At 37.9% G+C, this 144179-nt stretch overlaps 2 protein-coding genes and 2 pseudogenes across 4 annotated transcripts in view; 2 read left to right on the top strand and 2 right to left on the bottom strand.

Moving 5' to 3' along the window:
- Positions 1-26322, bottom strand: part of TMEM144 (transmembrane protein 144) — a 37679-nt gene extending 11357 nt beyond the window's left edge. The window contains exons 1-11 of one of the 3 annotated variants that reach the window (XM_032413072.1): positions 26223-26322; positions 25960-26087; positions 21613-21784; positions 19321-19443; positions 17272-17371; positions 15569-15649; positions 9306-9387; positions 7350-7426; positions 5242-5360; positions 2728-2847; positions 1500-1597 (exon numbers count right to left, since the gene is read on the bottom strand). In XM_032413072.1, coding sequence (XP_032268963.1) covers positions 1500-1597; positions 2728-2847; positions 5242-5360; positions 7350-7426; positions 9306-9387; positions 15569-15649; positions 17272-17371; positions 19321-19443; positions 21613-21721 — 909 coding nt within the window. In that variant the 5' untranslated portion in view covers positions 21722-21784; positions 25960-26087; positions 26223-26322. Of the gene's footprint in view, positions 1-1499; positions 1598-2727; positions 2848-5241; positions 5361-7349; positions 7427-9305; positions 9388-15568; positions 15650-17271; positions 17372-19320; positions 19444-20022; positions 20135-21612; positions 21785-25959; positions 26088-26222 lie in introns of those variants that run through there. The other 2 variants (XM_032413073.1, XM_032413074.1) reach the window with 2 other exon arrangements.
- On the bottom strand, positions 12815-13899 carry LOC116637296 (annotated as a pseudogene).
- Positions 26323-68148: 41826 nt separating the features above from the next.
- Positions 68149-115327, top strand: GASK1B (golgi associated kinase 1B). The gene is made up of 5 exons (XM_032413071.1): positions 68149-68445; positions 69146-70294; positions 85856-86070; positions 110839-111065; positions 113958-115327. The coding sequence occupies exons 1-5, from the start codon at positions 68325-68327 to the stop codon at positions 114163-114165; spliced, it is 1920 nt and encodes a 639-aa protein (XP_032268962.1). The 5' UTR covers positions 68149-68324; the 3' UTR covers positions 114166-115327.
- LOC116637570 lies at positions 105142-105552 on the top strand (annotated as a pseudogene).
- Positions 115328-144179: the final 28852 nt, after the last annotated feature.

Genomic DNA, 144179 nt, shown 5'->3' with positions numbered 1-144179 from the left:
TTTCTTCAGTTTTCTCTTCTTCCCTCCCTCCCGGCTCTCTTTCCCTCCTCTCCCATCCACTCCCATCTCTCCTCCCTTTCTCTCCCCTTCTCTTTTTCCTCCCTCCCTCCCTCCCTCCCTCCCTCCCTTCCTTCCTTCCATCCTTCCCTGCTCTCTCTTTCTTTCCTTTTTAATTAAATGTTATTTGCTAATAAACTATAGATGCTGCTTTCAAGGAACTCACAGTCTAGTTACCAGTGGGTATATAACAGTGGAAATATAGGTACCTGGGAAGAACAGCGCTACTAGAATTTTTTTTATAAAACTGCTCTTTTGATAAAATAAAATTGATCATATTTATAATTGTTGAAGCTGGGTGATGGGTATGTTTGAAGTTTTCCATGAAAAAAGTTAATGTTAAAAAAATCCAGTTCTTCCAAGAAATAAAGATGAATGTAAGATCCTTGAGGAAAAGACTGAATCTTTTCTGTATGTGGAAAAGGTTGTTTTTGACTAGAGTAACAAAGGTGACACCAAGCAAGAATCTAGTAGCAATTTTGCCCAATTCCCTCAAGTCCCAGAAACACCTGTTTTTCCCAGGTAAAAATCCCCCAAGCACCAGAGGAAGCTATACCTGGTGGGTGAGAAGACTTTGCTTATATCACAGTGGTTCAAGAATAATCCTTCTGACAGGCAAGTTTCCAAGAGCCATAGTGATTACTCCCATCGACCGTCTGCCGATACCTCACCTACCTCAGCAATTTATTTCCACGGAATTAAGATTTAATGTTTTATCCTAAGTCTTTACCATAATTTAATACAAGAAACAGTGACAGAAAAACCAAATCTCTGTCTACTATAATTTTTTTTGAGGAATATTATTTATTGTTACTCACTGTCCCCTGTAAAAGGCCCCATATGATACATTCTATTAAGAATGTAGTACTAGAAAATAACTGGTCTCTTCTGAGGAAATAATATGTTACCAGCTACAAAGAATTAGCTAGCCCATTGTATTACTCCCTTTTGTAAGCACAAAGCAAAACTTAAGGTTTAATCACATAACTCATCCAGAGACAATAGTTTGCTTTAGGACTTCCTGAAAGCCTTTAAAAATACCAAAGTACCATATGAGGAGTCTGAAGTACTTTCTGTCTCACAAGGTTGTCAGAATATACTCAAAAGCATTTTTAATTTGTAAATGTTCTACAGAGATAAGTATGTTACAAACAGCAAATTACAACGTATCCAAAATGACGTTAGGTAACATTTTACCAGACAAAAACTGCAAGGATATCAAAGATGAACAGACCTGCTTCAACGAGGCTAGCGATGTTCCCTTAGCAATCAGGGACATGAGGTGAGAGGGTGTTGGTGAAGCTACATGAAATCTGTTACACAAATTGTACTCCTAAAAAATCGCACTCCATGACAGTCCCCAGTGATTCACTAAGAATGCTTCAGAAAAATCAGATTTACATTTGAAAAACAAAAATTTGGAAAAACATTCAGCTACTTACAGCAGTGATTATTGGAAAACTGACCACAGCACTGAGAGCATGATTAGCTATGAACCAACAGCAGGTGGCTATTGCCCAAAGAACTCCGGACAGGAATCCTGAAACACACGCAAACAGCGCACACTTACAACTCACGTTCCTCTCCTGAAAAATCCACACTCCAAATAAAGTGGGAATATTAAAGTGCTCATATCAATGCATTCCCATCGACATATTTGGCCAACATCGTTTTATGATCATTTTGGAAACCAAGTCATTTTTTTTGTTCTTGACTCCTGTGGGTATAATTATCAAACTTTTCATTTTATTGACATTAAATAAAATACCCAAAGGTGTAGGTGACGTAAAGATTGGGTAGTGGAGAGGGACCTGGGGAAGATACTGGATCTGGGCATGCTCTGCGAACACCATTTACTTTAAACTTTCAACATAAAAATATGTGAAATTCAGAGTAGTGCTTATAGCTAAGGGAAAGAAAAAAAAAAAAAAGCTCCTAGAATTTGAATGAAAATACCAGATAAAATTTTCAGGCTACTTTAGCTAGGTGTTCGATAAATACCCTATCATTTTTTATAATGGTATAAAAAATGATAAATACCCTATCACTTTTTATAACGGTATAAAGGGGCATACTTTGACCTAAATGAATCAGGTATTCAAAATGAATCTCTGATATATGCTTTATTTTGTTCTTAAAAATTTTTTACTTGTGAACTTATATTCCAAGTTGCTTTATGGCAAACTCCTAAATAAGTGAGAAATTATATGTATTTTTCACCACCAGTGCCGAATGGATTAAGTCCAAAGCATGTGCATTTATCATATACCCTTTTCAAACTCTAAAACAATTTCTCCTTATTTTCCAGAGAAAATGTTTGTTTACCTAAGTAACTACAAAGTTCTATTGACTCTGACTTTTAATAAGCATCCTTAGATAATGAAGAAGAAATAATAAAGTCTGATGGTAAATATACAATGTATTTTGGCACAGGAAATCATCTCAGATTCACTGTTCAAGTTTCAGGTTCTGTAATGACTGGCATTTCATATCAAGTTTCATGGATTTTAAATCTTTCCTATTTAGTGGTGAGTTGGGCCAAAGCAATAGGGAATGAACATATACACAGACACAGAGGATGGCTTGGTTTCCAGAAGATGATTATTCAAGCTAAGTGAGTAGAGAATACCTTCACAGAGTAAGAAGATTTTCTGTAGTAAATATTCTTACCTGGCAAGACTGCTTCAGGGTATAACTTAAGGTTATTTTTCATGGCTATACAGTAGGCCAGAAAATAGACCGTGCTTGTAAAAAAGATGCCACTGAAGTGTGCAAAAACGTAGTCTAAATCTGAAAATACAGACCATAAAACTCTCAAATGTATCCTTTTATTCATTTCAAATATATTTAGGTTCTAAAAATAAAACAAACTCACCAAAATTAATCTTAAAAGTAAAGGAACCATTAATTATATTTTATCATCCTAGTTTTCTACATGCTGTTTATATAGACTTTTAATTAACATATTTAAAACTTAGAAATATTAAGTAGTAAAATAGTTACTATAATCAGATCTAAAAGGCTGGTTTTTCTGATTATCTTGGAAAGATAAATAAGAAGCTATAAATATTACGTGAATATGATCTTGTTTTTAAGAATAGGCTTCAGAATTAATTTTACTAATGGCAATTGTAGCAAATCTCCAAGTAGACTGTGGTGGGGATGATGTGAAAAATATGGGGGAGTGCTGATTTTATATGGGGACCAATGTGGAGACCAGCATCTCTGTTGCAGATGACACCTACATGGAAGGATATTCAGGAAGTTATCTCAAAGAGGGCTTTATTTAGTTGTTTACTATAGGCCTCATTACATGGGGGGAGTTAACGACACATGATGATGGTCCAATATCTGAGAAACCCCAACCGCACCGACTTTTTATACAGGTCGTCCTTTAGTCATACAGATGGGTATCCTACAGGTTCTTGGCTGGGAAGGTCACATTGGACTCAGTGTTTCTCTCAACTAAAATTTTGACAAAGGTGAGTGTGGTCATGTTTAAGGAGAAAAGCTTGAAGGTCAACGAGTGTGTCTATTCTTCTAAAAATCTTAAACCCTACTTCTGGATCATATAAGAGCAACACATGTACGAACTACCACAAGGGACAGCACAGCATAGTTAATAAAAGCACAGACCATCTGGGTGGGATCTGCAATCCACTACTTGCTAACTTTGAGACTTGGGCAAATTACCTGATCTCTCACAGTCTTAATTTTCTCAACTGTAAAACAAGGATGATAATGGTATCTAACTAATAAGGTTGCTATGAAGGTCAACTGAGTTATTATTGAAATGTGCTTAGAATAGTGTCTAGCACAGGGCATGTAATACTTATGTGTTTGTTAAATAAACGAAATAAAAAACTGCATCTCCCTAGAATTATTTTTTAATAAAGTGGAATAAAGTGTGTTCCTATTAGATGGCATTAAAGTTGTCATAAGAAAGGTCCCTAAGAATTGATTGTACTATTTATGTAAAGAGATTGTTGGCATTATTTATTATAGCCCAGGACCAAGAACAACTGTACTCCTGGATGATTAGTTCTTTTTATCTTGTGTTCACTGAATTGTGGGACTGATTTGATTTCCCTTGTGTCTATAAGAAATCTTAGAGCCAAATTTATGGCTCATTTCTAGCAAGTGTACAAATATGTTATAATTTTTAGACTCATTCCTGGTTCCATTTTATTTTTTCACTCGTGTTTTTCCTTGTCTTTTAATTTATCCTATGTTATTCTATTTTTATTGGTTCTTATCCTTTACAGAGGAAAATAAAACACAAAAAGTATTTGTAGAAAATCTTTAAAAACGATAGAAGTTAGTAAAAGGTTTGAATGCTAATTGGACTGAATATAAAAAGGAAGGAAGAAACAATGGTGTCTATGCAGTCTATCCACTCAAAGTCTTTCAAATCCCAGTTTTGTCATCAATCTCTCCCTCATGACTTCTGCCTTCCAAATTTCTCCCTTATCGGAACGTAGGTCACATTAATTTTCTGTATCATCCAATTTAGAACTTTATTACCTATGATCTCATTCTTTTATGAGTTCATGGGTGGAAGCCATGCTTCAACAAAATGATAGGACCCCTGAAGTAGACCCTCTTTCATCTCCTGACAGCCTGTACGAGGGCGATTGCACGGAGTGTTGAGTTTATACCGGATAGACTCTATCACTGGAAACTGAGATAATCTGGGAGCATTATGTTGGGCTTTTCAATGCAGTACTCTATGCTTTAAAAACAATATCCTCTGACTAGGCTATACTTTGACCTTTAGGAAGGTTATACTTTGACCTTTACTTGATTTGACAGTGATATGTACTGCACTTTAGCTTTTTTTAAAAGAGCAGAATACATATTTTCTCAGAGACTATCTAACTGGAAAATAATCTCCAAATCTTACTGTAAAGCCAGGAACTATGTGTTCAAATCTAAGTAGCCTATATAAACCCTGACTAGAATAAAGTTGATTATATTTGTATTTTGATGATCATATGAAAAGACTCAAACGGTCCTTTATTACTTTTAGTCTTCAGTGGTTTTCTAATTCACCACTTACAATGAAAAATAAGATCAAATCTATGTACCAGGATTTACTGTGATCACATTCCTTTTTTTTATATTCTTAAGTAGAAAAACAGGTATTGAATTTATTTACAAAGTAAAATAATGTTTTACTCTTACCATACTGGCTTGCCCCTGCATATACGCTGTCATTTTTTTTGCTGTGGTCCTTGATATAAATGATGGGCACAAATGTAGACCCATAGAGTATTCCAGATATCACTGCAAGACTGCAGCCCCTTAAAAAACAAATATATCACTGTTAATCTTGGCCCACAGCAATATTTCTGACAAACACACAAATGGAATCATAGCTTAAGCATGCTTCAAAGTGTAAGTCACAGGCAGTTATGAGGAAATCACACATCTATCTCAAGCTCTGCGACTGTCAAAAGTCAAAGAAATACCCTGCAGGGTCAGAGTGGCATCAGAACTAAAAGTGCAACTTTTGCCCCCTACTGCCTAGTTTTGGAAGTATACGACTTACAGAAATTATAATGGATTATCATTATGAATTGTCATTACATAGATGTGACTATTGCTATCATTATACTGTCGGCATAATAGACTTGGCTCCCTAAATATGAACTATTTGTGGAGGGACACCATGTCCTTCGCTCCTTTTTTAAACACTCAGTAATATCCAGCACAGGGCTAGGAGAGAAAAAGTACTAAATGCATGCTTGTTCAAAACAACTATCGAAATCCCTGGACTAGCCTATGCCTTCATTGACTACGGTGTGGTCAAGAAGTGCTGACTTAACTGATTTGGATATTTCAGGTAAAACACTTCCTGTTGTAAAAAGAAAATATTTCGTCTTAAGCACTGGAGTCAAGGTGACTCCTCAGACTTTGCATGAGGTAAGTGTTCCCAATAATTTTGGGGAGAGATGATTAATATTTTGGAACAGTCCCTTTAACTTAATACAAAGGGCAATGGCATGAAACAGGAAAGAGTTTTAGGCAAAAACCAACAAAAAAACCCCAAACAGGGACGCCTGGGTGGCTCAGTCAGTTAAGTGACTCCCTTCAGCTCAGGTCATGATCCCAGGGTCTTGGGATCGAGTCCCACATCGGGCTCCCTGCTCAGTGGGGAGTCTGCCTCTTCCTCTGCCTACCACTCCCTCTGCTTGTACTTTCTCTCTCTCTCTGACAAATAAATAAATAAAATCTTTAACATAAAACAAACAAAATTTCTTTCCAAGCTTAAAAATAAATTCTTAAAGTCTATTTTAATAGGAACTCACAAGGCCAACCTGGCAATCAGCTCTATCCACAATGGAAATCCCTGTGTCATGGGGAAGAACGGACTCCATCGTCCTGAAAGGGGTGTCCCAGACACAGACCGACCAATAGACCAGGTCTGGCTAATCATGAGACAATCAAAAATGTTTTTCTTAACAAATATTCCCTTAGAAGGGAGAAGCTTTGTGAAAAAAAAATTTTTTTTTTTTTTTGAGAGATCTGTTTTACTCTGAAGCGAAAACAGCAACATATTTATCTTCCAAAGCTTGTTTCTGAGCTCAATCTTTCATTCACTCAATTGACTCAAATATTTATTGAACATTTATTATGCACCAGGCACAGCCTCTTTCCCACTGTGAGGTTAGTGTATATACTAACAGAGGAAATGCTTTATATTCTTGAAGTGCTTATGTGTGTCACAACATAAAAGTCCCAGACAGTCATCAATTGTAAAATGCAAGCTATCCACTTACATATTATCATATTTCTCTGCTAATCCAAAAACATCCCACAAGAACCTTGAAAATATAAGGACTGCTGGTGAGCCAAACTCTCTCAGTCTCTATGACAGTGAGGGGTATAACTACATGGACCCAAAATATTCTACTATATTTGAAAATGAATATCTTGAGATTATAAAATTGTCTAACACATGAATGTATGGACTTCCAGGGGAGGTCATTATATGCTGTGGCTGGTATTACCGCTTTTACTTAAGGATCAAAAGTGTTGCAAAATGATGCTTTTGTCAGCTACTTATTGGCTAGAGATACTGGAGTGACTTAGAAATTTCTGGAAACACTGAGATCACGGACCTCTGTACCTAAAAATCCAGCAGGGCACAAGAAAGTCTGTCCACCATGGAACTATGAGAGTCAAAGCTTATGTTACCATTTGCTTCTTGCATTTAGATGAGTATCACTTCACTCCAGTAATCCTTGCTTTAACCAAATATGAAAGAGAATAACAGAACCTCTTCTTACACTGTGCGCTGTTGTACTGTGGAAAGTTTATCCACCCAGGAATAATCAGGGCAGGAATCTTGAGTGTTGTTGATCACCTATTGAAAATATTGGCACAAACCAAGATAAAAACAGCATTCAGTTGATAATGACTATGGTGACAAGAAGATTTTCCACGTTTTTCTCTTCTTTCTCAAACATACTTTACAATATGAGCACGTGACACTATGCAATCTGATTCTGTGCATATCTCCAGACTCAAATGTTTCGGATTCTATTCCTCTTCCATTCAGAAAAGTTTGGCAGTTGGCAACTTCTCTGTTTAAATTTTTTCAGTTTAATATATGGCTATTTTGATACACCTATCAAAAGTAACAGAAGTTAACAATGCTTGTGTTTCATCTGCATATTTTAATAATCTGTAAAAAAAATTAGAACCAAGGAAAACTCAGACTCTTCTATGGAATACTTAAGATTGATAGGTACTTTTTAAATTTAGTTTTCTTTAACTGAATTAGTTAATAAAACATTTCCAGCCATGGTTCATGATTAGGTTAATATTCTTTTTTTAGGTTGATATTCTAAGTCAGGAAAAATTATAAGCCAATTTATATTTCTAATATTGAATGTAATCATCTTTGTCTTTTAGCTGAAATTTCTTTAACGTGATACTCCTAATGCCTTTGTAAGAGATAAGAAACTAGATTTGAATTCTTTGTCATGTGTTAAGTCAAGTTTAGCAATAATGCTTTCTTTCAATGACGAGGAGCTCATAATGTATGGTTGCATAATACCCAGTCATGCTGTTTATGTATCTTTACACTTGGTTTGCTTATATCCTTCCAACGTGCCTAGAAAAATCCAAGGCGGTTAACCTATTTTGTATCTTTTTCCGAGTTGCAGTTTTCTTTTTCTCTCCCTTGGTATGAAGGGTGGTTGGTCAGGAGGTATCTGAATCCCTGGGGGAGGCAAGGAATATTGGACATGTTCACTCTGTCCCAATTCCTCCATTCTCTCTCTGCAACATTTTCTGGATTAGAGATGTCTATGGGTTAATAAATCTCTTTTCTCTTATCCTTAAGCTAATTATTAGTTAACTTTAGTGTCAATTTAACTAAGGTTTCAGTCACTTTATTTGACAAGGGTTTTGAGAGGGGAAGAAAAAAGGGAGAAGAAAAGGTTAGTTTTGGAGTAAGGAGTAGAAGCAGCACCTTCCGGGGAGGCAATGCGTCTTTCTGTCGGGGTGTAGGGCTCTGGTTGCCCAGGGCAGCTGGATAGCACTGGGAGGAAGGACTGGAGTCTGGGCTCCTGGCCATGGGAGCTGGCCCTGAAATCACTTTTGTATATATAGCCACTGGGCCTTGTGCTTTGTCAGATCTCTTATAGGTTGTCCCTGTTTAATCTAGATTTGCTACGCCAGACTAATTAAGGTTCTTCAAGGTCAAACAGCAACTTCCTACATATTTCTTGTCTTTACCTTTGAGTGGAACAGGATGTGGCAAAAGAGAAAAAGGAAAAAACTCTAAGTCCTACTCCTCCTTTCATATGATTTGATTTTTCCTTTCATTGGCTGCCTCTGAGCTATTCCCCACTGCTCTTCCCAGGCCTACTTTAAGACCTGCCTCCTCCCTATTTCTAAAGTAACTTTCATATTCCTCTTCAGTACTTAGGATCCTCCCATTGCAGAAATCCTTAAGCCATTCCAAAATATGGGGTTGTATATACATCTTCTAGTTGGGATCTACCATTAATAGATATAAATAGACCTTTGCGTTTGCTGAGAAGCTTTCCTGTGGCAGTCTTGACTGGTTGCTATGTAGACCTAACTATAATAAATATGCAAACATATTGTCGATGGCCCTGAATGAAAAAAGAAAAAAAAAAAGAACTACCGTCTCATCTGTGTTTCAAATCTATGCATTTTCCTTTTATCTTAATTTTATGTTTCAACCATATTGTTTCTCATACTCTACTCACATGATCCGTCATTAATGGCGTGGTGTCCACAGAACACGTGCTATTTGGTATTTCACTTTTGATGAACAAAAATATGAAAGCACTGTAAAGAAAATAAATTTTAGTGATGTTTTTCATAACCCTGGTTCATAGCAAGCTGCCTGAATTTTATGAGAAAACAGAGCTTAAATCCAGTCCTAATGCTACGGCGATTACTGTCACACTGCCTCTTCAGGGACCACTGAGGTGAGTAGAGAACTGTACAACCCCCATGGAGAGACGCTGGGGCCTGAGAACACTGCTACACCCACACTCAGATGACGCACTCTTCATGGTCACACAGTGGAATGCTACACAGATATAAAAAAAGAAATGAGGACACCCTCTGTGCTCTGATATGGAAAGATCTTCAGAGTATATTTTAAGAGATAAAGACACATGCATGAGCCTGATGACTTTCCCCCTTTGACATTCTCACATAATGCATTGTCTATTCATGTCCAGTATCTTTGTAACAAATGCTTCGCTTACCATTGACTTTTGAACCATGCAAATATGTTAAGATGTGTTAAAATATTAAATTAACTTAAGGAAACTAACAACTCTGGTAGTATGCCTTTGACATTCCTTTTTAAAAACATGTTTGCATGGTTCAAAAGTTAAAGCAATATAAGTTTTCAAAATACAGAGGAGGCTGAAATAGCGTAGGTAGTGAAGTGCAGATGAGTGCTTATAATGTGTGATTTTTTTAATACAAATTTAAAATTTCTTAGCTTCCTTAGTTCGGTCTCTTACTTGCTTTAAAAACTTGTATGGTTCCATATTCCCTTCTATAGCGAATTTAACTATCCTTTTTGAGTTTTATTACCCTCTGCATTATGTTCCCCATAACCTGCTCCACATAATTCTCTACAGGGACTTTCGTCTCTGACCTATCCCTGCTCCGACCTTTCCTTCGCCGCCATCTTCCACAACCACCTGCTCTTGCTTGTTTCTCTTTCTTAGCTGAACACAGCATATACTCCCCTCTTCTTATCCAAGCTAAAGAACTGAAGTGCTGAGTATGACAAGAAACCTCCCCCCTCCCAGCTCAGTCCTCACTGACTCTTCCTCTTCTCTGAATTCCCACACCACTAAGAATAGTCATCGCATAACCCAGACCATTTGCCACAAGTCCTTGGAAACTTTTTTCTCTACAGATTTTCTAATTCAATGGAAGATAAGATCTTCTTCAAGGTCCTCAAAGTGCTTAACACTCTGTAAAAATGAATGCATAAAACCTAATTATTTTTTTAAGATTTTATTTATTTGAGAGCAAGAGAGATAGAGATAGTGACAGATAGCGAGAGAAAGAGAGAGCACGAGTGGGGAAGAGAGGGAGAAGCAGGTTCACCACCGAGCAGGGAACCCGATGTGGGGCTCGATCCCAGGACCCTGGGATCACAACCTGAGCTGAAGGCAGTCACTTAACCGACTGAGCCACCCAGGCACCCCAATAAAACCTAACTAAATGTGTGTATCTTAGTTAAATGTGTGCTTACATACATGCTAATTTGCAAAGCTATTATTAGACATCTCAACTGCATTTTCTTCTCAAAATTACCATGAAAACCCTCAACCCTGTATAGACCAGTGTGTTTTCCTAATAACAATACAGGATGTTATGTTAGAAATACTTGAAGGGTACCAATGAGAAAGCCTTTGAGTGTTTCTTCAAACGACTGTAGGACCCTCCTGCAAATCACTTAGCCTCTCTGAGCCTCAACTTTTTCCATCTAAAGAAATGGGGATGTGCCCACTTTACCTAGCTGTGATGAGAATTAAATAATAATGCATGCAAAATTCTTAGTGTACTTTTGGGAACTGGTAAAATCTCAAAACATGTTAGGAAATAAAGAGCCTATTGGATGGGAGAGGGGGTTTTGAGCATGAGAAAGAAAACTCAGGACTAAGAAATCAGTGGTTTTGAGCTTGTGTGGCTAGTGCTTGTCACAAAATAGGTAAGTCAGCCCAGTTAGGTCAAGAGGGGGTACAGGGCACTAAGTTAGGACAAGGTAATGAAATTTATCTTATGTGTATGAACATAAGACCAAATAGATCACAAGGTCTTGTGGGCTGTAGACTTACAGAACTTGGTACAGTGTGTCAGACACAAAGGTCCATGATAAAGTCTATGAATATTGTCAAAAGCATGGAAAGTTTTTAAAAAATCAATCCGTTATACCCAGGAGTGCTTCTCTACATTTTTGACCTTTCCAGTTTCCCTTAGATTTGTAACTTTATACATCTTACAATTAGTAGAAATTCTGTGTATGTGTTTACCCAGACAACTTAATTTAACACGCTTTAGTGAGCACCTATTAAGTGTCAAACACTGTGTGGCAAAGTCTGATGGTGATGGTAGGAGAGATGGTATTCAAAGAAAATAACAGACTTTGTCCTTCAGGATCTCACAGTTCAAAGATAAAGGAATTGTATGAATAATACAAAACAGACCCTTCCATAATAGAAGAAGTTCAAGATGCCATGGAAGTTTAGGGGCAACTTATTCTAATTAGGAAGAAGGGAAATCAAGAAAACAACCCAGGATGGAAAATCTCAACTGATATTTTTTTTTTTTTTTAAAGATTTTATTTATTTATTTGAGAGAGAGAATGAGATAGAGAGAGCATGAGAGGGGGGAGGGTCAGAGGGAGAAGCAGACTCCCCGCTGAGCAGGGAGCCCGATGCGGGACTCGATCCCAGGACTCTAGGATCATGACCTGAGCCGAAGGCAGTTGCTTAACCAACTGAGCCACCCAGGCGCCCAATCTCAACTGATATTTAAGGGAGGCCAAGGAAGCTGAGGAAAGGGTCTTTGGGCTGGGGGAAGTGTCTGGGGTATGGTCCGATAAATAATCCTGGATCAATGAATTGACAATACAGGGAGAAGGCTGATCTAGGAAGAAGGGTTGAATCTGTGACTGTGGAGGACATACCAGATTAAGGAGACAGATTTATTCTGAATTCAATGGGAGTTTCCAAGGTTCTTAATTAGAAGAGTGATGACTGATTTGATAGCAGATACAAGCAGGTTATACTGGCAATAGGAAAAATGGAACTAGGGAAAGTAGATGTGAGATTTTTTTTATGATCTCATTTCTATTAACTTTTGAAGGTTTACAGTAGTCAAAGTATTTTTGATTCTATGGATGAAGGTTAAAAAAATCATTCTTTTTCATAAAATTTAAGAGCAACCAATTTCACCATCAAGTAAAAGTAAAAACTGGGATTCTTTTCTAAATTAGTCCAAAGTGGCATTTTAGGAACTTAGTTCTAGGCTGTTGCACTGACACCATCACAAATCAAAGTGCAGGATTGGGTCTGGTGTTGTTTCGGTTTTCTTTTCAATGTCCAGTGTTCACGGATTAAGTTCTGGATATGTTCCAATTGTAAGGCAGGGATCTGTTTGGATTCCACCAGAGGTATGCTTCTTGGGTTGGATGCTGGAGGGTGAGGCACGTTTTGCCGGACCCATGTCCACTACCTACCTAGTAGTCATCAAGGTCAAAAAATTCATCTTCTCCTCCTTGGTATTCCATTCTCTGGAAATCTACTCGGTACTACAAGATAACCTCTAATTCCACCAAATCCTTTCACAACCTGAGATCCTTCCTGTGACTTATCTGTGACAATTTCCAACGTAGCACCAAAATTTTGTTATAGTTGTTAGCAAATCATTCCAGCAGGGGTGTGCTCTCAATCAGCTCATGTTCTTGTCCTGTCTCTTTGTCTGTGAAATGAGATTTATCCTTCTTTTGTTCTAGAGTTAGATAATTTTCTCCTTTTCTATGCTTTGGCAATGAAGGCTGTATCTCATTATATCCAGATTTTCATAGACTATGAGAATCTCTACAGCTTCCATGTCTAAAGTCTTTAGTGTGTCTTCAACTCCAAAATAGTACTTGCCCGTGTCCTGGCTGATTTCATCAAAATCTTCTCTTGAATGAATTTCACGTCGGAGAGGACTTCAGTAGATAATAGCTTGGTTGAATCCATTTCACAACCATAGGAAATATCAACTAATTTTAAAACTTTTGATTGCAACCTCTGATCAAACATATCAGATTGATTTAGTTCAGTTTTAAAGTCAGCTGATTCAGCTAAAACAAGACCAGTCATATTCACTTTATCCCCAGAAATAAACAGCTGAACAGCAGCTCAGCTACTTTCTGAACATAGTTATGTCACTTTTTCACTCTTTTTTTTTTTTTTTTTAAGATTTTATTTATTTGTTTGACAGAGAGAGAGAGACAGCAAGAGAGGGAACACAAGCAGGGGGAGTGGGAGAGGGAGAAGCAGGCTTCCAGCAGAGCAGGGAGCCCGATGCGGGGTCTATCCCAGGACCCTGGGATCATGACCTGAGCTGAAGGTAGACACTTAACGACTGAGCCACCCAGGCGCCCCCTTAGAGTGATTTTAGTTGTAGAAACTGACTGATACCATATATAGGAAAAATGTAAGGCTAGAAACAGTCTCACCTATCCTTTAAAAACTGGACTGTACAGAGGATAAGATCAATAATTTCAATTTTAAAAAGAAAAGCAACAGAAGGTGACCAAACAAATGTGACCATATTCCAAATTTCCTTATACTAATGGCCATGAAACTCCAAGCTTATTCAATGAATGCCCTTTGAACAAACTGATTTAACGGAGTTAAAATAATGAAATAAAAGTTTCCAGAAGGTCCTCTTGGTAAAGAAACCTAGAAGGAAGCCGGAATGCGCTACAGGAAGAGATCATTGCATTTCTGTGCCACACACCGAGCTCCAAACCAAGCCACGTGATCCTCAAGTGCACTGACAGTTTACCACAGAGCTGAACAACACACACCCAGAGGGAAACCAGTAATTGAACATGAACTAGCTATTGATACAAATAATGATTATTATAATAAAAATTACCCAATTTATAGAGCATTAGCCATATACCTAGCAGTATACAAAGCACTTAGCATATTTCTTTTCATTTCATCTTCAAAATATTTTATAAGGCTGGCATAATTATTTCCCTCACTTTAGCCCCAGATGAAGAAACCAAGGCCTGGAGAAATTAAGTAATTTGCCCAAGGTCATACAGGTAGAAGTGGGTAGGACATGAATAATTTGCAGTTTTAGAGAATGTACACGTTCTAAAGAAAGAAGAAATATGGAGAAAAACAATGCCTGACGGACTGAGTAAACTGGCCTTAAATTACTATTAAGTCAAAAAGAAGGCATGCTACATTACAATTTTGGGGCATAAAGAAATTGTTTTTGAGAGAGCTATTCAAAGCTAGGATGCCATGTCAGTTGTGCAAAATACATAAAATTGCCTCGAACCAAAAATGTCAGGAATCTGCTTTTTTAGAATCATCTATGTTATTTCTTCTCCAGTTGGCCTAGGACCACTCTCTTAGGCAACATTTCAATGACAAAGAGATTGTTCCTGAATGTGGCTGGGGAAAAGCCATCATTGCAGGAGGAAGAGAAATATAGTGTTCTTTCCCTGAAGAATAAAAAAGTACTAAAGTCTTTCCAGGCAGGGCTATCCATTATGTAAAGCACTGACAGGGAATACAAATGGAGTCTAGAAGGGAAAGGGGACTGAATTTAAGGTGACCTAATTCCTGCTGGAGGTTTATTGATTGAACACTGCCATATAGAGATTTAAAGTCATTTTCATCCTCATTCATGTAGTGCATACGACTAGACACAGATACATCCCAAAACACGTATTTAAGTGGATACGTGTTTTCATACGTGAGAGAGTAGTTATCTGACTGGGATAAGAAGAAGAGATGAGGGGATAGGAATGTGGAAACTGGCAGGCAAAGAGGAAGTGCGTAATGAGAGGAGATAAGAGGAGAGAATCAAGGGCTATTCCAGAGGCATCGGGGAGCCAGCATAACATTTCTTTACATGGTATTGTTTAGTTTGCAAAATAATGTGCCATTTGATTCTAATTTATGAGCTAGGTACTATGATTTTTCTAAAGATCACAGATAAATGAAAGTGAGCTTCAAAGCAGCTCAACGGTCTTCCAGGAGTCTCAGAGCTTTTGAGAACTAAAGCTGGGGCTTGGGACCCCAGAGTTGGCCCTTTTTGTCCTTGAAAGCCAAATCTGTGAATGTAAATGAAGAATCTGAGGACAAATCATGTCACTTTTATGAAATACGGGTTTAAAAAAATGTAAACACATTGGGATCTCTAAAAGGTTTTCTAAATGTTTGGAAGAACAGTTAAATCAGAAACGACTGTGTACCTCACTACTGATAATCCAGCTCCAACATAATTCAGCACCGGTTTTGATACTTCTTCTGCGTCCATTCCAAACCAGCCAAACCTGGAATTGAGAAAGTTACATCAAAGTAAGTACTTTTGAAAATGTGTTCATTGTAGTGTTCAAGAGCATGGACTCAGGGTCAGATTCCTGGATTCAAATCCTAAATCCCTCTCTTACTAATTGTGACTTGAACAAGTTAACTCTTTACCATACCTCAATTCCCCATGTTTAAAATGGGGTACCTATAAGATAGGTATAATTATTATACATATATATCCCTTCCTTTTTATGAAGATATTTTAAATGAGTTAGTATACGTAAAAGTACTTGTGAGTGTCCCTTTCTTATTAAGGAAGAAGGAAGACAAAATAGATTAGTGGCTAAGTGAATGCTACTTAATTGGCTGCAATTTTGTATAGTATTTATTGAGACAGACTTTTAAGTAACTGCTTGGTTAAGGATCACCACTTTTTGGCATCACCTTATAAATATATATATATTTTTTCATGCCTTGACATTGTAGCAATCGTTACTAACAATTACTGTGAACCATTCAGGGCAAGAATGAAAGAGGCAAGTAGAAAAAGCAAAAGCAAATAGCACTTGTGGAAGCATGGGGAAAGGCCAGGAAAGAACAGATCGGAGGTTAGTTCATTTTGTCATTACTGAGGTTGTTATAATGCTTTGAGAGGGAGGAGGAGCCCAAAAAGTAAGGTAAGAGTGACCTCCTCCCTTCTACTCCTCTTCCCCAAGCTCAACTTGAATGTTAATTTTCATGCTGAACAAGGGCAGCAGAGTCAAACAGAAGTTCCTACGCTGATGGGGGTCTTCTGTGGCGCACTGGGTAACGGGGTCGTTTCTAGCCGTCTGTGGCTATTGAGCACTCGATCTATGGGCAGTACAGCTGTGGGACTGAATGTCTAATTTTATCAAATTTTATTCATATAACTTTAAATATAAATGGACACCATGGGGCTTGTGGTGAACCTGCTGGACCCCCCTAGAGCTGGGGTTGGCACACTTTTCCTTAAAGGGCCAGAGAGTAAATATTTTAGGCTTTGTGGGCCAGACGGTCTCTTGCAATTACTCAACTCTGCCACTGTAGTGTAAAAGCAGCCAGAGACAATACGAAATGGATGGGTTTGGCTGTGTTCCAATAAAACTTTATTTACAAAAATGGCTGGGAAGGTGAGCCATGTTTTGCTGACCCTGGCCCAGGCTCCGGGAGGAATATGTGCTTTAGAACCAGAAGACCTGCGTTTGAAGCCTAGCTTATTCATTCTGTGATATTCAGCAAGTTACCCAATCTCCCTGTCTTTCAGCTCTCTTATGATTATAGGTAGTGCTTACCTCACGTTTGTGAAAATGAGAGGAGAATGATGCATATAACACGTCCAGCAAATTGTCACACAATAAAAAGGGAAAATACACATCAGTTCCCCTCCTCTCTTCCTTCTTCTGTTCCAAGGAGATAATTCCTTACTGTATCTTAACCAAATGTCTAGATCAGATATTAGAATTTAGGGCAAATAATAATTAAAAGTAGCATATTTCACGTGTATGTCTTACCAGCTGTAATCTCTGTGAGGGTAAAAACCAGGGTATCCCTCTCAGCTAACCCAATCCCTAGGACTTGCCTTACATCAGCGTAGAGAATCTTAGTTGAAATTGTTTTGTGTTACCTTGAGCTTGCCCAGCCAGTTAAGGTATTAAATGATCCCCAGATTAAGATTCCAAGGCCTAAACCAATGGTTTTGATAATCGGGACAACAGCAATGTTCCCTGGAGATGTAACATACAGGAAAAAATATGTTATTTCTAATACAAAAATACATGTATAAATTGAATTAATTTTTAACTTCAAATGAAGCTTATGGGATTTGGACAAATTTAGGAAAGCACAATTCCTCAGTTTTTAAATAAAAGAACTACATTTTTTTTTTTTGGTATTAAACTCAGGTTTATGATTCCTAAAAGAACTAGGCATAAGACAAAATCCTACAAAGAAAAATGATGAATTAGCTCTTTGCCTAATTGCACCAATGCTCTTTATCCTTAACATAGGTCTCTATTCTAAAACTTTTTGCAGAAACTGTCAATGATAAAATTAGTAGTGACTGTCCTCTTAGACTTGAACCAGAGCCAAGCACTGACAGAAGTCTTTGACCCAATATGGCCCCAGACTTTGCTCTTCCATGCTCATTGAGTTATCTTCTAGAACCCTGCATTCATTGCTTTGTGGTCTGAAAGGTTACTCAAGGCCAAATGCATGATTATTTTTTTATAGTTCTTAACCTCCTAGCAGTCTGGCCTCAGTCCTACAATCTTCTCTGGAAAGGTTTCCTCTGGTGGCTTCCAAGATGCCTTCATTTCCTGATTCCCTCCTGTCTCTCTCTTTCACGGCCTACTCTTTCTTGTCATACTCTCCGGATTTAGGTGCCCCCTAAATATTTTCCCTTGAACACATTCTTCCTCTTGCTATATATAGTCTTCTTTGGGCACTTGACCTAATTTCAGGATTTCAGCTGTCAATTAGAGACGCATGCTCCCAGTGCCATTGCTCTAGCCAGGACCTTCTCCAGAGTTTTAGTGCTCTGCTCCCACCAAGAGACCTCCAACCAGATGTCCCCCACCGTGGGAACATCAGGAACTTCAGTCTCAAAAGATCCCAAACTGAACTCATCATTTTTCTTTTTGGACACATACTTCTCTCTATTTTCATCACTCAATGATAAAATCCCTACATCATCACTGGCTGCTCCCTTCCCTCTACTCCCCATCTCCACTCAGTTACTATGACCTATAGCATCCATCCATAGCAACATTTCTCAAATTACAGCCCTCCCCCACTGAATCCCAACGGAATCTGCTGGGTAATTATAAATACTATAGTTGTTATAAAGATCTTAGGCTACATGGAGCTTTCTGTTTCCCTCTCCCCAGTAGACACGATAAACATAATCATACCAAGTGAGGTATAATAATTTAAATCCCAGTGGAGATTTAAAAATGAACTCTTTTGTCCTCCAAGTCAGGACTTCACTAAATCATTTAATTCTGCAGAGATTCAAATTAAGTGGGTACCCAATAAGTTTTTAACATTTTAAAATTTATTTGCTTTTAATCAAATTAACCTCTAAAAATCCTTGATACTTGGAATTCTTTTTGCTAAAGAGAACAGAATTCTCCTGGGATATATTTATATTAATAGAAGGAAAACCATCCTGACCAGTCAAACAAAGGTATAAATTCTAGTGATATAATTCTAGGTATTGATAAAGCAACAAAGGGAAGATTTTTGTTTGCTTTTGTTTTTTTGCCAGTGCTTTTGAAATGACAATGTGTCTGTTTTCCTACTTTTAAGGATAAGTCTTAAATATTATATTAGTAGAGACTACTATTTAAAAAATATTTTCTGATTAACATAGAGAAAGAAAGGCTGGAGCACTTAAACTAATATATGAGTTATGCTTGAACAGATAGAGAGCAACTGAAACATTTTTGCTATAATTTTCTATCAGGAACTAAGAAAGAAATCATTAAGAGAAAAAAGTCAGGAAATGTACCCAAAATACTTATCGAGCATCTGAATGAAAGAAACTAAACTAATTTCTAGTATCTATGCCTAAGGATTATTCAGAATTGCTGTTTGTGCTATCTCCTTTTATTATGAACCAGTTATTTTGACCATAGTATTAAATGATTACAGAATAAATTATATCATGCATTACCTGTTGCCCAAATGCAGCCCCCAACCATTGCAAAAGGCCAAAATTTAGGGCAATGTAATATCAGATTGACCACCAGGGCAATCAACCATATGGCGGCACAAAGCACCCACTGGAGAAACATTCCTGGAAATAAAAGAAATTGGTTTCAGTGGTTCAAACTGATTTGAGTAAATTAACGCTTAGGAGTATCAAAGAGATGTTATTATAGGAATGGTCACAACTTATTGAAAGCCTATATGCGGGTACTTTGCACACTTACTATAATTTTTACAACTATTATGCATCATAGTCAACCCTAGTTTAAAGACGGAGAAAAGGAATGTGAGATGAAGCAACTTGTCTCAACAGCTAACGGTTTGTAGAGCTGGAATTTAAACCTATGCTGTTTACTCCAAAGCATGCCAAGCATAGTGCATTCCTGGTTAAAGTTCTTTTGTTTGTTTCACTAATTAAACAAATCTAAAATTTTCTACCAAAGAGTACTGGCAAGACCAAGTCTATATATTTTTATTTGAATGCCACACCGAGTGCCACCTCTCACCAAAACACGGGGTATTAAGAACTTCAGAATAGCACAAGAGTAATTTAAGCCTTTTGGGATCATTTATGCCACCTTCGGGATAAAAACAAAGCCACTTATGGGCACATGCAGACCTCTCACACTTGGAGTTGAATGCCTGTGATGAGCCAGACAGTACAAACCTGAGAATTAGCATTCTGGGTCAGGGCATTCTTCTTTCTGGGCTCCGGGTTGCCGTCTGCCAGTTAGCTGAAGATGACATGGTGACATGAGGTCTATCTGTACCTGAGGCTTCTGGTCCATCAAGGGTTAGGGATTAAAAGATTAAAGAAAAAGTCGATATAGGAAGAAATACTCAGTGTAGCACTTCTGACTCTACCTGTGGAAGATTTCTGCCTATTTCAATTCAATCTCATGGTGGAGGAGAGGGAAAAAAAAATGGCTGTCAGCCTCTAGGACAAAAAAGGAAGATCACAGAGATGAAAGCGAACTTCATCTTACAAGTTCTCCACTTCACAAATGAGAAACTGAGAACAAAAGAGCTGATAAGACTTGTCTAGGATCACAGTTGTTGAGAGACTCCTAAAAGCCAGTTCCTCTACCCCTTAGTATATACTTTGTTCTTCTTTTAGTAGTTTCCATTTCCATCCTAACTCCAAAGAAAAAGAGAAGAAAGGCTCTGGAAGAAAAAGATTTGTAATTCTATTGTTTAAGTAGTAGCAAGATATAAGGAAATGAGGTGATAAAGTAACTGCTTCCCACCAGGTGTTCAGCATAACATTGGAACATCTCCTTCTCCTGGCTATCGTATTATAGGCAGGTGGATTAAAAACCAAAAACCAAAAACCAAAAAAAAGCCTCTTGCTTCTCTTTCCCTGAAGTTCACATTACGGTCAGGTCAACTATAATGTGTCACTTGTGTTCCTAAAAGCACCGCACTTTGCAAAATCACATAATAAAAACCACAGAGTTTTTATGGGGAAAAAGGGAACAACGCTCAAAAAACATTTCATCAACAACGTATTTAAAAAAAAAGACAGGAACTTAATAAAAAAAAAAGACAGGAACCTAATTTAAAAAAAAGTACCATTTTACACTGGCTAAGTGGTTAAGAAATTCACAAGCATTACAATAAATATGGCACCTCAACCTGAAAAAGACTTGAAGGTTGCTTATGGGAGTGGGAATCGGAAGTGTGGCAGCTTGTGAGCTATTGTGAAGCTGGTGGATGGGGGGATCCTAACACCAGATGTGAACAGGTGTGGTGCTGAGGGAGCTGCGGGATGTTGAGGGGTGTGTGTGCAAGCACATCTCGTGCTTTCCCAAGCATCTTTATTCATCTGGGTGTGGTTGTCTGTGCTCACCTAGTGTTGTATCAGAGTCAAAATGCCACATAAGCACAAAATTCACGTTGTGCTCAAACTGTTCTCTATTATACGAAGCGTGTTTGAAATTCATGTTTTCATAACAAGTGTGTATTAGTAGAACTAATTTTCTTCTTTGTAAACATAACAGGTAAGGCTAATAAGCTTTCCTGACAGTCACTCTCCCAGCTTTACCATGAAACACAACCTTCAGACTATTCCATACTGAATAAATCTCAGATCAACTGGCATGAGCATTATCGAATGATTTATCATAAGCTCTATTCATTTGGCGCCAGGTACAAGAAAATTTGTAGCCATCATTAAAAAAAAGAAAGAACAACACCAAAAAAGAGAACTTCACATTTAAAAGTAATTCAAAGTTAACCATGAAGGAAAAATAATTACCATCACCAGTATCGTATTTTTTAAGTGGTACAAAGTTTGAGCCAAACAAAAGGACGGCTACAGAAGAGGAGATGAAACCAATGGTTGGGTCTGTTCCGTTACTGCTCATGGTTCCAGTACTGTCTGAGAATGAGCCGGTTCACTTTACACTTGATGTCCTTTTCAAGAGCTTCTGAAATAAAAGAAAAACAAAATCATTAAGAAGTTGTGCATCAAAAACTAATGATGTAATGTATGGTGATTAACATAACATGATAAAATAAAAAAAAGTAAAATAAAAAAATAAAAAAATAATAATTAAACTAAAAAAAAAGTTGTGAATCTGTGAACAAACTGTGATTTCTACGTGATATTTATTGAGCTTTTTGAAAGTATGCTAAGATTCCTTCTTCCAGATAAAAAGTTAGGACACTATGAAATTATGCATTATGTTCACACTCCATGTTTATTCATTTGTTTTTTCTTTTATTTTACCAACAAATAGTTTTTGATCATTAATCTACAATTAAAAAAAACCCAAAAACAAACTTTGTCTTCAGAGCTTGAAAACCTAACTTCTTCCAAGATCTGGAGATAATTTTTTTTTTTTTAAGGTTCATTCACTGATTTGAGAGAGAGAGAGAGAGAGAGAGAACAAGTTGGGGGGGGGAGAGGGAGAGAGAGAATCCTTAAGCAGCCTCCCCACTGAGCTCGGAGCCCAACGCAGGTCTCCATCCCAGGACCCTGAGATCACAAACTGAGCTGAAACCAATAGCTGGATGCTTAACAAACTGAGCCACCCAGGCCCCCTGCAGATAATACTTATTATATTATTAAAAAAATCTCCTGTGTAGGTGGATTGGTATAATGAAAAGATTTATGGACCAGGACTCAATTTACTTCAATTGGTTGTTGTGACAATCAAATGAGAGAGCATGTGTGAAGACTTTCAGAACTTCCAGTCCGGGGCGCCTGGGCGGCTCAGTTTAAGCATCTGACTTTTGCTTTCAGTTTAGGTCATGATCTCAGGTCTCAGGGTTATGAGATCGAGCCCCGCTTGGGGCTCTGCTTAGGCATGGAGCCTGCTTAAGATTCTTTCTCCCTCTGCCCCTTTTTTATATAAATACATAAAAAAAGAACTATCAGTGCCTCAAAAGCAAAAGCTTTTTAAAAATTTCAGATAGGAGCTTAAGGGCACATGTAGATTTTATTGCTGCTACATACTCAGGATTACCTAGAGGCAAAGGCACTTTCCTCATCAGTAGTACCCTCATGGTGTGTATTACTTTAAGTAGTTCATGAAACCTTATATCTTTATGACTTAAAAAGAAAAATAACTGACAGAAGAATCCATTAAAGATCTCTTCAAGAATTTTTTAAATCTCTTCAAGGTTTAGGTCCTTGAAGTATCCCTTCAGGAATCTCCTAGACTCTTTTTTTTTTAAATATATTTTTTTAAAGATTTTATTTATTTGTCAGAGAGAGAGAGAGCACAAGAGGGGTGGGGTGGCAGGCAGAGGGAGAAGCAGGCTCCCCGCTGAGCAAGGAGCCTTATGCAGGACTTGATCCCCGGGCCCTGGGATCATGACCTGAGCCGAAGTCAGGTGCTTAACTGACTGAACCACCCAGGCATCCCTCTCCTAGACTCTGAGGATAGAGAACAAACTGAGGGTTGATGAAGGGAGGTGGGTGGGGGATGGGCTAGATGGGGGTTGGGCGTTACGGAGGGCACTAGTTATGATGAGCACTGGGTGTTATATGTAAGTGATGAATCACTAAATTCTACTCCTGAAACCAATACTACACTATATGTTAACTAACTAGAATTTAAATAAAAATTTGGAAGAAAAAAAAAAGGAATCTCCTAAAGTACAAGATCGACAGTGGGTATGATGCACAATACCATCACCTGGTCAGCAGAACAATGTGAGGCAGTTAGCCATCTGTTCAATTTCATAGCCACTAGCCACATGTGGATAACTAAATTTTCATTAAAATTAAGTAAAAAAGGGACGCCTGGGTGGCTCTGTCGGTTAAGCGGCTGCCTTCAACTCAGGTCATGATCCCAGTGCTCTGGGATCGGGTCCCGCATCGGGCTCCTTGCTCCAGCAGGGAGCCTGCTTCTCCCTCTGCCTGCAGCTACCCCTGCTTGTACTCTCGCTCACTCTCTCTCGCCCATGCTCTAACAAATAAATAAATAAAATCTTTAAAAAAAAAAATTAAGTAAAAAAAAAATCAGTTCCTTAGTCAAACTAATTACATATCAAATGCTTGATAGTCACATATAGCCAGTAGTTATCTGAACAGTGCAGATTATAGAACATTTCCACCATTACAGGAAGTTCTATTGGACAGCACTGCTAAGCTTATTAAAAAGTTCTGGTTCCCTGTGAAGAAAAGGACCCAAACCACAAATAGCCAAGAATCAGACATTTTTCATAACATTACAAAAGGCTATTGAACATAATTCACTCTTTTAGTTGTATAATCTACATGAGAAAAAAATAACACAAAAGAGTCATTTTATCACAGGAGGTAATCAGAGTCTTTCCACAATACCATTTTGAAATCATATTTTGTACATTGACTTTTTGGTTCACTTCATCTCCTTAAGCCTTCTGGAACGGAAGATAATCAATCTGGTCTTTTTTTCCCTCCAAATTTAATGTTGTGATGACTTCTTGTGGATGTGTGTTGAATAAAGTACATCTGAAATCACCTTTCCTTGTTATTTTATTTTACAATATTTACTTTAAAGGTATTTTGCAGCACCTGGGTGGCTCAGTCAGTTAAGCGTCTGACTCTTGTTTTAAGCTCAGGTCATGATCTCAGGGTCCTGGGATCGAGCCCTGCATGGGGCTCTACATTCAGTGGGGAGTCTGCTTGAGATTCTCTCTCCCTCTTCCTCTGCCCCTCCCTGCACCTGCCCATGCTTGCGCTGGTGCACTTTCTCTCTCTCTCAAATAAATAAATAAATCTTAAAAAAATAAAGGTGTTTCATTTTTCCATGTTTTGTTCCTTATGTGTTCTTGCAGAGAATATTAAATATAGAACTACCTACAATATATATTTTTTGGCATTATTAAGAACAATTTAACTGAAAACAGGGATGACATCAAAATTACTCAATAAATCTTCGTAAGAAAAACATCTATTTGAAATTGTATGTGCTTTCTTAAAACAAACCAAAACAAATGCTAGTAAGACAATATCCTCTTTGGGGATGTAGTTGAGGAAGAGACTCTGAGACATACTGAAACGCTGACACAATACTACTACTTCAATAAAAATAATAGTCTTACTGTCAGGCGCAAAGAAAGTTTTAGCCCTGCAATGGCTTACATGGACTCTTGCTCAAGAGTCAAGCAGGTGTACTGCTGCTAAGATATCAAAACTATAGTAGGTCAGGGAACAGGAGTTATCTGGGAAGGATATCACTGGACTAAGAAGACACATGATTTAGTGATAGCTAAGAAATTTTTTTTTTTCGTTTAAATTAGAATAAGCAGAGTGAAACAAAACCTGTATAAACACACTGATAAGAGAATGCCTAACTTTCAGAAGTGGCAAATTATTTCAGTGAAAAGATGGCTTTATTAAAGACTACTGACAGCCCTAAACCTCTTAGATTTCATTCCAATTGAAGTAATAATTTGAAGTGCTAATCAGAGTGCATGAACTGCATTTTGCCTGCTGGGTGAACATTATCAATGTTAATTAAAGTTATTACCAGCAAATAAATGAAATTTATTGCATATAGCTCTGGTATGTTTCAGAAAGCAAGTGATCTAATTTCAATGTGGGCTGGCAAGTTGGCATTATGCACTATCTTTAAAGAAGAATCTACCTTTCTAAGTCAATAAAATTTATATGCAAAAGTAAAGCAATATCACTTTCAGCGCATTACTCCCAATTCTTTTTAGTGCGGACTTGTTGAACTAACAAGTCTCAAATCACTTAAATAAAAGTAGTTTTGAAAGGCTTGCTTTCAAGTGTCCTCTGAGATTTTATTAAACTACATTCATTCATTTTTATTTTTGTACTTTTATTTCATTTATTAGTAAATGTTTTTTCTCTCAATTTTTCCTGTCAATTTAAACTTCTATGTAGAACTTTTTTTGTTAGTACTTGGCACGTTCTGATCAATAATGCTTGTTCTAAGGCAACTAAGATTTCAGTTTTAGTTTCATGTTAATTTCCTCAACTCCGCTGGCAACCTCTGCCAGCATCTTGGCTAAAATTCTGTGCTTGAATATACTTATTCTGAGCTTTGATTTTTTTCTTTTTAATCATCAGCGCATTCTGAAAAAAATCACGAGACACTCCGCTGCAAAGCTACTGGGTTTCCTTTGAGTTGCCTGTACTCACTGCGCTCGGGCTGACGCTGAAACTTCCTCCGGCTCAGCACCCACTCGATCAGTCTCCACTGCGCCGCTGCGGAACCTGCACCCGCCTATTCCCCCAGCTGCTGGGACAGCCCGGCCGGCCTTCACTTCCTGCCGGGACAAATTACCTATGACTGGGCGGGAGAAGGGAGGGCTCTATCTAGCACCTGTGACCCAGGTCGTGCCTCGGCGGGACCTGGCTGCCCGGCCAGCCATTATTTCCTGCGGGGACAATTACGGACAGACCTGCGGGAGGAGGCGGAGCGCTACAATAAAGGAGACCTGGAGGCCGCCCAGGGCAGCAGGTTGAGAAACGCCTTCCTCCAGCTGCAGCGTAGGAGTGCAAGGTCTTGTGACTCACGTGACCCTGAGGAGGCGTCCTCAGACCGTGTGTCAATCAACCAGCAAACTGAAAGGCTTTTGTGTATTTGAAGAGATGCTTGTTCAGGGAGCTCCGTGCGTGTTACCCTCTAAATGTCACAGAGCTAGGTAGTGTTTGTACTGTTGATGGATGAATCAAAAGGCCAAGGAATTTCGTACAATCATAAAAGGCTATCTAAAGCTGAACTTGTGATCACCATCAAGAGATTCATCTGAACCACTAATGTCACTAACATCTCTGTGCCATCACAGGATTTCACTTGTAATCACTAATCCTTTCTAAATGCACCCAGACCCTTTTTTCTAATAGGTACTGAGTACCATGTAAGAACATATATTCTAGGCCTCTGAAACTTGAGATTTTCTGTTTTGTTTAGTTTTTAAAATACAAACACCTGGACCGCACAGCCGACCAGCTGAAATAGAATCTCTGGAAATGTGGCTTAGGAATCATTTTCTCCTCCAGGTGATTCTAATATGTAGCCGGTCTTGAGAATCACATTCTAGATCAATAGTCAAATTTTATTGCTGGGAAGAATTACCCGGAGAATGAGTTAAAATACAGATTTCCTGACATCTCGATTTAGATTTCGAGAAACATTGCTCTAGTCCTCCACTGTCGGGTAAGTAGCCATTAACTGCATATGGCTATTCGAATTCAAATTAGAATCAAAATTCAGTGGTTCATTTGGACTGGACACTTTTTAAGTGCTCAATAGTCAAACGTGCAGATTACAGAACATTTCTATCATTGCAGAAAGTTCTGTTGGACAGCACTGTTCTGGACTCAAGAGCCCTGGGAGTACAGCAGTGACCTATAGGAGTCCTACCTTCATATGGATTCCAGAATAGCAAGAGACACAGATATGAACAAATAAGTTCAGGAAAGGGGAAGTGCTGGGTTCTGTCCTAGTCTAAGGGATCAAGGAAGGCCTCTCTGAGGAAGTGACAGTTAACAGAGACAATTCAGTAGTTGGTAATGACTGTAGAGTTACAAGAGGAAGAAAGCATAAAGGACTGCCCAAAGATGAGGTATCCTGGAAGGAAGTCCTGCTTTAAACATTACTCATATTCATAAACAACAGTGAAAGAAGCAGGGGCGGCTGGGTGGCTCAGTCAGTTAAGCAGGCGACTCTGGATTTGGGCTCAGGATATGATCTCAGGGCTCCATGCTGAGTCTGAAGCCTGCTTGGGATTGTCTCTCTCTCTCTCTCTCTCTCTCCCTCTGCCCCTCCCTGCTCTTGCTCTCTAAATAAATAAATAATTAAACAAATAATTAAATAAATAATTAAATAAATAAAATATTTTAAAAAACCCAATAGTGTAAGCAGCAGATGGGAAGGAAAAGTATCATGTCATTTAAAGAATTAAGGAAGCTAAGGCTTTTCACCTAAGGGAAGAGATTAATTAAAAAATTCAGAGTTCAGAAAAATTTTGAGGAAACAAGTTCCCCCTTCCTCACAAACTCTCCCTCCCCGCAAAATATAGGGCCTAAATCCAACCTAGAATTGTTTCACTTCATGATTACAGGAGACCTCAATGATCATGTGGTTCGTTCTTGCTTCAGATTCACATTGAGAAACTAAGACTCACATTGTTGTGAATTTCCTAAAATCTTAAAGTGAGTTGGGGGCTGAGTCGGGATTGAGGGCATTTATTACAGGATGTTCCAAGTCCAGTGCTTTTCACATCATGCCATAGATCCAACCCAAACATGGATGATCCTCTGCTTAAACTAAACTAAGATTCTTCTTTCAAGTTGTTTCATATGCATTCATGTCTAAATATAAAAGTCTATATGGGAAGAGTTTGGGGAGGCACTAGAAAATCCAAGTTAGTTTCATATACTAGCCATTCATCTCTGGAAAAGTCATTTAATTTCTCTAAACCTGTTTCCTTATATATATTATTATTGACATAATAAGGTCTGTATACCTCACCCTTTTATGTGGTCAAAAGATAAAATGTATTAAAAAATATTATTAAGATTCTGGTTTTTGCTATGACATTTGAAGATCTTGGGAGTTATCACTCCTGTCATCAGGATAAGAAGAAAGCTGAACACATTGAAAATCAGCAACTCTTCTTAGATCTACCAGATAATTGAAGTCACAAGGTAAATCACCTCCCTGAAAACTGCAGACGTAGGTGAATGCAGAGAATCATACCTTATGACCACCAGAGCCAGTAATGGGTAGAGGGCTCTTCAACAGTAATGGTGAGGACCCAGTGTCCGGAGAGCACCCATAACTTTAGGAGTTTACCTTCAGGAGTCCTGCTAGGTTCTCACAGTAAAGATCAGAGAAAAATTTCCTCTTGCTTCTGGAAAGGGGAGGGAAAAAGTAGCCATTATGAAACATGCCCAGAGCCTCTGTTTTCTGAAATAAAGACTAGCCTTCTAGGTAAACATCTTAATCAGAGCTTTATCAGACTTGGAAGAAGAGCAATTGCATGATTTGAGCCCCTTCTAGTTTTCCTGTCTCTCATGAGGAGGGAGGGGGGAAAGGGTTACGAAACTTCTCTGAAGGTTACAGTCCCAGGATCCTGGCTCACTAAAAATGAAGATTTACTCATAAGAGTAGATGGGGGCGCTGGGGGATAGACACTGGGGAGGGTATGTGCTATGGTGAGCCCTGTGAATTGTGCAAGACTGTTGAATCACAGATCTGTACCTCTGAAACAAATAATACATTATATGTTAAAAAATAAGAAAGAAGAAGAAGAAGATGGCAGGAGGGGAAGAATGAAGGGGGGGAAATTGGAGGAGGAGATGAACCATGAGAGACTGTGGACTCCAGGAAACAAACTGAGGGTTCTAGAGGGGAGGGGGGTAGGGGGATGGGTTAGCCTGGTGATGGGTACTAAAGAGGGCACGTACTGAATGGAGCACTAGGTGTTATATGCAAACAATGAATCATGGAACACTACATCAAAAACTAATGATGTAATGTATGGTGGTTAACATAACATAAAAAAAAAAGAGTATAGAGTGCTTCCATTCCACAATACCTTATGACCATATTAAAAGTGTTCCAACAATAACACTGGATTACAACTGAGAGAGCTGCAAGACACAGACACTGTTTAAGGAGTTTCTAGGAAAACCCAAAGACAAAACAGGAGACAGAAGAAAGGACATTAGGGGAAATTGAAACCTATGACACCTACAGCTATAGCAAATATTAAACACAACCTAACTTCTGGTGAGGTAAAAAGAAAATCTCACACTAAAGGCCTGCTGATAACAGTGCCTATTATTTGATACATCATCTCTGGCTTGTAAAAAAAATTACAAGGCATACTAAAAGGCAAGAATAAACACATCTAAAGAGATAAAGCAAGCCTCAGAACCAGACTCAGATATGGTAGAGATTTTGGAATTATCAGACTTCAGATTTAAAATACCTATTATTAATATGCTAAGAGCTCTGTTGGGAAAAGTTAACATACAAGACAAGATGTGTAATATGAGAGATGAAAACTTTAAGAATGAAAAGAAAACAAAAACACTGCAACTGAAATGAAGAATGCTTTTTTACAGCCAAGAAATAGTCAGTGAGCTTGAAGATATGTCAATAGAAACTTTGCAAATGTAAATATAAAGAGCACATAGTATTGGAAAAACTCAACAGAATATCCAAAAACTGTGGAAAATTACAAAAAAAGTGTAACACAGAGGTAATGAGAATACCAGAAAGAAAAAAGAGAAAGGAAGAGAAGTATTTGAAGTAATAATGGCTGAGAATTTTCCAAAATTAATGACAGATGATACCAAATCTTAGGTCCAGGAAGCTCAAATGCTAAACAGGATAAAAACAGAAAATATCTACATGTGGGCATATCATATTCAAATTGCAGAAAATCAGACAAAGAAAAAAATATTGAAAGGAGCCAGGGGGTAGAATGCCTTATCTATAGAGGAAAAAGGATAAGAATTTTATCAGACTTTTCTTCAGAAACCATGCAAGCAAGAAGAGAGTATAGTGAAATATTTCATATTGAAAGAAAATCCATCAATTTAGACATCTGAATTAAGTGTAATTATTCTTTTAAAAGTAAAGAGGAAATACAGACTTTCTCAGACAAAAACTGAGTAGTTTTTTTTTTTTTCTTACCAGTAGACCTATCTTGGAAGAAACGTTAAAAGAAGTTTTTCATAGAGAAGGGAACAAATATAGTTCAGTAAGTTGGATCGAGAGGAAGAAAGGAAGAACATTAGAAAAAAAAGTAAATGAGGGAAATAAGATCTTTTATTTTTCATTCTTTTTTTTATTATGTTATGTTAATCACCATACATTACATCATTAGTTTTTGATGTAGTGTTCCATGATTCATTGTCTGCGTATAACACCCAGTGCTCCATGCAGAACGTGCACTCTTTAATACCCATCGCCAGGCTAACCCATTCTCCCACCCCTCTCCCCTCTAGAACCCTCAGTTTGTTTTTCAGAGTCCATCATCTCTCATGGTTCATCTCCCCCTCCGATCCCCCCCTTCATTCTTCCCCTCCTGCTATCTTCTTCTTCTTTTTTTTTTTTTAACATATAATGTATTATTTGTTTCAGAGGTACAGATCTGTGATTCAACAGTCTTGCACAATTCACAGCGCTCATTATAGCACATACTCTCTCCAATGTCTATCACCCAGCCATCCCATCCCTCCCACCCCCCACCACTCTAGCAACCCTCAGTTTGTTTCCTGAGATTAAGAATTCTTCATATCAGTGAGGTCATATGATACATGTCTTTCTCTGATTGACTTATTTCGCTCAGCATAACACCCTCCAGTTCCATCCACGTGTTGCAAATGGCAAGATTTCATTCCTTTTGATGGCTGCATAATATTCCATTGTGTATATATACCACATCTTCTTTATCCGTTCATCTGTCAATGGACATCTTGGCTCTTTCCACAGTTTGGCTATAAACATCGGGGTGCACATACCCCTTTGGGTCCCTACATTTGTATCTTTGGGGTAAATACCCAGTAGTGCAATTGCTGGATCATATGGTAGCTCTATTTTCAACTTTTTGAGGAACCTCCATACTGTTTTCCAGAGTGGCTGCACCAACTTGCATTCCCACCAACAATGTAGGAGGGTTCCCCTTTCTCCGCATCCCCGCCAACATCTGTCATTTCCTGACTTGTTAATTTTAGCCATTCTGATTGGTGTGAGGTGATATCTCATTGAGGTTTTGGTTTGGATTTCCCTGATGCCGAGCGACTCAACACCCAAAGAACAAACGATCCAATCAAGAAATGGGCAGAAGACATGAACAGATATTTTTCCAAAGAAGACATCCAAATGGCCAACAGGCACATGAAAAAGTGCTCAACATCGCTCCGCATCAGGGAAATTATTTTTCATTCTTAATTGATCTAATAGATTACTGCAAAAACAATAATAGCAACAATGTATTAGGTGGTTATAGCTTATACGGTTATATAGCTTATAGCATAAGTGAAATAAATGACAACAATGTCAGAAGGGACAGGAGAGAAGAACTGGGAATAGTCTACTATAAAGTACTTGCACTATCTGTGAAGAGGTATGGTGTTATTTGTAAGTGGATTTAGATTGGTTGTAAATGTATACTGCAAACTCTAGGGCAATTGCTTAAAAAATGGTAAAAAGAAGTATAGCTGATATGCCAAGAGAGAAGAGAAAATGGAATCATAAAATGCTTAATTGAAACCAGAGAAAGTAGAAGAAAAAAGGGGGCAGACAAAGGAAACAAAGAACAGGACAATGAATAGGAAACTATATACGGTAGGTATTAATCCAACTCTATCAATAATCATTTTAAATGTGAGTGGTCTAAATACAGCAATTAAAAGATAGAGCAAATAAAATACAGAACACAGATACATGCTGTTAACAGGAAACCCACTTTAATTATAAAGACACAAATTAAAAGGGATGGAGAAAGATATACCATGCTAACATTAATCAAAATGAAGCTGGGAATGGCTATTTTAATTTCAGACAAAGAAGACTTCAGAACAAGGAAATTATCAGGGACAGAGAAAGGCATAACATAATGATAAAGGGGTTGACTCTCCAAGAAGACAAGACAATCTTATCTATGCACATCACAGCAGAGTGTCAGAATACATGAGGCAAAAACAGTTAAACCTGCAAGAAGAAATCAACACAAATTCACTGTTGTAGTTGGAATCTGCCACACCCCTCCATTAGTAATTGACAGATCCAGTGGGCAAAAAATCAGTAAGGATATAGTTGAACTGAATAGCACTATGATCATCCAGATGTAATATTTCATCCAACCACAGGAGACTGCACATTCTCCTCAAGCTCACATAGAACACTGACCACCATAGACTATATTCTGGGCTATTTAATACATTTTGACAAGTTTAAAAGAATAAATATCATAGAAAGTATGCTCTCAGGCCACAGTGAAGTTACACTAGAAATAAATAACAGAGAGATAGCTGGAAAAATCCCAAAGCATTGGACTATAAACAACACACCTAAATAAGTCATGGATCAAAGAAAAGCTCTCAAAATAAAGTTCAAACTAAATGAAAATGAAAATACTATTTATGAAATTTATGAGATGAAGTGAAATCAGTGCTTAGAGGGAAACTTAGAGAATTCATACGTCAGAAAAGAAAGCTTTGAAATTAATAATCTAACTGTATACAACAGGAAACTAGAAACTGAAAAACAAATTATATCCAAAATAAGGAGAAAAAAAAAAAGGTTAGAGTAGAACTCAATAAAACTGAAAACCAGAAATCAATAAAGAAAATCAATGAAACAAAAAGCTGGTTATTTGAAGAGACCAATAAAAATAATAAACCTCTAGCTGGGCTAATTAAAAAAAGAAAAGAGAAGACACAAATTATTATTATTATAAATGAAAAAGATGCATCACTATTAATCCCCTGGATGTTAAAAGGATAATGAATTTTATGAACAACTCTATGCCCACACATTTGATAACCTAGATGAAATAGACCAATTCCTTGAAAGACACAATCTACCAAAACTCACTCCAGGAGAAATAGATAATCAGCCTATATCTATTAAAGAAATAGTGTCAATAATTTGTAGCCTTCTAAACAGAAAGCATCAGGTCCAGATGAGTTCACTGGTGAATCATACATTTAAGGAAGAACTTACACAAATTATCTATGATCTCTTCCAGAAAACAGCAACAGAAAAACTTCCTAATCATTCTGTGAAGCCAGCATTATCCTAATACTAAAACCAGATAAGGAAATTACAAAAAAGGAAAATTACAGATGAATATCTCTCATAGATGCATAGATGCAAAAATCTTCAACAAAATATTAGCCAATATAAGCCAACAATGTATAAAAAAGAATTATATGCCATGACCAAATTGGATTTATCCCAGCTATGTAAAACTGGTTCAACAATCAGAAATCAGTTTCCATAATCTATCATATTAGCAGGTTAAAAAGGAAAAGTTGTATGATCTTATCAATAGATGCAGCAAAAGCATTTGACAAAATCCAATACCCATTCATGATAAAAATACTAAAAAAACTAGAAAAAGAGAGGGAACTTCCTCAACTTGATAAAGGACATCTACAAAAACCTACAGCAAACATATTTAATGGTGAGAAACTAGATCTTTCCCACTAAGATCAGGAGCAAGATAAGGTGACCCCTCTCACCACTACTTTTTAACATTATCCTGAAAGTCCTAACTAATATAATAAGACAAGAAAAAGAAATAAAATGTATACAGACTGGGAAGAGAGAAATAAATCTGTCTTTGTTCAGAAATGATATGATTGTATATATAGAAAATTCCTAAGAATTGCCAAAAAGAACTCCTGGAACTAATCACTTATAGAAAGGTTGCAGAATACCAGCTTAATATAGAAAAGTCAATTGTTTTCTTGTATACCAGCAATGAACAATAAAATTCATAATTAAAAACACAATTCCACTTACATTAGCACTCACTAAAATAAAAAAATGGTATAAATCTAACAAAATACTAGCAAGATCTATATGAGGAAAAATACAAAATTCTGATGAAAGAAATGAGAAAACTAAATAAAAGAAGAGATAGCCCATGTTTATGAATAGAAGACTTAGTAATGTTAAGATGTCACTTCTTCCCAACTTGGTCTATCGATTCAATGCAATCCCAATAAAAATCCTAGCAAGTTATATTTGAATATTGACAAATTGATTCAAAGGTTTATCTAAGGTTTGCCTTCTAAGGAAAGGCAAAATACCCAGAATAACCAACACAATACTGAAGAAGAACAAAGTTGGAGAAATGACACTACCCAACTTAAAGGCTTACTAATAAGTATTGCAATGAAGACAATGTGGTATTAGTGAAACAATAGACACAGATCAATGGAACAGAATAGAGAGCTGAGGAAATAGATTCCCACATATATAATCATCTGTTCTTTGACAAAGGAACACAGACAATTCACTGGAGAAAGTATTGGCTTTTCAACAAATGGTGCTGGAACAATTGGACATCTATGTGCAAGACAATGCTAGATGCAGACCTTACACTTCTCACAAAAATTAACTTAATATGGCCTATACACCTAAATGTAAAGCACAAAACTTAAAAGCTTGTAGAAGATAACATAGGACAAAATCTAGGTGAACTTGGGTTTGGTGATGTGTTTTCATAAACAACACTAAAAACACAATCAATGAAGTAAACAATTGATGAATTGGACTTATATTAAAATTAAAAAACTACTGCTCTGCAAGACATTATTAAAAAAATGAAAAGGCAACCCTCATACAGGAGAACATACTTGCAAAATACGTACCTGATAAACAACTTCCATCCAAAAATATTTAAAAGACTCTTAAAACTCAACAATACAACTTGAAAAGTGAAATAAAGATCTGAACAGATATCTCACTAAAGAAGATACAAAAATGGCAAATAATCATTAGAAAAGATGCTCAAAATAATATATCATTTGGCAATTTCAAATTAAAACAGCAAATGCAAATTAAATTGCAGTTTAAAACCATTGTATATCTACTAGAATAGCTAAAATCCAAAAATCTGACAATATGACCAAAGCTCTCATTCTTTGTTGGTGGGAATGCAAAATGGTATGGTTCCTTTGGAAGACAGTTTAGCAGTTTCTTACAAAGCTAAACATAGTCTTACCATATTATCTAGCAATCACATTTCTAGATATTTGCCCAAATGAATTAAAACTTATGCTTACACAAATGTTTATAGCAGCTTTATTCATAATTTCTAAAAATTAGAAACATCCGAGATGTCTCTTAATAGGTGAGTGGATAAACAAATCATAGTACATCATACAATAGAATATTGTTTAAAAATAAAAAGAAATGAACCATCAAATTACAAAAAGACATGGAGGAATTTTAAATGCATATGCGCTAAGTGAAAAAAGCCAATCTGAAAAAAATGACACACTATATGAGTCCAACTATATGATGTTCTGGGAAAGGCAAGACTATGGAGATAGAAAAAGGCCTGTGTTTGCAAAGAGTTCAAGGAGAAGAGGGGATGGATGAGTATGTGAAGCACAGGGATTGTAACGGCAGCAAAACCATTCTGTATGATACTGTAATGGTGGATATATGACATTTGTCAGAACCCATAGAACTGTACAACCTAAAGAGTGAGCCCTAATATAAACTATGGACTTTAGTTCATAGTAATGTATCAATATTGGCTCATCGATTGTAATGACGCAACACATCATTAATGTGCAATGATACACGCTAATGCAACATGTTAATAATAGGGGAAATGTGAGAGGGGAGAGAGGAGGTATATGGAAACTTTGTCCTATCTTCTCATTTTTTCTGTAAATCTAAAACTCTTCTAAAAAATAAAATCTATGAAAATGTTATCATTTTAAGTTTGTGATTATTTTATAGCAGTTAGTTACACTCTTTTCTCAGTCAGGTGAAGCATATCAAGTACATCAAATTTAAAATATGGTGATATAGATATATATATTTTATATATTATTTGTCTTTTCAACTATTCACTAAATATGAGAAGTATTTACAAAGTGAGACTTCTACTGTCAAGTACTATTTTATTCTTTCCTATAGAATCAAAACCAATGTTTCCCATATGTAATCTCTGAACTTGTTTGTGTTTATCATTTTATGACCCTTTGGGGTATGTATGGATATAACAGCTTTAAAAAAAATCTCAGTTATTTTCTCTCCTTTCCCTAGTTGCTAAGTGATCCTAGAGGACCCTACAAAGTGTGTGCTCCTGCTCTCCATTTTGAGGGTCTCTAAATATGATGAGAAATTATGAATTGTGTGAAGGCAAAAAAACCCCCAAAAACCAAAAAACAACTGCTGATTCATCAGATAGTGTAATCATGTACTTTAGTGTTTAAAAGAGCTCTTCCTGGGTTCTTTGGAAAAGGAGGAATCAATTTAACACAAATAATTTTTAAGAGTTTTATTATATAATGAAAGCAAAGTTTTCCAAGAATAATTTGAAATTGGATAAAATATACTACGGTACTGAGAATTGATGACTTAATGTTGAAATAAATATTCTCGTCTTTACTCACAGCATATTTGTCAGTAAAATATTTCACAATAAAGTTTATCTTGATGAATAATAAAACTATTACCTTATGTTGACTTTTTAGAAGGGCTCACAAAAAAGTTAAAGCTTTGTTCCTTAAAAAGTTCACATTTCTATAAGTATAGTAAACCAATGATGGTTTCAATCCATTCTGAGTTTAAGAAAACACAATTTACTTATTTGTTTTTGTTTATATTAATTTCATAATGTCTTTGAAGCAGTGTAGGATGAGAACATACAATGAAATAAGAATAAAGGATAAAAAACAAGGAACTCAAAAGAAAGAAAAAAATCAAGATGAAACAAAAGGTACAGACCCTAAGGACTCATATAATTACTGTAATTTAATTTCAATTTTGGTCTGAGTTTCACAAGGAAAACGGCAAAAAAAGGCAAAAAAAGGTTAGGATAGTTTACCATTTAACTGCATTTTTTGTGAAACAATTATTCAGGAAAGAAAAGCCTTTTCTAGCAGTAATTTTAGAAGCAGCTTTATAAATCAAAAGGTCTACGTTTGAAGCATTTTTCATGTTACTATTAATTGAGCATTCTTACAGCCTTAACATTCATATACTCATTGGACAAATCTTTGCGGAGTATGTACTCTAACAAATCAGGCACTGCCCTAGGCATTGGAAGTAGACAAAAATCCCTGCATCGACTCAGCTTTCGCCTTAATAAGGGAGCCAGATAATAAGCAATATATATAGTATATTAAATAGTAATATACGCTAGGGGGAAAAAAAAAGAGGAGAAAGGGATAATGGAGAATGTGTGTGGGTGTGAGTGTACGTAGGGAAGCTGTATTTTTGGAAGGGTAGCCAGGAAAGGCCTCACCCAGAGAGAGACATTTGAGTAAAGGCCTGAAAGAGGTGAGGAAGGGGTGAGGGAACGGGGTGTACAGGCCCTGAGGCATATTTGAGGAATGACAAAGAGATCACTATAGCTGGGACTAAGGTGAAAGAAGGAAAGTGGTAGGAGATGAAATTGGAGAGATAATGGTGGAGAACAGGATATAAGTCTTCGAGAGGACTTTGGCTTTTTTCTCTGAGGCAAATTGGGAGCCACTAAAGTATTTTGATCACAGGAGATGTACTAGTTATCTATTGCTGCACAACAAATTATCCCCAAATGTACTGGCTTAAAGAACATCAAACATTTATTATCTCTCACAGTTTCTGTGAGTCAAGAATGCAGGAGCATCTTGGGCAGCCTCTCACTGAATCTCTCATAAAGTTGCGGTCAGATGTTGGCTGAGGTTCCAGTCATCTGAAGATGTGGTTCTAGAGGCTCTACCTCCAGGTTGCCTTACTCACGTGACTGTCAAGTTGGGTCTAGCTGGTGGTGGAAGAATTCAGTTCCTCTTCACATGGGCTTACCCAAGGGACTGCTTGAATGTTCTCATGACAAGGTGCAGCTTTTCCCAGGGTGAGAAATTCAAAAAGATGGAAGTGTCATTGTCCTCTATGACGTAGCTTCTGAAGTCACACACCATTGCTTCTGCAGTATTCTATGGGTCACACGGTTCATCCCTGATTCAGTGAGAGAAGAGACTACATAATGGCATGGATACCAGGAGTGGAGATCACTGGGGACTGACCTGGATGCTGATGACCAGCGAAAAAAAGAAGAGAAGTACTGGAACAATGCCCTTGCATGGGCATGAGCAGATGGGATCTAGCACGAAAACAGAGGGGATAGCCCTTGTTAGGTGCACAGAGACGTCATCCATAGTAACAGTATCCAGTTGCAATCCAGGGAGGGTGGGAAGAAGTGGTGGGAGTTGGAGCATATTCTCTTCCATTTTGTTTTTTTTTATTTCATTTTTTTTGCTGCTTCTCAGCGAGATAGAAAACAACGTCATAGGTCAAGAATGAAGACTAGGAAGGAGGTTTTTGGAGGTTCATATTTCAAGTTTTTCAGTATCTCTCAAGTGATGCAGTGGTCACATCATATTACTTGCTTCATCATATAAATGAGGAGAAAACCCCCTCTTGGTGACCATTGTTGTATTCTAAGAGGCACAGCCTGATTTTTAGCAAAGTGAAAGGAAACCAACTCTGTTTATTTTGTTTTGTTTTAACTTTAAAGACTGATTTTTTTTTCTCTTTGGTCTTAAGAATTTTTTATGTTTATCACATGGAAAGTTTTAACTATAAACATACTTTGATTTGCAATCAGATCACTTTTTTACTTCTGCTTATGAAATAGGATAAAATACAGATAATTTAGTGTGCTTAAAGGAAACTCTAAAATATAAGACATGGTCTTTTCCTAGCCCAATCAGCCTGAGACCCTGTGGGACAAACCTGTACACTAAATAAGTCAGGTTTACTGACTCATTGTGAGGTGGGGGACTGCACATCAAAGGAATTATGGAGTGTTTCAGCAAAGGAAGGAAAAGAGTTAAGGATTTTGCAAAAGAGTGGAGTTTAGGTGCAGTAGAGTTTTGATGGGCTCAAAGCAAAGTACCGCTGTATGTAAAGAGGCCAACATCAGTCCTGAACTGTGAAATGGACCTTTCTTGGAAACAGTGTCAAAATAGATGTCAAATCCCTGCATCATTGGTTCTATAAGGACCTCAGAGGATGTCTCTTCTCATTATGATATCTTCTGGATCTTGGAGCATTCTGTTCATACTATCTTTCAGGGAAGTTGCTTCTGTCTTCTGAGCCTCATCTCTTACAAGTAATCCTTGTCAGATGTTATGTGCAGAGACCCCCCTACTGAAATCTTTTCCAACAAAAGTGTTTCTGATAATCTATGATTTTAGAGAAGAAGCTTTCTCAGTAAGAAATCAGTAGATACTCTAAGAATTGGACTTTTATGGTACTTTATGCCTGCAGCATGTATTTGGGAGAAATATTGTTTTCTGATAAAGTTGTGCTTGGCTTTATCTACAGTTCCAACTGTGGACTGATGAAGGGTAGAGAAGATTTTTGCTTTATTTTACTTTCTTAGTTGATATTTTTTTTTTTTAAAGATTTTATTTATTTATTTGAGAGAGAGAGAATGAGAGAGAGCGAGTACATGAGAGGGGGGAGGGTCAGAGGGAGAAGCAGACTCCCTGCCGAGCAGGGAGCCCGATGTGGGACTCGATCCAGGGACTCCAGGATCATGACCTGAGCCGAAGGCAGTCGCTTAACCAACTGAGCCACCCAGGCGCCCCTTTCTTAGTTGATATTATTATAATATCCTAGAACTGAAAATATTGATGCACAAGTCGCGGCCTCTTCCTGGGTAATCTTGGTCAAGACTCTTAGTTTGTACTTAATAAGGAGGTTGGAAAAAATCCTCACCAGTCTTTGTATATAAAATTAGACCAATACCCAAAATTTTTAATACCCAAATTACAGTGCCTCCCACACTATGTTTACAAGACCTCAGCACCCAAGTGTCTTGCCAGTCTTGTCTGCCAGTCTCCAAACGGAGCCTCCCAGATGTTCACACTCCCAGTGTGACATCTTCATATTCCTCCTTTCTTATTCTAGCTTCCCCAGGCTAACAACCACTACCATCCAAGTAGTCTAAAAAAGATCTCCTGTTGCTGTGACTGATGAGTATGCGGCACCATAGCCATGTTCTCAGAGCTCTAACTTACCAAGGGAGCAGAGCATCGTTGGTTCTATAAGAACCTCAGAGGATGTCTCTTCTCACTGTGATATCTTCTGGATCTTGGAGCGTTCTGTTCATGCTATCTTTCAGGAAAAGATGCTTCTGTCTTCTGTGCCTCATCTCTTACAAGTAATCCTCAACACTTATAATAAACAAACAAAAAGAAAACAAAAACAAAATCAAAGAAACTAAGTCAACCAGTAATAATAATAATAATGATAATAATGATAATAATACTAATAAAAGAAATGAAATCCATAGTCTTACAGATCTAGCTCTGATTCTACCTTACACAATGACTGATCGAACCACAACCCTTGACTTTAGCCTACAGGTCATCATAATTTTTCAAGAACAAAGGACTTGCCTTAAATTTGTATACAGGGCTCACCTGTTGATTTTCTAAAAACAAGGGAACAGTTTATCTAGGTAATTTAAAGTCTACATCTTTAGAAGACCAACAACTTATTACATGCCACATTCCATTAAAAGGTTTTACTTAGTTTTATTCACCAGAAATATAAAATCTCTTGAGCCCAATATTAGCCAGGATATCCTTCTGCATAAATAATATTTAACATGCCCTCCAATGAACATATATGGCCTCTTATACCTTGCTGGTTGGCATGACCATGTGATTTTTCTCAATAATGTTTCACAAGGTGGAAGTCAACATAATACTTATGGCAGAATGACAAAGGAGAAGGACCAAAGGAGTGGATGAGAGTCACAGAAAAGAAAAAACCCTGCATGATCTCACTTATATATAGAATCTAAAAAAAATCAAACTCAGGGAAGCACAGTGTAGAATGGTGTTTGCCAAGACCTGGAGGGTAAGGAAAATGGGAGAATGTTGGTCAAAGGGTACAAATTTTCAGTTATAAGATGAATAAGTTCTGGTGATGTAATGTACAGTGTGGTGACTAGTTAATAATACTGTATTGTAAATTTAAAATTTGCTACAGAGCCTGTAAGCATTCTCACCACACAAGAAGGTAACTGTTTGTATGGTGATGGATATGTTAATTAGCTTGATTGTCGTAATCATTTCACAATGTGTATGTATATCAAATCATCACGTTGTAACCTCAAATATATACAATTTTTAATTGTCAATGATACTTCAATAAACCTGGAAAAAACATAATAAAAAGAACCCATGAAGGTGAAAAACTTAACACAGACAACAAATCCAATATGAGTATAAAATGTAGTTCCTTTAGTTTTGTCTTTACTAGATTTGATTTTTCTCTCCACTGCTATTAAGAAGGAAAAACATTAACTTTAATTTAAAGCTTAGTCTGATCTGTTCATTTAAACAGAAGCTTTATCTAATACTCAGTCTCTCTTAGCAAAATAAAAGCCATACAAATAGTGCTCAGTTTATCAAATAACCTCCACAAACCTGATTTCCTCTCTCTCATGGTGTCTCTGTGAATGGGGGAAGTGTGTGGCTTATAGGACATCATGAACATGGAAAAGTCAGAGTCCTGAGATGTTACATCTTATGCATCCTCTGGTTTCCAGAACTGTGTTTCATTTAATTTCAGTCTTTTCTGCTGGCATCCATGGCTAAAGTGTAACTTTTGTTTTTTGCTTCCATCACTTAATGGAAACTGTCAAAATCACCAGTGGCAGCCACATTGCTGCATCCAACAATTACTTCTCTGTCATTATTTATGTGACCCTTCAGCAGGATCTGTCACAGCTGATTTTCCCCTTCTTTTTGATGTTTTTCATTGATGTGGTTTCCAGAACACCACATTCTCCCCGTTTTTCTCCTATCCTCTGAAGGCTCCTTCATCAATCTGGTTTCTCATTTCATCCCTGACCTCTTAATATTGGGGTGCCCAGATTGCTCTTCTGAAATCCAGTCACATTTTGAATAGCTTACCTGACATCTCCACTTAAACATCTGAGAGAAAACTGTAACTTACCCCAACTCTGCCCTCCTCATGATCTTCCCTTTCTTGGTCAATGACAATCTCATTATTCCAGGTGTTCAGACCAAAAATCTTGGGGTCCTGAGGCTCTGCTAGTCCATGACCATGTCTCTTGGTCTCTTACCCAAGAGGGGAGAGACATAGATCAGGATTTTTTGCTCCTAAGGTCCTGCCTTTGTGATTCCCAACTTTTTCTCTTCTCTTACCTCACAATGCCACTCTACTATAGCACATAACCATATTAAATTGTGCATGCTTATTCTGAACATTGGAGTTCTAGGGAATCTTGGGGTATATTTATATATAGGTTACAGTTTAAATTTGTAGTTTATAGTCTGAAGTGATCTGTTTCATCGGAATCTATGATATCCAGACACTGTCCTTGATAGACCTGACTGATAATTTTAACAGGCCACATTTCCTTGGCCTCCTTTTGGCCCTGCACTGGGCCTCAAAGTCAACGTGTTTAAAACATCATCCTTCCAGTAAGGGACGCTGATAGCTATGTTTGCCCTTCTTCTGGGAATAGTACTTCGATTCTTCTTGGGATTGTTCCTGTGCCTCCTCCTTGAGCTTTCCTGAGTGTTGCTATTTTCTTACAGGAATCTGCCCCACTGGCCTCATTTGATTGGTTCAGGGATGTCAGCCTGGCCCCTACTAAGCCAATCACAGTATTTCAAAACCCTAGTTACAATTGATTGATCTATTATTCTATGACCCTAGGTGGGTCAATTAGAATCCTTTCGTAGAATTTTTGCACTTGGAAGCACAGCTTCCAAGTTCAAAAATAGGGATAAAACCTAGTTTAAAAATAGAGATAGAACCAAGTTCAAAAAATAGAGATACAACCTATGAAAAGTAAAACTAGGGAGCTGTTGTGGCCACATTTCCAACTATGTAAAAGAAAGTGGTCTGTAGTGAGAGAGAATAAAACCAATGTCCAGAGAGAGGCAGGTGAAAGGTGGAGGACTAGTGATATTTCAGTCCCTGGATGTAGTTTTTCTGAGGCTCAGTTGTATCTCTAGCCTCCTGGAGGTCTTAATGGAGAATCTTATACTTTATATTACAGAGACCCTTTGCTAACTAGCTTAGGGGAAAAAAAAAAAAGGAATTTGTTTTCTTATATGGTTGGGAAGGAGTTTAAAGTAGCTAACACGATCAGTGAATTAAGTACATTAACCAGGCCTTTATTTATGCCTGGACTGACACTTCAGAACTGCTGGATCTCTTTTATCCATCTCTCATCTGCTTGCCTCAGCGTTTGAGTTGGTTTCAACTGAACTTCATGCAATTAGACTTTTTCTAGGTTGCTGAGGAAGAGAGCTGCAAGCTGCTCCAGTCTTCCAGCCTTCCTAAATGGTGACCCCCAAAGACAAAAGCTCTAGGGGAAAGTCTCTGCTAGTTTTAATGAAAAGTCTCATAAGAGCCTTTGATTGGCTCAGCTCATGTCTTATGACCACCTCTGAGCTAATCACTCCGGCCAAAAGCATGGGGTCCTCTGATTGGCCAGACCAGCTCACATGCTACGTCTGTGTGCGTGAGTAAGTCAGACATAGCTGTGCTCAAAACCTGAGACCCCTTATTAGAAGGGGTATTAAGATATGTTCTAAGAAGACAACACCATAGCTATCACGGTTCACTACGCTATTGTTGGTTTAATCCTTTCTTAGATTCCGTGCAGCAAGAAAAGCCATTTTTCCCCCCTAAGCCAATTGAGTTATTTTCTCTCATTTGCAATCAAGAGTCCTGATGAATATACACTTTCTCATTTCTTTTTTTCTTCTCAGGTACCTATCTCCCTGAATGAAAGTGTTTGCTGAGTCACCCTTGTTGGACATGTGGGGATCCTCTTCAATTTCTGCCTATTCCTACCTCTCCATACCCAATCAAATATCCTATGTGAGTTCTAACTCTAAAATATTTCTCAAACCAACCTCACTCTTCCATCCCTATTGTCACAGCCATTGTTCATGCCTTTATCATCATCTGCTTAATTTGCTCCCTTAATTAGTTTTTTTACTTTCAGTCTTGTTTCTTTGCATTTATCCTCCACTCTATTGTGCGAGTAGAATGGTGGTGTATTTCCCTGAATAAAATTCTCTCTTGGCACTCACTGCCAAGAAGCTGAAAACTTCTTGGTGATGTGTACAGGAGCTGTGGTGTAGTTTTGCTAAGGCTGCCTTATATGTCCCTTGGTGTTCGGGTCTCAGCATCAGTTCTTACTTGTGGATCACATTTACTTGGCTGTCGTATTATCTTTGTCCCATTCGTTTCAGGTATTGCTGTCCTGGCCCTAAACTCTAATCTCATAATTAGGTGTCTCTTATTTGGTCTTGGGATGCCTTGATAACCTGATTCCTCCTGCCTTTATTGTTTACCAGGTTCTCAAACCCAGTATTATATATAAATCACTTATGGAGCTTTTAAGAAAATGCGTATAATAAGAAGGACCTTACCCAACCCAGACACAATGCATCAGAAATATTTTTAGAATGTCTTTTGGAGATTCAGAATCAGATGGTTTGGAGAAGCACTAATTTGACAAACACTATGCTTGAGTCTCTTTTGCTACTGCCTGCTATTGAAGTTTTTTTATTCCTCTTTTCTACATTGACTGGATTCCTCTACTGACTCCTGAGACTTCTGATTGGCTGAATCCTACATCCTAATCATCTCTGCTCTGGACCCTTGTGCCATCAACCAGGAATCAGCTATTTCAACCACTGACCTCTCCTATAGTTATGTAGCCCCTTCATTATTTCACATTCTTGGATTTATTCTGTCTATTCTTGCTTTATCATCTATACTTCAACTTCTAGTTCAAATGGAAATTACTTTTCCCAGCTAGTTTGGCTATGTCTCCAATCATAAATTCTCCTTCTCATTTGAGAGCCCTGAATTACCATTGCTAGATATTCACTAGCACTTTAAAATCATTGTAAATGTTCCAATTAGTGGTGTGTTATAGCTGAGGGCAAATTGTGTACATATCTTCCAAATTTCATATTCAATAAAACTGTGTTGTTTGAAATTGGCTATGGTGAGAATTTTTGCATCACAGAAATCAACAAATGCTCAGAAAATGCTACTTTATTTTTTCCCCTGAAGGACTGGTAAACGTTACTAGCATACCACCATTTCCAGTGGAAGCCCAAGCTGTGGGAGTCCTGGTGCCAACCTAGAGTACCTGGTAGGTAAAAAATATATACTATGAACTAATAGCAGCTGAAGGCAAAGGTGGACTGAGCCTGGACAGTTAGTGGTCTCTAGACCTTAAAAAGTAGAAAAGTAAGCTTCTAACGCTGTTCCAAAACCATTCTACTCCCACACTGATCCATATCAGTTAATGGCAACAACATTCACCAGGACCTTGCACAAGTTATTTAAGCAATCTGTGTAGCAAATTCCTCATCTATAAAATGGGAATGCTAATAACATCTATCTCATAGGGTTATGAGGGTTAAGGGAGTTGTGATTGGCAAAGGGCTTAGGATAATGCCTGGCACAATCATGATTTCCTGAAATAGTATATAAGTGTTTAAATAATTGTTCAGATCAAAACCCATAGAATCAGCCTTGCCTCCATTCTTTCTCTCATACCCTATATTTAAACTGTCAGGAAATTCTTTTGACTTGACTACATATATTTGGACCTGACCTCACCTTATCACCTCTACTGTGACTGATGTGGGAAACAAAGGCAAAAGAAAAATTAAATTTCTTTACTACTTACAGCCCACTGACAAGTCCTTGAAATGGGCAGAGAGACAGTCCTCTAGCAACTCAGCTGCCTCGATGTTACTACTTTGCTAAGGGCAAGAGGCAATCTTAGCCCAACCCCCAGGATCCTGTAAGTCTACTTTAACATATAAAAATTCCTTTGGAAACTTCCTTTACCTCTATCCTCCCAAGATACATGTTGACAATCATCCTCCAAGCGTATGACCCACCGATACACATCTGAAGAGTCTCATGACTGAGTTTTTACTACAGTAATAAATGACATTTTCCTAACAATAGCTACGTCCCTCAGAATCCTGGAAACCTTGTTTTCAAACCACCTGGAGGCTTATGCTATCCCTAACCCCCTCCCAACTTGAAAATATATAATAGGCCACTCCTCCCAATCCCGGGGCAACCTTTTCTGCCCATGGGTCCTGTCCCCGTGCTTTAATGAAACCATTTTTTTTACACCAAAGACACTTCAAGAATTCTTTCTTGGACATTGGCTTCGAACCCTAACATCTTTTCTACATCATGACCACCTTGGATGAAGCCTCCATCATCTTAATCTGAATTATTTTGTTTGACCTACAGATGGTTTTCTGGCTTTCACTCTTGTGCCCCTACCAACCCCCCAGACTGTTCCTAAAAGAACAACCAGAGTGATTATTTCCCATCATTTTTAGACCATGTCCATTCCTTAGCTGAAAACTTTCTAATGGCTCCCCATTTCTTTAGGAGTAAAAGCCAAAGTCTTTACAATGGCCCACAAGGCCTTGTCCCTACTCTAAGCTGTCCTCTGACATTTCCTTCTATGACATTCCCTCACTTAATCCAGTCTAGCCCTCCTAGCCATTCTATAATGGACTAAGAGAAGGGAGTAGAGTAGGATTGTGAAAATAAGAATGGGTGAGAAAGCAAGAATGGACATAGTGGATGAAGTGGGGGCAGGTGTGGAGGGTTGTGTTTAAGTTGTACAGGGTGAAAAACAAAGAGGTAGAGTAGGAGCAAGTCAGGAATTTTGTCCAAAGCAAATCAAGTAAGAACAAGATCTGTACCCAGCCACCTGGAAATGGGCCTAGTATGAAGGAGCCAAGAAAACAGCCCCAACTAGTACCCTGCAGAGAACCTGGCAAACTTGAATGCCCCTGAGTCCTAGGTAGAAATGGGCCAAATGTGGGCTAGCTTTGTTGTGGAAGTATTCAGTGTGAGAAATCCTATGCATGTCTTGACAAAAAATATTTCAAAACCTGGTGGTATGTAGAGCACACTCCACTAATAATATTGACCTGCTTCTCTCCCAGAAAAATGATGGGAACTGAATGTTCCTTGGGAGCAGTTGGGAGGGGGCTAGGATGAGGGCAAGGGTTAACACAGCACAGAACAAAACTGTGGCGAACAGGGCACTTGGGAGAATCAGGCTTGATCTTGCTCATGGATAGGCTTCCTTTTTTTTGCTGAGATGGAGAAGGCATAGACCAAGAGCAGACAAAACTGTGTGTCATCTTTAAAATATCATCTTGGTAGGGCCAGGACTGTAGACCAAAGAAGCAGCTAGTTAAAAACAAAACAAATCCAAAAAACAAATCTTCTGCTTCTCAACTTAAAAACATGGCACTAAGAAAAAGATCCCACGAAGGAATCTATTGGAATCCTGCAACAGAATCAGGGTGGATCCTGACTGTTGTCTTAGAGCCTAGCCTCATCCCCTGGCTCTTCTTTTCTGGTGCTGATTTCAGTCTATAGGCCCTGTTCCAGTCGGTATGTGTACTTTTTTGCTTTGTTTCTCATCCATGTGCTCCTTGTTATCTCTTTGTTTCTAAGATTCAATACCCCTTATGATTAATAGGCTGTGCCTTGTCTACTCACTACCCACTTTGCTTAGGTCTCTATGCTTTAGGTACTGTTGATACCATTGGATCTTCTCTTGCTTCCCTGCTGTCACCTGTATCTTCCCCATCTTGGCTTCTTCCATTCCATGTCCTTGGGTTAGCCCAGGTTACCCTCAGAAATATACCCATAGAGATAGACTGTGTAAACATCTCATGGCAGGATGGAAAATTCCATAACACGTATGTCCACTGAATAAAAGATTCTGGAGTGCCGACAGGGTCAAAGCTTGGTTTTACACTATGAAAATTGGTTCCGGCTGAGAGTTTAGGACCTGGTGATGAACCATTTCGGCTCATATGCAGTCGATGCTGTTGGTTTCCCACATAGCTTCCCACACAGCCAATGTATCCTTCTCCCAGGTGCTGAGAGTACTGAAGCTAAGGCTTAGATCTACAACTTTTTCAGAGACTTGCCCTTGGCTGATGGGAGCTGCCTCAGCCAGAGATACTTGGGAAGTACTCTTCTCTTCCTCTGTCAGTCTACCTGGATTTGATTCCAAACCTCACTTTTTGTGTAGGATGGAGGTGGGGAGGAAGCATCCCACGTAATCACTATACATGGCTCTCCGAGAAAGGTTATGTGTCTGTGACTTTGTGCTGAACGAGTTGTGCCAATTAAAATGATCCTTCCTCCCATCTTGAAATAAAATTTACCTTGTGGCTTGGAATTTTTTGTCAATTCAAGCATGAAAACCTTTCTTCAGCTCTGATTAGGGGATTATTTCCAGATGAGAGCTCTGATACATCTCTTAGACAAGCTGTCAAGCCCATACTTCATCAAGTATGCCTTACCCCAGTAATGACTTGCATCTTTTGAGGTATTATATCTCCAGACTTATAAAATACAGGTAGGAGGTAGTATGTTAGTCCCCCACATCAAATTGCATTGATGTGAGGCTCTAGAGAGAGGTATTGGATTCTGTTTCCATGGCAACTGCTTCACTGCTCAAGGGGAAAACAGGACAGGATTTGAAGTCTGTGTTAATAGCAACTCTAAAAATAATTGGTAATGTGTTGAAACAAAGTGAAACACCCAGAAAGCAATAGGTAAAAATTATAACTATGCAGGGTGGGATTGAACAATACGGTGTTGTGCAAATATTATTACAACTACAATATGTTTTAAGAATTAGAAGATTGTTGATGACAAATACATTTCTGAGAAGAATCAGTTATTTTACTTGTTCATTCATTCAGGTGACTATTGAATACTGATTATATCTGCCAGCTCTGAGGGAGGGCCTGAAGACACAGAGATATGTCAGTACTGTCTCTATCTTCCAGGTTGTCATGGTTTTACAGAGACAATAGAAAAAAAAAAAAACCCACCACAGTTATAATGGATGTTTTGAGTGTCTACCCAATGCCATTTTGTTTCCCATTGTGTAGCAGCCAGGAGATTAAGGATTTGTGTGGGATGGACATCACACCCAACTCCAGGGGCAATTCAGAATCATTTACAACAGTTATTATTTCAGCAATAAGCATATAACCAAAGTGTAAACTTATATGCCATTCTTTTATCTATAGTGATTGCCTTCTGCACAGAGCCGAGAAATCTTGTTTGATGGCTGTGAGATGCTTGTAATCTTTTTTTTTAAAGATTTTATTTATTTATTTTACAAAGATAGAGAGAGAACACAAGTACGCAGAGCGGCAGGCAGAGGGAGAGGGAGAAGCAGGCTCCTCACTGAGCAGGGAGCCCTATGGGGGGCTCTATCCCAGAACCCAGGGATCATGACCTGAGCTGAAGGCAGACGCTTAACTGACGGAGCTACCCAGGCATCTCGCTTGTAATCTTTTTTATCAAGATGTGAAAGAGGGATCACGCAGAGTCTGTTGCATCAAGAAGCCACCTTGTGATCAGGAGGAAAGTCAGCCAAGGATACAGCCAAAAGGACCACAGAGAAACTCAGCCAGATAGGACTAAACTGCATTGAAGCCTACTCTTCCTCTGGAGGTTTGAGTGAAACCAGCCAATAACATTTATTTTTGTGGAAACTTGAGTATGGTTTCTGGGTTTTCTGTCACCTGAAACCAAGAAGAGCATCCAACTAATTTCAAATGACAATACCATTGGGAGGAGTGGAACTAATAGAAATAAGTAGAGGGAATTACTGGATGTACAGAGGAAGAATAAATCAAGGGAGGAAGAAGAGGTAACAACTGATTTAATCTTGGAGAAATGAGTGCAAGAAAATCAAGTTTCCTGTATTATGAGGTGGAGAGTTCAACTTTTCTGTCAGCATAGTGCCTCATTGTCTAACTCTCTAGGACTGCTGCCTACTGGCAAATGGGTCTCTCTTAGCCCAGGCTTCTCTGCAGATGTAGATGTACCATGAGCCTAAAGAAGCTTCAGCTCAAGTGCCCCTCACTTACACTTGCCCCTTTGGACCTGGGGTCAGAGTAGCAGCCCCAGCTGCACATTAGCAATCTGGCTGCCCCAACTTAAAGATCACTCTCTAAAATCTGGCGGTGTCTCTGGGCTGAGGGCAGGGTGAGGGTGGGCTAATGGCACTATTGCACTATTTCTCTATTTTTCTGGCTTCCAGTTAAGCCCTGGTAAACCCCATCAAGTACCTGGATCTTATATTTGACCCTGACGATAAGGGTATGAACAACTCCCCGTTCTCATCTCTGCCTTAAAAACTAAGAACTAGGATTCATGGCTACTTAGCACAGCACCTCCCCAGCCTGAAAGAGTGCAGAAAATAGGCGATATCTGGCTGAGCTAGATAGACCAGCTGCTGCAGAAGCCGTGTGTGCGCATGCGCACACATGTGCAAATTATTTCACAGTGTATGCATATACCAAATTATCACATTGTTTACTTTAAATATGTACAGTTTTGTCAATTATACCTCAATATAGTTGGAGAAAAAGGCACTAAAAAAACCAGAAACTGTATGAATCACAAAATAATAATTGCTAACGTAAAGGTAAAAGCACAGGAGCTTGATGATCTTAGATGCAGTGCACTAGTTCCATTAAAAACCAGCAACACCAACAACAAGCTGGATGTGAAAAATGCTCTGTGATTGAAAGTTCAATAATCTGAATCTCTGCCCTGCTCTACCTCTAACATTAAGAAGCCTGGGCAAGTGATAAACCTCGAATTACTTTTTTACATTGTCAATCTATTTGGCAATACGGAAATCAGCAAGAAAGATTTAAACATAGTTTAATTAAGAAAATATAATTTTAAAATGATAGAATGATCTATATCTTTGGATAATGCTGCTGACATATAAAGTTAAATAAGACAGAAAATCTTGTATAGTAAAAACATCACGTAATCCGAATTCAAGAATTCTGATTCTGGCCATGTCTTATCTGTGCCTTTCCTTAGGTCATTTGCTTGTGCAGGTGTCGATCTGCTTCCTCTCTAAAATCAGTGTGTTATATAGTTTATCTCTCTGACCTCTCCCAGTTCTAAGATTCCATTGTAAAATACAACTATGCTTCAACTGTTCAAACTTTATATTGCTTCCTTCATATAAAACGTTTGTTTGTAATAATCCTTCCTGAGGTTTATAGCATTTCTTGAATCTGAAAAATCATGGCCATTGTTTTTTTTTCTTCAAATACTGCTTTAGTCAGATTCTCTCTCCTTTCTTTTTACACCTCAGATTATTCTTAGTTTAAATCCTTTCTCATCACCATGTCTAATGTGTCTCTTATGCTTCTTTCTGTATTTTCTATCCTTTTAACTGTCTGTGCTTCAGTTCGTCTTTTTCTGACCCACCTTCCAGTTTACAAATTCTCAGCTGCATCTATTTTGGTTTTTGGTAAGTTGACTATGAGGTGTTTACTTATAGTTTTCTTTGACATATCTTTTCTTGATTTCAGTGCGTTTTTCTGGAGCTTTGAATTGCTGTTTTTGCCAATTTGAAAATTCTCTGTCGTTATCTCTTCCAGTATTGTTTCTGCCACATTGTCTTTCTCTTTTCTTCTGGACATCCAGTATACATTAGATCTTTGAGCTGTGTCCAATGTATCTCTTAAACACTGTTTTTATTTTTCCTCATTTTCCTCTCTGACACTTAGTTTTTTTTATATTTCCTAGGGACCTGTTTCCGATTTTACAAACCTTGCATTTTACTTTGTCCAATCTGCCCTTTAAACCCACATAAATTCTTTATATCTATCTATCTATCATCTATCTATCTATCTATCTATCTATCTATCTATCTATCTGTCTGTCTGTCTGTCTATCTACATTTCAGATTAAGAATGTCCATTTGATTCCTTTTTATAGGTACCAATTTCCTGTTGAAATTTTCTCACTCATCTTTTTTGTTCATCTTTTGCTTTTTTAAATTACTAATAGTATTTTAAAGTCTGAGTCACCTGTGGATTCTTTATATCTCTCTCCCCCCCCTTTTTTAAATCATTATCTATATTTTATAGCTCAGGAAAATAAGACATGTCATAAAAAATGAAATCCACTGTATAACATGTAATATAGTTATTATAGGTCTTAGTTCAGGTCTTGAAATAGAATTTGGTGTCTTAACCATCATTTCCCACATTTTTAAAAAGATTTATTTATTTGAGAGAGAGAGAGAGGAGGGGCAGAGGGAGAGAGAATCTCAAGCAGACTTTTGCTGAGAGTGGAGCCTGATGCAGGGCTCCATCCCATGACCCTGAGATAATGACCTGAGCCAAAATCAAGAGTGAGCCACTTAACTGAGCCATCCAGGGGCCCCTTTCATTTCCCAAATTTAATCAATAAACATTATTCCTCTTCCCAAAAAAGTTACCCGTATTAAACACACTGAAAAGAAACATTAAACACTATTAAATGATGAGTAGCTCTAAATCTCTCTAACCTCTTTGCATTCATTAACTAGCACTCCAGAGTAAAAATAATTACGGTTTCCTATTTCTTTAAAATATTGACTGAAAAAGATTTCCAATTTTGAAAGCAGATTAAAAACTAATGGCATGTGGTTTTAAACAGAAATATACCTTAATTATCAAGCTAAAGCCATAGCAAAAAAAATAACGACATTATCACCTGACGTTTGCTTCAGTCTACTGTTCACTTTCGAATCACTCTTAAATTAATTCCACAGAAAGTCTGCTAGTTCATGGACTTGTCCCACAGCACATCAGGGAATCACTAATACACTGGACAGTTAGAAAGAACAATGGCAGTAGAAAATCTTATTTTACACAGAAGTGGGAATTGTTATGAAAATTTTTTCTTGGTCAGTAACAAGATTATAATCCTTTATAATATGGCATATTTTAATGTTGAAAGAATAAAATAAGCAAGTGAGCACCATAATACACTTGAAATAAAAAAGACTGCTATAACTTTCACAGGCACAAATTTCCCATTTCAAGCACATCTAGTAACCCTCATTATTTATTAGGACTATTTCATATATGCCAGCTTACAAATAAGCAACACTTTACAAAAGGCTCTTACCTACTGCATAAGTCTTAGGATAAATGTGTTTATACTTTGAACAGTCATGTGGATACTATAAAGACTACAGCACACTACAGTCATGTGGATACTATAAATATTACTATACTTGGTGAGATTTGTTGCCTTCCCTCATAATTTCTTTAATCTCTTTTTACAGTGAACAAATAATCTTCTAAAACATCTGGATCTTGTAAGTACAGGTCATCTCCTGGTTAAAGCTGGAGCACCTCACAGCAGTTAAAAATGTGATGGGCATTAAATGTGTAGATTGCTCTAGGTAGCATTGACATCTTCACAATATTTGTTCTTCCAGTCCATGAGCATGGAACGTTTTTCCATTTCTTTGTGTCTTCCTCAATTTTTTTCATGAGTATTTTATAGTTTTCTGAGTACAGATTCTTTGCCTCTTTGGTTAGATTTACTCCTAGGTATCTTATGGTTTTGGGTGCAATTGTAAATGGGATCAACTCCTTAATTTCTCTTTCTTCTATCTTGTTGTTGGTGTATAGAAATGCAACTGATTTCTGTGCATTGATTTTATATGCTACCACTTTACTGAATTCCTGTATGAGTTCTAGCAGTTTTGGGGTGGAGTCTTTTGGGTTTTCCACATAAAGTATCATATCATCTGCAAAGTTTGACTTCTTCTTTGCCGATTCGGATGCCTTTTATTTCTTTTTGTTGTCTGATTGCTGTGGCTAGGACTTCTAATACTATGTTAAATAGCAGTGGTGATAGTGGACATAGCACTATCTTAGGGGGAAAGTTCCTGATCTTAGGGGGAAAGCTCTCAGTTTTTCCCCATTGAGAATGATATTCGCTGTAGGTTTTTCATAGATGGCTTTTATGATATTGAGGTATGTACCCTCTATCCCTATACTCTGAAGAGTTTTGATCAAGAAAGGATGCTGTACTTTGTCAAATGCTTTTTCTGCATCTATTGAGAGGATCCTATGGTTCTTGTTCTTTCTTTTATTAATGTATTGTATCACATTGTTTGATTTGCAGATGTTGAACCAACCTTGCAGCCCAGGGATAAATCCCACTTGGTCATGGTGAATAATCCTTTTAATGTACTGTTGGATCCTATTGGCTAGTATTTTGGTGAGAATTTTTGCGTCCATGTTCATCAGGGATATTGGTCGGTAATTCTCCGTTTTGATGGGGTCTTTGTCTGATTTTAGGATCAAGGTAATGCTGGCCTCATAAAATGAGTTTGGAAGTTTTCCTTCCATTTCTATTTTTTAGAGCAGTTTCAGAAGAATAGGTATTAATTCTTCTTTAAATGTTTAGTAGAATTCCCCTGGGGAGCCATCTGGCCCTGGGCTCTTGTTTGTTGGGAAATTTTTGATTATTGCTTCAATTTCCTTAGTAGTTATGGATCTGTTCAGGTTCTCTATTTATTCCTGGTTCAGTTTTGGTAGTTGATACATCTCTAGGAATGCATCCATTTCTTCCAGGTTATCTAATTTGCTGGCATAGAGTTGCTCATAATATGTTCTTATAATTGTTTGTATTTCTTTGGTGTTGGTTGTGATATCTCCTCTTTCATTCATGATTTTATTTATTTGGGTCATTTCTATTCTCTTTTTGATAAGTCTGGCCAGGGGTTTATCAATCTTATTAATTCTTTCAAAGAACCAGCTCCTAGTTTCGTTGATCTGTTCTACTGTTGTTTTGGTTTCTATTTCATTGATTTCTGCTCTGATCTTTACTATTTCTCTTCTTCTGCTGGGTTTAGGTTTAATACCATCAACTTTTTTCAAAGAAATGGAACAAATAATCCTAAAATTTGAATGGAACAAGAAAAGGCCCCAAATAGCCAGAGGAATGTTGAAAAAGAAAAGCAAAGCTGGTGGCATCACAATTCCGGACTTCAAGCTCTATTACAAAGCTGTCATCATCAAGACAGTATGGTACTGGCACAAAAACAGACACACAGATCAATGGAACAGAATAGAGAACCCAGAAATGGACCCTCAACTCTATGGTCAACTAACGTTTGACAGAGCAGGAAAGAATGTCCAATGGAAAAAAGACAGCCTCTTCAACAAGTGGTGTTGGGAAAATTGGATAGCCACATGCAGAAGAATGAAACGACCATTTCCTTACACCACACACAAAAATAGACTAAAAATGGATGAAAGACCTAAATGTGAGATGGGAGTCCATCGAAATCCTAGAGGAGAACACAGGCAGCAACCTCTTCGACCTCAGCCACAGCAACTTCTTCCTAGAAACATCGCCAAAGGCAAGGGAAGCAAGGGCAAAAATGAACTATTGGGACTTCATCAAGATAAAAAACTTTTGCATAGCAAAGGAAACAGTCAACAAAACCAAAAGACAACTGACAGAATGGGAGAAGATATTTGCAAATGATGTATCAGATAAGGGCTAGTATCCAAAATCTATAAAGAACTTCTTAAACTCAACACCCAAAGAACAAATGATCCAGTCAAGAAATGGGCAGAAGACATGAACAGATATTTTTCCAAAGAAGACATCCAAATGGCCAACAGACACATGAAAAAGTGCTCAACATCGCTTGGCATCAGGGAAATCCAAATCAAAACCTCAGTGAGATACCACCTCACACCAGTCAGAATGGCTAAAATTAACAAGTCAGGAAATGACAGATGTTGTGTGGATGCGGAGAAAGGGGAACCCTCCTACACTGTTGGTGGGAATGCAAGCTGGTGCAACCACTCTGGAAAACAGCATGGAGGTTCCTCAAAAAGTTGAAAATAGAGCTACCGTATGACCCAGTAATTGCACTATTGGGTATTTACCTCAAAGATACAAATGTAGGGATCCGAAGGGGTACATGCACCCCAATGTTTATAGTAGCAATGTCCACAATAGCCAAACTATGGAAAGAGCCAAGATGTCCATCAACAGATGAATGGATAAAGAAGAGGTGGTATATATATACCACGGAATATTATGCAGCCATCAAAAAACCCCAAAATCTTGTCTTTTGCAACCACGTGGATGGAACTAGAGGGGTATTATGCTAAGTGAAATAAGTCAATCAGAGAAGGACATGTATCGTCTGATCTCACTGATACGAGGAATTCTTAATCTCAGGAAACAAACTGAGGGTTGCTGGAGTGGTGGGGGGTGGGAGGGATGGGGTAGCTGGGTGATGGATATTGGGGAAGGTATGCGCTACGGTGAGCGCTGTGAATTGTATAAGACTGATGAATCACAGACCTGTACCTCTGAAACAAATAACACATTATATGTTAAAAAAAAAAAAGAAGATAGTAGGAAGGGAAAAATGAAGAGAGGGAAATCGGATGGGGAGATGAACCATGAGAGACTATGGACTCTGAGAAACAAACTGAGGGTTCTAGAGGGGAGGGGGTGGGGGGATGGGGTAGCCTGGTGATGGGTATTAAAGAGGGCACGTACTGCATGGAGCACTGGGTGTTACACGCAAACAATGAATCATGGAATACTACATCAAAAACTAATGATGTATTGTATGGTAATTAACATAAGATAATAAAATAAAACAAAAAAAAATGTGATGGACAGCCATTTTCCCCCTGCCTTCTAGTGTACGATCCAAACAAAGTTTATACAATCTTATTGTATAGGACAAGGTTTTCAAGTCTTATTTTACAGAACTTATTTATGCTAGCCAAAGTTCTTCTGACAAGAAATTTTCAGTTGAGGGAGATGCCGCTGGCAACCTACCATAGGGGCCATTTTGGTGCAAGAGGGCACTGACTTGCACAGTTGCATGAGGAGAAGACTGGCCAGGTAGTAGCCTGGGCTAAGGGAAGTCTGGTGTGCAGTGAGGTGTGCTCGCAGGTGCCAAATGTGGCCCAATAGCATTGGACTGGGTTTCTCCAGGTGGCCAGGGCCAGTAGCACACCTGCTTCTGCAGTAGCCATGTGGATAGCGCCTATATCTCTTTATTTCTTGCCTTTTCTCTTTGGTCATTTGCTTTTATTTTTAGTATGCTTATAATTTTCAGTTGCTTTTCAGATTATGGATGATTAACTGTAGAGGCTTTACATGATATTCTTCCAAAAAGTGCTAAGATTTTTAGTCAAAGAGTTACCGTTAACGACCTTGATCCAGTCAAATCTTGTTTTTCAGCTTTGTTATGCCTGTTTCAGTTCTGCCTTTACTCATAGGGGTAAGTCTCACGCCTGAAGTCTCCTCCAACTTCAATAGCAATCTTTTAACACCCTGGTGCTCTCTGGTTGCTGAAATCCACCTCCATTCTTGAGCTTCCTGTCTGCTGTTTACTGCATTTCTTTAGGATTGTCTTGCACATTCACAGCTCAGAAGCGGACCAGCCATTCGAGGGAAATTTGAATGCAGAATTTTGGACACTCCTTCTGAAGTTCCTTTCCCTCCAATAGGAGATATCCCATCTCCTTTGGCATCCCCAAATTCATTCTCTGACTCCTCAGACCTAGGAGCCTGTTGCTTTCTTCTTGAGCTCTTTCTACTCTACAATTGGGAGCATGCCCTCAGGAGAATTCTGGGGTGACTGTGCAGTGCACCTTGTGTGCTTTCCTTTCTCAAGAATTCTAGATGCTCACTGTTACTTGAACTGGTTTTCCAATGCTTTCAAAGCATTGTTTACATGTTTTTCCAAGTTTTAAAGTTATTTTTGGTACAAGATTTAGTTCAACATAAGCTACGTTGTTGGGTCCGGGGCCAAAATTTTTATCCATTAATTTTTCTTTAAATTTTATTTATTTATTTGACACAGAGAGAGAGAGAGAGCATAAGCAGGGGGAGTGGCAGGCAGAGGGAGAAGCAGGCTTCCTGCTGAGAAAGAAGTCTGATGCAGGACTCCATCCCAGGACCCTGGGATGATGACCTGAGCCGAAGGAAGATGCTTAACCGACTGAGCCACCCAGGTGCCCCTATCCATTAAATTTTAATTTCAACTATTTATCATCTCCAAATGTTATTTTTTTAAATTTCTTTTTAATATGTCCTCATTATTTTAAATTCTTTTTTGTTGCATGCTCACTTTGTCTTCCTTTAAACATTTTTTGTATATACTAAATTTATATTTAGATTCTGTTAATTTTAAAATTTCTCAGTTTTCTTTTTTCTTCTTTGTATGCTTGGTGATTTTTTTATATTCACCTCATAAACTGATAACAATTTGTGAAAGTTATAAATTTGAGAGTCCTTCCATTTTAGAAAACTTGTAAACAGTGGATTATATGTTTTCTCTTATTTATCCTGGGTCTAGGTTTAAAGAAAGAAGGCCTTTGAGAGTAACCAGCCTGACATACTGTTGAGGCAGAAGTTATGTATTTTGATCTCAAATTATGCTCTCCGTGGAAAACTTAGAAAAGCAATGCAATTGTTTTATGATATACTTAGATTCACCAACTTTGTGGACATTTAAAAGCTTTAGCTGCAGGAATTCCAAACCCATCTTATTAAACTTATTTATTTAAAAAATATGTATTTGAGAGGGAAAATTACTAACTTGTTAGCCGAAATTCAACTAATTTTAAAGGAGTCTTTTCTTACTTAAGGAAAAGAAAAATGCCTTTTTTCCCCCCCAGGATCCAATAAGGGAATAAGTGAAAATAAGCTTTGGTTCAGTTTGAAATGTATGATGGATCGGTAGGTGAATTATTCATTAAATGAAAATGAATAATCTATAAAACTAATCAAGCCAGTCTAGTACCATTATTTGGCAGATGACGATTTTGGTCAGATTAGAATTGTCATATTTGACGCTGTGTGTAGGCGTGATCTATAAAACAATGGGAAGACTTGAAATCTGAACTTAGATGATGTGCCTGTTGGGTGTGGGCATGTTCTAAGGGTGGCGGATGGGCAAAAAGGTGGAGAACTGACAGAGCTGACAGTTTCGGAAGGCAATCCGGCTGGAAGGTCAGATCCTATACACTCCTCCCCGCCAGCCCACTGAGTATCTTTTTTGCTGCTACATCCAGAGTGACTTGGCAACGCCTGTCACATAGTAGTTGCACCAAAAAGATTTTAAATAAAAAACCCCAAAAGAATGATGTAGGAGTCTAAAGAAAATTAGACTCAGTCTCTGAAAATTAGACGTTTCTCCATAATAGGGAGATATCTGCCAGGAGAACTGGTGAGATAAAGTGAGCCAAGAATTGAATGGCCTCTCCCCAGATCAGTAGGTAAATGGGCATGATGATCTCTGAATCTCTCTTTGCCCATAATAAGTGAATATTTCTAAGGTCTATTTTCCCTATCACAGTGTCCCAGTAGTGACAAAGTTAACTTTTTGTTGTTGTTGTATGCTAATGGCTTTTATTTATGGATTCATCTAATCCTCACACCAACTCTATGAGGTGCTATTATTAAACTATTATACTACTATTACCATCAGTTATTATTGTTCTGGGAATATTGCTAGAAGCCTAGAGGGAGTGTGTCCAACCAGGCTGAAAGTGTCAAATTGCCTGAGGTCAAATTCTTCAAAGTGTGATCTACACTAAATACCTTGTATGACAAATGTCCCATGATTCCAATTACATTGCCAAGGACCCACCTTACTAGAGCCTCCATGGTTACCATGGACTAATTCTAAATACCAATGGCAAAAATGACCAAAGATTTGAATCCAAAGTAGCATGCCGAATATATTCCTGATTAATTTTAAGTCCTTTGTTAAGTAGAGAAGGAGATAGTGAGCAAATTCTGGATAATATGCTGCATTGGTAGCTTGGTAAGACTGCCAACTATTTCTTGAACCTGAAATTATGTATTGATCAATGTTTTATCCATCAGTGTTTTCTTGGGGTCCCTTTAGAGAGTGCTTAGTCACTAGCATCATCCTTGCAAGAAAAAAGAGCGAGTGAATGAGCCATTACCTCTTACTGTGTACAAGCACTGTGCTAAGTGCTTTATGTATAACGTATTTTAGAATAGCCCTATGAGCTAGATATAATAAGTTTTTCTGATGAGGAAACTGAGCGAAATGAAATATTTTGGTGTCTTAGTTTGGGCTGCAAGAACAAATTACCCTGGACTAGATTGGATTAAAGAACGGAAATTTATTTCTCACAGTTCTGAAGGCTGGGAAGTCTGAGATCAAAGTGCTAGCATGGTTGGGTTCTGGTGAGAACCTTCTCCCTGGTTCGCAGATGACTACTTTCTTGCTGTGTCCTCACATGGCAGAGACCAGAGAGAGGAAGCAGGCTCTCTTTTGTCTCTTCTAACAGGGGCAATGTTTCCATCATGAGGGCTCTACCTTCATGACCTGGTTGCTTCCCAGAGGCCCCACCTCCATTTACCTCACATTTACCTCACGTTGGTAATTAGAGTTCCAACATATGAATTTTGAGGGGGCACAAACATTCAGTTCACAGCACTTGCCAAAAGCACCCGGCTAAGAATGTTTTGTTTACAAATTCCTCAAATCAATGGAATTAAATGTAGATTTATTGTCAGAAACTGTATTTCTGGCTATTTCTATATTATAAGCAATTAGGACAAAGTTTAAAAAAAAAAAAAAAGGAGTATTGCTTCTGAGCTGGTGACTACCTCAATCAAGTTTACTTTATTTCCCAAAGAACTCCAAAATAATGTGCATTCTTAACCAAAGCACTGGTTATTTCCTGTGGAAAAATGATTGAGGTATGTTATATTTAGGGAAACGACATGTTCATTCTTATACAAATATTTAATTTTCTTCTATGTGTTATACTGCTTTGTATCTGCTTGCTTTTTACATTTCGGAACCCATTCCAGGCTTCTCATCAAAGCTTTTTGGCTTATAATTGTTGACTATGTTACACATTATGTGGCCATGGGAACCCTATACCCGCCTTTTGGAAAAGAGTGTGATTTTCCTATAAAAGGTTTCTTTATGGGTATAGAGCTGGTGATGGCCTGTAGAGGATTTGATTTCTTCCTATAATTTTCTGTAGAGAGTCCCTCCATACCCAGGAGTTTTCTTGGTTTCCCAGAATCTACAGGCTATGATCCTGCTTTGAGAAAGGGGCTAGAATCAATAGGGCCGGGTAGGTGAGAGTGCTTAGCTGGGCAGAACATGTGATATTAGCGTATTCTGTCTTTTCCCAACCAATGGATGAAGTGTTAAGGAGGAAATGAACTCTCATAAAGAAGGAAAAGGTAGAGATAACTTTACATAAATTGCAATTGCTGTTTTGAATCTTCTTACAACTTTTTGCTTTGTTTTATCCCTTCTCTTTTGGCATTGTCCTATCTTCTTCCTGGCCTGCCCCATTCTTTTTGGGGTTCCTCAACCAGAGCAATGGTTGCCAAACTTTAGCACGCCTCAGATTACCTGGAGGGCTTGTCCCAATACAGACTGCAGAGCCTCGTCTCCAGAGTCTCTAATCCAGTAGGTTTGGGGATTTACATTTCTTATAAATTCCCAGGGGAAATTGATGCTGATGGTCCGGGCCCACACTTTGAGAGACCGTGGTCTAGAGACTGTGCTTTATTATCTTCATAGTTTCATTCTTTTATTCATTATTTCATTCATTCACTCATCATTCATTCAATATTTATTGGGACATTACTGGCATTTAGTGGGTCTTTAATAAACGTAAGTGGCTGTGCATTTCCCTGAGTCTCAGCAGCCTATGGGTACCAAGCACTCTTTAGTGGGAGTGATTCAAATTGCAGACTCTTACCCTCTCCTGCATAAAATAAGATCTCCAGCACCTCTAAGACAAGTATGCAACTGTGTCACAGGACGCCAGGGCTTGTCACTCAAGTGCTTATCACCCAGTCCATTCTGGTTCCCATGTTCTAGCTCCTCCTGGATGTTTTCCGACTGTGCAGCTACTTAAGGGCGCCTCACGGCTGAGCCTGCCGCCGCCGCTGCTTTCCACGAGAAGCATCAGGTCCGTGCCAGGGACACTGCCTGACAGTGTGCCTGAGATTGGAAGCGTGGGGACATGGGGTGCTCCCTGACTCTGCATCACATTTCCTTGCCTGGAAACCAAAGTGGGCTGCTGATGCCTCGATATCTTACAGGACAAGACGTGAATATATCTCCATCTGGGTTTGCCTGTTGTTATTTCCTGGGACTTGAATCTCTAGGGCTGGGAAGGTGGGAATGGGTGGATGGGCAGGGAATGTGATAGTAACCCTTTCTGTCTTTTTCAATCCAGCTTCTTTAAAAGTGCATGAACATGCATGGGCAGTTTTCACAGCCCAGCAACTTCTCAGATATGCCACTCATGCCTGAATCACAGTGGGAGACACAGCTAAGCCTCAAAACTACTAGATGCAGAGGAAAAAAGGACCCCCAATTTCTTTCTACCTCTCCTCCTGCACTTTGAAGGTGTTTGTTTATAATCCTGTTGCATTTCTAACATGCCAAACTTAATCTAGTCTAGCCAGGGTGCCTTCCTTCCTTTAACTGTACTCTGCAACTTATTTCTTTCATGCAAACAATGCCTTAGGTGAGGAAAAAAGAGACAATTTGTAGCTCTGTGTGATTTGCTGCAAGGAGCCTAAGGATTAAGACAGCTTTATCCAATCTTTACACCTTTACATGGGCCCAAAACCACTGCTGCTTGGGTTTCCTATCCTAAGCCAAGAATGACCGAGGGCCGGTGCGTTTGGCCTCATTTATGTGTGTGTGGCCTGGGGGTGGAGGTGGGAGGCAGAACATCGAGGCCTTCAGCGCCCAGGGCTGAGGTAGAGGAGCTTTATTGTCTAGATTGTCCGGGGGCTTTTAAAGGGAACTCAGGTGGCCTCTGACTTACCTATGTCTTCTCTTACTCCATGAGGACTCTATGCATTCTTGGGTTTCAGAACTACAAAACAAATGCTGGTTATTTTTAAAAAAAATTTTTATTGTTATGTTAATCACCAACAAATGCTGGTTATTTTAAGAGGCAGAAATGATCTAATTATCCCGAAGTGAAATAACAACCCATAAATATTCTATTTCAAACATATGTCAAATTGGCTGTCATACATTTTATTTCTTTCCTGTATTACGCTCCGTGCATACAAACATTGTGCAGTTTCTGGTCATACGGCAGAAGCATCCTGACCCAAACACACCTTTTATATAAATGGAACAAACACTCGCAGGGAAATGAGGCTAACTGGATGATTGCAGGAGATTTCCATACTGGGAAAAGGCATGGAGGCTCGTGTTCCTCTTTGCCAGGTATAACAGGAAATAAAGGGGAGAACACCCAATGCAATGAAGTGTCAGGCACTGTGTCCCCTGGAAATATTCCTATTTGGTGCCCTTCTGGTCACACATGAGAGATCAAGAGCTGGCACGAAGCATCACTTCCTAGATTTGTAAGGCTAGCTCTGAGAAGACAGCTAGTTTTCTTTTAAAGTGCTTCTCCTATCTATGGCAAGTAGATGTAGTGGTGTAGGTCAACAGGGAAGATGTCCTTAAGAGTGACTGAATAATCAGGCGTCAGATAGAAGTGCACATATTTTTTTAATACAATGGAACACTGTAACTTCTTTTGAAGACATGTATAATTTGGAGCACTATTTAAGGAACTACAAACTTCTTGGTATCAATCAAACACCTTTATTTTTTTTTTAAGATTTTATTTATCTTGAGAGAGAGAGCATGCAAGTGGGGGGAGGGGCAGAGGCAGGAGAGAGAGAATCTCAAGCAGACTCCACACTGACTGCAGAGCCCGACGCGGGGCTCGATCTAACAACCCTGAGATCATAACCTGAGCCGAAATCGAGAATTGGACGCTCAACTGACTGAGCCACCCAGGTGCCCCAATCAAACACCTTTATGACAACATTTCAAAGATTATAAGACAATTCTTCAGTGTCAGGACAGGCCAGCTTGGGGCTGCCTAGGCCTGGTATTAGAATGGATAGCAAAAATATCAGCAAATTCCCTATCACAAGCAGGACAGGGGTGGTATCTAAGAACCTAGGCTAAAGCCAGCATTATAGTTCTAGAAGTGCTAGAGGTCCTAGAGGCTGGGGAAGGTTGTGAGCAAAGATTAGGGACCCAGTGGAAGGGTCTGGTCAGCACAGAGCCAGGAACAAAGTGTTCATTTGTAGGTCTGTAATCTATGTAACGAGCATGGGTCCACAACAGCAAGGAAAAGCTGGATACTTAGTGTTTCAGTGACTGGAGTCCTTAGATACTCCTCCCCTTCACTTTCTGAATGGCTCTGAGGCGGTGGCTGAGCTTGAACCCATGGTAGCAGCAACAGGTACACCTGACAGGAGTGGAGAGACGAGAAATCTGAGTCATGTGAATGGCAAATCTGGAGCCCTACACACTGTCCAATCTGGTCCTGGAGTTCTCCCGGCCCGAAGGAGAAGCAGCCTTTACTGCCCTCGGGGCTTACTTACAGTTGGAAGCCTTGGAGGATTTAAAGATTATTTTACTGCCAGTGAAACCTAAGACTTATCACTTGACTGCAAGAAGGTGTTAATTTGCTCTGAAACTAGCCATTTAACTTTTAGAAGAGTGAATTATAACTCCGCACATTGGAAGTTTTTCCAAGTATGGATTGCCGGGCTCTACCTCAGACCAATTAAATTAGAATCCCTGGAGAGGTGGATGGGGCCGAGGTATCTATATATTTTAAAAATTTTCAATGATTTTATTTTTCTTTAGCTTTTTAAATTTAAATTTAAATGATGAAAACATAACGAACTCTTCATTGTAAATAAAAATAAGTAAAAAATTATTATTTCTACTCCCTTTCTATGTAGAGGTAGAACATATGCAAGATAGAAAGAATATAAAAAGAATATTTATTTACCTAGCAACTCTTTCATAAATCATAAACGTACAGCCCACACAATGTCCCAAAATAAACATCCTTTCATAAATACTATGTAGTTCAAGAAATTGCATGTTACCAGAGGCTCCTGACCCTGTTTATGTTGCTGTAATGTAATCTGATGTAATCAGAAAACAATTTTCATTGGGGTTCCTGGGTGGCTCAGCCAGTTAAGCATTGGACTCTTGATTTTGGCTCAGGTCATGATCTCAGGGTCATGAGATTGAGCCCCGGGTCCAGCTCTGCATTCAGTGGGGAGTCTGCTTAAGATTCTCTCTCCCTCTCCCTCTGCCCCTCTCCCACTCCCAACTCCCCACCCCCCCACCCCCGCACTCACTCACTTGTTCTCTCTTTCTCCCCTTCTCTAAAAAAAAAAAGAAAAGAAAAGAAGAAAAAGAAAAGAAAAGAAAAAAGAATTTTCATTATTCTCCCCACTGCCTATTCAAACCTGCTCTGTGGTCTAGTAACACTTCCCAACTCCCTTGGATAAAAACCCACACATGATTTTTCTCCTCATACTTAGAATTTTTAAAATGCCTCCACTCATTTTAGTCACACACACACACAGTTTGCACAAAAACTAATCAAAATGTTTGATCCAAATAGTCAAAATTTTCAAATTTCTTTTATTTACTTTTTATTTACTTTTATTTCTTTTTATGTTAGTCACCATACAATTTTAATGAGCCATATCATTGTTTTATTGTCTACCTTCCCGCCTTGTTTTCCTCGTGGATTTTTTTTTTTTTAATGGAGAGAAAGCACTTTAGGTATGAGGATTTGATCTCTCTGATCAAATATTAATACCAACATCAAATATTTCGAGTATTATATGTGCGCTCACATGTTATATGTGAATGTCATATTGTGACAACAAACTTTCAAGCCATTACTCATTCAAGGAATTTAGGTTTATTTATTCTTGTCCACTGTGTTGGTTATATCCATATATTGACTACACCAATAATTCAATGAGCGTGTTCCTAATTATACGATGATAGTTTCCCTTTGACGCAGTGATGATGCCCTGGGCTGGGAGAAAGGCCTCTGAGAAGTTCAATAAGGTGCTCGGGGAATAAAAAATATTGACTAATCTTTCAAATTATCATTCTGTCACCGCTATCTCATTTAACCATCACAAGAAACTGATGGGGTAAGTGCTATTATTAGTCGTCTCTTAGAGAGGGAAACTGAGGCTAGAGAGGTAAGGCTACTTGTCACAAGGGACCACAGCTAGAAAGCAAAGGAGGATTAGGAGCCAGGCTTTCTCCCTCTGGAGCCCATTCTCTAAATATCCTACCCTTTAGCCTCTACTAATCCCTCTTGCAGCTGTAAGAGGAGGCAATGTGCTGGTCTTCTAATAAAGAGACCTTCACTGGGGTGAGGGGCAGTCAAGCAAATTTGCCAACTCACACATCACTCATCAATTTCCAAAACATTTCTTTACTAAAGAAGTTGCTTTAGAAACAGCCAGCAGAGGCTTCTGCTTGTTATAACCTGGCTTCTGCTTTTAATTTAAGATGTACTTTTAATTTTTAGAGTCAGGTCAGTTATTCTTCTTGATATGTGAAAAGAATAATATCGTTATAATATATTTTTTTAAAAGATTTTATTCATTTATTTGAGAGAGAGAAAGTGAGTGAGAGAGAGCACGAGTGGAGGGAGGGGCAGAGGAAGAAGCAGACTCCCCGCTGAGCAGGGAGCCCTACGTGGGGGCTTGATCCCAGGACTCTGGGATCATGACCTGAGCCGAAGGCAGACACTTAACCGACTGAGCCACCCAGACGCCCCTAATATCGTTATAATAAAACAACTCTGTCATGGTTTCCTTTCAAAAAGTGAACATTTACTACCTAGAAAATAATTCTGTGCTTATGAGTTTAAGAGTTTTGGAACACAAAGAAGAATGCTTTTGGAAAAATGCTTGAAGTCTCATGAAGTTTAGCCAAAATCCACAGGTACTTCTAGACTATTGTCAATACTGGAATTGTTCCTCTCCTTTCTCCATGTGGCAGAACTTTTAAAAAAGAAGACAGGTCTGAGTTCGAGTGCTAAAGTAACAGCTGTATTATAATTTTTTGGCATTTTTCACTTGGAAGTTTATTCGTTCCTTCTCTCTATGTTTCAATCCCTTGATCTTTTTTTGCATTGTAAAATACGGTATTTTTAGGATTATACACCATACGCTAATCTCCTACCCGCCCCCCCAGTATCACAAACTTCTTTTCCAGTGGGGCAAACAATCCCTGTCACTGTCCTACCTTCTGATTCTATTTGCCTTCGAAGCAAAAAGAATGAGCTTAAATGAGACCCAGAGGTCATCAACCCTGCCTTTGTGCCAGGACATGTAAACTCCCCAAGCCAATTACTAACCTGTTCTAAAACAACCTCCAATCAGAGAGAATCCATGACTTCTTTTTGTGAGTCGTTGCACCATGCAAGAGCACACTGTAAATGTCTTCCCCTATCTGTGTGCACTCTTATCTCACCGTTCTATTTTTTTCCTCTTTTAAGTTAACCCTTTCTTACCTTTTTACGAACCTCTAGGCCTTCTCAGAAGAGGTGGGGGACAAATATTACTCTGTAAACAGTGAAGACAGTAAGGTGAGTCGTAGTCCCTGGGAACCTTGGTGCTCTAATCCCCAGCTACACGGGATGGACAGCAGGGTTCCGGCATTCCTCATTTTATAAGGTATTTATCCTGCTGCCGCTAAGCAAACACTCTCAATCCTTTTTAACTCCATGAGACTGACATTTCTGAGTCTGTTTCCAAACAGGACACTAGAGGGCTCCCAGGGGTTAAAAATAAGTGGAAAATGATTTGAATGAAAACTGCTTCTGTACGGCTTTGGCTTTTGTTTTTTCAGATCTTAAAATTAAAGTTTATTTTTTAGACTATTAAAAACAAAAAAACCTAACGCGTCTTAAACTGGGATACCAGCGGCCAGTTGACAAGTAACCGTTTTGCTTTGCAATCAGGAGTTTTCAAGGGAGCTTTTAAAGCTGAGCTATTTGAAATGTGGAACACTCTTGACCATGAAATATGTTCTACTTACATGCCTCAGCCTTTAAAAGTTCTTTGCATTACAGTCAGGGATTACATTCTTCCTGGAGCCAAGCATGGGGCCAGCTGTGTAAGTAAGGTTGCTTATGAGTTCTTCTTTTTAATAATGTGAAAAAAATAGAGCTAGAGATCCCTTTATTTTCTTTCAGCTGACTTTTGTGGGAAGAAAAGAAATGAAAAGCAATCGGATTTGTGTTTTGTGTTTATGTGTGTGAGTGTGTGTGTGACTGAATAAACATAACTTCTTCTGAGATATATGGACATTTATGGCGTTATATTGAAATCATTCTTCATTAGGGATGATGAAACATAGAATGAAGAAAAAATCGTACCATCAGATTAAGAGAATATGTTTCTGAATTTGAATGTTAATATTTGGTGCTTCTGCCCAATTTGTAATGCAGGACTTTAAAAAACAAACACGGGATGGCTATAGATTGTTCTTAAAAACCATCTCTCACTTGTCTGAAATTATTTCTAGATTTCAAAAAGGGTTTGTCAAATTTTAATACTTTTCTTTCAGAATCAAATTAAATGACTCTAGCCACAAGTTATAAAATATTCTTGGATTTTCGTGGTTTGTTTTCACTAATTTAAACTGAATATCGAATCTATACGTCTGTCCTGTTACTCTTTTTTAAACTTTATTAAAAAAAAATTTCATGGTGGTGATATTTATGAAAGGAAAGGGTTACTTTTTTCCTTTACTCTTGAAGAGGAACTGAACTCGTTTGAGATTGTGACTCAGTTAACTCTGTTTCCATTCATTCCCAGAAACAAGCCACACTTCTCCTTGGGGAGGCCGAGAGGAGTTTAAAAGATTTGTTGTGGCGAGTGTCAGAAACATTCCCAACTTCATCACCAACCCTTTACTTCCACCTCTACTCTACCCACGGGAGACCACTTATATACCTAAGCGGAGGCAACAGCTGAATTCAGGAAACCATGCATCATGTCAGCAGGAACCAACTGCAGACTTTAAACTCTGTTCAACATGTGGATGCAGCAGAGAAATGACCTGTCCAGACAAGCCAGGGCAGCTCATAAACTGGTTCATCTGCTCCCTGTGTGTCCCGCCGGTGCGTAAACTCTGGAGCAGCCGGCGCCCAAGGACCCGGAGGAACCTCCTGCTGGGCACTGCCTGCGCCATCTACCTGGGCTTTCTGGTGAGCCAGGTGGGACGTGCCTCTCTCCAGCAAGGAAGGGCAGCAGAAAAGGGGCCACACAAGAGCCACGACACCGCCGAGGCACCCTTCCCTGAGATACCCTTGGATGGTACCCTGGCCCCTCCAGAGTCTCAGGGCAATGGGACCACGCTGCAGCTCAATGTGGTGTACATTACCCTACGCTCCAAGCGCAGCAAGCCTGCCAATATCCGTGGCACCGTGAAACCCAAGCGCAGGAAGAAGTATGCAGTGGCATCGCCAGCCCTGGGACAGGAGGCTTTGGTCGGACCATCCCTTCAGCCACAGGATGGTTCAAGGGCAGCTGATGCTGAAGTGCCTGGGTACGTCCAGGGAGCAAATCTGGCCAAGGCTGGGGAAAGACCCTGGAGGCTGATACGGGGCTCCGGAGTGCACGTTGCGGGCTCAGATTTTCAGCGGCGCAAGACCCAGGAGAGCAACATCAGGATCTACAGTGAGAGCGCCCCCTCGTGGCTGAGCAAAGAAGACATCCTCCGAATGCGCCTGTTGGCGGATGGTGCAGTGGCAGGTCTTCAGCCCGTGTCCTCCAAAAGCGGCGCGCGCTTGCTGGTGCTAGAGGGGAGCGCCGCTGGCTCTGTGCCCGGCTGTGGCCCCAGCCCCTGTGGACTACTCAAGCAGCCTTTGGACATGAGCGAGGTGTTTGCCTTCCACCTGGACAGGATCCTTGGGCTCAACAGGACCCTGCCGTCTGTGAGCAGGAAATCAGAGTTCATCCAAGGTAACAGCTTCACGTGCTTCGTGATTTGCAGCTGTTGGGGATTCGGGTTGATTTTTCTCTTTTCCCTCACTCTCTTTTTCGAAATGATTTTCTCCACCCACGTCTCACATTTGGACAGCAGCAGCGTGTCTTTCCATACGTTTGGCATTCTTTATTTCCCAACTTTGGTAGGATGTGAGCGTTCCAGGGAAACGCTGTACTCAACATGCAAGGGTAAGCCCACACTGTGTAATCTTTGCTCTCCTTTTCCCTCACTGCACTTCCCAGTGGCTTATTAAATCTAATTAAAGCCAGTGGCAATTTGCATGATGAGAAGAGGAAGCGGGGTGGAGGCAAAGAACTTGCTGACAGTCAGGCATATTATTAGAGAGGTTACTGTGGAAGTAAGTAGAATTTCATTCCTTAGGAGTTTTTAAAAAAGTGAAGGGGATCTCCCATCCAAAAAGTGAAGGGGAGAGGGGGTTATCTTTCTTCAGCAGATGGAATCTTTTTAAAAGGCCCAGAGCCAGACCATGTTAGATTTGACTGTTTGGTTCTTTTACAATGGATTTAACCCCCTTATTTTACAAAGAAAATGAAGTGAAAATAGGGAATTTGTTCGGTATATACTAACTAGCTATATGGTTTCTTCAAGCCCATGACTATAATTTATTGAGCCTGATTGCTAAGACTCTGTCACGTGACAAATATTTCGGCAGGCTCTGGGGTATGTAACCAGTCACTTTAGTGGCAAGCAAAGGGGCTGGTCTGTGGCCATGCTCATGCCATATGAAGGATATTCTCTGAGTCTTGAGGCTGTTCCAGGCTTTGAATACAAAGTAGGGTGGGTCAGTGGCTCGTGTTTGAAAGCAGAATAATCCCAGAATTTGCTGGTATGAATCAAGGCTGGCCCAACAGGCTAGAAAGGACCACAAGGGGATTATAAGATCAAAGAATATTTCTTACTTTTTGTCATCATAAAATTTAGCATTTTATGGAGTCCAGATTGGAAAGGATTAAAATTCTTGGGAGTGGCCAAGAACTAAACTGTATTTCCAATGGCTTTAGGATTATAATTTAGTCTTAAAATGGGTACTTCTAGAAGTACCAGTGATTTACTTAGAAAGACTTGGCATTCCTTACTTATCCTGGTCCATGTCTAAGTGCTTCAGATTCACAGGTATGTTTGATGTCTCAACTTCACAAAATAGTCCACCATGATTATGCTGATATGAGATAACCTCTCAAACATTTAATAAAAAGTTGGTAAAAAGTCACTTTTCTTGGGTGCTCACTATTTGCTAGGCATTATACTAATTGATTCATACAGTTGATAAATGCCTTGACCCTATGTTTCTCACAACTGAGCTGTAAGGTAGGTACCATTATTATTTCCATTCAGTAGGTGTGCAAATTGAGACTTACTTAGCTAAAATAATTGGCCTCAATTTCCACAGCTAGTAAATGGCTAAGTTGAGGTTCAAACATACACCCAGCAAACTGCAGAACTTAAGCTGTTAACCACTGGGCTTAGGTGACTGTATAACTTATCATCCAAAGTGGAAAAACACCCTGGAATAAAAGAAGATATTGGTGAGCATTGAGATAATAGGCATCCACCAGGTCTGTCCTGGACAAAGCAGGGCGTAGCATAGGGTCACTCTTATTACCCTATACTGCCATTCACTATCATGTCATAAAGGCCCCTGGGCAGGGAAGGTGAATTCTTGAATAGATCCTGAGGCATGGTACTCCAATATGGTAGTTCTCTGGGACGCTCTCGGATGGACGTCAGGAGAATAAAGTAGTGGGTAGGAACTTACCAACCATGTGACCCAGAAATGTTACAGTATCTCTGAATGCCTCAGTTTCCTCAGCTGTAAAAGGACAATAATACCTACCTCATGAGGTTGTTGTTAGTTAGTACCTGAAAAACACATGGAATGAGTGATTGTCACACAGTAGATCTTCAATAAATATTGTCTATTTTTGTTACTACACTACAAATGTGAGGTACCAAGTTTACTGAGTTACTCACATAGCCTCCAAGCCTCACATATCATGTCTTTACGTGACACAACCAGATCTAAAGCCCTGGTCTCTTAATTGCTCAGTTAAACTTTTCAATATCGGCATTCCTTGTATATATTTATTCTGTGCTCTGAATATCCAGCATTTAAAAAAAAATTTATTTATTTATTTTAGAGAGAATGAGATAGAGAGATGAGGTGAGGGGCAGAGGGGGAGGGAGAGAGAGAATCTCAAGCAAACTCCCCACTGAGCGTGGAGCCCGACACGAGACTCGATCCCATGACCCTGAGATCATGACCTGAGTCAAAATAGAGTCAGACGCTTAGCTGACTGAGCCACCCAGGCACCCCTGAATATCCAGCATTTGTGGGGATAAAAAGGGCAGTTGCACTCAATTTGAAGAAGGGGTTTATAATCCCCATATATCTTGGTGTTCTTCTCTCATTTCAGACGTAAGTGGTGATGGAAAGAAACCAACAAGGTTGTATCAATATGACTCTCAGTGTGATGAGTTACCTAAGATTATATGTCAAACAATACTAAATCTTTCTTTGTGTTTTCTTTGATACCTTCTCCTATGTAGTTATTTAGAGACATAAAATCAAGCCAATTTCCTCAGGAGTCTATGACATGATTTAAATATAGTTATGAATGCTCTACACAGTATAATTCTACTCATGTAGGCTATTATATTGATGTAAAGTACATAAACAGATCAGTTCTGGTCAGGGCAGGAGATACATAGACAGTCTTAGGTTCTTGGTATCTATCTCTATCCACCTATTTCTAGGCTCTTCCTGACATGTCTTTCCTCTCCCAATTTCCACAGAAGTGTGTATTTTCCTCTAGGATCCTCTTATTCTTCTTTTGGTCCAAGCTTAGATTTATTTCAGGCTCCCTGTCTGCCTAAGGATGTGATAGATCTTACATAGTTGCCCAGGACCTATTTCTGGTTCATTTTATATCATCTCTTTGTATTGTAGTTGCTCATTTAATCAACTTTCCATTCCCACTGGTCTCTAGGTCTGTGAAGGCAGAGACATTTCCTGTCTTGTTTAGCATTTCTAGATCCTAGTGGGGAGTCTGGCACATGGTAGGTGTTCAATAAATATTTTTGAATGAATGCAGGAATACATTCTTGGCCTGTTCCACTGACTCTTAACAGTAAATCTGTATTTGCTTCTGCTTCCAATACTCAGGAGACAAGTACTACCATTTTTAGTTCTAAAGTCAGGCTGAGATTTCTCCTGGAGGATCTTATAAAGAACTCACTGTAGAGGTAATGAAAAATGTCTTTGGCAACCTCTGTGTTATGCAAATAATGAGGTTTATAGAGCTTATTCTTGTGAGGATCATCAATATGGTCTGCTGGCCTCACACGGTAATGTAATTTGATAATGAGTTTTCTGTAGGAGGAACTGTTGGATTATTTTAGGTATATATTTCTCTGATGATCTGGCTTGGTCTAAGAATAGGTATTTTAATATCTGGGAGAGTGAGTAGCCAGAAAATCCTGTGAGTAATCCTGCCCTAAGTGTTGTTTCTGTTCTCTGAGTGTTGATTAATGTTTGTGAAAATAAATTCATGCCCAGTACCAAGAACATAGTTCGTCTGTACTGTGAATCAAATATAGATACTTGGCTTATCTCAGTAAATCTTTCCAAGAAACCTTTGAGGTAGAAAAATTTTTTTAACCTTAATTTTAAGATGGAAAAAAGGTAATAAGAAGATTGCTCTAGGTCATACAATGAGTTAGTTATCCAGAAAGAGTTCCTTGTCTTCTAACTTCCTTGTCTTTCCTATTTTCATCAATCTGCTTCCTTCAACAAATCCTTTAAGGGGCCTTAAGGTATGACTTTTTTTTTTCTCCATCACCGCAGTATATTAGTACATCTGCTTACTTAATATTGTGAACTAGTACAGGCTATGAGGGCCTCTTTTTTCTCAAGGAGGCAACAACCTTTAGAGCAAAAGTAATGTTGGGGTTATGATATACTCAGCACTGTTTTAAGTACCGTGCATGAATTATCTCATTAAATCCTCATAAACATTTTACAAGGTGGATCCTCAATGAGAGACATTTTCTGAGGTAGATGTGGAGGCCCGGAGTAATTACGTACTTTGCTCAAAGTCACGTAATCGCCTGTATGTGAAAAGGACACATGAGATGCAGAGGGAGATGTGAGAGAGTCCAATGCTATGATTAGATGATCTACCTGCCCCCAGCCTCTCAGATGAATCTTTCTGTTGATTCAGTCTGAAGACAAAAGGTCTCAATTATAAAGCTCATCTTCAGGTTTTGTTTGTTTGTTTTTTTAATTAGTAAAACTGTTGTGGGTGATCCTATCAGCAAAGACCCACTAGCTCAGGTTAGCTTGGGACAGGTTTTTGGTTGTATAACTTGAAGAATTCTATGTGATTCTCCTTGAATACAAAAAAGTATGTATGTGAAATTCGTGGACTCACTGACCCGGTACTGTATACCAGGCCATTTTCTGACAGGTGCGACTCCAAAGATAACCCCGAAAATGAGAAGGGTGTCCTTGGGGAGAGGCAAGATTGTAATTAGGTAGGGGGTGCTGGTGGGGTGCCATGCCCACAAAATCTAGCAATTATCACTGGAACAGAGTCTCATCCTGTGCATATCTATGTGGGAAATGCAAAATTGAATGGAAATATAGAATCAAAGGGCTTTTAAAAAAATCGGTTTCTGCAACAATGACGTCTTCTTCATCTGTGACTTTGTAATGAATCTCGTGTTATACATCACCCAGTTCCCGTACTGCATTTGGCATTATATGTCTATGCATCACTTCATCATTCTGTAAAGAAGATACTATCGATACTTTAAATATCAGAGTACGCTGAGATTCAGCAAGATTATGAAATTTACCCAAGGACACATAGCTAGTAAACAATGGAACTGAAATTTGTAACCATTCTGTCTGATACATAAAGCCCCCTCAAGTTGATTCTCTTAACCCACATCACCTCTCGGATATAACTTGGTATAACTATGGGATAGTGGCAAAAATGGGCAAATTTTAGCATGGTGATTTCTGATTTGCCACTACTGTTCCTACTTAATTTCTGTTTTCAATTCAACAATTTAACATGGGTAATATTTTTGTATAAAGGAAGTATGACATACCACTCTGAACCCGGCTGCAAGGTTTTTGTTTTTGTGTTTTTTTTTTTAAATGCAAGCTGATGTTTACCAGATTTTCTTGTTTTACCATAAACGATCATAGATATGCAAACATGACTGAACATATTGGTATGTTTTCTGCCAAACTACCCTTGCAAAAGTCATAAATCATTTCAAGGGTCACCAGATACTGTATGGTGCTGATATATTTAATTTTTTTTAATAAAATATTTTAAAATGTTTACCTAAGATTAGAAAAGCAGACTACATCCATATAAAAGTCAAGAGCATAAAAAAACCCAGCACCCCTCTGTGATCTTCGATTTAGCGGCTTTGCCAAAGCTTCCCTAGCAGTCTGCACAGTAATGTGAATGAATCCCAAGGGACACCATTTCGGTAGCATTTAAGCATCGTACTATTTTTCATGCCCGGCATGCAAGATGCATTATGTATGCTTTATTTTTAGGATGCTGCTTTATTGCCACAGAGCTGTCATACCGAATTAAGGTAGCCTGGTTCCAGGAATTCTGTATGTCAAGGCTGCTTAGATGACAAACTGCAGGCACCCCACCAACTTCCATTTAAATTCATTGTAGATCCCAAGTCGCTCCCTGTTTTCCAACTTGCATTGCCTCGTCTTATTATAAAGTAGGAGAAAAACAGTGTGTATTTTCCACTCCCTTTTCGAGTCCATGTGGGTATCACCGTATTTGCTGGGTGATGGGGCAGTTGCCAGAGCAGGGGGATGACACCTGCCCATTTCATGTTTTTCAGGCTCTCAGGACGGAAACATTTTGCAGGGAATAATGAGAATAATCTAGATGCCCCCAGAATCTGAAAACACATTGACTCAAAATCCTAAAAGTCTTGGACGTTTGTGCAAACTTTCTTAAAAGCTTTCTTTGGGAGTGTAGGCATCACGTTTTATTGTTAAAAATCTGGACTGAAAGCACATTGTGTTATCAGAAAAGCCCTAAGGTATTTCTTTAGCAATCAAATTGAGCTGGTCAGCTTAATACTTTTCATTCATTGGTGAACAAAAGTTTGCTGAGCATCCGCTCCAGTGTCCCCTTGTTTGCTCACTACATACCTTTGTAGACAAGTGAGGGGACCTGGGGACCTCCTCTGCCATGCCTCTGCAGCTTGTCCCTTGATCCCACCCATGGCCGGGGTGGAAAGGACGATGAATGGTTACCACGGCGTGAAGGATGCATGTGCATCTCAGTTCCACGCAGTCTGCTCCCTACTCCAGTATCACAGTCATCTTTTCTTCTTCTAAGAAATATGTTATTGAGCACCTACTCTGTGCCAGCGGCTCTTCTAGTCATCGGGGGCTACATCGGTGGACAAAACCGTCAGGAATCTCTGCCTTTTTAGAGCTGACACCAGTGGGCAGTGTGAGAGTTTGGTGACCCGAAGGGCATCTCCGTCTGCCGCTGGTGTCAGGATCTACTCAGAACCCTCCTGAGCTCAAGGTTGTGGTCTTTCCATTAGGACTGAATCTGTTATCGTCTCTGAGTTGGTCTAAGGGCCACACAGGTGCAGAAGGACAAGACAGCCTCGCTCCAATTTCAGTTAATGGGCAAATATTGCAGTCATATTCTGTTGTAATTGCTAACATTTACTTTCTGTGTGTAAGGCGCTGTTCTAAATATGGGGAAAAAGCCGTACACTGATTCAAATAGCTTTGTAGTTAAGGGCGTGGATTGTCATACTAGTTTTCTAGGGCTGCCATCACAAAATACCATAGGTGGAGTGGCTTAAACAACACACGTTTATTTTCTCGCAGTTCTGGAGGCTGGAAATCTAAGCTCAAGGGGTCCACAGGTTTGGTTTCTTCTGAGACCTCTCTCCTTGGCTTGCAGATGACCGCCTTCTCTTTGTCCTCACATGGCCTTTCCTCTGTACGTGCCCTCCCTCGTGTCTCTCTGTGTTCAAATCTCTTCTTACAGCAACACCAGTCATTTGGGATTGGGGTCCACCATAATGGTCTCATTTTAACTATCTCTTTAAAGGCCCTGTCTCCAAATACAATCACATTCCGAGGTACTGAGGGCTTCCACATATAAATTTGGGGGAACACAATTCAGTTCATGGCAATTGACAATCTAGACTTCCTGAGTTTGAACCCTGATTCTACCACTTGTGAATCAAGTGGCTGTGTGACCTGGGATAAATTAACTTACTCGCTGTGCACCTTTTTTGTTCATTAGCATACTAGGGATGATGACAATAAAAATAATGATGATAACAGTACTTACCTCATGAAGTTGTGAAAATTAAGTGAGTTGATATAAAAAATATTTATAAAAGTGCCTAACACATTGTAATACTCGGTAAATGTTACCTTTTATTTTCATCCAGTTTTAATGCTGATTTAGCTCTTGGTGATGTGTTTGCTTAGATTTTCTTAATTTGTTTATCTAGGTTAACATTTACTTGAACTAAGTAAACAGGCACCTAAAGTGGTCACTGAAAGAAAGTGCTTGGAGTTGAGAGTGGATTATACCAATATCTCCCATCTGTGGAACACTGAGCACTCTACATTTATTATCTCACGAAATTTCACGATGGCCCCATATATTAGGTATTGTTAGACAGATTTTCTGTGGGAAAAAATGAGGCTCAGAAGATAACGCATGTCCTCCAAAGGCCCACAGGTCATGTGTTGCATGGTTGGAAGAACCCCATAGCCTTGTTCTTCATCACTGTGCTATCCTGTGCCCCATGGGCCCTCACCTCACGTATTAGCCTCCAGTAGTTGTGGCCTGGGGCTTTTCCAGTTAATCACACATCTGGGTTGTAACCTGCTTTCCCCACTGCCTTGCAGTCTGATTCCTGAATGTAGCCATGATGCCTTAACTACTCCCCTTCTCATGACAGTGATCTGGGCTCAGGAAGAGAGAGGCAGATGGGTGTTCCCACCACCCTAATTTTTATTATTCCAGTGACTCACAGGATTATGGAGACCTGGGAGTGGACTGCTGAGCACAAGCTAGATGGAACCAAGTCATGGAAACCTCTGCATGTCCTCACCTTTTTTTCTCAAGTTTCTCTCTGATCTTTCTTAACTCAATTGGGAGTGAGGACAATTCAATCACAGCTTACTGTAAGGATGTCCCATTAACCAGAATTCGATTCTGAGCCCATTGACTATTCCTTGGAACTTCAGGGCTATAGATGAAAATTGAGGGATTCTGAAAAATTTGTTCTATCATTCTCCAACCTTTTTTTTTTTTTGGATTTATTTATTTATTTGACACAGAGAGAGCACGAGAGAGAGCATAAGCAGAGGGAGTGGCAGAGGGAGAGGGAGAAGCAGGCTCCCTGCTGAGCAGAGAGCCCAACACGGGGCTTGATCCCAGGCCCCTGGGATCATGACCTGAGCCAAAGGCAGACGCTTAACCGACTGAGTCACCCGGGCGTCCCCATTCTCCAACATTTTTGAGTGCTTTCTTTGGTGCAGATATCGTGTCAGACTTTGGAGGTCCAAAGGTGATTAAGAAATAGTCCCTGTTCTCACAGAACACTCAGTTTGGAGGTTAGGAGACAGCTAAGCAATTGCACCATATAAAAAGGGTATGATATCAAAAGGGTATCTCAATGGAGATATTTTGAGGAGGCCTTGCAGGCATAGAGGGGGAAAATTTAGTTCAGAATGTGTGTGTAGGGTGGTGGGTGGGGCATTGTAAAAAATTCTTGAAGAGCTAATGTCAGAACTGGATCTGAAGTCACTGTGGGTGGAGTGAGAGATAGGGTGGGTGTCGGAAGGGCAGAGAGAATAGATGTGTGAAAATCTTGTGACGGCAGAGGTGCTTAGGAAACCTCAGAGCTCTGAAGGAGATGAGGGTTTGGGAGGGTTGTGGGCAGGGATGAACTGAGATAAAGCTGTGGTCTCCAAAGTGGCTGGGTTTGATGTCATGTAAGGACATGGACTTTATCTTGCAGATAATGGGGAATCATTGAAGGGTTTGAAGAAGGGGAGTGATATAATGAGTTCTGCATTGTAGGAAGGTCACCCTGGGCAGGAATTAATGGCTCCTTTATCTACATTAATAAACATGAAACTGCCCAGGCCTGGGTCACCCCAATGTGACCAGGACCTTGTTCACAAAATATGATTGTTTGCAGAGCCTGGCGCAGTGACCACATCATCACCACCCTCAGAAGTCACATTTGATTTCTGTTTTTCTAAATGGAATACTGAGACAGGAATTTTCTGGGAATTTTCATTTATATATATAGCAGAAGTCCAGGGCAGACCTAGAAAGCAGAAGTTCCTGTCCATTAGTCAAAGGTTCAGAAAAGAGAAGGACACTTTGTTTTTAAAGTAGAACTGATGATTTAGATTAAGTAGTTTGTGACGGCGGAAGTCATAAGACATTCTCCTTTCCTGCTTCCTCAGCTTCACACTTAGCTAACTCTTAAGGAAATATGGAGATTATTTTAACTCAGTCCAACCTAGAGAAAGCAAGTTATAAAATGAAAAACAGTTGTATAAGTAAATAAACACTTTCTTTGTTGTTTGAAGAAATGTAGTCTAAATCACCCAGAAATCTATTTCTGAGACAGGTCTCTGTATCCAGGACTTGGTTGGCTGTAGAGAACCTATACATATGAAATCTATAGAATTCTGCCTCTCCTTTTTCTAAATCATAAAAACCTCACATAGGTTTGGTTCTTTTAAATATTTGACAGTGCTATATTTTCAGTATTTTATTGGATTCTCACATAATCCTGAGGTAGATTTGGAAGGTACTCTTCTCATACCTTGGGGAACTCAGTGCCTGAGTCAAGGTGGCTGAGGGACTCGGCTCACGTTCTGTGGAGACCAGTGATCAGTCAGGAATGGAATCAACATTTGTGATTTCTTTTTCTACCACACCCATATTCTTAGCTCCTTTTCAGCGAAGTTTCTTCCCCTTATTAACTGCGACATTTCAGCACAGAGCTATTCTAGTAGGGCACTGTATTTCTTCATTTCTTAACTGTGTACTGAAAGCTCCATCTCTATGTTAGTCCTTCACTTGTTCCCTTCAAACACTTGTTCAACTGGCAAATATTTTTGTCTGATTGTCATTCTGTGTGCAACTTGTCTGTTTCTGAGGCCAGGGCCTTAGCTGGGATGGGGATCTTGTAAGGTCTCTGTGTTTGCTGTGCCTCACTGAGTTCTTTCTGTCCGAAACCCAGGAACTCAAAGGTCCATTTGAGGATGAGTGTAAAAACTTGTGTTTTGAGTAAGTAAGTTAACAACATTTAAAACCCTGAGCAGAATTAAAATGTCATCAAATCCTTCCAATTTTCTCCTCCCTCAAGGCTGTCCCAGAATCTTGCATTTCTGTTTTCCCTTCCCTCACATTCACTGACTTGTTCACATTTACCAACCCTAAGCCAAGAGATCTTACCTGCTTCTTCACTTCAGTCTAATACTTTTAATTGCCAAAACCCTACTGGGAGAGACACTCTAGAAAAATAGAGCAGACAGTACTTAAGGGATCATTAACAACTAGACACCTGCTACACTGTCATTTGAGTTACATCAACACCAATAATTGCCTTTAACAATGAGAGATCCAAGGCATTAAGGTTTTCCTCCAATGTGCTGTTGATAGTTGTGGTAGAACCCGACAGAATTCATTTCCTATAACAAAGATGAGTTTCAATTTTTGATTGGCTTTTGTTTTCTTGAATAGGTTTTGGAGAGTCGTTTTTGATGAAGGGCTCTGAGCTGAACTGCCACTTTCCTTTTTGTCTTGTTCACAAGGAGTCTTGGAACAGTCTTGGAATCTGGCCCATATGATAGAAAGGACTTTTGATTTCAGAACTCAGAAATGTTTTTACTTATTTTTGTTCAGTGACAAACGCAGACAGACCCTCACAACTCCACCCAGCATGCTTAGCATTCACCTGTAGGTCAACAAAACCAGGCAGCCAGTGTTCAAAGTGAAGGGCATTTAATAAATCCAGGCAAAGGAGATTGTGTATAGGACTCATTCTTAGTGAATATTCACGTTCATCTTCTCAAAAGAATGTCTTCTTTGTGCTTTTGAATAGAGAATGACTTGGGGGAACATCAAAATTCAGGGGAAATATTCAGATTTTGGAAAAAAATAAGTTTTACTGGCAAGTCTCATTTTTTTAAGGCAGCTGTATAACCTTTAATTCACATGAGCACCCACATATCTTTTGAAACCTGCTTTCTCACCACTCTGACAGTTAGAATTTTATCTCCTCACTGTTAAGATTTCTCTAGAGAGTGCAGTACTGCATCATTTTGACAAACCTGAATGTGAAGAGATGAATGCTCCTCATCTCTGAAACACTTCAGGGTAAGTTGCTTTAACCAGTTTCCTGTTTTCAGAGGCTATTTTTCTGTCATCCCTTCGGATCTATCAAAGTTCACTTAATTCTTTTAACAGCCATATTTTATAAAAAGTGGAATTCTTTTCACACCAGTACTCGTGGCTCTGAGATCTGGAGCCATCCTGACTACCGCTATTATCTCGAGGGCCATACGCTCTGAGACGCAGGAAGGAGACCAGTGTGTGCAAAGGAACCACCGCACCCACGCTCAGCCTGAGAACTGCTACTCACCCTGCTTTCTTTTTGCTTCTGGAAATCCCCCTTGCCTGAGGTGCACAGATTCCCAGCAGGGCAGGATGGAACATTTTTATGTTATAGTCAGCATTCAGAATATTTTGCTGAGGGGACATGGATGGATGTGGAGAAAAACCCAGAGTATTAATTGAAAACCAATTACTCCTAGCAGCTGAAAGCTCCCTTTGGCAGGCAGTTTGAGAATAGCTTTTTAAATAATAGTATAGAAAATGTATCATTCAAAAAATCCAGTGCGCTAAAGTAGAGAAATGGCAAATGAAAGACAGTATTCTCCAAGACTAGATCAGGGGTTGATACACTACAGTCTGTGGGCCAAAGACGGCCCCTTGCCTGTTTTTGAGTGGCTTGTGAGCTACAAATGCTTTCTCCAATTTTAAATAGTTGACAAAAATCAAAAGAATAATAACATTTCTATGACACTTGAAAATGATATGCAATGCAAATTTCAATGTCTGTAATAAAGTTTTATTGGCACACAGTCACATCCATCTGTTGACATACTGGTTTTGACTGCTTCCGTGCTATGGGAGAGTTCAACACTTGCTGGGTCAGTAGTTGTGATGGAGACCGGACGGCCTTCAAAGCCTAAAATATTTACTACCTACCTTTGACAGAGTGTGCTGACCACTAGGCTAGGTTATTGTATGACAGTTAAACTGATGCCATTTAAAAATATTTAATTATAAGAGAAGTGTTTGTGGTAAAATATTTAGTAAAACAATCATGACAAACTGTAGATATGAGACAGTCCCAAATAGTTCATTTTCCTTGCATAATTTTTGCCTCTTTCCCCCGGTGGAAGTGTCAGTGCCAAGAAGATAAATAGAAATTGGCATTTATTTATTAACTTATTTAGGTTCAGTTTCTAGAATAATGCTTGACACATAGTAGATGCTCCATAAACAAAGGAAGGCAGTCAAAGACCGATGGATTGTGTCATTGCATCATGTCTCTATGTAATAATAGTTATAGCAGAAGCTTTCTGGGATGTGCATATATGTTAGGCATCAGGTTGAGGGCTTCAAATGCAAGAGCCCATTTAATCCTAAAAGCCAGTTTGGGAAGGCACGTTCTCACCCCCATTTTACAGAGAATGAAAGCAAGGCTTAGAGAGGTTGCTTAACTTGTCTAATGTTACAAAGCAAAGAAGTAATGTGACCAGAATTCAAAAGATCTGTTGGATTCCAGAGCCTCAGCTCTCACCAGAAGCTCTACTTCTTAAATTTCTAAAAACAATGTACATTTTGAGGTGAAAAAGAAAGGGATGGGAAAATACCAGAAGTCAGTATATAAATCACAGAACCAATTACTAAGCTCCTATCCGGAGCTTATAGATGATTTTTGTTTTCTTAGCTTTACATGTTAATGTTTTTCCACATTTCCCAAAATGAGTAGATTTGCTTTTAATTGCTTTAAAATAAGAAACAAACGTTTTAAAGGAAAGGAAAAACAGCCCAGAAGGTTAACTGTTTCAATTGTTTATGTAGATCATTTCCCTATTTCTCTGCGGGCCTCATGTGAATTGCTGAGGAAACGGCCCGCCTGTCTGTCTCCTGTATTGATTTGTGTTGTTGAGGTTCAGGATTAGGTTTCAACTCCCTTTGAATACTTCCTAGCCCTCAGAATCTAAAGTGCTGTCTGTGTATAACTTTAGTCCAGAGACACCAATGGGTAGAACTCCTTGGTGTTTATCTTTCGAAGTCTGAAGTACGCATGTCTTTGAAAGCGATGTTGTGTCTTCCACTCATATTTGGTTACATTGGTCTCTACATGTGTCCCGCTCACGATGGACTGCTTTTACCTGGACTTTACTATTATTATTTGTTAAATTGGTGTCATATTTGGGGTCCACTCATTTAAAATTATATTTACTATATAAATATATATTATATATAATATTAAGAATATAATATATAATATATTATTATAATATTATAATATTATAATAATATAATATATTATATATAATAATATTATATATAATATTATATTATATATAATATAATATATAGTATATTTAATATTATATTATATATAATATATATAAAATTAATATATTATATTATATATATAATATATATAATATAATATATAAAATATATATTATATTATATAAATATAATTTATATTTATCTTATACCTAAGAAGACAATTAGGTCCGAGCAGCCCCAGAACCATTTAGGAAAGTCAAAGGAAAGAAAAAGGGGAGATGTCTTTTAGATCTATGTTCTTTCTCTATTTTTTTTCTTGATTGTGTGTTGGTGACGGTAGCATACTTCCCCAAATCTAAAGGACTTCTTGCAAACCCAGGCTGAAATTGCAAGGCTAAAAGGAGGAAGATTTTTCTTTTGAATAAAACTGGAATGTAGGGGATCCGAATGATCAAGAGAACACTACTAAAATTATTGAGGTCACTGTAACAGCAAATTGAAGAGAGGTTAGAGAAGGTGACTGTTTCCTGTGGTAAAGGCCAGACAGAGATAAGAGCTCTACAAAAGGCAAACAAGCAAGACGGTAAAAATAAATGTCTTTATCCAAAAGGAATACAGTCATAGATCGAGAGCCTCTCAGGTTATTTAAAAAGGTTTTTAAAAATTCCTGTGATATGTCTTAGACATTCCAGTCATAATTTCAGAGGCTTCTGTTGTCCAGGCCTGTTAAGAGTGAGTTTAGTGGGCTTTTCCAGATCTTTGTGACTTTTCTTTTTTTCCCCAAGAGCATCATTCTGATTTTTAACTTACAAGCAAAGCCACTTAACATCATCTCTCAGTGACTTTATTTGTCAGAAATGGGGACTGGAAAGTGATGTCATTGGTTTTAAGCTTGAAGTGTCATATAATGGACCTTCGTGGTCTTCCCTGTTTATAACTTCACTTGGGCTCATCATTCTTTATACAGTCTAGCAGTGACATTTCTAAACTATCAAGAGTGAGACAAAAACAATTAGAATGACAGATTTTTTTTTTTTTTTACATATCATCTATGTGCTTGCAGTTGAAGAAATGCATTTGCTTAAATGCACTTTGTGAGGTTATGTGTGAAAAAATGATCCATTGCCAAGAGCGTTACTCTTTCCTTCAGAGAAGAAAAAAAGTTTCCATCTCGGGGCGCCTGGGTGGCTCAGTTGGTTAAGCAACTGCCTTCGGCTCGGGTCATGATCCTGGAGTCCCGGGATCGAGTCCCACATCGGGCTCCCTGTTCAGCAGGGGGTCTGCTTCTCCCTCTGCCCTCTTCCCTCTCGTGCTCTCTGTCTCTCATTCTCTCTCTCTCAAATAAATAAATAAAATCTTTAAAAAAAAAAAAAAAAAGTTTCCATCTTGCTTCTTTTTTCTTTCTTTGGAGATTATAGTAGCTGGTGTGAGCCATACAATTTCACTTTTAAATTTGCGACTTCCAAAAAATTCTTTTTCCATGGCCTCAGAAAATCAGACAGTTGTTATTACAAAGAGAGAGCAGCCCCTCTCAGACACTGAATAGACAATTATAAATGACTGGATTCTTTCCCTTTTTGTGGTGGCTGCTTTTAGATGTGGAATAAAACCACATTAACCAGAACATTGTTATTGGTGATTAGTGGCTTATTCCTGCGCCACATCAATAAAAGGTCTTGTCTCAAAAATCTTTCCTTTCGTTGTCTAACAGGGACCATGGAATATCATCTAATCAAACTTTTTTGGTAGGTGAGAGGGTGAAGCTGTGAGGGACTGCCTAAAGGCTCATACTGAGCCATGCTAAACATGCTAAAGCGAGTTTGGTTTTTTTTTTTTTTTTTTTTGATTCTGTAGATGGCCGCCCATGTCCTCTCATTCTCTGGGACTCATCTTTATCTCCAACAAGTAATGAGACCCACTCTTCTGTTAAGCTCACCTGGGGAACTTACCAACAGTTGTTGAAACAGAAGTGCTGGCAGAATGGTCGAGTACCCAAGCCTGAATGGGGTTGTACTGAAATACATCACCACGAGTGGTCCAAGCTAGCACTCTTTGATTTTTTGTTACAGGTAAGTTTATCAAGTCAAGTAAGGGGTTATCTAAGGCTGACACTGAGTTACGTAAGTCTAACACTAAGGAATTTTCTATACTTTGAATTTTCACGAAGCCAGAGTTTAAGTTCTATAGTGCTATATTTGGCAAGTATAATACTACATTGCAAAATTTTATATTCTTTTGGGAAATATTCAGAAATATCCCTCAGCTCTTATATGAGTTTCTGAAGGAGTAATTCTTCAGTATTTCGGTCCTGCAATAGTCATACTCATCGTAGATCCAACTTATTGAGGAAACCCATCAACAACTCTTCAAGGTGCATGGTCTTCCCTCATTTGTGAGGTGAGTAAACTGATGTTTCATGAGGTGAAGGAACTCACCCACATTCTGACAACTACTAAAAGCTGGAGTTGGGGTTCCCTGGGATCTGTTGATGGTAAAAATTTGTCTTCTTTTCACACTGTATTTCCATCATTCCACATTATGTTTCGATGGTCACTTGGTTATGTAGGTTACAGCCACCATTTCTCTTGTTTTCTTTCTAGTAATTTTTTTTTTTTGCAAATATTTCATTAAGATCAGGCATTGGAGAATAATAGAGTAATAAATATTGACCATCTACATAAGTGAGTGACACAGAATGTCACAGGTGTCTTATAACTCTTATCTCCTTTTGATAAAGATCTTATGACTCTCTTCATCCCCTCATTCTGATTACTGCTTTTCCTTTCCTCCATTTTAGAAAAACCTGTAGGCTGCTATTGTTGCATTGCTAATTAACATTTTGTGGAAATTTAGGACCATCTTAGGACATTTGTAAAACATTCTCCTTTGTTAATTCCTGTGTGTGTGTGTGTGTGTGTGTGTGTGTGTGTGTGTGACATTTTGGGAAGGAACTAGAGAAGGATAAAAATGTAAGAAGGAAACCAGAGTCACAGAATTTCAAGGGATTAGGAACTTTCAAGAAGAGGATGATTTATGGGGTCAGTGTTGCAAAACCACCAGTGAGAACTGAGCCGGAGAGCAGGCCAGCAGAACTGGCAAGGAGGCAGTCAGAAGTCACCAAAAACTGTTGTAGAGTTCAGTTATGAGGCTCAGACTGGTCTTAAGCATTGTATATATATTATCTCATTTTTCCATTTAATTAACATACTAACTCTGTGAGATAGGCATCTTCTCTCCATTTTGTGGGTTGGCAAAAGGAATACTGAAGCATAAAGAGGTTATTATTAAGAACTGTGGAAAGTCTGAGATCTTACCTTTCTCACAAGCTAACAAATTAACCAGCCACATGTTCATAAATGCTAGCAGAGGACAAAACATTCCTGGGTCAGAGACAGACAGATTACTTCATTACTCGTGGTATAGCAAGTGGCATGAGCTTCATGTTCCTTTGCCCCTCACGTCCCATTGGGATGATAGAGAGTAGCCCTGGTGAATGCTGCATGTAGGGTTTTGTGTCACTACAGAGGAACTCTAAGCTTAGGAAACCCCCAATCTTATAAGAGGTTTCTAGCAAACCTGTCCAACATTGCCACAGAAGGAGAAATTATCTTTATTATCTTGGTGAGGAGATAAATCAAATCTGCCTTTCACATCAGTGGGAAACACTCTTTGTATTTCCCAAGGTTGTTTGCTATACTAACATCCTTGAAGAGACAGTACAGAGCAAAACCTCATCTAAGATGTGCAGAAATGCCACGGAGAATTGCTTCTCACAGTTACGTAACTTGTTCGGTCTTACAGAGCTAGTAAGTTCCCAAATAGAGATTTTGGCAGGTTTGTCTGACGCTAGATTCCATATTTTTAACTGTTATTGTATGGCAACTACCAGGGTATCCTTAGGTTAATGAAGGGAGTTGGTGTGATAAAATGTATTAGCAATGAAGTGAAGAATGAGTGAAGATTTCTAGGGCTAAGTAGGTAAAGGTACTTACTATGAGGCTGGGTGTTTGGGGAATAGTCCGTATAGAGGTTGAAGTTCCTGAGGGTGATGACTAGAGGCAGGAGGGAGAGGAGATCCATGAATATGGCAGTGAAGTCTACGAGAAAGGGAATGACCTTGAGGTTTGTAGCTGAAGAACATAAGAACTAACGTACACTGAATAGAGGGCAAACCCTTTTAGAAGTTGTCTCTAATGACATTTGTTTTAATTCTGGAAACTTCAACTAAATCTCCACCTACCTTCTGTCTTTGTCATTCTCCTTTCTATTGAGGAAAACTACAACTATCATTCAATCAATGATGATGTGTTTATTCAACATCTACTGTGCATTATACTGAAGAAAACTAACACAGAGGTAGCAAAGTAGTAAAGACGGTTATCCCCCCCTGCCCTACCCCAAGTTTGGTTTTTTAAAAAATCACTTAGGAAAGTATAGTATGAAACAAAAATAGATACATGTAAGAAGGGCTGGATGGAACAATAGAAAAGTTCTTACTGGTATGAGGTTAAAAAAGGGAGAGGGCTTTGCCATAAAATAGTAAAGGAGGAAGAGTTTGAGTAAGATTGCAGGCTGTAAATGATAAAGAGGGTAGGCACAAATGTGAGGAAGGACATGGGGTTGGCAAGGTTCATATGATATTTAGGGCATCCTAAATATACCATTTGTCTGAAACAGAGTCATTTAGGGGAGTAGTGATGCTCCCTGCCTATAAGAGATATGATAGATCATGGAGGAAGAGAGCTTTTTTTCACAAGAGGTGTGTTCACATTGTAACTCTTTCTGTTCATTACCTTGACTGAGGAGGAATGAATTCCAACTGAGCCACAGTCTCCGGAGTGCATCAGCAACTTTTATCATTGTGTCCATTGTCTGTGGTCTTGAGGATGAATGTAGACACATCACTATTATAAGTTTTCAAAGAAGACAAATATTTTAAGTCCTTAAACTAATACTATTAGTAATCTAACAATTATATAACACTTGCTATGTGCTTGGCACTGTTCTAAGCACTCTGTACTGAGCACTAATATATTAACTTATTTAATCCTCATAACAGTCCTATGAAGTAGATCTTATCATTATTCATATTTTAGAAATGAGGAAATCAAAGCAAAGAGAAATTAATTAATTTGGCTAGAGTCACATAGTTGGTATCCAATAAAATCTGGAGCCCAACTGAGGAGTTCTGGCTTAAGAGACAAACTTCTAAGCAATGCTTCCTCCTATTCATTGTGTAGGACAATGGCACCATCATCTTCCAATTTCCCAAGTCAAAAATTTGGGAGTCATTTATATGCCTCGTGATACTTACACTCACATCCATACAGTGACCAAATCCTTGATATCTCCCCAATCCTTCTTCTTTTAGGTATGGCTTGTGCTCCTAGCTTAGTTCAGGCTTTGCCATTTATTACCTGGATGACTTCCTCCAGTCCACTCAAACTGTATAAGCCAAGATCACCTTTGGCTTGAGATATTGGGCATCAGGCTGCTGCTAACTCTGTGGGAACTGCTTCTATTGTAGGTCAGTTCTAGTTGTAATCTGCCTTATTCCTTCTGCCTGCGGGAGATTGTGGGGGTGTCTTTCACATTCTTGATAATCCATGAAGATGTGATCTCTGCAGGACTTTACTAGAACCTGTCCAAGTTATGACACCAATATTGGAGTTCCCAATTTTGGCTCTGGCTAAAGCACTGAATCTAAGTCAGAAGTTAATTCGATTGTTAAAGTTACTTTGGTTGGTATCTATATATGAAATTATATATGTGAGGATGGCATCTGTGAGAATAGACTTACATTTTTTCATTAATCCAACATTTACTTGCTTCCCATAGTGCAACAGACAAAAAGCTAATTTCCACTAGATGCTGCAGCATTTTACAATTTTACCAGTAAGGTAGGAGAATGAGTGTTTTCCTCTTTCTTGCCAACCTTGAGAAGTAGAAAACTGATTAATATTTTTACTAATTTTATGGAGGGCAGCAAGGTGTTGTTTATATTTCCAGTTTTTTCATTATGAGTAATATTGAGGATATCACATTTTCAAATACTCATTATTTATAGTTCATTTTTTGTGAGTTGCCTATTCATATCATTCCCCTTTTTTATTGCATTCCATAGCTTTTCCTTATTGATTTATAAAAACATTTTGTATATCTTGAAAATTAGCCATTATCAATCCTATATATCTCAAATAATTTTTTTACTTTGTTGTTTTTCATTTGACTTTGCTCACAGTAGATATTACTCCAGAGAAATTTTACATTTTTTTATAAGATTGTATCTTAGTTGACCTTTTTACTTCCTGTATTTAGCATCATACAATGTTTATAGAGAGATGTTTATTAAAAATATTTGCTGAACAAATGAATGAATAAGTGAACATAGGTAGGCCATTTTTCATGAGTACCGTAATAGTTATCTTTTATACAATAATCCTTCTCATCAATTACACTGAGATGTTTACTTTAAAGTCAAATATATGCCTTATTTAAATGGTGATTGGGAATGTGTTGGGAGTGTATTGGGTGGAGTTTATTAACAATCTTAGAAAAGTTCTGCCTGAAGTAAACTAAAATCACTTGTTCTATGATGCTACAACAAGGCAAGAGAATACAGAACCCAGTTGTTAATTTTCTGTACACAACATTCTTTTTGTTTTACCCAATTAACAAATCTACATTCATAAAGGCTATGCCATTTTACTGGGTCTGTAAAATGTGATAGAGGCACAAATAACCTTTTATTCTTGAAGCGTGGGGGTATGAACTACAGAGACAAAAAGTCACCTCCGTTAGGATGTCAAAGAATAGTATTCTAGAGAGAATTTGAGTTTCTAAGACTTGGAAAATTTCTATCAAAAGGTCATATAAAATAACCAGAATAGATTTAGGATGTATAAAACTTGCTTTTTGAGCTCATAGTCTGTATAATGGTTAGGAACTGGGCTTCTGGAACCAGCCTGCTAAATTTCAATCCAAATTACCAATACTGATTTTTTAACATTGAAAAGTTACTTAACCTCTCTCTACCTTGGTTCCCTCAGGAGTAATAATATTGTTTATAGAGAGGGCTATTGAGAGAATTCAATATATTCACACATGAAGGATTTAGAATAATGCCTGGTACATAATAGGTTCAGTGAGTGTTACATGTTAAGAAATTGATCATCCAGAAATAATAGTAGAGGTTAATATCAATATAAGAATTAAAGTATTTTATCATTATTTTTATTCATTAAATTGTAAGTCATTCCCAAATCGTTATATTTTTCTACTCTTATGTACTTATATTAGAGATCTTAGCCTATTATGTTTTATTTATTTTGACTAGTCTGTCTTTTTTAATAAGCTGTGAATTTCTCAAGGGCAAGTCCCTGTCTTACCCAACTCTGTAACCTTTCAATTAGTAGCAGAATATCTGAGAATGTCACACTCAGGACGTTGTTTTATTTTATTTTTTTGATCAAAGAAAACTACCTAGTTATATTAAAATATTAAATCAAAAGTATCAAATTAAAAATATTAAAAGTAAAAAAACAAAAGTGTAATTGCAATAAAGAAATAAAGTTTTATTAAAATAAGATAATTAGAAGTTTAGAAAATAAAAAATCAAATGAATAGAAAATACTTAATATTGTTAACTATTTAATGGAGTTCTTCCTGTACTTATATTTTCTAAGAATAACTGTTTATTTGATGAGCAATTAAGGAGTATTTAGTAGAGGAGGACTAACAGAGATGTGTTTTGAGAGATATTTGCTTCCACCTTCAACAAAATAAATTACATATATTTCTTTCCACTTGGATTTGACAGACTTTTTTGGGCCCTTTTCTGTCCCAGACACTTGGCAGGTTTAGTGCTGGTGGTAAGATGGATGACATGCTTCCCTGACCTCAAGAGTTATGCAGTCTAATAGAAGGGATAGATAACCATAACAGAATGTATCAGGGGTCATAAGTTTAACATCCTTTAGAAACAAATAAGATGCTACTAATTCTTCGAGATTTGTAGAGAGTGTGGACAGAGAATGTGACATTTAATCTAGAAACTGAAGACCTTGCAGAAATCAGGTGAGTACAGGAGACAGGAAGAGAGTTTCAGAGAGAGGGATTCTAACAAAGGGCTAAAGGTGTGAAAAAGTTCAGAGTGGGAAAAATTATCCTTATGGAAACTTCTTGTTCCATTAGGTGTATTTTCCCCCAGGTGGCTGTGAGTAATAAACTTATGTTCATAAATTCAACGAACAACAATAATATGAATTGGTATGTCTTGTCCCCCTAGAGTTATCTTTTATCAGTCAACTCTCCTAGCTCTTACCTGGCTTCTAATGATTTAGTTCCTGAATATAATGCATTAGATTAATGGGTGTTAATCTTTGACCTATTCTCTTCCACTCTTTTTTCTATGCATCATTTTTTTTTTACTTAATGATGTGATAATAGTAAAAGTAAAAATTCCAATCAACTATCATCTAAACAAGAGAAAATATAACTTTTCACTAAAAGAATATTTGTTTCTGCGGGAATATCCAAATGCTAGGCAAAGAAGGATTCCAACTGTGGCCTCCATGATAGATTATGAAGGTCTTCCAAGCATCCCTTCCTTTTATCCCTACCACTCAGTGATTAAGGATTTTGCCTCCAACTTTCAGAGATCACTCACAGACAGGTGCTCTGACAGCAAGAGGCATACCCATCCAGGGTCTTGGACACTGGGATTTCTAATAGTTTGGGTCAGTTTCATTGTTTTGCAGAAATAGCACATTGCCAATGCAAGTAGCCTGTAGCAATGTATTTATTGTTAAGTCTGAGCAAGCAAATAATATAGTTTTTTGTTTATTTGCTAGCAAACAATGAGACAAGATATGAGTCAGATGCTGTCTTGTCTTCAAGTAGCAAAGAAAGTGATTAGCTTTGGCAATATTGGCTAATATTGGTTGCTGAGTTGACAGGGATTGAGGGAGCAAAGATGGCCAAGGATCAGAGGGTTTCGAGAAGACATATTACTGCTTTTATTGTTGAAAAATCTTCATAATTTCTTTTTATGATGAGAATCACAGTGGTTCACTTGATTAGAGAGGGTCACTTACTCTAAGGTAAAGGACATGGGAATGTGATATTCTAGGCATTAAAAATGACCAACTCTAAACTTCGAAGGTACGGATGTGCTAAGAACTAAAATATATTGTGGTTTCTGCAGAGTTTTAATTGTATAAAGCTACGTGTCCCCTTTCTTATAAATGAAATTCAAATGTCTGACTTTGACATAGTTTTTACTAGACACATGTTCATGCTTTGTCACTAGGAGAAATTATTTTCAGTATTATTGATGCTATAATACAAGGGATTATCTTATTTAGAGAGGTGTCAGAAGAATAACAAAATTATTTTGTGACATATAGTTTTATTCTTCTAAGTACTACTTACCATACATGAGCAAATTGGCCAGAAAAGTTGGTATTTACTGGGCACCTATGTTTAGATATATAAAGACAGGGGAGGTGATATAAAAAAGTTTACAGATTTGCTTCTGTATCAAAGAATATAGAGATTTTTGCAGAGAAAAGGATATAGATGAAATGGCTAACCTATGCCAAGAAAATATGTTTATTAAAGAAGGATTTGGGCTATCTTACTGGTTTGAGGAGGTTTGACTTACATATTTTTATTCAGTTATTTTATTATACAACTTTAATTCATGACTCTTCATTTTTAAATAAGTCATCACAGTTGGAGAGGGCACAAAGAACATTTTTATGCATATGTAGCAAAACAATACTTCACTTTTTTAAATAGCAAATAGTCATGTCAACCTGTCAAACTTGATGTCTAGAAGCAGATTTGTCACCTCATGCCCTGACAGTTTGCCCTCTTGACTTACCTGTTTCTACTCATAATATTACTATTTTAAAAATCTGTCAGGTCAGAAATTTTTGAGTCATCTTTGAATCTTCCTTTGCTTTGTGCCTCATATTCGAGTAGCACTAAACTTGGACAGTTCCTCAAAACCACTCCAATTATGTTTCCCTTTTCATCCCTCCTAATGCTATCCTGATCAAACTCTTATCAGTACAGGTCCAGATGTTGTAAGAGACTTCTAGCTGATCTCCTTGTCTCTATCTGCCCCAACTGTAACTTAACCGTGTAAACCATTGCTGAGTTTATTTTTCCTACTTTCCTTTAAATTGTTTTAATTGCTTCTTGCAAAAATAAAAAAAAAAAACTCTGAAAACTTCCATTTGATTGGAAAATATTTTTTTTCTAATTTTAATTTTTTAAAAAGATTTTATTTATTCATTTGAGAGAGAGAATTAGTGGGGAGGGAGGGGCACAGAGAGGGCAAAGCAGATTCCCTACTGAGCAGGGAGCTAGTCGCTGGCCCGATTCCAGGACCCAGACATCATGACCTGAGCCAAACGCAGATGCTTAACCATCTGAGCCACCCAGGTACCCCTGGAAATAAATTTTAAATGCCTTAGTGCATTAGGGATGCCTGGGCGGCTCAATCGGTTAAGCGTCTGCTTTTGGCTCTCCTTGCTCAGCGGGGGAGCCTGCTTCTCCCTCTCCCTCTGCCTACTTCTCCCTCTCCCTCTGCCTGCCGCTCCCCCTGCTTGTGCGCGCTCTCTCTCTGACAAATAAATAAATAAAATCTTCAAAAAAAATAAATGCATTAATGCATTAAATTTTTCATATGAAAAAACTTAAACATACACAAAAGTAAATGAACCCTCAGGTACCTGTCATCCAAATTCAACAATTAATAAACTCATGATCAGGCTTGTTTTATCTCTATCCCAATCTACTCCCTATGCCCACATTAATTTGGAGCAAATCTCAGACATCATTTTCTTTCATCTGTAAATTTTTCAGTATCACTAGAAAATAAAACATAAGCGTATAACTATTATAACACCCAAAAGAAAAATTAACAATAATTCCAGTAACATATCCAGTAACTGGTCTAATTTTTAATTGTCTTATAAATGTTTTATTTACTTATTTGTTTGCTTGCTTATTTATTATTTCAGTTTGTTTATTTGAACCAGGATTCAAATAAAGCCTGTGCTTTGTGATCAGTTGATATGTCTTTTAATCTATAGACTCCACATCCACCTCTTCCTTTTTTTTTTTCCTTACCAGTTTACTTATTGAAGAAAGCATTTGCCTTGTTCTCTAGAGTTCTAGATTCTGGAATTTGCTGGTTGTACTTCCACGATGTCTTTATTTGTCTTCCTGTCACCTGTATTCCATAGACATTGGTGTGGAGTTTAGAGACTTGATCAGATTTAGATTTAACTTGTTTTTTCAAGACTTCTACATAGATGGTTGTATATTGTTCTACTGGGAGAGATAATGTCTGGTTGGTCTTTCTCTTTTGTGACAGTAGTAGCTATGGATGCTCAATGTTGATCCATTAATTCACTAGACATTGAGAAATGGGGATATTCTAGTTCTCTCATCACGTCTTCATTTATTAGTTGGAATACTTCTCTAAGGTGTAATTTCCCTTCATCTCTTACCTGGTTCTCTAGTGGTAGAGTGGATATAATACCTGGTTGTCTAGTGGTACAATTTATATACAAAAATGTAGGGGCACCTGGGTGGCTCAGTTAAGGGTCTGCCTTCGGCCCAGGTCATGATCCCGGGGTCCTGGAGTCAAACCCTGCTTCGGGCTCCCTGCTTCTCCTTCTCCCTCTACCTGCAGCTCTCCCTGCTTGTGCTCTCGCTCTCTCTGTCAAATAAATAAAGAAAAGAAAAGAAAAGAAAAGAAAAGAAATGTTAACATTTCTTTTTCTTTCTTTCTTTTTTAAAGATTTTATTTATTCATTTGACAGAGAGAGAGAGAGAGAGCACAAGTACGCAGAGTGGCAGGTAGAGGGAGAGGGAGAAGCAGGCTCTCTGCTGAGCAGGGAGCTGAATGTGGGGCTCGATCCCAGGACCCCAGGATCATGACCTGAGCCGAAGGCAGCCACTTAAACGACTGAGCCACCCAGGCGCCCCTTGTTAACATTTCTTTTAAGAAACACCATGAACTTACCTTTTTTTTTTTTTTTAAAATTGCAAAAGTTTATTGTCTAAGAAATGTTTATTACACTCCAGGTTGATGAGCACACAGAAAGACAATATGCATAATTACATTAAAATCCAAAATTGAGACAAAAAGAAATGAACTGACCTTCTAACTTCCTTTCCATTCTTATCTGCTCTTCTGCCATGATCTCTTGTAGTACTTCTGTACTGTAGGCTGAGAACCCTGTAGGTAGCAAACACGTAAGGAGGTATGTGTTTGTTAACTGCAAGGTTGTGTGGGCCTCTGTGTGTGTGTTTGTGTGTGTGTGCGCGCATGTGTGTTGTGGTTTGGTTTACTCACTGTCTGTTGGACCCCCCGCCCCCACTTTCCCCATGCTTTACTCACCACTGCTTCTACTCTCCCATCTAATGTGCAGTCTGGCTCTCAAACTCCAATCAAATCCTTTCTCTACAAAGTCTTCTAGAACTAACTCAATCATATTAAGCTCCCTCTCTCCCCTGAATTTCTAACATCATTTTAAAAAATGTTCACAAGTTTTCAGTACATTAAAATCATAGGGCAACAACAGAATTGTATTGATGTAAAACAGAAGTAAAACAATAGTATTGTTTGTTGTAAAGCTGGATTCACATCCCAGCTTCTTCAATAGTTAGCTCTGTAATCTAGGGCAAGTTCATAATCTCTGAGCTTTGATTCATTTATTACTTAAATGGAGGATGATCTTACTTCACTTGGAGACTAATGTGAAATGAAATGCTTATCACATGAAATGTTTATCATGATACCTGGCTGCCTATGGTCTGAATGTTTGTGTCTCACCAAAATTCATACATTGAATCTTAGCCCCCAAGGTGGGGTATTGGAGGGGGGGCTTTGGGAGGTGACTAGGTCATGAGGGCAGAGTTCTTATGAGTGGGATTAGTACCCTTGGAAAAGAGGCCTGACAGAGTTCCCTAGTGTCTTCTACCAGATGAGGACGGAGTGAGATATTGGCAGTTTGCAATCAGGAAGAGGGTCTTTACCAAAAACAGACTGTGTTGGCACCCTGATCTCACACTTCCAGCCTCCAGAACTGTGAGAAATAAATGTTGTTTATAAATTACCCAGTCTGTGGTATTTTGTTATAGCAGTGCAAATGGACTAAGGCATTGGCAGATAGAAAGTACTCAATTGATCAGCACAGATATCATCTAGAATCACCCTATTTATAAGAATTTGAATGTACAGGGGTGCCTGGGTGGCTCAGTTGTTAAGCGTCTGCCTTTGGCTCAGGTCATGATCCCAGGGTCCTGGGATCGAGCCCCACATCGGGCTCCTTACTCAGTGGGGAGTCTGCTTCTTCCTCTCCCTCTGCCTGCCGCTCTGCCTACCTGTGCTCTCTCTCTCTCTGTCAAATAAATAAATAAAATCTTAAAAAAAAAAAAAAAGAATTTGAATGTACATATGTACACATAGCTGTGATTTCCTGAATCTCCAAATACTGCAGGTCCTTTGTAGTAGGGCTCATGTCTGTTTTTCTGTGAATTTTCTGCGGTAAAGAGCTGCTCATTATAGCATTTGATGCTATGTAGGAGACCATGAGATCATATAAGGTTGTTTCCATGGACCTGCCATTCAGGTCAAATTGGGATAAAAGGGTTGTCATTTTTGCAGAAATGAGGGAATTTCAGAGAATACATTCCTACATGTTTGTTAACTGCAGGGTTCTCAGCCTACAGAATATGGGAAGCTAGTTGGGATTATATTCTGAGATTCTGTTCCTCAAGGTCTCTAGTCCCTTTGTTGAGACATAAAACAACAAAAACAGCAATCCCCCCCTCCCCCTGCCCTGCCAAAACTCAAAGAACAAAGACTAACATAACAAATACCATGTTTCTACCTTCTAGGATTATCCTGTGAACTTTTTTTTGCATGTTTGCTTTTATAATTTACTTTAGAAATATCAACACATTAAAAATAAGTTAAACTCCCCTTTGACCATCTCTTCAAGTCCCCTTCCTGCACTTTCTCTAAATAGATGATCACTGTCATGAGATTAGTATGCATTCTTTCAGCCAATTTTAAAGTAATTTTAGGGGGCGCCTGGGTGGCTCAGTCGTTAAGTGTCTGCCTTCCGCTCAGGTCATGATCCCAGGGCCCTGGGATCGAGCCCTGCATCGGGCTCCCTGCTCGGCGGGAATCCTGTTTCTCCCTCTCCCACTCCCCCTGCTTGTGTTCCCTCTCTCACTATGTCTCTCTCTGTCAAATAAATAAAATCTTTTTAAAAAAATAATTTTATATGCATAATAAGTGGATATTTGTGTGTTTTAAAAAACTTACGTACTTTAAGTGCCTTTGCCCACATGTTATTCCTGTCCTTTTAGCAATTAGAGAGAAGCAGGGTTTAGGCAGGCTGTGGTTTTATGATGTTGTGAGAGGTGGCTATCAGGGAGTTTCTGTTACTGAGAACATAGGTCTACAAGGCAGCAGCCAAGAAAATTTGCTTCGATCGAAACAGCATCTTAATATAACAAATACCTTAGGGCATTTATTTATTGCTTCTGGCCACTTTGACATCATATGAAAGGCTTTGCTTGGCCTCGTAGGTGTTTTATTTAGATAGTTTACTTTATAACCATTTGTTCTTTTTCCTGTTCTCATAGCTTAGTACTTTTTATTTTACTTTATAAACAAAATTCAGGACTTATAAACATACAAGACACTGCTCATGAATTCAGTTAAATTGAACAAACTTGAATTGGGGAATTTCTATGTTCTGTTTAGATAATTCCTAGTCAATCTGTGAGGCTCAGTCATCATTTGAGATTTTGTGACTTGGCTTTGAGTCTGACACAATGTCATTTCTATGCCTGGGAACTGTTGTACTCTTGTTTCTCAGTGTCATTCCTCTCCAGATGTCCTCTTGGTTAATCCACACCACCAATTCCCCTTTGACTATTCATGGAATACATCCCATTGACACATGCTGGCTCCTTCAGGATCCTCTCTGCCAAAGAGAGTCTGATGTAGGAAGTCTGTGAAACCCCCCTTCCCTGAAGGAACTGACCTGCTAGATTGTACCTGCCCCCTTAACAGTTAGGCCTTCTCAAAACCTTGGGGAGATTAGGAAACCAACAGTAGAATTATAATGGCCTGTACTTCAAAAGGCAAATAGTTTCACTTTTTATGGTCTTTAAGTGGAATGTACGTCTGCTGCTAAAAATTTTCTACAAGAATATGACAGGATTGAGAAAGTAAACACAAAGGCCCTGGCCTGTGAGTCTCTGTTTTGGACTTTGACATCATTGCTCCAGTGGAGGTCTGACTTTTAGAGACTACATTCTCTTACTTCACAGCACCGAAGCTATTTATTTGATTTTTCATGGAGGCAACGTTGAAGAAAAACAGTTGTCTAGCCATACTGACCCTGGTTTATCACAGAGGCATGGCTTTTTGGCCTTTACAACAAGAATGTGTTTCTCTGGATCCTGGCCCACTTCTCGTTAAGACTTCTCTGTGTCTCCTCCTGTTAAGGAGCAGGCAAGTTCCTCAGATGTCTGTTTCCAACTTAAAAGCTTTTAGAATTTTATATATTCTTTCCACCTACTGTCTAGCATTTATTCTTAGAGATTCCTGGCATTGATTATACTAAAGCCTAATTTGCATAAAACGTGGACTAGGAAATTGGTTCACATAGTCTTTGCTCTTTTATCAGTCTGAATCAGAGGGAAAAATATCTGGTCAAATAAGTTATATTCATGAACTTCATATTGCTAAGTGACAACCAACTGAGCATTCCTGGGTCAGTTCTAATTTAATTATTAATCAAAAGCACAGCGTATGTTAATGATATGCCGTTTTTGCTTATTTCAACACTTGCCATGGAATTTATAAACTGTGCTGAAATTGAGTAGTGCATAGTCACTATGTCTCAATCCTAAATTTTGTTGTATACATAGCTGGGCTGGAGAGATCGAGGATTTGAGGAAGCCTGTGTGATTCCCTAACAACATTTTGATATTTAATGCATCGTTTGAGCTAGCTGTGGGATTGGCTTCCCCACTGATCCTATGCCATTGAACCACAGACAGTTTGAAACCAACCTTAACTGCTGTGTTCCAGGAAAATAGGAGGTCTAAGCATCAGACCTGGATAAATCCACCAGGAAGCAAATACAAAACCATGGAAAACTTAATAAAATATATTTTCATAGAACACCTGAGAGGGCAGGCAGATATTCATCTGGCCTCAATATAGATATTTTTTGATATAATCACTTTTAAAAGATTTATTTTATAAATAATTTTGCCTGATAAAGTAGACTCAGAGAGGGTTAAGTGAGAGGCTGTTCATAAAGATTCTATTGGTTCCATGCTCTTGCCAACCATATTCAAGCTGTTGTTTAATGGACATAGATAACTAAGAGATAAATGGAGCTTCAAAAAATTATTACTGAATGGGATTGTTTGGAACAATGGCTTTTTTTGGTCAACACTATTTCCATAATAATGTTAAGCCAGTTTTTGCTTTTTTCACTATGTTGATCTTCGCAGTAGTGGGTAAATCTGTTGGCGCTTTAGCATGAATCAGAGCTGGCACCAAATTATACCAACACCTGTCCTACTCTTCATTGCCCTTGTGCTCACGTGAAAACTACATGCAGAAAATGCCTGATTCACTTAAGAATGTCCTTGACGAAGCAGTAAAACTATGAATTTTCTTAAATCTCTACCTGTAAGTATGCACCTTTTAAAGGTTCTCTTTGAGGGGCACCTCAGTGGTGCAGTCGGTTAAGTGTCCACTCTTGGTTTCAGATCAGGTCATGATCTCAGTGTTGTGAGATCGAGCTCTGCGTCGGGCTCTGAGCTTGGCGCGGAGTCTACTTGAGGTTCTCTCTCCCTCTCCCTCTGCTCCTCCTGCTCGTGCTCGCTCTCAAATAAATAAATCTTAACAAAAAATTAAAATAAAAATTCTGTGTGCTAACACAGGAAGCATGCCTAAGGCACTTCTAACGCCTCCCACAGTGTGGTAGTGGCCTGGAGGAAAACTGCTTAGGCGGTTGTTTGAATTGTGAGCTGAACTAGCTGCTTTTTTCATTAAACGTCATTTTTACTTGAAAGAACAATTCCATTTCTCTTATTATTTTGTTGGAAAATATAGCAATTTCTTTTAAAAATATGTTAACATGTAATGGATGTGTCAGTGTTATTTTTAAATAAATTAATCCATAAATAGTGAATTTTTTCAGGTTTAATTTCTATATGGTAAATAGCCCACCTAAATTAATCCTTTTTGGTGTCTTCAATAACTCTTTGCATCAGAGGTACTTAAAAAGGGTTTGAGAAGCAGGGCCTAGGGTAATTTTTCTGGAAAAAAACAAAACAAAACAAACTTCCCTTTGTATAGTAGCTCATAACTTCAAAGGTCTGTGATTCTAAGATTCTGTGATTTTCATTTTAAGATTTTGCGCTTCTTCCAAGAAAATGGATAGAAGAAAACATGGAGGTCTGGCCTAATGAGAGGTCTTTTGGCAGTTAGCTCTCTGCATTAGGTAGGCTTGGGTAGGTGAGCTGAGTGAAGTTGGCATTCATTCCTTCATTTTTTCAACAAAAATTTTTGAGTATGTGCACTATGCAAAGTATGATGCTGATCCATGTGGAGGATGCACAGTGAACCATACTTAGAAACATCAGACTGTGATCTCCATGAAAGCAAAAAGCTTGTCTTTTCTACCCTGGGAAGCAGTGTGGCGAGTCAGGGAGAAGTTGGTAGAAATTCACATCATAACACTAGTTTTGTCTCTGTGGGCAAGTTACTTACCATCTTTGAGTTTTTTCCTTATTTGTAATGTGGGAAAAGATGATGTGTGTCCCTTTGGGTTATTTTGATAATTAGAAACTTTATGATGTAAAGTGAGTTAGCAGTATCCTGGGATTTTTTTATCCAAGCTGCATAAAGGTCTTTACTTCATAGCTACTTGCTAACCCAAAGAGCATAAAAACAAATCTGTCTTCAAATAGGAACTTCTATAAGTACATAAGTACATGTAGCAGTAATCTTTGAAAAAGGTTGAAAATTCGACTTTATGTTAGTTGTTTTTCCAGTTCTATTGAAGTATACTTGACAAATACAGCTGTATATACTTAAAGTGTCCAGTGTGATGATCTGATGTTTGTATACATGTGAAATATTTACCACAATCAAGGTAATTAACACGTTTATCCCCTCACATAGTTACCTTTTGTATGTGTGTGAGAAAGTTTAAGATCTTTTCTGCAAATTTCAAATATACAATATTAACTATAGTCTGATCCTTAGAATTTACCCATCTTACAACTAAAAGCTTGTACCCTTTGACCAACATCGCTTCATTTCCCCACTTCCCAGCCCCTAGCAACCACCATTCTACTCCCAAGCAGTACTTATTTTTCAATAACCAGAGAATAATCAATGTGTCAGAATTAATTAGCTTTTTATAAAGAGAACCAATTTTCACTGAAAGATATGAGTTTAAATAGCTTTTGGATATGTTATATTAGATTGTGTTAATCATTGTTGAAGAAAGAAATATTCAGTGACACTTGTTAAAGACAGTCAAGAAGACTTTATTCATGATGATGGTTGTAGGTATAGGAAACACTGTAATGGGATTTTCCAGTGGGGGAGAGAGATTGGGCTCCACCCTGAATACAGCCATGGGGTCAGTGGATGGCAAATTATGAAGAGGAGGGGCCGGGGGTAGGAGGAGTTCTGGTTTAACTGGCCTAACCAGATTCTTGCTGAAGACAGACCAGGGCGATCAGACATAGCCCTGGGGGCCAGTGGAAGATGAGGAACCCATTAGATACCGAGAGTGATCAGATATCAATGGTGGGGGAATTCTGGTTAAACTGACTTACAGGGCTCTTGCTAAAACTGGGTTATATATGGAAGTGCACAAATGGGCCTAGGAGAAAGGTTCAGAAGCCTGATGAAAGTGATTTAAGCCAAGAATCCTTGTCACTGTAATCAGAATTGTGTTTTCTGCATAGTCATTTAGATTATCTTATTTTTGCCAATTTCCTTGTAATAAAATACTACATTATAGGGGAAAATAAAATATAGAAATTTCATGAGAATACCAAAAATTAATACAGTCAAGTCAAGCAAAGAATGTTTTCAGTGACAGTATTCCCTCAGATATGTGTGTGTGATCTTAAGCTTGTTTACAACTCTATTTAATGTTAAATTGTTAAAAATGGTGTTTCATTTCCTCAAAATAAGGCACTTTTTAAACATTTTACTTATATTATTCTTGTTTTAATTTTCTTTTTAATATAAACCCATTCCATAAATCAGAACTTGACCAAATGTAAAAATTATTGTTTCTCTTAGTCTGAGTGTTCTTTATAAATCTTTACAGGAAAGTGGGTGTGCCTTTGGCAGAGGCTATTTCCATGCAGCTCTGCTTGTGCAAATTACAGAATGTGGATTTTCTTTCTCTAAAAATAGATTATCACTTGCCTGCTGACTCTCTTCAGAGTCTTTCTGGGACAGAATGATGTTTGACTTCTGGTACTTACTCAGAGGTAGAGTATATGGATTCTAAACATTGCATCTGTAGAAATAGATCCAAGTATATCATAGCACTAAACATGTTTTTATTTCTGCATAAATAAATACTGTTCTATCTTTACTTATGATTCAGTAACAGGGAAGAAACTAGAGATTCTGCATTGAATTGGCTTATATTGATAGATAGTTTTAAATGTGGAATTCTAGAGATTAGGTAGCGTAGAGCAATGATTGCTATTTCCAGAGGCAGAGGCAAAAGCGAGCCTATGGCCACTGTTAGGCTTATATATTGCGAACTATTTTTACTTTTCTCTTCGTTCATCAGATGTTCTGCTAGTCACATTTACACGCATAGTAATTTAATGGGCACCTGTTGCCATGGCAGCACAGAACAAAAATGAAATCTATTATTTTATGAGGTGAGAGTTCCCTAGTGATACAGGTACAGGGTGGTGAGAGCACTTTTGCTTTTGCTTGTGTATAGCTCCCAAGGTAGGACACTAAGTCTGTATTAACAAGTACCGTGGGGACTGTGGGATTTGTTTGAGGTTGCTCTTCTCTATGATCTGGTCTACCTTCACACATTCATTAGACTACAGGGATCCATCTAGTTTCGCTGGTAACATGGTAGCCATATACTAGTTCACATCAAGACACATTCGCATAGAAGGATTTTCCAATGTGAGTTATTAGCTGATAAATAAGTAAGTCTATATGTTTTTGTGTTTCTCTGTACCTAGGGTGGGGCTGATAATGGTAGCAATCCTCACTGTCTTTTTGCCTTTTTGAAATAAGATAATTGCTGAAAATGAGACAATGAGACCTTTTTTTCCCGATGCATTTTCTAAAAACAAATGAGATGTCCAATGTGATAACTGGGAGACAAAGGAATCTTCCAGAAAACTGCTAATTATAGAAAAGGATGCCCTATTGCTATTTCTGTCCCACCTGCTTGTTATGTATTTATCAAATGCCTATTGCCTGCAAGGTGTGTTATGGCAGACTCTCTGTGGTATAGAACAGATCATGGTCCATGGTTAGTGAAATTAAACGCACATAAAGGAGCCAACCAAGAGAAAATGACAAGTGCAGGCAGTTCCATTTTTTGCTCCCTTCCCATTTTTTTTCCACTCCATTCACTGGATGCTACCTTAAAAAGACCCATGTCTTCCTATGCCACCATTATTTTGTATTTGATTCTTCCCAGTAGAAAACAGGGTTTTCTGGTTAAACTGACTTACAGGGCTCTTGTAACCAACTCTCAGCGATTCTTTTTATAACACACATTTATCAAGTGCCTACTATTTGCCAGGTATTGGCTGAGTTACTATGGTAAATTGTTAAATTCCACTTATTATGTGTTTTATTGCATTATTTAAACTTTCTCTCTAAAAGTACGGTTTTCCTTGTAAAGGTGCAATTTTTAAGTAGTTAAAAACAAATAGCTTGAAAAGAGATGGTGAGGCTCTTTGAGGAAGACGCGGTCACAGCTACAGCGGAGGTTTGGACGCCCCACTCCTGCTCCTGACTCACCGCTGTTCGTTCTCACCGAGAAACAAGTCGGTCAGGAAGCCGCGCAGCAGCCATGGCTTTTAAAGACACCGGGAAGACACCCGGGGAACCGGAGGTGACGATTCACCGAATTAGAATTACTCTCACCAGCCACAACGTAAAATTTTTGGAAAAGGTATGTGCTGACTTGATCAGAGGCGCAAAGGAAAAGAATCTCAAAGTGAAAGGACCAGTTCGGATGCCTACCAAGACTCTGAGAATCACTACAAGAAAAACTCCTTGTGGTGAAGGTTCTAAGACCTGGGATCGTTTTCAGATAAGGATCCACAAGTGACTCATTGATTTGCACAGTCCTTCTGACATTGTTAAGCAGATTACTTCCATCAGTATTGAGCCAGGAGTTGAGCTGAAGTCACCATTGCAGATGTTTAAATCAACCTTTTTAATAAATTGATTATCAGTTGTTAAAAAAAAAAAGAGATGGTGAGATCTTAAGATATTGACTCACCAACCAGAAACGCACACATATGCTCACTGAGCCCCTTAAAGAGGTGTACAAAAACTGCGGTAGGAACATCTACAGGTTTATGTAATTTAACTAAAAGAGTTGAATGAGAAAAATATTTGGATCAGGGGAATTTCTAATCTATGTGAGGAAGAACATCTTCATTTTATTCTCTCTTCAGCTTCAAAGTGTGCTCTGTCTTGGTTCCCTTCAGTTTTCGTTCTTTTAACATTTCCCCGATGCCCTGCTCTCTTGCCTTTGACCTTCCTTCCAGCAATACGTGAGAAAATGATAGAAACTTGAAGGCACATCAGAAATTTGGCTTTCTTTTGTAGGCACAATACTCTTATCCACCTTTTGCTCTGCTACCTGCCTTCACGTTCCCCTAACCCTCGACAGTGCTGTCTCGCATTGTCCTACTCAAAGTGTGACTCCAGGACCCTGCCAATTTACTAGTCCACGACAAGTACAAAAATTGCAAATAAGCACTTAGAAACTTTGATAGCAATTTGGTAGAGGAATTTCATCTGTTGATTCATCTGTTGGCTGGTATTTAGTATTTTTTAAAATTTTATTTCTCTAGTAATAAATTATTATTATTATTAATCATTTAACAAACACACTCCATATGGATTGTGGGGCTGAGGGAGAGAAAAATCAAAACCACCTGATCTTTCACTACAGATAGTCCGAGAAGCGCTGGTCTAATGTACCCTCAGTTCTTCTAAAGATGTCTTTTGATTTCCTACCTTCATGCCTTTGCCTATTTTTTAGCTAACACTTCCTGTCTCTCAAAACACAACCGTAATATCCTCTCCTTCATGCGTTTTTACCTGAACTCCTACAGTACAGTTTTTTGTATTTCTGATGAAACCTTATAACCAGCATTTATTGAATGTAGTGATATTTAGTATTCTATACAAATGCACTTGCTTTTTTTTTTTTTTTTTTTTTGCACTATCACCTTGGCTATGCACAAGAGGTATAATCAGGATGGAAAAGGGCATGAATATCTGGGTTAAAATCCTGAGTTCTGTCATTTATGAAGTGAGGGACCTGGGTTAGCCAACCAGTCTCCTTGTGCCTCACTTGCTTCACTTATCAAATGGGACCGTTGGTAGCGCCTACCCCTTCAGGTTGCTGTGAGCATTAAATGCAACAATACGTGTAAAGCATTAAGTGTACAGTTCCTGGCACATACTAAACACTTGCTAAATGACTGCTCTTATGTGTTTCATTAATATTAGCAGCACTTTTAGAATATTTTTTTTCTTGCTTTTGTTCAGACATTGCTTGAAATTAGTCATTTAGTCCCACTGAAGCCATTGCTTTGATAGAGCCACTTTTTGAAGACACAGCTAGAATGGGTGGTGTGCAAAAGGGTGGAAAGTCATTGGATTTCTCTAGATTCCTATGGGGCTTTGGAGAGCTGGTCAGTGCAGCAGAGGCATCCTTGTTTAGGCTCTGTAAACATAACTGAGTCACTCAAAAGATACTTTTTTCATGCAGGCAAAAGTAACACCCCCACAAGGAAAGTGGAATTAAAAAAAGGAACTTTAGAAGAAGGCAGTATATCTAAAAATATTCCCACCAACAAAAAAAATTTGGCTGGAACACCTGGATTTTTCTGAGTATAATTTTAGTTAGGTAAACATGGAAAAGATATATTTTCCTAAAAGAGGAAAGAGCAATTTTACAGAAAATGATGGTTGGTAGTAATCTTAAGATTCAGAGGACCAACTCTGTAAAAGATTTTCCTTGTTTTAAAGAGTGAGAGGTTGTGAATTTGAACAAGTTGCATTAATGATCATCAATACTCACGATCGCTTAACTGATAAGATTTACCCCCAATGAATCTTCTTTGTAGGATAATTATCTAAGGACATAGACCCGTGGATGTGAACTACAGTACTTAATTATGCGGTAGTTAAATGAAATGATTGTTTTAATGTGTGCGCCAAAAAAATATACTGAAACCATATTATGGATTCATAGCTATCTAGGATATGCTTTATTAGGCTTTAAAAAAATCCGTAAACTCTCTTGGAAGTAAGCAGGAATATATTCAATATATAACTAAATTAAATGCCCAGCAACATGGCACTGAATTTAAGGGAGTGGATTATGGTTTTGTGGTCAAATTATTTTTGGTACAGTGAATGTGAATTCAAAAGGAAGACTATAAACAAAATTCTGAGAAGAGCTAGGGAACAAGATTTAAGAGCTACTTAAACCCTTGCTAGACAAGGGCAATAATACAAAGACATAATTTACTATACTGAGAGGATAAGAAAAATGAAGTGAAACCCAGATTATTTGAGGCCTTACAGTCTGATTCTATATTTGTAGGTGTACACGCTCACACCCGCACACAAACTCAACATGTATTAACATACCCACCAAGTTCCGAATAAAAGGTGGGGGGTGAACATTTTCTGGACAAGGAGTTCAGCTGAACACACACCCATTTTTAATAATAAGGTCTGTTAGACTTGAATGGCACAACAACAGTCTGCCAGGGAAGTGGTGAAATCATCACAGACTGTTGAGTGATTCAAAATTAGATCAGACAAAGCACTTTAAAAATACACTGTAGGAAACAATCTAATGCTGGGAAGGCAATAAAAAAATGACCTAAATCGGTCTTTTCCACCTCTGACTTTTAACGTTCTCCTGTAGTTTAAAAATAGAAAAGTATAATATTTATAGGAGTACTGAAAGTTGGGGTCTAAACTCTAATGTGCTTATTATTTAACATTAATATATTTGACTCATGGCTTTGTTGTAGAAACAACAGAAATGTCGCTATAGGTTTTAGTCCTTTCTTCACTGGTATGAAATCAACAATGAAGAAAAAGCTCAGGGTTCAGGGTACCATTTATGAAGTGGTTGGTAGATTAGTCCTTAAAACTTTAAGTTCTGACCATTTATCCAACATAACAGACCTTGCATGTTGTGGTCAAAATTAAATAGGGTTGTTTTTTTTTTTCTATTATATAATGTCATTATAACTGGTTATAAACATATGATGATGTTGGAGCATGGTATAGAGAATCTTTGGGAATTATTAGCTAATGTTTATAGGAGGGGGAGATTGGATGAGAAGCAGCTTCTAGAAGGGTTATTTTTCATGTTCTCCCTGACTCTCTGATCTTAACTTAAATAACTGCCAACCAGATGCAATCTCTTTATGTCACTTGATTTCTCTTATATTCAAAGGCAGTCAAGGTACTACACAAAATGAATCAAATTGTTTGAAGAGAAAGGACTCAATAATTTTTTCTAATAGTTCTTATTTGTGCTTTTTGTCATTTAACCTATAGTGATTTGCTTGGGGCACCCTTGCTTACCTTTAGGCAACCCCTGTCCTCATGTCAGACAAAGACACTTTAACCAGAAGTGGGAACTTACTGTTCTCTGCAGTAAGCCTGTGTGACCTTTTGGATAAATCATTGCTTAGACTTATAGCCCCATGGATCAGCTGCCTGGAACCAATCCTGACAGAGGCCTCCCTTTATCTGTAGGTTGCTTGTAGATCAGCAATGTACCCTCTGTGTTATCCAAATGCTTCTTGGCTCACTGACCACCCCTGTCCCATGTGACTGGTTTTACATAAATATCAAAGAAAATTGGCTTAGGCTGACCTCTTTATAATCTCTGTTTCTCAAAATATGCTATTTGATACAAAGTTCACTTACGTACAGAAAACAGAGAGGAAGGTCACTTGTCCAGTTCTTAAAGTTTGTTGTGGTAATGAGGCAAAATTAAATGACCACTTCATTTTCCTTTGGGAGTAGTGGTGGTGGGAGGTAATGACCATGGGCAACATTTGCCTTGGTGCCTAGCCCACTGATAGATGGGAGAAGATGTTCAATAAACATTTGTTGGATGAATGAATGAATGAATGAATGATCATTTCAAAGTAGGCTAAATTTTGGCACTACTCTTTCTGCATTCCTTCTTGAGCAATTGACCTCCTAGAGTGGCTAGCCCCACAGGATCTATAAAAACAGGGAAAGAGAAATAATGGGAATTTAGTGCCAAAGGAATAAAAGTGACAGTGTTATGTCCAGCTGTCTTTTGAATCATGAGCGTATGGGAATTTTGGAGACAAATATAGCTGTCTATATCTTAACTTTGCTACTTACTTATATTCTACCCAGAGCAGATTATTCAACCTCTCTGAGACTCAATTTGTCTTCATTAATATGGAGAAATTGCCTTTTGTCTTGGAAGCTTGTTTTGAGGTAAATCATTTCATATAATGTATATGTGTGGGTTTCAACAATATAACTGTTTTCATTTTTTTGAGTATCTTCTAGATGCCTGGGTTAGGGCTGGTTGTGTATAAACATTTTCATTAATCTTCCTACTAAATGACGAGGTACAGTGCCATAATACTATTCCCATTATATAGGTAATTAAATTGAAAGTCGGTGATGGAATCTACACAAGGTCACAGGGATTTGACTTGAAATTTATTAATTAATTTATAATTAATTCCTAAGCTGAAGCTTTAATTGACCCTGATTAATAAATGTTATTTCTTTCCTGCCCAAGAGAAATGGAAATAACACAGTTCCCCCTTTCTCATCAATCTGTTTACCTCTTCTATAGGATAGAAACCCTATTTCCATAATAAACCCCACTGGGCCCAATAATTTTGTTCATCCTGCTCACTTATGTAGAATCTAGCTGTGGGCTCCATATGGGTAGTAGTTTTTGTATCATTATTGGATGTCACATCTTTTCAAAAGATTTGTACTATGTTACTTATTTCAGGTTAGATAGTGTAATTCTAAAGTCCAGAGAGGTTAGGGGATGCAGGAAACTTTTAGAGCCACTGAGATAACTCAGGTTTTCGATAACCCAACTCGAGGAAAAAAACAAGCTATAGTTATATAAAAGTGCAGTGGTTTCTATCTTCTGTCAGGAATAGAGTCAGTGATTCTTCTGGCCATGTGTCTACATATGACGTCAGTGGGAACTTTGAATCTTAAGGGTGGAGATGTCTAACTTGGATGATCTGACTTTAGAGCTGTTACAAGCTGGAAATGCTTTTAACCATGGCTGAGTCAGAAGGATATGAACTTTGGACTTACTCTGACAGTTGCCTTTAATTAAATGACCTGGCCTCATTAGATTCTGGAAAATCAACTATTTAGAAAGCACTAATTCTCCAGAAATCTAACTTTCCCAAGTTTTGTTTTACTCAGCATCTTGGATTTTGTTTTCGCTTTCCATTTTCAGATTTATAATCGCTTAGATACAAATTGCTGTGGATTCCGACCTCGAAAGGAAGATGCCTGTGTACAGAATGGACTGAGGCCAAAATGTGACAACCAAGATTCTGTGGCTCTAGCACACGTTATCCAGCGAAAGCATGACCCAAGGCATTTGGTCTTCATAGACAACAAGGGTTTCTTTGACAGAAGCGAAGATAACTTAAACTTCAAATTGTTAGAAGGCATCAAAGAGTAAGTTTTAAGATGTAGTAAAATCTATGAGACATCACATTTCTATTAAATAAGTAGTAAGGTTTTGAGAAAACTCAAATGCTATGTGTGACTGATCTAACCCTTGAAAGGAATTGTGGATGTGGAATCTGGGGATGGAGGCCCGGAAATGGGAACCAGACCTAAGCAGAATAGAACAGGATTGCAGCCATGGCGTCAAGTGTCACCAACCCATGCAACCTACAAAACTCCCACTACATTTCCTTGGCCCTCACTGTGAAAATCCATGTGGGTAAAGCTGGAAGCATGCAGGGACCTTAGGAATAGGAACTGGCAGAGCAGGGATGAGGAGGTGGCAGAAGCTCCATTATCAGGGCATGGGGCAGGGGGACTAACAGACACACGGATATTGACATGGCAGGATGTCCAAAGGCATAATAAACTCAAGAGACTTTTCTGAATGCGGTGGGAAATTAGAGCTAATCTGCTGATTAGGACACAGTATCAAAGGACAGCAGCTGTTTGAATTCAGGTAGGAGGGTTTTTGAGCATTTGGAAATCTTTCCAGTAGACATAGACTAAGGAGAAAAGTATCTTGAGCTTATGTATTAAGAAATAAAGGAAATTAATGCATTTAATAGTGGCAGGAACCCCCTATAGAGTCTGGGCCATTCAACCTTAGCTACAAGGATTGAGGCTGGATTTTAGGCCCCAGGTCATAGCCACTCTTCATAGCCTTCCTACCCTAGTCAGAAATCAGAGTGACCAAGACACTGGGGTATGTTTGAGAATTGGAAATAGAGGGGTGCAATAGTGAAAGAGTTAACCAGCTGTGTGAAGCTAAGTGACTGGTGGAGAGCACATGAAGAGCACATCTACTCTAAAATTGAGAGTAGAACCCCAATCTTCCAAATCCAAGTCCAATCATTTTTCTGCAGTAACTTGTGTTTGTTCATGCTGTTACTATTAGTCTTGGTAACAACGCTCTGAAGTGTGTTTCATTAGTTCTTCTTAGCACTTCTAATCAGGTAGTGTGGATTTTATGTACTTTCAGGACTAGAGACAATACTGTTCTCATGAGAGTTTCATGAGCCCCAATTTCATGAGTTTTTGCCATATCTTGCCCTGTTAATACTCATTCTTACATCTCTTTATGGATTGAAGGTAGAATATATGACAGATTCTTTCTTTAATATGACTAAACTAAGGAAATTTTATGTGTAGAAAAATTGACCAAAGGCATCACTTACTGAGTTGATATTTTGGGGTCTTCTTAAATCTCTAAATTTTCTCTTGGAATTAGGAGTGCCTAAGAATATGGTCCATCTGTTCTATACATTCATATGAATATGAATACTGCTCTATGCTTTCAAAGAAGTTAACTTTAAATGCAATATGAGGAGTAATGAATGTAAAGTTAAATTTTTTTTTGAATAAGTAAGTCACACATTGAAAAGCAAAAATGAAGACACTGCTAGCCCAGATTTATGCATAGAATTTTCCTATTAATCAATGTAATGCACAGACAGGTAATTTTTTGCTTTTCCTTTATGAAAAGGATTAGTCACTAAAGAGATCCATGGATTTCAGTTTTATCTCATACATTCTACCACAGCTAAATTAGTTGAAGGGTCATAGAATTTATAAATCATGGATTATTAATATTTCATAGAGCAAAAATACTTACTTAATTAATACTATGGCCACTAAATTATATAGTACACGTCTTCAGGGAGCTCAGAGCATCTTATCAGCATTATTTAATTCCACACTTACTCAGACTCATTAAGCGAGTCCAGCTCTGTGGCCTCTGGTTTTTCTACAGCATTGGAGCACCTGGGTCCCTTGCATTTATGCTCCCTGAATGCCACCCTTAGCTCATTCCATTGAAATTTGGAAAAGGCATTTGGGAGGCCTGAAACTTTGGGCAAACTGTATTCCTTGAACAAGGATATGTTCCTGTTTTAGTTGTTAAGGAGCAACTACGTTTATGCGAAATTTACTATACAACCCCAATATTTTTATTGTGCTTTCATCAGTATTTCAAAGAAAGCTGGATGGGCCAATTGAAGATTCAGCAAAACATTCTTTATGAGTTTGAACTTGAAACTTGACAAAGTTCTTCAGATAATGTACATGCTAGACCCCTTGTTTTTACTTTCTAAATGCAGGGCAAGAAGCACAAAGCGCTCTCTTAAGGTAGTTCAACAAGGACCCTTCCAAATTGGCCTCAGGTTTTCCAGAGATGGGTCACTGTGGAATGCCTGGCTCTAAAACTTGAGTTTTGTCAAATTTATTTGAAAAACACTTTAATATTCCAATTCAGTAAAATGCTCCCAGATTTTCAGAATTCCTGAAGTATAATCTGAATCAGAAACAATTCTTTATTTAATTGGGCATTATGGAATGATTCCTTTCTCTTTTTACTACCTACATTTTGGATTATTTCACATTAAATTCAGTCATGCATTTGTCAGCATTTTGCTTCTCATATTTTCTTGCATAAAACCCCACGTTGACACTTACGAGGATACTCTTCTACTTGACAGATTGAAGTGGTTTCTATGGGTGAAATGGAGCTTAAGATTGAGGAAAGTATTTTTGCCGGGCTAACAGAACTCTTTTTAATTCCGTGCCTCTCTTTGCCTACAGATAATGACTTTAAATAAGATGTTAGTATGTCAAGTTCTCAATGGAAAATTCAACATGGAAAATTCAGTTCCCTTGAAACATATTCTTCTAGTATATTATTATTAAGAGAAGTGTCAGCTTGACAGTGACAAAAATGTTTTCATTCTCCAGGTACTACTTGATAGTGTGATTTATGCCAGATTAATGAAGGGCAAAGCAATTGGGTAAGGCATAATATTTCTAAGCAATTACTGAGAATGAAATATCATTTTATCTTCTCAGGTTTCCCGAATCTGCAGTTTCTGTTTTGAAGAGCCAGCACTTACGGCAGAAACTCCTTCAGTCCCTGTTTCTTGATAAAGTTTATTGGGAAAGTCAAGGAGGTAGACAAGGAATTGAAAAGCTTATTGATGTCATAGAGCAGAGAGCCAAAATCCTTCTTACTTACATCAATGCACATGGGGCCAAAGTATTACCTATGAATGAATAAAAGGATCTTCTGGCTAGAATACTAGATATATTTATGCATTTTTTTTGTTTTTGGTTTTAAAATCAAGTACACAAACCTCAAGTCTTTTTAGGAATGAGGCAGTGTAAATGAATATATAAAATAAATGAATTTAACCAAGTGTATATGATGGGTTTGAGCATGATAAGCAGACTTAAAACCTTTTAAAAAACATACTCCTCAAAAAATATTTGTTCATATTTTTCTCTAACATTGGATCATGTGAGTCTCAACATCTGATTATACAGAATGGTTGCAATTCTTATTCCAGCTAGCTTTGTTAAGACATTTGTCATGCCATTTAACGGAACAGTGTAAACCAGAGGTGCTGACTCCTTCAGCAAAGCATATTTTATGCCATACTGACTGGTCTGACCAAGTTCTGATGGGAAGGGTTCTTGACATTCTTCAGTTGCTGATTGTTAAAACAGAGCCGTCCCAATATGACCCAGAGGCAGTTCTGCATTGGAAAACTGAGGCATGTGATCTGCAAAAACACCAGGGTATACCATAATTCTGCATAGACATGGTGGGTTATTTACAAAAGCACCAGTATATATTCTATTGTATCTATAAATGACTGGCCATCTCTGTGAATCTGAGAAGGAAGAATCACAGTTTCCTCCTTTATGTGTTAGGTAGTTTTGCTTTCTCAATTTTGGTCCAATTTATGTCTAGTAGCTTAGACATTAAACAATTTTAAGGTATAAGTTACCTATTTGAAACTATACTTATAGAGTGCCTTTTTTTAATGGATGTTCTTTTAACAAATTTTGTCATTTTTACAAAGGATATACTATAGTTTTTGTATATTTTCTTAATAATAATGGTTTTCTTCAGACTTCTTCTGATTATATTTAAATTGATTTAAATGATATTGCTCAGATATTGACAGTAGAACCAGATATCGAGTGCATTTAAATATATTGTTTAGCTTATTCTAATATGAGAAATATGAACAAAATAAATTAAAACCTGACTCTTTTCAATTCTCCTCAATGAAAGCACATGACTAGAACTAAAACAGTGAATTTGGACAATATTAAGCTTCAAATAATTTTCCCCAAACTCCTTCTGCCAACTTTTTTTTTTTTAAAGATTTTATTTATTTATTTGAGAGAGAGAATGAGAGAGAGAGCACATGAGAGGGGGGAGGGTCAGAGGGAGAAGCAGACTCCCTGCCTTGCAGGGAGCCCGATGCAGCACTCGATCCAGGGACTCCAGGATCATGACCTGAGCCGAAGGTAGTCGCTTAACCAACTGAACCACCCAGGCACCCATCCCTCTGCCAACTTCTTAATTAAGCATAGGACATAGACATACAGTATTCACATGTTGGGTCTTTGTGTCCTGGGAAGATATGCATGTCATCACATATGACAGATGTTCATACAGAGGTTTCAAATCTCGAACAAGTCATCATTTCCCCCCACCCCCACCTCACCCACTCCTTATTTAAAAGCTGATATACTGACTTCTTTTTTCCCTGAAAGTTGAAAAATATAATTTAAGATGTTGTAATGCATTCTATTCTCTGTTTTCTCAGTTCTGTATGTTATTGCTAAAACACCGCATTTTCTGTGTTCTAATCGAGTCACTTAATATCACTGTAAATTAGAACTATTAAAGACATTACAATAAAGACTAGTTTTTTTTTTTAATATATACCTATAGATTCTAACTAATGTAAATGTATAGGGGCAAAATGTCAAAACAACACATGGTAACTAGAAGAGAAGACGGGTCAAGGAGAGAGGGATCATTTGATTGTCTAAGCATAACTTTCTTAGGCTCACATTCAAGTACTACATTTTAGCATCCTTATTTGCTGGGCTGACCCTTGGAGAAGTGGTCTTCAGACCATTCTCTTCCATTATCCCTCTGAGTGCCTTTCTCTGATTCCACACATTCTGTGCACTCCTTAGCTCTCCTGAGTCTCCACTTTTACCTGCTGTCTTTGGGCTTTTTAAGATCCCTTTTTCTCTCATTAATCAGGATTTTAGTAAAAAAATAGGCCTAACAAAAGCTTGGAGACCCAGGTTCTATTTTGAGCCACTGACTTGAAAGAACTCTTTGTCAAGTTGCCTTATACCTTGTCTTATCGAGGTGGCATACTCGCATTTTAATAAGCTTTTTATGGAATAGATCATCTTTATTCAAATTTGTGAAATTAGTGGTGGGAATCCAGTCTCCTTAAAAATGACCTTTAATGTTGCATCTCAAGCTACACAGCTTTTGGGCAGCTTGGTTCTCCCTTATGTGGGTCTTGCTTTGTTTATTTGCTTCCAGGTATTCTGACATGCTTAATATTAAATGAAAGGTCCAGGAACACATGTTTATTTTAGTCACCTTTGCTTTTTAACACAGTATTTTGTTTTATAATCAGTGAATAATTCATGCCGTATTATTGTTGAATAATGGATAGCTACAGGGCCAGGCTTTTAATCCTAAGTAATGCTCTTCTTTTCTCTTATTGAAACAATGAGAGTACTCTGTGCCTTTCAAATGCACTCAGATTATGCTGTGGTTTGGTTCACATAAGCATATTATGTGGTTTATTTATAACTTGATAAATTTGAAGTAGAACAATTTACCTTGGCAGACATACAAAAGCTTATTTTTGTGACTTATTTTCTTTAGGCTGATAATATGAAAATAAATACATATCTTAAAAGTCTGTAATAAAGATATTAGAAATTAAAGATGTGTGCTTTTTATTTTGTAGATGGGTTTTCTTTTGTACATGGGTTAATTTTCAGAATTTAAGTACAGAAGACTGCTACCACTGTCCATGATAAAAGAAACAATTGAACAATTAAGAATTTTATTGGATTGTGTTTGTATATGCATATATTTGATATTGTTACTAGTGATCGTATGCTTTCTCTTGGTGTACAAAGAGCATTGTCTTAAGTGGTATGCAAATTAGGTAACAGCTATCACAAACTGTAAGAGACTATTTAATTTTTGTTTTTCTTTGCTGGGGGTGAGTCTTAGAATTATAGTTAAGGCTATCTTTATAACATTCATATTTATTAAGTTTATTAGACACCCTGGGGAACTTATCAAAATATAAAATGTCTTAGACTTATGCTCAAAAAATTTGTTATCTCTGAACTTGTATAATAGCCTGTTTATTCCCTCATATCTTTAAATATATATTACATTATATCTAATGAATAAATAACCTAGATGTAGATTTATCTACATAGTATCTCAGGAAATTCTAATATTTATCTCAGCACAGAACAAAGGAAGGCATACTTAGGGCACTAGTCTGAAAATATGATATGGAAATTGTACGTGGGTCAAAGAAAGATGATAAAGATTTTTCTCTAAAAATAGTATCATCAAGAATTAAGAACTTTCATTCATGGAAGATAATTTGACTTACTGGAAAAATTATCTGACACTTGGAAATAGCCAGAAGAGATTTTTGAGTGTTCTTTCAATGCAAAGCTGGCCTTGCTTTTGTACTGAATGGTCTACTTAACAATGTTGTAGGGCAGAGGTTAACGTGTAGATTTTTATCCCATAGAGACGCAAATAATTTCTGCCTGGTGGAAAAGACAACTCTAATGGCTTTACAGTTTATTATCCTGTTGGACATTAACCAGTTTTATATCTAGTCCAGCAATCTTATCCTAATATTACCTTAGCTTTTGAAACACTCTTTGAAATGGTTTTACCATCTTAGTGGTTCCCTCGCTAATGAATTATTTAAATAAAATGTATGTTCATTTTACATTTGCATAGGAATTGCTGTTTTACCTTTTTGAAAATTTTGCCTTAAACTTTTGACCACAGACTCATATTTTATTTGCTTGAGAGTCATGATGTTAAATTTTTTGAAAATTTTACTTTAGCAATCTTTCAAAACACAGTTATATAATTGGAGAACTGAATGGTACCATGTGATTAGCATTTGGAGCTTATTTTCATTTAACCTTTTAATTTTTTTAATGGTTATCAGTTGATTATCTAGTTCAAAGGTCTGACTCCAAAGGGCTTGCTGGCAGACTATTTTGCAACCTACAAAAATGCACATGGTAAGTGAAGTCGCAGAGATCTTTTCTTAACAACAGCACTGTGTATGATTAAATTAGTTCAACTTTTTTTTTATCTTAGAAAGCTACCTTTTTACCATCATGATTCCAAAGTGCATTTAGTTTCTTGATAAAAATGTGCACAATCATGTGCACATCAAGAAATCTCTATGCATCTTCTTTCTAAAAAAGTAATCTGTGTTTCTTAGCAGTGCTTGTCAAGATTTCTAAAGCTTTTGAGACAAAGAGCTAAAAAATAAAACCTCCCTTGTCAGTTGCTTTAATCACATGCTGCAGCATAGCTAGCTGTGCTATATTTCAAAAGGCAAACTGGGCTGCAGAGAGTGGGACAGTCACTAAATGAGACTGAAACAGCTGTGATTTTGCAAGATGTGCCAACATTTTCTTTAGCTCCAGGACACCAGACATTATTTGGCTCATAAAGTGCCCTATGTTATTGGCTCGACTTCTGTTTAGGAGAACAAGAGATCTTGTTCTCCATCCTTGTTTCAGGACCTCAGGGGTATTAAAATGGAGGTCAACATTTATTTTTTTTACCTCTTAGTAACTTTAAAAAAAAATCAACTGTGATTCAGATATCCTTTCTAACTTTGTGAGAATACATTATTGTTAAGCTTGCAAGATTCAGGTCTTTCTTAAGAGAATGAGGAAATAATTTACAGCCTCTCTTAAGAGTCAACCTTCCACTTTTAATCAGGTAACAAGTGAGAGTTACAATATGGGACCTGAGTTTTGGTGACTCTTAGGACAATGCTATTTGCTACTTGTATTGTGTCATTTCCTTTGTCTTACTTACGGTTGGTTGCAAGTAGAGATAGCATGTTGTGTTCAAAGAGGAGTGACATGGCAGCCTCCGAAGTAGCAAAGTCCTAATTAAAGACACAAATTCCTAATTAAGTCGACTTTCGCCTGGGCTACCTACTAGATGTCAGTAGTAACATGCCTTCAAGTTGTGACAACCAAAAAATGTCTCTTGATACTGCAAAATGTCCTCTTAGGAGGCAAAGTCATTCCCTGGTTGAGAACCATTAGTTCTTCGTGCTTTAGTACGTTCATTGATAGAAAGTCTTCCGTAAAAAGTAAACCTTTTAATTTGTTTTTTTGTCCTTCACATTCAGCTTATGAAGGTTTCCTCTGTCAGAGTCCTTGTATTAGACTGTATTGCCACACTGTAAGACATCACTCAGAGCCCTTTGAGGTCTGATGGTTTGGAGAAAGAGATCAATAAAAGAAGCCACATGATAGGGGGAAGAGACATATTCAGCTTTGAAATAAAAATTTTAGAAAAGTGAAGCATTGATCTAGGAACCTATGACAAATTAAATATCAAGGTAAAAATTTTGGAATGGATGATGGTTGAAGTAAAAGTGCTTAAAAATCTGCACTCTACCTTCGTCTGTCCCAGGGCCCAGTATCTGCCGTCTCTGAGAAGATTGCCTGGAATATAAAGAAGCCACATTCTCACCAGGGACCCTACAGCCCTTTGGGAACCTCCTCTGACAGAGGGTCAAAAGAAGTGGAGGGTGTTTCCTTACTAGCCGGAGGGAAGAAGAGTAGCAAAGCGCACTAGAGTGGACTTGTTCGCTGTGATGCAGTTAGCAGCCAATAGGCAGTGAGGAATCACAGTGGGAAATAGAAGAAAAGAATGGACCATCAACAGGGTAGGCTAAGTGATGCTGTAGTAACAAAATGCCATCAAATCTCAGCGGCTTAAAGCGATAAATGTCGATTTCTCACAGCATATGTCCACCACGGCTTGGCAGGAGAGCTTTGCTTCCCATAAACACCTAGAGAACCAACCTGATGAGGCAGCCTGGATGTTTCTATTTCTGTACCTGAGGGAAAGAAAGTTCTGAAGGGCTTTGCACTTTGTCACAACTAACTGGACAAAAGCAGGAAATTTGAACTGTTTGGTAAGTAATGCTGGTAACTACAGCAGATGGCGACAACTGCAGTGGTGGCTCTGAGTATATTTGAGGCCAACTTGACCTAAATCTATTACTCTCTATCAAATAACTCTCCCCTTTGGGGATACCCTTGTCCCCCCGACCCCACTCACTTGACCTCTGCCAGGGCCTCCAGGCCATAGTTGATAGGTTCAGTGGAGTACATGTGACTTAACCCTGGGCCAATCACATCTCTTTATTCAGCTCTGTTTCCTGTCCTAATTGATTGGCTCAAAATTGAACACCTGACCTAAGTAGGTCACTCAGAAAACTTGCCTCAGAATTTTAGAATGGATAAGCAGAAAAAGAAACCAAGACCCAAGCCTAAAGCAATAATGGGTAATGTTCTGGAGCTCTTCGTCAGACCTTTCCTCTATGCGAATGGAGAAAATTTAATGTAGATCGAGTGAAACTCTCAGAGGTGCTGGCGGGTGAGATGGGGAGGTCCGGTATCTTTTGACTCTTTCGCGTTAGTTGCTCTGGAGGTCCCTTCCAATTTTTGGTTTCCTCAGGGTCCTTTCTTAATTCACGTTTTTGCTTCAACTTAATCTATGTTGATAGCTTTTCTGGTAATTGCAACCAACGCCAAATCTATGATTAGTTTCTAAGGTAATTAAGTCTTTTTCTAATTTATCAAATTTAGAAAGTATATCATGAGTTCTTCCTATGACAGGTAAAGATGTTCATGCTCTTAAATCCCCCCTCGCTCCCCACTTCTTTCCTTCACAAACCAACTTCTAAAATATTTATCATGCTTACATGTTCCTCTTTTTAATACTTACCTTCTGGTTTCCACTTTGTCACAGGTGCATTAATTTTATATTTGAATGGATTTCCTGCCCACCATCAATTACAGCTTCTTCATTCCTGAGGTTTTTGTTTCTTTTCCTCATTCATCTCTTTGCTGACTGGCTTCATCAAATGATTTTTTACAGAGTTACCCATGAGTTCCATATTCAGTGAGCCTTGCTCATTTGTGAATAGCATTCTGTTTGTTTAAGTATGTAAACAGCCTGGTGATATAAAATTTAGGTTCCACACTTAAAAAAAAATTTTTTTTTTCAAAACAAAATACCCTTGGAAGTCTGTAGACATTGTAACACTGTCATTTGGCATTGAACATTGCAGATAAGATTTCAGAGGCCAGACTGTGTTTTTGTTTTGTTTTGTTTTGTTTTTCTCTGGCTTGTAGGTGATTTGCTTTTCTGGTTTTGATGCATGTTGAATTCGTTTTTTTTATCCTTTAATTTTAATAAACCCTCAGGATGTGTCTTAAGGTTGGTTGTTCTGCATCAGATTTTCCTGAAACACAACACAGAACCAACATATTTATATTTTCTTTCTTTTTACAATATATATTTGAATATTTTTTTGGTTCTATTCTATTTGTTCTGTCTCAGGTAAAGACAGATTTATTATGTGTGTGTGGAATCTGCCTCTGAATCAACTGGTTTTTCCTTATTTGCTTACTTGCCTGTATTTTTTTTCCTCGCAAAATGTAGTATTTTCTCAAGCATTTCCTTTATATCTAAGACTTTATCTCAGCCACATCTATTCTGCTTCCTCCTGCTTCCCACTAGTCTTAATTTCTCCTAATGATTTTATTATCTTCAAATTTCTTTCTAGAGACCTCAGCTTTCATCTTTGGTGGCTTTATTAACTCTTGATTGACTCTTCATTTTTCATTCTTTTATAAATTTGAACTAATTTTTCAAAAGAGTTTTTCAAAATGTTCTCTGAGACTGCAGGGAATAGTTTTTGGAACTACTAAAATTAAAATTAAATCAAATTAAAAATTCAGTCACACAGCGTTTCAAATGCTCAGGAGCCACGCGTGCTTTATGGATACTGTATTATCATATTAGATAGCACAGATACAGAACATTTCCGTCATTGTAGAAAAGCCTGTGGGCCAGTGTTGCTGTAGAACACCGGGGTCTGTGTATTTTCTTGTGTGGTGGGGTTTATATTTTCTGTTCTCAGCAGCAGTTGCTCGTTCCCCCCATTCTTCTCCCTTACCTGATCTGCCAGGCAGCGTATCTAGGTTAGGGTTTTGGTGTCTGTCTTAGTTATTTTGGGCTGCCATAACAAATGCCACAGGCTAGGTGGCTTTAATAACAGGAATTTATTTTTCACAGTACTGGAGAGTGGGAGTTCAAGATCTAGATGCCAGCAGGGTCAGTGTCTGGAAAGGGCTCTCTCTTTAGGGTGTAGATTGCCACCTTTTTATTGTATCTTCACATGGCCTTTCCTTGGTGTATGGAGGTGGAGAGAGAGGAAGCAAGCTCTCAGGTGTCTCTCTCTTTTTTAAAGATTTTATTTATTTATTTGAGAGAGAGTGAGAGAAAGAGAGAGAGAGAGCGCGAGAGAGGGGAGGGTCAGAGGGAGAAGCGGACTCTCCGCTGAGCAGGGAACCAACGTGGGACTCGATCCTGGGACTCCAGGATCATGACCTGAGCCGAAGGCAGTCGCTCAACCTACTGAGCCACCCAGGCGCCCCTCAGCGGTCTCTCTTTATAAGGACACTAATCCCATCATGAAGGCTCTACCCTCATGACCTCATCTAAACCTCCTAAAATCCCCATTTCCAAATACTATCACACTGAGCATAGGCCTTCAACATATGAATTTTGGGGTGACACAATTCAATCCATAGTATTAATCATCCCAAATTCATGTCCTCACATACAAAATACATTAATTCCATGCAAACAGTCCAAAATATCTTAACTTGTTCCAGCATCAACTCTAAAATCTAAAGTCCAAAGTCTCATCTCAATATCATCTAAATTACATATGGCACATATGGGGGAGACTTGAGCTATGATTCATCCTGAAGCAAAATTCTTCTCCAATTGTGAGCATGTGAAACCAGACAAGTTATATATTTCCAAAATACAGTGTTGGGACAGGCGCGGGAGAAACATTCCATTCCAAAAGGAACAAATAGGAAAGAAGAAAGGGGTGATGGGTCCCAAGTAAGTCCAAACATAGAAAGGCAAATTTTGGCTTTTAAGTGTCGAGAATCATCCTCTCTGGCTTGATGTCCCATCTCCCAGGCCCATTGCAGTGACAGCTTTACTCTCACAGCTGCAAGGCTTGGTCTTGCTCCTTTAGCTTGCCATCGCCCCAGGACTCTCTGCAGGGGACCTGCCCACAGTGCTTGGGAGGGCAGCCTTACCCCTGAGGCACCTGGTGGCAGCATTCTGGCCCACTGAAACCAGCAGAAACCCCTTCTGTCCCGGGGCCTGGGGTGAAAATAGCAGCTCTGATGATCTCTGAATCACCTTCTGCGTCATTCTTCCCTTTTCTTTCTGAGGAATAGTGCACATTCACAGCCCAGTAGCTTCCAGTCTCATCTTGTTGATCATGCAGTTATGGAGGCTGAGAAGTCTCAAGATCTGCAGTTAGGCAGTTGGACAGCCTTGCCTCTTCTAAGAGTCTTACTTTCTCTTGTTCCTTTTAGTCCAAACTGGCAGTGTTTTCGCTGGTATTATTCCCATTTTCTTTTAACTTGGTCTCTTAGAACCCTATCGTTTATTTTCAAAGAAATCTACACAGTGCTTTCTGGTTTTGGTGATTGTCGTTTTATAGCTTTACACTAGATATATCATTCTTTCCTAAGAATAATGGCTTCCTAAGAATAATCTTAAGCTGTTTTTCCCTTGCCATGTTTTACTGAGGGGTCATTATAAGTTCTCAAGCTAGGGAGCCATGTATTAGAGTGGATTGGAGAGTGTGTTGGGGGAGAGGGTGGGGAAGATGTAGAGAAGTAATTTAGGAAGTTCTCGAAATTACTTAGGCATAAGATAATCAAGGGATGAGGTAGGATGAGTCTAATTTTGAAGTATTTTTCATACGTAATTGTGGACCATACATATTTTAAGATTCAAAGGGAATTAACTAACAATTCTGAGAAAAGTATCCTTGCTATTAGAGATGACTTGAAAAGATATTCTAGAAACACTATGTAAAACATGCTGCTTAGGGCTTTAGCTATATTTTTTTCAGCTGTAGTCACCACAGCAGTATTGTCTAAAGAGACCTATCTAAACCAGACAAGGTGACCAAGTTTGTATCATGGAAAGATTCAGAAGGATGGATGGATGCACCACACACATGCACATAACCATGTGGGCATATACATGAAACAATAAATAGATAAGGAGCTAGATTGTTTCCTTTTCTTTTTTCATAATGAACAAGCTGATTTCTCTTCTCAGTTGATTATAAACCAAGCTATTTACTATTATCAGGATTGAGGCTCTGCACTCAGGTTGGGGTGCCCTAAACCATGAGATTAAATTTGTATCTCAGGATGTTCTGGCCCAGTTAGCTCTCAGCTAGTGATGATTGCAGAGTTTATTTGCTAATTCGATTTCTCTGAGGCTTTATTTATGCATTCATGTAACAAATATTTTTCAAGTGCCAGCTCAGTTCCAGGCCCTGCTTTAGGTCTTGAGACATAGCAGAGAAAAATAAGTGAGCACATGCATCTTTAACAACTTCCTTTCTTCAAATCTTTGAAAATTAAACTGCAAAGTTAATATAACAAAAATCAGAAGCATTGGCCAAAATTTTTTCATACATAAGAAGAACTAATTTTATAGCATTCCCTTAACCTTCCCTTTCTGTTCTTCAAATGTTCCTCTTAAAAACAGAAACAGTATTTTTCAGATATATTTGTGGACGTAATCAGAATCTCTTGAGTAATATCTCAAATATCCTTCACAATACCTCCAGCCAATGCATTTTATTGTCAGGAATTGCATGTATTGTGCAGTTTACATTCTGTTCTTTTTCCATTTTGTATTGGTAAGAAGGACCACCTGTATAAATCATGACAGAGCCTACAGAAAGAAATAGTTTGGATTTTTGCCAATCTTGGTAGTATATTTTCAAATCAAGGAAATGTTCTACAATCAATATTTAAATAGCATATTTGGCAAAATGTTCTGCTCTGAAAGAAATGGATGACATTTTTTGAAGAGTAAGAGTAATGGGAACCAGACAGCAAAGTTCAAGAAGCCGTCCTCCATAAGCCTGCTTTCCTTTGTTGCAACATAATCCCCTTCAAGGGCCTTCAGCATCTCAGATCCCTTTCTCTATTATGAGCAGTCTTCTTTTCTTTTCTTTACATTTTGTTTTTAAGCGCATTGCAGAGTTGCTACTTCTATTTTGTCTTTTCTAGAAGCCTCTTCAATGTATTTTCTGATCATTGGAATAACTTTTCTGCAATACACAGCCTTGTCATTTTTGCAAAATCTCCAGCAATTCTTTGTCCTTTTCTTTAGGGCTGATTTCTCCCCTCTTTCTCTAAGATACAGAGATGCAGACTTTAGAATTCTTTCCTATTCTCATGCTTTCCTCACTTCCCCTTAGGCTCTATCTACTCCCTCCCACCCCCATATTTTTGCTCTCAAAAAATTCATAGCTTTGTTTCTGCTGCTTAGACAAATGGCAGCTAAATTAGCCTGAATACTTTACAAACATCTTGCTTTTCTGATCTTTTAACCCTTTAAAATTTCTTATATACATGTTGGTCACCATTTAAATCAACTCAAAGAGCATGAGATAAAGCAAGAGGCAAATAATGGATAGTATAAACACAGTTGGAGATCTGGTTGTTATTTAGGCTCATTTGGTACAAATTTTTCAATTGTATTTTGAAAATGATTGCATATGAGTTCCAGAGAGTTGTGGCATGAAACAATGTGGTAGTTCTCCTAATTTAATAACAGCCACCCATATCAAGTTCCTACTATGAAGTTGGCATGGTGTGATGCACTTCAAAAATACTATTCATCCAATTTAGTCCTCATGACTCTATCTGACCAGTGAGAAAATGGAAGAATGGAGAAGTTAATAACTTGTCCAGGAACAAAGAGCTAGGAAGTGACCAAACTGAGATTCATATCCAAATCTGCTTGACTTCACAACTTATGCTATGACGATTAGGCCACACTCCCTTCCCAATTCCATCCAGTGTTCTCTCCACTCTTCAAAGTGACTTACCTCCCGGATAGAATTTGTATTTCTTATGCACACTGGGATAATTGCAGGAACTATGGCCTGTGTTTAAGAGGAAAATTGACTAATAGACATCTGTCAGAGATAAGAAGCAGAAGCCAGTCAAGTTTGCAATATCTCTCACATGTCTGGTTCTACTTAGGTATGTGAGATGGTGATCTTTAATGTTTCCCACTATCAGCAACTAATATTTGAAAGTGTTATGTTGGGCCATGTGTTTTGGCTTTATGATTCATAGGAGACAAAGAGAATTTCAACTCTCAATTGCAATGTCAACTCATTTGTCATGATGTTGAGTTACACAGAACTCGGGCACATGTAAAATAAATACCTCTTTCTGCTCCAAGCCTTGATGAGCATTTTTCTTGATACATTTGGATTCCTTGCGTAAGAAAAATCACAATGTAAAGCCATTCTTTACATTCGATGTTGAGTTTGAACAAAGAGCTGTGAGACTGCTGTGGTGTGAAAGCCAGTAAAGTTCACAGAACAAAGGAGGGCAAAGCCCCCTTAAAATCACAGCATTCCACTTCATTTTACTTTGTGTTGTTATGTTGAAAATTGAATTTGCTAGTTTGCAAGTAGATATAATAGCCAGTAGAGCTTTGGTCAGCTGATTAGTTAGTGTGTTTTAAAGCAAGAGATTGAAAAAATACATTTATTTTTTGTATTTAAACTCACATAAAATCACACTTAAACTCATATAAAATCAGCTCTGTGCTGGGAAAGAATGCTTACTTTCACTTAGAGTCATATAAAAAAAAGCTGATTTTCATGACCAAAGTGAAATACTTTATACAATTTTATACCATTGTTGTGATTGAAACACTGTTTTGCATTCTTGTTTCCAGTTGTGTGAGTGACAGCACTCTTAAAAATGGTAATGAATCCCCAATATATGCTCAACAACTAAATATCTATTTGGTTGGCTTATATAAAGCTTTGGACCTTTATATTGAGGATTGGGAAGACTGAGAGGCAAAAATATATACATCTCCTTTTATAGACAGGCAGGCACAGTTTTTCAAGAACGCTGGGACTCTCCATGCAGCTGTCTCATCCAGCATGAAGCAGCCTCAAAGTATACAGCCAATGGGGTATCTGAGACCGTGACACACAAAATACTACGAAATTCATGGCTTCAGTCCAGTTTTGGGAGGGTTTAAGAATGAGGTGTTTTTTAAGAATGCCATATTCTTTCTTATAAAACCAAGATAGTCTCTCAAATCCATTTCACTGCCATAATGTAGAAATAAGAGAGAGAAGCCATTTCCAAAAATCTAGTTAGTAAATGCATTTTATAAAATGCTATTGTTGGAAAACAAAGCTCTATAAATTGTATCTATCAGTTACCCATTTTATGGTAATTGATTTACTTTTATTCATGTATTTCTCTATCTCATTCTAAAAAGGACTTGAAGCACCTAGTTTCCAGGTAGGAGTAGCAAAATACTTAAAACTACATACATACAATGATGAACACTGGAAACCTGAATTTTGGAAAATAGAAAAGAAAGAGATTGGGAAATAAAGTGATTATTTTGAAGATGTCGGTATTGGATGTAGGACTTCATGAAACAGGAAAAAAAATGAGCACATCCCTTAGGCACCAGAACAATCAAAGTGTAAGGGCTTTATGAATATGTAGGAAAGAAATGTCTCCAATGTCAAAACCATATAAAAGTTTCATTAATTCCAACACTAGCTTTGAAGAAAATAACCAAATTATAATATATAAAACATTTTACATTATATAATACATATAAATATGAATTTAATGCATTATATTAGAAATATTATTACACATATGTTATGTATACTATATTATATACATATATGCATATATTTAATAACATATATGCCCATAAATATATACATCTTGTATACATATATGTGTGCTTTTATATGCATAAGTATGTATATATATGCACATGCATTTATAATATATATGTATATTATATGCATAAATGCATCTATATTATATTTAGCATTAACTATTTAGCAGCTGTATATAGCTTTTTTCATAGTATGTATTCAGTCATACACCTAAAACTCAAGGTCCTTGTAAATTCAAGATTCACAGAACTTCTTCAACTGGTATTAGCCTAGTGATGATTCCTGTTAAATTCCTGGTACACATTAACAAATTCCTTCAACAAATATTTCTTGAATGCCTTTCATATTCCAGGCCCAATAAAAAGTAGTGAAGTCAGCAGACATGGTTCTTGATTATTTGAAACTTACATTTAGGGGAGAATACGCACAATAACATTAAAACTTGCATAAATATTGTGAGAAATAACAAGGAAGATGGGTTACAGATTGGGGACTAAGTTAAGGCTTCTGGAAGAGGGGTATTTAGGCTGACATCTGAAGACTGCTCAGTCTTCAGATGTCAGCCTGAGAATTGGAGAAAGAGCATTCCAGGCAGAAGGAAGAGCATGGAGAGTCATGGAGGTGGAAAAAGGTTCCTCTTCCAGGAAATAAGAGAAAGCTGAGTTTTCTAAAGGGTGATGAATGAAGGAGCGGCACAAAAGGTGGTTAATGAGATCAGCAGGGCCCAGATCATGAACACCTGACTTGAGGGCCCTGCTAAAGATTTTGAAATGTGCTAGAAGTGCAATGAGATTATCCTGATTTCTGTGTGGAAAAGAACTAGAGACAGGCAAGATTGCAAGGGAGACAGTTTAGAAGACCATCTTGTAGCTCTTGTGAGAGATGGTAGACGGTAATGAGGAGAGTGGAGAAGAAAATCTGGTGATGTCATAATATTTAGAGGGCAAAATCAACCAGATTGGCAATAAAGGTTTCCAGAATGACCATTAGGTTTCTAACTTGCGTAATTAGGTTCATTATGGTGCCCTTAACTGAAATGGAAAAGATCGGTGAGAAACAAATTTGTGAATAAAAATAAAAAGAATATTCTTTTTGACACTTGTCAATATGAATTCAAGTGGAGATGTTGAAAACAGATGAGACATATGGGCTAGGCAGGGGTCTCTCAACATTGGCACTAACGACATTTGGGGCTGAGATAAGGACCTGGGAATTACAGGATATTTAGCAACATCTCTGGCCTCTACCCACTAGATGCCAACAGCACTGCCCTCTTGTTATGGCAATCACGAATATATCCAGACATTGCCAAATGTCCTTGGGGGGTTAAACCACCACTAATTCAGAATGATTAGCTTAGAAATATACTTTGGGAAATGATGGAATATAGATGAAATTTAAAATCCATGAGAGTAGAAGAAATCACCCAGGGAGCTTAAGTTCCAGCAAAATGGTGTATCAAATGCAGAAACTCTCCCACTCTGTTTGAAATGCTTGATAAAGTATAACAATATCACAAACTTAACACTGAGAAGATAGAAAGAAAAGACCCAGACAATAGAATAATAATAATAAAAAAGGATGAATCTTTAAATAAACATGGAGCTCATGCTGCTATAGCCCTGATACTGGAGTTGGACGAGTTCCTTACTACTTATGAAACTAGCACAGGACTGGATTTTCAGTTACTATATATGGACTGTGCAAGGCAAAGAGTCAGAACTCTTTGTGAAAAATACTCTTTTATAAAGTCTGAACCACAGAAATGAAAGGGGGACATAAATATCTGCCCAATGACCCAGCATTTGATGAGGAAACTCGTATTTGTTTAGTGTCTGGGAAAAAGGCTACTCCAAGCAATCAGAAGCTGGAAGCTATGTCCCATTTTGGTTTGGAGTCTAACTTCGCAGTATCTGAGAAGGCCAGAATCACCCAGCTGAGAAATTAATATAAAAGTTGCTCCTTATAATACCCTTGGGATAAATAGAAGAAGTGATGCAAAACTTCCTCTGAGGATCATTCCCATAACCTGTCAGCAGCCAGACTCCAGCAAAAACCAAACCCCGCTCAAAGAAGTGCAAAATGAAAAATTAAAATAGATAAATAAAATAAAATAATAACTCATTTAGCATGAAACAAAGTTGACAGATGCAACACATAGGAGAATTATTGCTCTAATCATATGAAACAATAAATAACGTGAAGCTGACTATAAATTAGTAATGTGGAAGATAATTAAAAATATTAAAACAAATAGAGAAGAATGAGAAACCAGGACAAAAAAAAAAAGACAAGATGGAATTCTTGACAAGTGTAACAAGTGAAATTACAAATGCAATGGAAATTAAATAGTAGGTTCCTGCTTTGCAAAAACTGAAGATATGGAAGATAGAACTGAGGAAATATCACAGATTATAGATAATGGGTGGTGACAATTGAAGAGCTTAAAGATAACTTCTTTATGGAACATAGCATGAAATGGACCAACACATACCTATTAGGAGTTCCAAAAGGCTAGGATAGGAAAAAGAGAAAAGTGGCAATAATCAAAAAGACAATGCTTATGAATTTCCAAAATTGATCAAAGACATAAATTCTCAAATTGAAGGGCAAATAACATAAAAATATAATAAATTCAGCATAGGCACTGTGTACAGAAACTGCAGATTACTGAAATTAAATACAAAGTATTTTAAAAGAGAGTGATCATCTAAGTGAAGGGGACAGAGACAGATGAGAAAAGGATCTATGATTAGTTCCTGGGGAACCTCAAAAGTTAGAGAAGGCAAATCAAGTTTAAGAGAATGTTTTGGAAGTTGACATCAATTTGAATAAATTTGTTCCTGTGTGGTTTTGCTACTCACTATATACAAGTGAAAAGAAAAAAAATTAGCCTACCTATATATCACTTTTTTCCTCTTGGACACATGGACCATCTATCTAACACAAGGACTAAAGCGATTCTGCTTCTTTATATATTAGTTTGATCTTGGGACCTTCTGCTTCTGTTTCAACGCACACCAAACAAAGAGCCTCAACATCAACCTCAAACTTTCACTTGGTGTTAAGTAATGTAAATAGTCTTAAATTTTAATTTCCCTTTTCTTTTATTAAAGTGGTGATGAGAATCAGCTCTGTTGCATGAGTAAAATAACTGTCTGGCTTTACTGAATTATGATAATCAAAGATAGCCTTTACATTTATTGTTTTATTTGAGATATTCTTTGTATCTTACTACATTTGGTGAATATCACATGGGTGGTTGCAATGGGTATATTCTCTGAATCTTAGAAAATTTTGTATATATGTTAATGTTATCTTTAAAATTAAAAAAAAATACCAAATGACTTAAAATTTTTGTTTTTCCTCCCAATACAGACTAACAATGTTTAGGTAGAAATTTCCTCTTTAATATTACTATTGAGTTTTTCTTTTGTCTCACATAGACTTTATTTTATGTACTTTTTTCTGTGCCCTGTATTTGAAACATAAATGTGTTATTTTTATATTCACCATATTCTTATTTTTTGTTTCTGTATTATTTGACTTTAGATGTCATCAACTCACTAAATGTGGTTTTACACTTTAATCTGAGAGACTTTGCCTTTAAGCACGTCAATTTTAATCATTTTATTTTATTGTCAAGACCATTATTCTTGGTATAACTTTGATTTTGTAACTTAGTTTACATATTTCTGTTTTGTCATGTGTCAAGGAAACTTGCTCTACTTAACCCATATTAATAATTAGTATTCGTAATTGCCAGATGTTTTTATGTAACACAAATAATAGCTCAAGTTTATCTAGCACTTTCTTGTGACAGATGCTTTGTGAAGGTTTTCTCCTTTAAGTCTTCTAACAATCTGTGAGGAAGGTACTATCATTATTTCTGATGTGCAGGTGAGAAGCCTGAGCCGGAGAGAAATTGGCAGCTCATCCAAGATCACAACACGTAAGGAGCAGAGTTGAATTTAAACCCAGAGTGTTGGACTCTAGAGCTAGTGCTCTTAACTGCTAAGCAGGTTTTCTCCCCATATATTAACTTGGCTAATTTTCATATTATTATCACATTTTACCGATGAAGAAAACAGCACCCAGAGCGTGGAAGTTTGTTGCACACAGCTAGTGAGCAGTAAACTGGAGATTTCGATCCCTGAGGTCAGACTGGGAAGATCACAGGCTTTATGTTTCCTTACGAAATGATTGGGAAATTGGATGTTTTAATTGTTTAGTAATTTTGCAAGAGACAGAAAGTATAGTAGATAAGAATCCAATACTGGGGCTAGACAAAGCCTGACATTGAATTCCAGCTGGGCCACTTTCTTGCTCTGTGTCCTTGGACAAATTGCCAAGCTCTACTGAAGCCCAGGTTCTTCATCCGTGAGGTGAGAATGGAAATAGTAGTGCCTGCCTGATTGAGGTGTCGTGAGCATTAGATAAGATCCTGCGTTCTGTATGCCTACTAATACTATGCCTGCTGTAGACTAAGTGCTATAAGTTGCTCTAGAGTAAATGTTATGTTTTAAAATTTTAAGCCATTTAACTAATAGGAGGAATGGATGCGATTTTGCAAAAGATGTGTGGGCTTTGGAAGCAAATGGAAAATATTTCTTACATTCAAATACCTGAAGAGATTTCATGTATAAGAGGAAAAATAATTATTCAGGGCTTTCCTCAAAACAAAAACTGAACCTGTGGTTGGAAGTGATAGGGAGCCTGACTTCATTCCAATTTAAGAAATTTTCTCACAAAGTTCTCTGCTTCCGAGGAAGTTCGGGTAGAGGCTGGTGAATCCCTTCTTGGGTGGGGTGGGTCTGACTCTAGATTTTTAGAACAGTGGTTCATAAACTACAGATGCATGCCTTGTCAGGCACTCACTGGGAAGGGGAAATTGAGACAATTGGGGAGGATGAAAGAAACAATATATATAGAGCGAGATCAGGACCACTGTATGGTACTATCTCCCAGTCTTTCATGAGAAAACAGTGCGTTGTTGTTGCAAATGGATTATTTATTAATTAAGAGTATTTATTGAGATCCTAATTTATAAATAACAATTTATAAATCCCTGCCCTCCTAGAGCTTACATTCTAGAGGGAGAAGGCAGATGATAAAAGAATGTTGAAGGATTGTAAGTAGGATGGAAAAAAAAAACAAAACCTAGAGTAAGTTAAAGGAGATCAGGAGTGCCAAGGTGAGGGCTGTAATTTTAAACTGAGTGATTTAGAAGACCTCCGTAAGCAGGTGATATTTAGGAAATGATTGAAAGCAGGGAGGGACTGAGTCACACATGTTTTGGGAGAAGAGCATTGCAAACTGAGGGAACATTCATTCAAAGGTACTGAAGTAAAAACTGTCTCATGTGTTCTGGAAAGAACAAGAAGGCCAGCATGACTGGAGCAAAGGGAGCCATGAGAAGACTTGCAAGGGATAGCATCAGAGAAGTAACAAATGGTTGAGCCATGTAAGGACTTGTAAGCCATTGTAAGTACTTTGGCTTTTATACAGATTGAAGGATTTCAGGGGCGATAACTTTCCTTTTAACAGGCTCTGTTGATGTGTAAAGAATATACTACAGGGGCGAGAGTAGGAGCAGAGAGGCCAATTAGGAGGTGGTTGCTGTGATCCAGGTGAGCCATGCTGATGGTTTGGACCGTGGTGGGAGCAGTGACCATGAAGGGAGGTGATCAGATGCTGAATGCATTTTGAAGGTGGAACTAGCAGATTGCATGTGGGTATGAGACATATAGAAGCATCAGTGAAGACCAAGATGAGGAAGACTGCAGGTTGGACAGGTATTAAGGTGCAGAAAGGTTCACTTTTGGAAATTTTAAGATTGAGGTGTTTATTAGGCATGGAGAAGCCTGAAAGGGAGTGACCAGCAAGAGAGATGGAAAACCAAACTATTTTAGTGTCCTGGAACCAAGAAAAATACAAACAAAACATAGCAAAGAGGCAAGAGAAACTTGAGTCTGAAGACTGAGAATTGACAGTTCATTAGTGACCTTAAAAACAGTGTCATTGGAATAGTGGTTGTGAAAGTCCAAGTGGAGTGGTTTTAAAAAATGTAGGGAGAGAGAAAATGGAGATGGCGAGTATATACCGAAATAGAGTCTAAGATAATAAAAGATTAACTTGAAATTTACATTACCTGGAAAATCTAATTTTCTTATATCATTCTTTGGACTTTTCAATACTCCATGATTCTTTTCATCTCTCTCTCTCTCAACCCAGGCCTAGGGGACGATCTATACATAACAAGAAAGAATAATTAATACCCAAAGACTTATTTGTACATAATATGACCTAACCAATAGGATATTAAGCCAAGCATGGCTTGAACTCCTCTCTTAACATACTTTATGAAATGATCCATTAGATAAGTTATACATTTTCAAATACCTCTCATCATGGTATAGACTTTTAATATTATGAACAGTTATATTTAACAACTCAAATATAAACCAATTGATTTGTAATTTTCCTAATGAGACTTCCTATCCTAACGTTTGATTCTAAAGTTTTTTTGAATCTCTTACAAAGCCTAACATGTTGATCTTCCAGTTTGTTCTATGGAAGAATATCCTTATTTGGCAAAGAGAAGAGTCAAATTTGAAAAATACTCTTTTTTATTTCTGGCCTTAAAAACAGAAACTCCTGGGACTTTAATGAGGAAGCTACTCCAATGTCAGTGAGGATATTTTAGTGAACATCCCAACAGAGAGCCTCAGGCTGCTCACTTCTCACTAACTAGCGTCTATAAATAACACAAATGATGCCAGGTTCTGACTCTGGGAACATAAAGACCAAATTGTACAGTAAATTTTAGGTTATTGTGTTTTATATCAGAAATTCGTGTTCTATGTTTAGTGGGTGATCAAACATCCCTGAAGCACCACTTTGGTTTATATTTTATGTACCTTTTTCTTCCTGCCATACCTTTCTTGACTTTTCTCATTCTGCCTTTCCTGGTGACTTTCAATCAATCCATTGACATATATTTATTGATGACCTTCCATGCCTGCATCTTCTGTTACCTGCTTAATCACTGCACGGCAGTAGCATTGACAAAAAACCAACAAAAGACAAAGAAGAAAACAAACCCCCAAAACAGACCTAGAGCAAATTGGTGGAGGTGGGGGCTAAAAGAAAAGCAGTACATCTTGGACATGGAATGTATGGAATAAACTATGTACACTTGATGACTATAGGGTCTGCTTTCAATCTCATAAGAAGTAAGAAAATATCAGTGAAATATGGTGCTGATCCCTGATTATAGTAACAAACATTTGTTTATGGCACTGTGCTAGACAAACATTGCAGCGATTACATAGATGAAGCAATGAAGTCTCCACTTTCAAAAGTCTAGGATCTAGCACTTTGTGATATCTCTGAAAAAAAAAAAAAACAGAAATAAAATATTGAATGGCTCCCTAATAAAAGTAATTAAGGACTAGGTATTACATGAGCTAAAGAATCCATATGAGCCAAAATATTAGTTAAATTTGGGTCAATATTTTTCTTAATGAAATGTCTTCTCGTTAAAGATTTTATTTTCTTTAGTATTTTAGGAATATTTACAATAATTTCTCAGCCACACTGGAGAAAATAAGCCTCTCCTTCAGTCTGGGTGGGTATTGCTTCAATAACCACCTCCCATCTCTGCCCCTGGGCCATGTGCTTCTAGCACCCTCCAACTCCCATCCCCCTGAAGGAGGTATAAAAGAACAAGACCAGCTGTGAAAACTGGAACTTCTTGCTTAGGAACCAATGGTAACAACCACTTCCTGGAACTCTTAAATCTGGGTCAAGATATTTGCCTGCCTGAACTTACTAGCAGGAAATAAAAATTGTGCTTCTCTTTTAAATAATCGACATGTTCAACTTGACCCCAACAAATACTTTTTTCTACCCCATCTCCAAACACAGAACATATGCTCTTCTCTACCCCATCTTCAAACACAGAGATTGGGTCTGAAACCTGGAAATTAACCTGGAAACTCATTACCGAGCTGACATAAGCAATATCAGACAAGCATAAGGGAGCATTAGCAAGTATTGAAATCACAGTTAAATCACATGCAACAGTTAGTCAGGGAGCATTTATTTACCATTTTTATAGACCATTGGATTTCCAAATGCTTCTGCAGAATTACTTTTAATTAGAGCAAATTAATCACTTGGTAGATTTTTAGCTTTGATTCTCAATAACCTTGAGATTATGTTAACTTTTTCTTTTGCTGAGGATTAACCCATTCCCTAAATCCAAGTACGAAGAAGAAATATCTAAACAAAACTTGCAAAAGAGTAACATTTGTGTGGCATTTCCTTTGAGTTGTGTGTTGAGCTATGTGTTGAGTTGAGTTATGAAATAATTTTCCCAGTTCCTTTCAAAGATATCTGTCATAATAGCAGAGGTATCCCATTTAATTCCAGCAATTCAGTATTGAATGAATTTCTGTCTTTCCTTGTTCTTCAGGGTAAATAGTCTGTTTGGCAGATTGGAGTTGATATTTAATCATATTTTTAAAAATTATTTTATCTGAATGGATAGTAGGGAAAACTACAACATTTCACAAAGCTGGAATTGTGATAACTTGAACCTAATTACAAAGCTCTTAGCTAATATTTTATAATTCCAGGTGAGGAACTCAAAATAAGAACGAATCATCATGAAGGCTACTAGGCTGTCTGCTTTCTACCTGTGAATTCCATGTGATTCAAATAATGGGATCACTGGTTCCTGACATTCTTATTTATTCCTCATTTTCTGTCATTTTCTTCGTCTCTCATTTGCTGGATTTTGTCAGATAGCTCTGACCTTGTTTTTTTTTAATTACTTCCGGACAACAGTGTGGACAAGCATTTGCTTCTGCAGTTGGTCAAGGTTATTTGCCAAGTACAAAACACAGGTTTCTTAGCATATTGCAAAGAAAAAAATCCTTAAAAAAAAAAGATTTCATGGGAATGAGAATATTTTGCAGTTAAAAATAATAGAAAATATGCTCACTGTTTTTGGAGATGAAAAATATTTATAAATTATACATTTGCTTGTTGGATGGGCACAAAATCTCTGACTCTCACCTTCCCTACTCGGAGATGTCTGCATTTGATCTTGTAAAAATTTCAGAATGATAGCCTAAACAATAATATTTCAAAGTGCTTTCTTGCTTAGGTTGGTATTCCCAAATCTCTGTAGGAGGTAAATAGCGCTTTATTTGTTCATACTTTTTCATTTTCATTTCATTTATTTGTTCATACATTTCATTTCATTAAGCACTTGTGCCTCCAAGGGTTACTCATACTTTGTACTGGTGTGTGTATTATTGAGAATAACATATTTCAGGGATATAAATAAGGAGGTGGCCCCTGTCTGTAGGTGAAAAAAAAAAGAGGGCATTGTGGGCAGCCAGTGCGTAAAACTTCCCTAATCATCTTTAAGAGGCCTTTATGGCTACCCTTTCTTCTTTCAGACTGTGAAAGATCAAAGACCCTTGGGGCAAGAGAAAAGAAGTCCTGGAGATTGTTAGATTTTATTTATGACTTATTTGTCACTTCATGATATCTTTGATATTTATTTTTACCTAATTTCTCCTGTACAAAATGTTGTTAGGGGTCACACTCTGTGTTTTTCAGTGTTCTCTGTATCTTCTCTATTCATACATCTCCAGAGAAGGTAAGTCAAACAATATGCTGATATTTTATACTTTTAAATTCCAGGGGAGAAAATAAGCCATTTTCTTAGAAACACTACCAGGAAAAAAAATGGAAATTAATTCAGATTAAATTGCATGGGTCATGGCCAAATTCTCATCTTTTGTAACCTTATTAAGAAATGTTATGAAAAGCTTCTTGCCTATCTTTATGCATAAGCTTTCTGTTCTTTTTAGAAAATATTGTTTTAAAATTCATATAAGAAATCAAATAATCAGTTTTTTTTAAAGATTTTATTTATTTATTTGACGGAGATAGAGAGAGGAAGAGCACAAGCAGGGGGAGTGGCAGGCAGAGGGAGAGGGAGAAGCAGGCTCCCTGCTGAGGAAGGAGCCCGATGTGGGACTCGATTCCAGGACCCTGGGATCATGACCTGAGCCAAAGGCAGATGATTAACTGACTGAGCCACCCAGGTGCCCCTCAAATAATCAGTTTTAACATGGTTATTATGTATGGCTTCTGAATACTTTTAAAGTGAGCTATTCATAAATCTACTAATTGTTTCCAAGGAAGTTTCTCTTGTATGGACACAGATTTTGTTTTGTTTTGTTTTTTTGTTTTTTTTTTGTTTTACTAAATGTATTTGTGTTAAGTTGCCTTAAATCATTTTTGAATTTCTTATTATTAAGAAATAAGTGAGTAGATTTTTCCCCTTCCCCCACCTGAAATCATGTATTCTTTTACTTAGATTTCCAGATATCAAACTTGAATAATCTTGATGTCAAAAAAGCCATCCCTAAAATTAAATGAATATCTATTTACCCCAGAGCCTTAACACAATATTCAATCAGTGGCAGTTAATTTTAGTAAGATCAGGTTTGGGCAATGTATTACAAGGGAATGTTTAATGCAAATCCAGCATTTGACATAATACCAATCCATATCTTATATGAATAAGTCAGCTCTATTTTCCTTGAATTCTGCAGAACATGAGTTTCTAATTCCAGGAAAGTTTTAAAACAGAACTTGTAATTGTAAAGGGCTGGTTGAATCAGTGTCAAGCAGTGAGTTCTCTGCATGTGCCCTGTGGGATTTAGGCAGTGGTAAAACCTCATCTTGGGGTGAGTAGTATTTGTGTTGAGGGGAGGATGCTTATTTCTAGAAATTGGGAGATTCTATACATAGAGAAATATTAAGAATAACTTAAAGTTTTCCATTGTAACATATTTGCTCTAATGTCTTTCATAAAATCATATTCTGTTTTAAATACAATATAACTGCATTTAAAAATGGAAAAAAGAAAAATAGTTATAGTTAGACTACTTTGATGTTAACCACTGCTCACATTTTGCTGCAATTTTCTTTCCATTATTTTTCATTTTCCGTTATTTTATGTTCCAGGTGTCTTATTTAACAGAGCTTTTTTAGGCAGATAATAACAGATAAACTATGGAGCACTTACTACAAGTACTTTATGTGCATTATCTCATTATATTTGCACAAACATACCTTTGAGGCAGACACTATTTATTATCCTTGTTTGATACACAAGAAAATTGAAGAAGGCTCATTAAGGTCAATTCATTTGCCCAAGGTCATATGGCTGGTAATTTGTGATATCTAGCCTTGAATCCAGGAAATCTAATGTCAGAGATTTTGATTTGAATGTTATGTCACGTTGTGTCTTTGCAGAGTTATTTTTGTAGACTGAAGTTAATGAATTTATGTAGATTGAAAATAAAATTATATTTTTTTTTCCAAAAGAACTCAACCATATTTCTCTGTTAAAGATGTGAGTTATGAGCTCTAAGCTACTTTATATAGATGATTAAATTGTTCAAATTATTGGTCTATCAAATAATAATAATTATTATTTTTGTAAAGATTTTATTTATTTATTTTAGAGAGAGAGTGCGTGTGAGTGTGGGGAGGGGCAGAGAGAGAGAGGGAGAGAGAGAATCTCAAGCAGAGTCCATACTGAGCTTGGAGCCTGAGGAGAGGATTGATATCACGACCCTGATCATGACCTGAGCCAAAATCAAGAGTTGGGCCCTCAATAGACTGAGCCACCCAGGTATCCCATCAGATAATGTCGATATAATAAAATTATTTTGATATAATAATAACAATAATTATAAAAATTATGGTTAGCAACATTCTTAATAAATATTTGGCTTAGTAACTAAGTCAAAATATGTTTAGCTGGATTGCTTTACCTTTATTTTTGACTAAATTTTCCCTTCTCCTGTATAGTTTCTCGATCCTTCCCTTTTCTTTGACTGTGGATACCTAGCTTAATAAATGAACATATTTAATGCTGCAAAGATACTTGCATACTGTGAAATATTTCCTCTTTTTTAAAAAAGGGATTGAGGCAAGATTAATCATCTCCCTCTTGAAATTTATTCCTGCAACTGTAAAGTCACAATAGTGCTTAGATTTCTGATTGTACAGAAAATGAAAATTGGAGAAAGCATGAGTGAATTGCAGTGAAGAAGGTGTAACTTGCAGAAAGTCAGTCTGAATTTTTATAGCCCAGTTTCAAGGGCATAAATCATTATTTGATTAAGAATGTGATTGTTCTATGTGTAACTATCTTTTTTTATATTCAGAGCTAGACATTAGCACCAGCCCAAGCAAAACTTTCAGTGATTTTTTGAGCAAACAGAAATGTTGAGAACAATAAGAGTGGTGTGAAGAAAGCTGACCTAGAGAATTCAGCAGCTGCATAGAACCCCAAAGAAGTTTTGGCTTTTCCTACATGCTTACTTATTAGACAGAGTACAGAGTGATAATAACATACATTTGTCATATTGACAAATTATAATGTACCTCTAGGTTCTTAGAGTGAAATGCAGAGGGGAGGATTCCTCTCCTGGCAATGAACTTGGGAGCCCTCCCCTCCACATTGGCTGTAATCAGGGGTGGAAAGCAGAAGTTGAAATCACAGTACCCCACATATATTTTTGTGAGTTATACTGCTATTACAGTGGAGTAGCCAGTTGAGCAGAAACAGTAAGTTAGACACAACTCATACCTGGGGATATCTGGCTCTGTCACTAAAGGGTTACCTTAAGAAACAGCTAACCTCTTTGGTCTTAGTTTCCTCCTCTGAGCACAGTAGGAAGATTGGATTGTTTGATCTCTTCTGGTATCACATTTATAGTATTTCTAGTACCTCACAGCTCTTTGTATGGTGCTGAGCACATAGGAAGCCATGAAATAGCTGCTGATTAAATGACTGTGAAATCAGGTGTAGGAGAACCTGGGGGTAACCAGATAACAGAGAAGGGTAAAGAATACAAGCTTTACATGGTTGATGAGATTATAATAATACATAGACGAGATTGGGGAAAGAAGGATTATACATCTCATATTTTAATGGCCAGTGTCTGACTTGAACATTTTCCTTGATTTCTATCAGGTCCTTGATGCCTGAGATGATAATTTTCAGACTAAAACAAAATCACTACATTTTATAAAGTGTCCAGGTAATTATGCCTAAGTGGAATCCTGGCTTAAGTGATTCCTAACGTAACTTTTAAATTCTTCAACAGGTAGGGTAGTGCTATGATTGTGTGTCCCCCCACCCAAAGATACGTTGAAATCCTCATGCCTAGTAGCTGTGAATCTGATCATATTTTGAAACAGAATCCTTACAGATTTCATCAAGTTAGGATGAGGTCATTAATCCAATGTGCCTGATGTCCTTACAAGAAGACAACAGATGCAGATACACAGGAAAAGGCCATGTGAAGATGGAAGCAGCTACAAGTCAAGAACCACTACAGACTGATGGCTGTCATCAGAAGCTAGGAGACAGGCAAAGAACAGATTCTTCTACAGATCCCTGAAAAGAAAACAACCCTTCTAATACCTTCCTTTAGAAGTTCTGGTCTCCAGAACTCAGAGAGAATAAATTTCTGTGGTTTTAACCTGCCCAGTTTGGGATAATTTGTTATGGCAGCTCTAGGAACCTAGTATAGGTAGGCAACTTCTTCCAAGTCATTTTGTGTTGGATGGTGGACCTAAAATACATCCAAGTAATAGAAATAAACCTGGCTAATCAGCTAAATATTTCCTTTCTAACTGAGGTAAACAGAGTTGTGAGAAACCTGAATATTGTGGCCTTGAACTAAATATTCTCACCAATGACTAGAGAGGGAGCTCTTTATTTCCACCTGTGTTTAGAAGCTGTTCCCTACAACTGCCCACAATGTCAACAGTTTGTAAAATCTGCAAGACTCTCCTGCTTTTTTTTTTTTTTTTTGAAGATTTTATTTATTTATTTGACAGAGAGAGCGAGAGAGGGAACACAAGCAGGGGGAGTCGAAGAGGGAGAAGCAGGCTTCCCGCCGAGCAGGGAGCCCGATGAGGGGCTTGATCCCAGGACCCTGGGATCATGACCTGAGTCGAAGGCAGATGCTCAACAACTGAGCCATGCAGGAGCCCTAAGATTCTCCTGCTTTTATTTTAGTAGAAACAATTGCAAAGTTTAACTATTTCAAGATTTAAAGAATCATGTCTAGTATTCAAGATTCAAGTATTCAGGTATACACGTATGTGTGTTTATGAAGGTAAACAACAAGAAATCTCAATGAGCTATAATGAGGCTTCCCAATGTGGCTAACTAGCATTTGCGGCAATAATATCACACTATTTTTCTACCAGTGTGTAATGGTAGGTATTCATTATGTTTTTCTACCAGTGTGTAATGGTAGATATACGTTATGTTCCCTGTCACCTCTTCCAGGTTCACCTTTCCCCAACAAATCAGGGGGAAATCTTTGGGGTATCAAATCTATCTAAATGGCTTAATAGTTAAAGACATGAAAAAAATAAGTATTAATTGAGCAACCAAATGTTATACACTTAAATGCTAGCACTGTGACAATGCATTGAAGGAATAAACAAAATATTAAAGAATAGTTCCTGCCTTCCAAGAACTTAAAATGGAGTGAAAACAGAGATTAAGAGTGCAGACACTGGAGGCAGATTGCTTTGGCTTTTTGACTGACCTCCACTCATACTGTCTTTAAGACATTGGGCAAATTACCCTTCCTCTGCTTCATTTCTTCATTCATAAAATGAGGTTAATGATAGTAGCTACTTATTTATTTATTCATTTAAAGAACTCATTTTATTTATTTGAGAGGGAGAGAAAGAGAACGAGCCAGTGGGGGGGATAGGGGCAAAGGGAGAGGGAGAAGCAGACTCCCTGCTGAGCAGGGAGCACCAAGCTGGGCTCTATCCCCAGGACCCTGAGATCATGACTTGAGCTGAAGGCAGATGCTTAACCAACTGAGCCACCCAGGCACCCCAATTTTTATTTTTTTAAACTTTTAAGTAATCTGTACACCCAAAGTGGAGCTCAAACTTACAACCCCAAGATCAAGAGTCACATGCTCTACTGACTAAACCAGCCAGACACCCCTGATAGTGGCTACTTTACATGCCAAAGGAGTTATATATGTTAAATCAAGTGCTTGGCTTAGAGTGAGTGTTTAATAAATATTGGCTATTGTTACATTATTGATATTACTTATGAAATTGGTTTTCAAACAATATTGACCATATATTCTTAAACTGTATATATATATAATATAAAACTTTACATATATATATATATATATATATATATATAATTAGAGAAGATTATTGGGAATAAATGCTAAGAAGCATAATTGAACTCTGAAACATATAGAGCTCATTGCATGTTAGACTTAACTATTTTAATCTTGGTAGAGAAACCAGTATTGTAGACCAAGAAAGAAGGGCTTACAAGTGAGTGTGTAAAGAAAGCCTCTGCCCAATTAATTTTTTTCATCAACTGGGTGGAAAAGAAAAACTTGCAAATTTCTTTTCTTTTCTTAAAATTTTGTATTTGACTGACTGTATTTCAAAGGATTTCTGTGAATGTCATTCTCATTGCTTAAAAATAAGACACCAAATCTCAGCTGTGGTAGGAAAATAGTCATCCTCTAAAGATATCCACATGCTAATCTTTAGATCCTGTGAATGTTTTACCTTATAAGGCAAAAGTGACTTTGCAGGTGTGATTAAGTTAAGAATCTTCAAGTGGCTGAGAGTATAGTGGATTGTCTAAGTGGACACAATCTAATGACATATGTTCTTAAAAGCAGAGAATATTTCCCTGCTGTGGTCAGAGGGGGATGTGACTACAGAAGAATGGTCAAATAGATACAAATTTCCTGGCTTTGAAGATGGAGTGAGGAAGCAATGAGTAATGTGGGTGGTCTTTAGAAGCTAGAAAATACAAGAAAATGGATTGTCTCTTAAAGCCCCCAGAAAGAAATGCAGCCCTGCTGACATCTTGATTTTAGACATCTGAGACCTGTGTCAGATTTTTGACCTACAAAATTGTAAACAGTAAATCTGTATTGTTTTAAGCCACTAAATTTGTGGTAATTTGTAACAGCAGCAATGGAAAGCTAATCCATCA

This window comes from Phoca vitulina, unplaced genomic scaffold (assembly GCF_004348235.1).
Source record: "Phoca vitulina isolate PV1807 unplaced genomic scaffold, GSC_HSeal_1.0 scaffold14, whole genome shotgun sequence".
NCBI lineage: Eukaryota > Metazoa > Chordata > Mammalia > Carnivora > Phocidae > Phoca > Phoca vitulina.
This window is presented reverse-complemented; position numbering and strand designations above follow the sequence as displayed.

Coding starts and splice junctions, on each gene's coding strand:
- GASK1B (XM_032413071.1), top strand. CDS start 68,325: ATGTGGAACACTCTTGACCATGAAATATGTTCTACTTACATGCCTCAG. Junction 70,295..85,855: donor GAAATCAGAGTTCATCCAAG/GTAACAGCTTCA, acceptor TTGATTCTGTAG/ATGGCCGCCCATGTCCTCTC. Junction 86,071..110,838: donor TCTTTGATTTTTTGTTACAG/GTAAGTTTATCA, acceptor TTCCATTTTCAG/ATTTATAATCGCTTAGATAC.